At 39.9% G+C, this 142,976-nt stretch overlaps 3 protein-coding genes and 1 long non-coding RNA gene across 13 annotated transcripts in view; 3 read left to right on the forward strand and 1 right to left on the reverse strand.

Annotated features, from left to right (window-relative positions):
* Positions 1-3,897: 3,897 nt before the first annotated feature.
* LOC132326897 (uncharacterized) lies at positions 3,898-12,852 on the forward strand. Its single transcript, XR_009486357.1, has 4 exons — positions 3,898-4,074; positions 5,553-5,739; positions 10,133-10,315; positions 12,801-12,852. It is a non-coding gene; the product is annotated as an uncharacterized LOC132326897 (long non-coding RNA).
* A 3,973-nt stretch (positions 12,853-16,825) lies between these two features.
* On the forward strand, positions 16,826-104,375 carry BLTP1 (bridge-like lipid transfer protein family member 1). Of its 10 annotated transcripts, none has more exons than XM_059843725.1 (87): positions 16,826-16,844; positions 25,140-25,269; positions 27,991-28,107; positions 29,515-29,593; positions 30,233-30,297; positions 33,432-33,618; positions 34,731-34,812; positions 35,517-35,710; positions 38,003-38,082; positions 38,488-38,638; positions 40,170-40,326; positions 41,130-41,208; positions 41,498-41,589; positions 42,452-42,569; positions 43,335-43,490; positions 43,901-43,998; positions 44,947-45,125; positions 45,283-45,389; positions 47,435-47,643; positions 50,047-50,274; positions 50,864-51,001; positions 51,264-51,440; positions 53,105-53,233; positions 53,409-53,528; positions 55,103-55,380; positions 55,491-55,741; positions 56,181-56,439; positions 56,832-57,675; positions 58,463-58,533; positions 59,022-59,195; positions 59,471-59,591; positions 60,411-60,557; positions 60,900-61,027; positions 61,140-61,342; positions 62,754-62,951; positions 63,597-63,808; positions 64,046-64,197; positions 65,061-65,211; positions 66,019-66,171; positions 67,402-67,642; positions 68,260-68,408; positions 68,836-69,055; positions 69,685-69,843; positions 70,843-71,018; positions 71,110-71,285; positions 71,928-72,634; positions 73,803-74,030; positions 74,402-74,495; positions 75,499-75,549; positions 78,347-78,553; positions 78,653-78,891; positions 79,449-79,693; positions 80,202-80,307; positions 82,275-82,372; positions 82,478-82,663; positions 83,355-83,523; positions 83,991-84,202; positions 84,846-85,044; positions 85,642-85,701; positions 86,550-86,776; positions 87,256-87,456; positions 87,663-87,793; positions 88,637-88,760; positions 88,918-89,027; positions 89,700-89,790; positions 90,315-90,377; positions 91,910-92,154; positions 92,685-92,900; positions 93,038-93,218; positions 94,072-94,267; positions 96,131-96,292; positions 96,396-96,535; positions 96,702-96,903; positions 97,066-97,269; positions 97,385-97,564; positions 97,941-98,078; positions 98,548-98,808; positions 99,207-99,357; positions 99,638-99,795; positions 99,916-100,108; positions 100,306-100,523; positions 100,714-100,965; positions 101,508-101,711; positions 101,947-102,141; positions 102,564-102,698; positions 103,156-103,321; positions 103,673-104,375. In XM_059843725.1, the coding sequence occupies exons 2-87, from the start codon at positions 25,173-25,175 to the stop codon at positions 103,887-103,889; spliced, it is 15,264 nt and encodes a 5,087-aa protein (XP_059699708.1). In that variant the 5' UTR covers positions 16,826-16,844; positions 25,140-25,172; the 3' UTR covers positions 103,890-104,375. The 10 variants fall into 10 exon arrangements, with proteins under 10 accessions (XP_059699708.1, XP_059699710.1, XP_059699715.1 ...); XM_059843727.1 differs by having other exon boundaries at positions 98,551-98,808; XM_059843732.1 differs by having other exon boundaries at positions 92,051-92,154.
* A 770-nt stretch (positions 104,376-105,145) lies between these two features.
* On the forward strand, positions 105,146-112,961 carry ADAD1 (adenosine deaminase domain containing 1). The gene is made up of 11 exons (XM_059843736.1): positions 105,146-105,500; positions 106,370-106,543; positions 106,960-107,127; positions 107,652-107,714; positions 108,215-108,337; positions 108,460-108,583; positions 108,788-108,958; positions 109,754-109,980; positions 110,471-110,708; positions 111,098-111,230; positions 111,367-112,961. Exons 1-11 carry the CDS (start codon positions 105,314-105,316, stop codon positions 111,478-111,480), a joined length of 1,722 nt encoding a protein of 573 aa, XP_059699719.1. The 5' UTR covers positions 105,146-105,313; the 3' UTR covers positions 111,481-112,961.
* A 26,006-nt stretch (positions 112,962-138,967) lies between these two features.
* The window catches only part of IL21 (interleukin 21), a 4,941-nt gene continuing 932 nt past the window's right edge, over positions 138,968-142,976 (reverse strand). Inside the window, exons 3-5 of the mRNA XM_059843741.1 lie at positions 140,171-140,308; positions 139,647-139,739; positions 138,968-139,546 (exon numbers count right to left, since the gene is read on the reverse strand). Coding sequence (XP_059699724.1) covers positions 139,532-139,546; positions 139,647-139,739; positions 140,171-140,308 — 246 coding nt within the window. The 3' untranslated portion in view covers positions 138,968-139,531. The remainder of the gene's footprint in view (positions 139,547-139,646; positions 139,740-140,170; positions 140,309-142,976) is intronic.

Consider the following 142,976-nt stretch of genomic DNA (forward strand, 5'->3'; position numbering starts at 1 on the left):
AGCTGTAAAGAGATGATGATAATTTCTTCCCTTTACCGAAGCCAGAGAAGACACTGAAAAGGCACAAGCTGTCACAAATAACCACTTCCCTGTCAAAGGACAGGCAGGATTTTGTGAGAGCTGGAAAATGATGAGCCAAGTAGTAGTTTTTCATGCTGATGACAGCTTGGGCACAAACTGAAGTCATCTCTGAGAACCCTGAAAATGAAGGTAGTAAAGAAGATAGTGGATAATAAGCCAAGGCAGTTATATGACGAGGTTTCTTCTCAAGTTTCCAGAGTTGATGATTCCTGCTGCTTTCCGAACGTGTTTCTTTGGAGCATGGAGGTAAACAGGTACGTCCCTCGATGCTGCAGATGCCTGCAAATGCCTCCTGGCTTCCAAAACACAGTAAAACCTAAGTTTTACTACATCTTTCAGCTTGAAGGGATTTATGAGAAGCTTGCCCTCATCTGTGCAGCTTTGTGCAGCCAGGGAATATGAGGTCTCAAGGGCTTTCCTTTTTATTAGAACAAACCCATTAGTTTTATGAGCTTTTAAGTAAAGCATTGGCAAAAAGCGAAAAATAGTAGCTGATATAAAAGATGCATACCTCTTTATCTGTGCATGAGAAATTAAATAATTTTCATTAATTTTCAGGGATAAAAAAGGACTTTGACATACATCTAAAATCAGGCCAGGCTGGGGATAAGGCAAATAAAACATTCTGTGCGAGAGCTGCTCTTAACCAACCAAAATATTCATTTCTCATTCACTAAGTCACAGCTCAGGCAAATATATTTGGGTCATTGCCCAGCTCCTTTGCTCTGAATTTGGATTGGCCATCTTGCTGCTGTATTAGCAGTCACTCTGCTCTACTCCAGAGAATGCTTCTGGGAATACATTTTTGTGTTGTGATTGCAGTAACAGTAAATACAACTGGTCTTTCAGATTATGAAATACTGAGCATGTACAGGTCACTCCACTTAGTCTGGCTGCTTTTTGAGTGCATTTCCTCTCCTGCCTTCTGAGACACCAAGGTCAATAGGTTGGCCAAATGTGATGAGAGTTTCTTACTCAGGTTGTGGAAAATGTGTATTCATATACATCCATTACTAGTGTACAGAACAGCTTATAAATTATGCATCAAGTTTTCTTACCTACAAAACCATTAAGGTAAATAATATAATATGGCAGGGGTTGATTAGGGGATACCACATTTAAATAAAAATCTGCTTTGCTACAATAGTCTATGAAATCACAAATATGTAGGACCATGTAAAATACCAGCCATAAATTTTGTTCTCTGGGATCAAGTGTAGTAACTCACACAGATATTTGTATACCCTGTTCTTACACGTGCCCAGAGATGCAGATTCCACAAATTCTGTAAATTACCTCTGCATTGCTAAAATGTAGTTGGAAAGCTGGAATTTTTTAAATTGTTTTTCCCTTGCCATGAAAAAGTAGATTTAATTTACAAAATGACAGCTCTGTAATTTGTTCTCTTGGAGCACTCAGGGCCCTGAAAATGCTAAGTAAGCTCTTACTAACTTATTTCCCTACTCTTCCTCTTATTATTTTAATTTCATTGTGCAATGTGTAGATCAAAAATGGATTTTTTGACTGAAACCATTCTAACCTAATTTGACCTATTCTGAGCGCAACCATGGCACCTTATTATCACAATCTTTTGAAATCATCAGCTTCAAGGGCAATTTCCCTACAGAGACCTCACAATGGGAGTCCTTTTTCCACTTATTTCCATAGACTGGTTTATAAATAATTATTTTCACACTGGATATTATGTATCTAATTTCCAGGTAGAGTGGTACAGCTTTGACATGTAGAAAAAGGTATTTTGCAGAGAATCATGGAATAGTTTGGTTTAGAAGGGACCTTAAAATCACCTCGTTCCAACCCCCTGCCATGGGCAGGAATAGCTTCCAGTAGACCAGGTTGCTCCAAGCCCTGTCCAACCTGGCCTTGAACCCTTCCAGGGATAGGACATCCATTTATAAGCCTCTTTTTTTTCTCCTCAGTTACCCCTTGGCTGCCACTCATAAGTAAGGGAAGTATCAGGCTGCTTCGGTATCTTTAGAAAGATAAAACAGAGAGGTTGTGTTCTTAAGAATAATAAAACAATTTTTGAAGCCATTAATAATAAGTAAATAATGTTGAATTGATAAAAATAGAAGAACTATCCTACTCAAGCATTATTTTTAAGGGATCATAGTTCTAGCAGCATGGTATTGGACTGTTTTGCTTTTGTATACGGATTTATCAACATTTCTGGAGGTAATAACACTGTTTTAGCAAGAAAAATATTGTATGTTTTCACTGGCAGGCATGCAACATTTTTTCACTAAAGCAAGGACCACATCACCAGGCATGGGGTTGAATGTACAAACTAAATTAATAGGATAACTTCACCATCTGATAAAGCCTGCAAGTCTTCATCTCCTGACCACCCAGCTGAGGGAGATGCAAAATACTTGGCCAGACAGAACGTGTGCACAGCCTTTATGGGAAGACATGAAAGAAATTTTTATGAAAACAGCATTCCTGCAGAAGCTGGTGTGGAAGAGGAGCCTGCCTGCTGCTCCTGCTCTACCTGCCCATGAAGGGGTGGACTGGGCCTGTTTCCACAACTGTCATAGAGTATCCTCTCCTCCCCTTTTCTGAGAAAGGTGCTTGCTGGGGAATTGCAGTTTTGCCTCTTTCTTTCTCCCTGTTCTGCTTCAAGTCTTGGTGACAGGCAGGAATAATGTCAGTTGTCCTGATAATAAGAAACGCTGATTTCCTCACCACTGTGAAGTAAAACAATAAGTTGCTTTATGATAATATTTGCCTCAAACCACACTTAGACAAAGCTCTGAATTCCCCCTGAGAGGCTAAACTCAGCTCCATGGGTTATTTATAGATCCTCTGCTGGCTGGTGATAATGATCCTCCTCAGGCTTAAGTCACAGGCAGAATAATCCCCTGAATTGGAGACCTTTTATTAATTGTTCCTGTAATTTTGCTTTGTGGGAGGAGAGCTACATCCTACCTGCGTGCTTGGATGCTATTAACAAAACACCTCAAAGAGCATATTGTACTGTTCCAAAGGAGCCTTACCTCAGAGAACAGGGACCTGCAGTACTTTGGCTCAGCTTCCCAAGAAACTGCACAAACTTTATCCCGAGGAGGGTAAAATTCTCAGGCTTTATCCTGAGAATTTGCTTACTCCAAACCACTATGGCTGAGGCTTCCTTCACATGCCCACAGCAGCAAGAGTAAAGAGGAGTCATCCCAAACCACACAACCAAGCAGCTGTGTTGTCCAAGGTATTCAACCCTGTAGATGCTAAAATAATTTTTTCCTCCCTTTTTTTTCCCCTTTAATTTTTAATTAATTTGGAATGTAGCAAGCCCTAATCAGATAACACAAATGATCGCTCATTATTGAGAAAGAAACAGACAGAGAACAAATGCTCCCTCTTCTTTAATGTGCCTTGGGGAATGAAGAAGCAGGAAAAGTGGAAAATTGAAATTGGAGCAGAGAGCCTAAGAGCTTCTGTAAGGGAGGAATAATGTAGCCTTTGCTACACAGTTCTTCTGACCTCCTTCACTCAAACCTCTTCCATGATGTTCTCACTAGTGGTGCAGGTCCTGCAGAGGTACTTGGGAGCAGAAGGTGTTAATAAAACAATTCTCTGCTTTTATTCATTCTCCTAAGGCATGTGTACATTTGGGGGGGAAAGTAATATTCTTTATGCTGGTGTATGGAAAGAGAATGCATTCTTTGGGGTTTGTCATCATGTTTAGCAGGGTGTTGTTTCCATGTGAATCTCACTCTGGCAAACAGGTATTTTCTGAAATGATCAAATTCTTTTCATCACGATTTTATTTCCTTCATGATATTTTACCCAGTTTTTTGCATATGTATGCAATGAAAAGAGACCACACTCCATGGGAATCTTGAAAAAGATGAGAGCACTTGAAAAATCATTGGCATTACAGATTTCCTAGCAGCAATTCCACTGAAGAGTGCAATGAGAAAGCAAATGGCAGATTATTTCCCTTCACTTTCCATGCTTCCAAAAGAGTTACAGGTGAGAAGTAATATCGTAGTAAAGTCATTAAAGACAAGCTTTACTCTGTCCCACAAATTAAGAAGGGTCAAAACTTTGTTAGAGGGTCAGGTCCTATACTAAAGGAAAAATAATTGTATAATCAGACAGTTCATTGGTGGCACAATGGAGCGTTACTTGCACCACCAATAGCTGCTAGAATGCAGCTCCACTCTGGAAAATGTTTTAAATTAATTTCTAATAGATCATGCCTGCTATACAAGAGCAGGCAATGAGTTCTCATGAGATTCCTTCAGAGAAACATGTTACTGAGGGACCTGAGGAGAAATCTCTTTGGGAAAACACTTTAAAGTTGCTTTTAAAATTAAAATGTTGTACTACCAGATAAAAAGACAAAGTTAAAAGTGCTGCAGATTTGCTGATAGGAAGAGTACCTACAGAAATTTCTTTGTAGTCTCCATAAAAGTTGAAAATATACATATATCTAATGTTGAGGAACTGGTTTCTGTTAATCTGTTTCAGTATTTCAAGCTATGGGAACCCAGAAAGAATAAATTGCCCAAATCAGGGTTATGTGTAATATGTGGATTAACTCTCAGAAAAAGAAATGCAGACACTGCAATGTTAGGAACTGCCCAGTGAATGGGAGGAATATTCAGAGTAATTCAGCAAGGAATACTGATAATGTTTGAGTAGGTGATCCTTCACAGGTATTTTGTATAAACCACACAGTTTTACAGCACTGCAGAGATGGGTGCAGCAGTTTAACCAGATGCTTATGCTAAGAAATGAATATTATATAAATAATTTTAAAATCATCTTTTTAACCAAATTTGCCATATCTGTATTAGCTTCCTGAGGGTTCACTGGTAATTATGGAAAGGACCCCCATAACCAGCCACCCCGTTTGATTTCAAAGAACGAAGGTAGTAGCAATAGAGTGAACACAAAATATATTATTTAGTCACAGTTTTGCAAAGCATTTGCAAAATAAGTAAATAAACAAAACCCCAGAGATTTTTTCAAAAAATCTTCAAATGAGCCTACAAAACAGCACTTACCACAGAACTTCATTTAAGAGAATTAATGACATAATCTCTCTGTGTGTTTACTTCTTCAGAACAATTACTTGAGGCAGGAAATCTTTAGATAAAAACCTTTAATGATGCTAAGTCTCCTATCTAACCTCCTTCCCGAAAACATTACAGTTAATGATGACAAATTCTTTCCTTTTGTATCATAATAAAATTCAGTCTTTGTATGTGGTTCAATAAGAACAAATAACAATTTGCCCTTCTTCTTTCTGATTACAGATTGACAGTGGTAATTAACTTATGAGAAGTTTAAAAAGGTGGAAAAAACTGTTTTTCTTCTTTTGTCAGTGTAGTTTTTATTTCTTCTGGACTTGCAAACAAATCAATTTAATGAAAGACCAGCAAATTCAGGAGTTCTGGGGTGCAGTGAATGAGGGACTCTGCATTTGCTTTTCTCTTTCATAGGCTGCAAAGAGAATGAGATGAACCTACAAGATGCAGTCAGACCGGGTGAGAAAGATAAAAGCATAGCTACAGATGGGAAAAAACCTACCTGGTGGTGTCTATCATCCTGTGAGAGTCAGGAACTGTGAGAAGAATTTACAAACCAGGAAAGTGGAAGGGAAAGCAAATACTGCCAGCCTGGAGTGTGGTATGTAAGTACTGTGGTGGGAAAGCTCATTTCCAGATAGTCCTATCTAAGGGCCACATGCTGCTTGGGAGCACAAAAGTGCCTGCAGACCTGCTTACCTACTGATACTGCCAAATATATTGGGAGTTTATCACAAGTTTTCAGTTACTATGCAGGAAATGAACTTGGGCCAGTTCTGTTTGCATCTAATGAGAAAAGAGTCAGTTTTGCAAAAGAAATTACTGAGCTAGGGATTACACACAGGACTGCAGGGCTGTTCTTCAGTTTAATTATGATTTTGCATCTGAGTCTAAGGTAAGTCCTGTCAGTGGTGCTAGTGGCAGTGAGTCCTCTGCTACTCAGAGGATTTGCAGAAACCTTTTGCCTTTTAAAGGACCCACTGTTAGGGACATGCACGTAGAAAAGGCTCTGGAGCACTTTGGTGACATCATGTACTCCTGAGAAGGTGAAACCTGGGTTTAAATCCCTACAGCAATTTTAGCATTTCCTATCCTAAGGCTGTGTTCTGACAATCATTGCTGGGATGGTGGCGGCAGCTTTAGACACACAGAGCTGCCTGTTAGTGCTGTGCCAGAGCTCAGCCCAGCAGCTCAGCCAGGGGAATGAATCACTGGAGTGCTCCTCACCAGCATCGCTGCTGCAGTCAGCCCATTCTAATCTGTGCTGCTGCTGTGGCTGCCTGAAGTAACTCGGCTGATTTAACACTGGAATGGCTGAGGAGAGCTCATGTAATTTGTTCCCTGGTTGAGCTGTGGGGATGGAACTGCCCTCAAGCAGCTGCTGTTGACAAATAGGAGAGACTTTCTGCATAGATCATCTGAAGGACACCTAATGCTGCTGCCAGTGCTACCTTTGTCAGGCTGGAATCAATACCAGTTGCTTTAGAGGCTCCTTATCAGTCTGGGTAAAGCCAGAGACTTTTCAGAAGCAGCATCTTAAAAGCTTGAGAAGTACAAAAGCATAAAGCTGATGTTTGAGGCAATGTAGGTCCGCCAATACCAGAATTTTTTATGAAACGTCTTACTGAAACAGTAAATGAAATTGTCTGAGCAATTGTCCCTTAACATTGCACATGCCAAAGAAACATGTTTAATTTAATATGGCATTTACAGGACCTGGCTAACAGTAAGGCGTTGATAAAGTTCAGTCGGGAACTTTAGGAAGTTCTTATCTGAACAGAAGGTTCTGGTAGGCACTAGGTTACTGGAGCTGGGCCAGGGCAGCTGAGGAAGGACTCCTGCAGCTCAGAGAATTGCTGATACTTTCTTGTAGGTCCAGCACAGAATGTAAAACAATACAGGATAATCTTTTGAAGTACATGCTGGAGTTTCCACTTTTTGAATTTAAAATACACAGCACTGCAGTTCAGGCAAGAAAAACAAAACAGCACACACAAGAGTGGACTCCCTTGCCTGAGTCTAAAATGTAAACAGAGCACACACCCTCAAACAAACACCCACCATAACCCCCAACCCCAAAGAGCAGCCCTTCTGAGTACACTGAATTCTGCTGTTACCTACAGGTGTTACCAGCTTTTATTATCCCCTTCTCTCACTAAAGGTAAAAACATGCTCAGTTTCAGCTCTCAGATCACAGTATTTTCCTGGCTGAAAGAAAACACCTTTCCCAGAGAGAAACACCCAAAGAGCTCAATATTGCTGTAAAATACAAGAGCTCTGTTTTAAAGCGATTTTTCGTCCTTGTTGCTGCTGTGGCTGGGCTGAGGCAGAGGTGACCCTCAGAGGTGACTGAGGAAGAAGAAAGAAGCTCAATGCTCATTTTCTCAAGGTCATTAGGTCTCAACTATGAGATCAAGAGCTGTGCTGTGTGTGCTCACATCTCATCCCAGCTGTGCACCAGACACAGCCTTTCTAGGAGGGAAACTGGGGTATATTCAGCCTAGCACTCCTGCTGATACCTTTAGCTGGGACTGGTAGATCAGAGCTGCAAGTTTTCAGCACATGCCCCTGCTAAGCAGAGCAGGCATCACCTCTAAGTCCCTGTCAGACCCACACTGAGGCCTGGGAGCTGGAAAACTGCTAATACCACCAGAAGGCGGTGCCAAGCTCCCAATCTGGGGTTGTTTGTTCAGAAGACAGATCAACAACACAGCTGGAAAGCATCCAGCTACAGTTTCCAAGCCTTTTCTGAGCTCCCTGCCCTCATCATAACTCTTCTCCTCTACTCTCTTGCTTCTGCAGAAGTTGTATCCACCTTGGAGAGGGGAGCAGGAGCTGCCAAGTCACCCTGTCAGAAGCTCACTGCTCTGATGGTGTGCAATTTCTCCTCGTTCCTGCCCTCCCTGCCTCTTTCCAATCTCTCAGCACCACCCTCCTTCATCCCTCTGAATAAGATACACCCAGGGCTCTGGAGCTGAGGAGGGGCAGGTGGGAAATGCAGCAGCAAGTGTCAAAGAGGGAAACATGTAGAAAATTGAGAGCAAATAGTAAAAAAGCTAATGAGTATTCAGGAGGATTTGGTGTTTGCACACTGTAACACTACATCCATCACTTCTGTCATCATCATCAGAGCCCTGTGACACAGCTGTCCTCACTGGTTTTAGTGGGCTTCAGATTAGATCTGTAATCAATACAAAGTATTAAAAGAGCTGATTAAGAAACAACTCCAGGAGCTTGGCTAGTCAAAAGCCATTTTGGTGCTTGAATGATGCCCCCTGCTCAGCAGTCAGCTGCATCACTCTTGGGCCCTTTGCTTTCAGAGGATGTGTCTGTGGGTGACAGTGACAAAGAGAAATACATCTAGGGGACACCATTTGATCCAGGGCTGCTCCCTGCCAGGAAGGGCTGACTCTGGACTGATGAAGATGCTTGTTCTTAGATTGAAATACTAAGCTGCCATCTACATTGCGCTGGGCCAAAAGAGAGTAGGCTTGCTTTTTTGTGGGAGTGCTGGTGCTAAAGCCAGCAGTTTTCCTTTTTGCTAAGTCTGCAAAAGCAATGACTAATATGGTCAAAGTCAAAGGAATACTGCCAGTTTAGCAGAAGCCCTGTTTTAAAAAGACTTTGAAGTCTCTCTTGTAAAATCTGGTAGGAGCAGAGTTTCTTATATTGCACAGTTAATACTGAAAACACTTTCCATAGTAAGTTTGATTTTTGGTTTCCTTCCCTGCCTCTTGCAAATGTAAAATGAATAAAAATAAAAGTGTAAACTCCATAAACACATTTCAAAGTCTATCAACAAACCCTTTCCTGTGCACGTGTTGAGCCAAGGAAGTGGGATAACTGCAGGCTGAAAGGGAAACTGGGCAGCTCCTTCTGCCAGAAGACAGTGCTTCCCAATCTCCCCATTCTGGCCACTGCCATAGGAAACATCCAGGATTTCAGATAACGGCTTTTGAGGCAGCACAGAAATGGTGAGCAGTGCTCTCTTTTCAACAACTACAGTTTCAGTAACTTTGACCTGTGGTTCAAGGGTACCTGCTGGTGTTGACTGTTTTCAAGGATGGCTCAGGTAGATGGAGAGGACACACTGTGCAAACAGAAAATGTTGAGCTGTCATTTGCCAGCTACCCACGAGATGGAAAAATGAAGAGCTGATTTTATTTGAAGGCAAAAACCACCTCATTCTTGCAGGGTGGCAAACGGCAGAATAGTCAGAATATAATCAGGGAAGCTGCTTAGTCTAATGAATGCAAATGTGATAAATTGCTTGTTTATAAATTACTTACTCCTTGTAAATATAATTAGTGAAGTATTTATTAGTTAAAATAGCCAAAAATGTATGTCTCCAAGCTTGTAAGCTGTGTGTTAGCAATGCTAAGTGTTACCATCAGCCAGTTTTCATCATCATGTTTTATTACCAGTAACATTATATTTATTTGCACTGCTTTGTGCACTAGCCAGGTGGGATCTGCAGTGATTACACTGTGAAAGTGTCAGCAACACTTGCTCTGGGTCTCTGGGGAATATTAATGGCATGCACCCTGCCTCCATGGATGCCATGGTCAAAACTTCCAGTGATTTCACTGAGAACAGGAGCCAGCCTCACACGTGCTGCTCTGCTCTCTCCTGGCATGATCCCACTCTCCAAGCTGAGGGCTTGGGAGCTCCCTGTGGGCCAGAGCTCCGTGGTCATCTGACACCTCATTAATTTATTCCCTGGATGCAGTATGTCTTGAAGCCTTTCCTCTTCCATTTCTACTGCTGCTTGTTATTTTAATGACATTTTTAAAGTCACCTTGCTCACACTGAAGTGTTGGGAGCTGGAAGGGAAGATGCAGGAACTTTGCAATTTGACACTGCAGCATGTGGAAGTGAAGGTATCCACAGTGAATGAAGACACTGTCCTTACAGGTTTCATTTTTCCCATTAACCCTGGAAAACACAGGAGACCTGGAAAATATGTATAAATAAGTCACTTTACCCATTCACAGGAGCAGGCACTGCTCTAGCTGAATGTGATCACCTCTGTGCTTCAAAGTAATCCTGCCAAGCAGCTATCCAAAAAGATTGGGAAAAGATGACATTAGAGGTGCATAATGTGCCAGAGGATCTCCTAGGCAACTTCCAAAGCCCTTGGTCACTTAGGGCACAAGGATTTCAAGCACTGAACAGAGGTAAGTTGCATTGCACGGTAATTTACAATAATAAACCATCACAGTTTCCTGTGTTTAATGGCTCTCCACAAGAACAATTTTGACAGCCTTTGGTCTGGCTTTTGTGCCACAATTATTACCCTCACATCTGTTCTTTCACCCCTAAATCGTTTTCCTATAATCTGCACTTAAACATCATTATTCCCTCAGTGGCACAATTATATCACCCCTTAAAATCCACGTTATATTTGTGCATGAAGAATTCACTGTTGGATTCCTCCATCCTTTTCACTTTTAAACCAAAAAATGAACAAGTAATGAAAGGAATAAACTCCCACAAAGTCTCAGTATGGTCCTGCCACACAGCAGTCATTGAGACACCAAGTGAAAAGTAGCTTCTCCAACAAAAACGCTGGAGGAGGTTTAAAAGAAATGTAGGTGGATATTTGCTATTAAAAAAGGCTTATTGTACAGAGCTGGTATTAAACATGGGGTGATACCCCAGTGTCTGTCTTTGTACACCCAAACTTCAAGTCTGTGGGAATTTACAAAGTGCAAAGAACATGGAGTATAAGCCAGAATTATTTGTAAACATGGGATAGCTGAGATTTATATAACAGGCTACTGCAGATTTATGAATCCAGGAAAGGAAATAATTACAAAGGAAATTAAAGTTAAAAATAGTCACGAACCATCAAAAAGAATGTGCTTGCACCTCTTTCTCTGGCAACAGAGTGTAACACCCACTTGCTGCGTGGAAGCTCATTCTTCTAGATAATTAGTAGTGCCAGGAATGGGGTCTCCAGTTTAAAAAAGAAACTTTACTTGGTAAATACTTCTCATTATATGGTCAAAATGGGTTTTAGATTGCCTAGACAAAAGGCTTATACTATAGGCCTATACATCTGGCACAAAAAGTCTAATAATAGTGTGTTTCAGTATAATGCACTTCTTTTGAGAGCCGGAATAACTAAAAATGAGAGAAATTTTAAAGCCTAAAGCTAACCTACCATCTGACGCCATTTATTACCAGCAGAACAGCACAAAATGCAGTGTGTGAAATGTAAGATATGAACACTGGAGGAATGGACACAGCTGCTTCTAGTTATCCTGCAGATAACTATTTATAGGGCTGGAGACACACAATAAAATCCAGTATAAATCAAGAATGCAACTGGCCAGAAACAAGATGGGGAGAAAGAGCTCTACTCCGCTGGATATTGCTGTCACCTGTGGTGCATATGATGGCACTGGGGCCATGTCAGGGAGCTGGGAGGATGTCCAGGGTCTTTAGGGGCATCCAAATGCTGCCCTGAAGCCAGGCACAGGTTATTAGTGGGTTCAGTGAACTGGTCGTAGCAAAACACATTTTCTTAAGACTAAGGAAGATATAATCCATGCCAAAAAAAATCCATACTGACAAAAGGAAGCAGTAGCACAATTAAGCTTCACGTGTACACATCCAGCAAGTGATGTGGCATAAAAAGGTGGAATTTTAAAATAATAAATGAAGGATTTTGTGAAAAAACATGTGCAGGTGCAACACAAGGACACTCAAGCGTGTTTTAAGGACTGCCAAGATACAGCAGTGGGATGTCGTGGAATTACTACCTGTTTGCTTGTTTTCACCTGTCATTTTCTGAAATTAAAAGTACCAGTTTTTCACGGAAATAGGATCTTTAGTCCTGTCTTAAAACACTTTTGATAGATGAATTTCAGCAAGTTTTTGGTTTCTACAAGCTATACCCTGGGCTTGCTGAAATCACTGTTAATGTTGCGTGTTTGATGCCGGTTTCCTCACAGGATAATCTATGTCCAATAGGTCTGAATGAGAGGCACAAGAACAGTCCTGAGAATCTGTCTAAATAACACTTGTATCTAAAATGCAGATTTTATTATCAGTGTTGCTTTACAGTCACACTCATTAATTACACCAGAAGGAAAGAGTTTATGAAAGTTATAGTCTGAAGAAACTAATAACAATGAACATGTTTTGTTAGTATTCTCATAGTCTACTCTGACTGCTGATCAAAGTTTAAATTATATTGCTTAGTATAAAGGAAAATGACAGCATATCCTTTATGTAAGCTAAGTTATATTTTCCTTTGCATTTTGTTTAGGGATTAAATTAAGAATATCTTGATCTTTCTACATTTTTCTTATATTCACATAAGATCTGGGTGCACAGAACCAGACAACATCCAGTAAATTATTCATGGAGCGAGGGGGATGATTTCCTCAGTTAAGGAACCCGTTTGAGAATCAGTTTTTGGGTGCACCACAGAATGGGGAACTCCTTTGGAAGACAGGCAATGTTCAGTGAAACTCCTTGAATAAATATGCTTTGGAAGTTAAAAAGACACCGAGTACCGAAAGGTCAAGTATGGAATAAATTAATTCTGTAATTGATAACAAGCGACTTCCAGCTCTGGCAAATTATGTACTTAAAACAAATTATTAATATTTGTTTGTTTTCTGAACTAAGTGTCTGTGATTTTATCCTCAGATGAAAAGAACCAAGGAATTTAAGATTTTGCCCTGAAGTTAAAGCATGTGCGTGTTTTGACCCAGCAGCTTCTGGTTTGTTGAAGTGAGTTTTCGCAGTGTTGTGAATATTTTGCATAAGGAATATTTATATTTCTTTATCTCTAAGCTCAGTGTTTGTTTGTTGTTAATGTAATCTAGAATGAGCTCTTATAGTAAATGCTGATGTTATTTAGAGGAAGCATAAATCAACCATTGATATCCTCACAGCTCCAGCAACTTCAAACCCCTCACTAAAGCAGAGCTGAAGACAGAATAATGTTTCACAACACACAGAGCGGTAGTAATGCACTTTTCTCTTTCCTATTTATTTGCAACTGTTGTCTCAGCTGGGAGCAAGAGGGAAATATTTGGAATTCTGAGTTGATTACCATGCTGCTCTTGGTCCACCGAAGGTGTGAGATGTCCATGTCTGCAGACTGCAGCTTCCTTTGATACCAAACACAGCAACAGGAAAACAATTCCCTGGTATTCTTAGAGAACTCCCTGCAAGAGGATTGCCTGACAAAGGCTTTTCAATCTGATAAGGCTATGGAAGGGCTCTTTAGAGCCTCCTGATTAAATGAATTGTCTCCTCAAGTAACTGATGCCACTGAATCAGCTTCCAGCTCCATGATGGTGAATGCCTGATTCTGCTTACTGGGTTGTTGCAGGATTTTTAGAGGGGTCATACCTGTGAGTGTCATTTAATGTCAGTTGGGCAGTGACTGCTCTATTCCCCTGGAAAATGCCAGGGCTACTCTAACAAGGTAAATGGCTTAAGTCCCAGAAAAGACTATGAATATTCATAGTCATATTTTTGCTTTTGTTAAATAGTATCAACTACACAGCAGCTTTCTGGTTCTGTCTAAATAAATTCTGGCAGCCTCAACATCAGCTTCTTTTTGACCCTTGGATGGCATCACTCAAAGATAAAGCAATGGGCTAAATGACTTGGGAGCTTTTAGAACAGTGTTCAGAGAAGCATCTTCCACTGCAAAGCAGAAGAGGCATAAATAATTTAAAGACAGTGCTTTTACTCAACTATTCCTCTTTGCTTATGAAGAAAGTCCTGGAATTTCAGGCATGAAAATAAACATACTGAGGTGAATGGTAATGCCACCCAATGTAAAACAAGTTAAAGCATAGAGGATGCAACTTCCCTTAACTTGAAAGTTATATAATGAGATAACATTTACAAAATCTCTTTTCAGTTGCCATGCTGATAGCTAGAGATGCAACATCATATGCTGGGAAGAATTATGGATGAAATATGCTCTGTTTTCTAGACCATGAGAAAAAATTTGGGCAAGATTGAAAAGTTATACCCTAGAGACAATATTCAAGCCTGGGCCATTCTTGCTGTGTGCATGTACATAACACCATCAGAAGCTGCCAGCTTTGCCCCAAAAAGGAAATGAACCTCTGGTATGTTACAGAGCAGACAGGGGTGAAACAACCCTTTGATTTAGCCCCAGCATGCAAAATGTGAATCTAGATATTACAGTCATTTTGTTACTTTGCTTTAAAGATATTGAATTGTGTTGCAGTGCATTGTATTTCATCTGTTAATCTCAAACTGCCCCAAGAATGGCTCAATGTGTCAGGAGAGGCTTTCCTGGTGCTTCAGATCTGAGTCATCAACTGGGTTACAGAAGACAAAGGTAATTAATCAATTCATTTCTTCTATGACATGAGCCTTTAGGTTTGTGTGGCTAAGGTATCTTGAAGCTTTGATTGTTAGTTTACCCTTTTAAAAGTAATTTCTACAGGTAAATTTCAAATGTCAAATACATTTTATTGTCTGGAATCAGCGTACAGAAGGAAGGGCTGAGAAAAGCAATTTGGCATCATTCCTCATGGGAAAGAAAACGAAGGAAAAAACTCCTTTAAGAAGAGAGAGAATGAAAAGAAAGCGGGGATAAAATATCAGGAGCTAATTTGTAGACACTCCCCCAAAAGGTCATGGGAGGCAATGGAAGGAATGAAACTGGTGATGGAAATCAGCATCAGGAGCAAACATCCCAAAAATGCAATCTTCAAAAAAGCAGCAGGCAATCAGGCAGGGGTGCTGTGAGAATCCACAAAACTCACGTCAGCACTAACCTACAGCAGCCACCAGCTCCAGTCCCTGTCACACCCAGGCAACAGCCCTGCTTCCAGGGAGCTGCACTCAGGGGTCAGAGACTTGCACATAACACCAAGAGGCCACCTAAAAAGAGAAAATCCTGGCACCCATTTTCCATGGTCCCGGGCTGGGATGCAGTGACTCACTGCATTGTCCATGAGCAAGGCATGGTGAGAGTCTGAAAAGAACCAATTTCCTTGAATCAAGTAAAATGATGCTGAAAAAATAATGCTCAGACATAAAAATAGAGGGATCAGAAAACAGAAAAAAACTAAATGTAAAATTTATATGAATTGTTGGCACTAATTGCTAAAATTACTCTTTGTTACCAGTTTTGGAAATAGTTCTTATTCTTGCTGCATTAACAAAGGAAGGAACAAAGACAGAGAAAACTACAGTGCTGCTGGCTGTCCTAAGGCAAAGTGAAGTTGTTACATCCCAGGTTACAAATACACATAGGGGCTCATATTTTAGATCAACATTTTGGACTTAGGCTGACCTTTGCTTAAAAATACCATGTGGAATAACTTCTGCACTTGATTTTATCTGTTGCACAAGTAGACTTAAAGCCTCTCCATTTCCTGCCCACCAATGGAATTGGAACAAGACCCAGAGTTTTGGCTATCCTGGCTTTTCTATTTCAAACCTGGTAACTTTAAGTTGAGGTATTACACCAAGAATAGAAATAATTTCTCCCTCTGCCTTATTTTGGTTGTTCTGGGACACATTCTGCCCTGTATTGATAAGAGTCTAAAAATAAGTCTAGTCAAACATAAAAATATTTTTGTGAGAAGAAAGTGCACATTTCTTTTACAGAATATTAGTGTCCCTTAGAAAACAAGTAAGTTCAAAGGTGTAGAGGGGTAAATATTTTTCCTTGTGTTAATTCCATATTTCAGTTTTCCAGCCAGCCCTGTATCAGCATTAAAGCTTTAACCTCCATCTCTTACAGCAGGCACAGGCCCACTTTCCCCAAGTTCTAATGACAGCTTTGAGCTAAAATTTCTTTGTGTGACTTATCTGCATGGACCTCATTAAAGCCTTCAGGCACCATGTGGGTAAAATCATTTGGAAGAGCTTCCCAAGACTCCATGGCTTTGGCACACTAGACCAGGGAAGAGTGCTGGAGTGCGCCAGCAGGGAAGGAGGTGGAAGGGGGGGCTTCAATAAGAAAACCAGGAATATTTAAACAATATTTTCCTTACTATGCTTAGTATGATGGGAATGTAATAGACAACAGCGAGGATAAACCTCGTTAGGTAACGCTGGCTTTGATTCTGGTTCATCTGCTGGGTGGAGGATGCCTGGAGCTGCTCTGAGCACAGCTCTGTCCAGCAGGGTGCTGGAGGCAGCTGGGGTCAGGGTTCACCTGTGGTTTGTGGCACTGCTCAAGGGATAATCCTGCCAGTGCTTTTCTGTGCCAGGTTAAGAGCTCCTGCCAGGCCCCCAGGGGCATCCATGCCCTTGTGCAGCGAGCGGGCTCATGCTCGCTGTTTGCTGATCCAGCTGAAAGTTGGCTCTGCAGGAAAAACCATGAGGAATGCTGGAGCACACATGAGCCAGGAGGCAGGAGCACGTGGCTCACAGAGAAGAGCCATGAGCCCTCTGCTCAACTGGGCTTAGTTTCACTTTGGCCCAAGCAAATCCAGGCAGCCCATTGACAGGTCTCACTGTCAGGCCAGTGAGAGCAGCGCCATGGCGTAGGGATTCTGTGTTTCTCACGCACAGATTTATTTTGCAGGTACCAGGGGGTACAATCAGCCTTCTGATCCAGGTGCCCAAGGATGGGTATCCTTCAGGAGACACGGTGTGGTGCAGCTTCTGGAAACCTCGGGGGGATTGAGGGAATGTGGAGCTCAGCACCAGTGTTGACAGTGTGCAAGGACCTGACGGAAAAAGGTACGCAGTCACTGTTTCGGTTTGCTCTAGTGTGCTACGGAAGGCTGGAGGATGCAGGCCTGGGTGATTTTAAAGAAATCTGTTTTATCATGTCTGGGCGATTCTAAAGAAATGTGTGTACTTATCATATTTGGCTACATCTGGCAGTCAAGTCACGGCCACGTGTTCAAAAAAGTCTGAAAATTCACTTTTTATCTGGTGTCTGGGGGCCAGCTTTCTTCACCTGCTTCGGAGGGCACAACCAACGGGCGGGAAAACGAACGGCCCGTTACCCGGCGGCTCGGCCAACAAACCCCTCCGGTGCCTCGCAGTTAAGCGCTGCGAGGACAAGGGCGAGCGGCAGGTGCCGCGGGCGCTCAGGCGCTCGCTCCGCCAGCCGCTGCCGGGCGGGCAGTACCCCTTCTCCCGACGTAACGGGCAGACAACCGCGCCGGGGGCAGGATCCATCAGCGACACTCCGATTCCGGGACCGTCTGCCCGCCAGCCCCTCAAGGTACCGGCTCCGGCCACGCCCGCGGCCCCCAGCGCGCCGCGCACATCTGGCGGCTCCAGCTGCGCCCGCGCCTGCGCGCGCCGCGGAGGGGCGGGCGCGTCTCCCCGCACACACACACACGGGGCAGGCACCGCCCCTCGCCATTGGCGGAGCGGCGTCTCGGTCCCGCCCCCGCGGGGGGCGGACGACCCTGCCATTGGCCGCGCGGGCCGGCGGCGCCTCTCGGTTGGCTGCGGCGGCGCCGTGGGCGGGGCCGCGCCTTCACCGTGAGGTGCGGGAGGGCCCCGGCTGCCGCCGCCGCCGCCGCCGGTTCCGGGTCCGCGGGGGAGAAGCCGCGGAGGGCGATGGCGTAAGTGCGGGGGGAAGCCGGGACCGGGCTGCGCTCCGCTCCCCACCGGGATGGGCCCGACGCGCAGGGGTCGGCCCCGCCGCTCGCCCTGGGCCTGCCGGGAACACGCAGCCGCCCCCGCGCCGGGAGGAGCCGCGGTTCGGCGCGGGGCTCTGCCGGGCCGGGACGGGGAGGAGGCCTGGTGCTTATCTTTCCGCCCCGCAGGGCCGTGTGGTGCCCCCCGGGTACCGGTCCCGCCGTACTTCCCGTGGTCCCGGCCGCTCCGCGGGGGAGCGGTGCCCCCGCGAGTGTCGGGGATTCAGTGTTTTCCCTTTGGCGTGGGGTAACGCCGTGCAGAAAGGCTGTGAGGCCAGGGGCGGGAGCTCAGGCGCCTCCGGTTGTGTTTGGCCTGCGAGGGAAGTTTCCCTGTGCTGGTCCCTGAGCGGTTAAAGGCGATGTCTGCCAGTGCCTCTGGTCCTGAGAGGGTTTAACACACACACAGTGATTTAACACGACGCGCACCTCCTTTTTGGTGTGTCTGAAGCTGCAGTGGTAACGATACGTAATGATGTTATGATAAGGTGCTTGCACTTTGCGTTATCAATAAAAAACCCGATGTAGTTACCAGTGTACATAACAGATATAATACAAAATGTAATGCTGGTACGGTGGAGGTGTGTTTTGGAGGTAGTCATGTAGCGAATACCCCAGTCACAACCTCTGTTTGGACTGGTTTCCCATCCTAAGGCACATCTCCACAGCAGCTTTCACTCAGCTTTGTGAAACTTCCCAAGTTGGCAGTTTGCTGCAATGTGTAACTTTCTCATGTTTAGTATAGAAAAGGCCATAGTTGTTGCCATGTGAGTTCTTCTCTTGTGTCACTTAATCCAGTAATTCTGCTTTTCTGGCTTGTTCTTTTATTGCGGCTGTGCAGGGTTTCCCTTCCTTGCTTTTTATGTGCAGTGAGCAGCTAAACAGTGGGGCCAGAAATTTTGGCAACTGAGAAGAAAAACTGGAGGGGAGGAGGGAGTATTCCCTTTGTTTGTTAAAGTATGTTAATAGTTTACTCAAAGAGCCATTGATAAAAACAGTATTGGGCGTCCACTTAGGCATTCGGCTCTGAATGGGCGTTCAGGGATGTTTGTTTAGGGTCATGGCCTGAATTTGCACATTCTGACAGTGATCGTGAGTAGCTCTTGCTCGTGGTGGATCGTCTGGCTCATTGTGTGAGGGTATGGACACATTTAAGAAGAGCTCTTATCCTTGTTTATGGTGTGCTGAAGTCACTCACCCTTTTGGGAATGCTGTTAGAGAACTTTGGCATGTGAAAAGTGCATCAGCTGCTGTTTGGTGATTGCTCTTTTGCACCATTTTATCCTGTGGGAATTAGGCAAGAGGTTAATGCTTTTGGTTAGCAGCGTGCAGAGTTAACCTGTGCTTACTGTGACATGTAATAGCTTCTCCTAGTCACTTCTTATCTCCTCACATAACTTATTCTAGCACTTGTTGCTGCACCAAAATCTTTGTGGTGACTCCAGGCTGGGGTGAAACTGCAGCTAGTTCCCTTAAGGATGATGGTCTATGTAGCTACAAAACTGACTCTTAGGAAGTCTTTGCCATAAATCAAACTCTTTCCCCAAACTGTGGTAATATGTCAAAAGAGAAATTTAGAGGAAGTATACTTCTGGAAAAATTCATAGGTGTGGAGTAGATGGCTTAGTTTCATAGAGTGTTTCAAAGGTACAATGCTGTACTCAAATTAAAAAAGTGGAAGAAAAAAAAAGTTATTACCTTGTTGTTAAAACCAACAACAAAGGCTCCAAAGGCAATATTTTTATTTTTCTCTCTAAGTTGAGGAGTGTACATGAGGAAAATTCATCTTTATCTCTACTGTTGTAAGCCTTTGGGGTCCACTCCTTGTGGGTTTTTGGGATTTTTTTTGGTTTTGTCCTTTTTTTCCTCTGCAGCATCAAAGCCTGGCAATGTAAGCAGGCAAAGAACCAGCTTTCCTGAAGAAGTCTGAGAGGCAAGGTTAAGAAGTATATTTTTACATTTAAGCAGTTGAATGAAAAATCATCCCAATTCAAACAGGGATTCCTAGGCTAGCAGTGGAAGTACTGTGTGTTGGTTGCCATAGCAGGAGTTTGTCTTTGATCTCTTTCCTAGGAAAATTCATGTCATGTGCTATTAAAAATAGATAAATAAAAGCTACCTCTTGTGCTGTGGAACTCTACCTCATTGGGTAGGCTGTTGTGAGAATGATTTTTATCTTGTATCTTACTGTTCCTTTGAGTATGCTTTAATTTTGATTTAATTCATTTTGAAGTAGACCTGTTATTTGCTGAGCTACTGTAGTGCAAATTTTGTTTGACTAAGGCTGTCCACGCACCGGCTCAACCAGGTGTGGCTCTGCTGGGCTCTGCTTTCGGCACAGCTGCTTCTGCTGGGGGTTGTAGCAGGATTTCATTAGTATAATTAAAGCTCTAGTTTATTTTGTTTACAGTTTACCGCTAGTGGGACTTCAAGCACGGGCAGACGGGGAGGGAAATAGACCTGATTCTTTGCTGTTTTCTTAAAAAAACTCAGAGTTAATTTTAATTGGGTATCAGGTATGAAGGCAATGCAATTTGCCCGGTGGCAGAATTGCTCTGTGGCTGCTGTCACTTCCCTTGGTTTTTTGTCTGTTTTGTTTTTGTTTTTTCTTTTGAGAACAACTACTTTCCTTCTCTTCCTTCCTCTTTCCTTTGCTTGCTGACTGAAGAGTAGCTGAGTTTCCTTAGCTGTGCTAGGATGGGTTTGAAGTGTTTGACCTAGCTGGAGAGTTTTGGGATAGGTGCCAAGGTTGGCAGCTTTTTGTTTTGTGAGATGTGTTTAATGTGCCTCTGGGTGCTGACAGTGTAAGAATATCCTGAGAGCAAAATTGTGTCTGTGTTTGTGAGCCTCCTTTAGTATATCATTTACTTATCTAAACCTCTGATTTCATAGCAGAAGTGCTGGAGACCCTTTGAAAGGCAGTGATGGAGTGGGTAATGCAAAAAATGCCTTTTCTTTCCTTTGAAGAGCTGCCTTAGGTATGGCTTCTTGGCTTCTTTTTGGAGATGAAGCATCCAGACATGTCATTTATATGCATTTATTGAGACCAGGGGGATTTGCCTCCTGTCATTTAATGTGTCACTTTGGGTGTAATTGTAACTCCACTGATTAGTAATTGCTGTGGAAGTTGGGAGTATCCTCGGAATGGCAGTTAACCTCCACTAACACCAATTAACATATATTCGATAAGCACTTCATTTCTGTGAAGATCTGAAGGATATGTCTGGCAAATTTAAACTCCTGGTTTATTCCCCCTGAGAATTCCAGCAGTAATAAGAGAATTGGCCATGTCCATTATTTCCCTACCCACTTCATGACCATATAAAAGTTTTTCTTCTCAATATAAAATGCCAGTTTTCCCCCCACCTTTGGACACACCTTTTATTCAGCTGTCTCTACAAGGGCATGCCAGGAAAATGACTTTACAAAGGATGTGGTAAACAGACATTTCTTTTTCTTTCCCCTCTTCTTGCCCAGCTCAAGACCCACATCACCCTAATGCTCCCAGGCACTGAGTAAAACATTTGTTGCCTTTGTGCTCAGCTGTAGGTGCAGGACAGACCTTTTCAGGTGGGTGCAGCTGTCCCTGCCAAGTGGCTGCACCCTGGTCACCGAGGTTCTGGTTTCTCTCCTGCCAGCTCCTGCATATATGCATGCCTCCTGTAAATTTTTAATGACTTAGCTCAAGCAGAGGTTTGTTCTTGGTGTTGAGTTAATTTGCCAGGCTGAGGTTAAAACGAGTTTACCTATCTGATGCGATTGGAATGAGTTTATAAAGATTAGGAGCAGCTGCTTTGGAGTACTTGGCATTTTAGGGATGGAAGATTTGCGCTGAAAATTGGTTTGGGCTTGTAACACTGGAAGCAGGCTGAAAATGAAGTGCATCCCCTCAGGATTATAACTTCCCTTGCCTCTTTTTAGTACTGTGAAGAATGGATTATGTGTGACACAAGTAATTAAAATTCACTTTTAAAAGTCTGTTAACTGTATGTTTTTGCTATAAAGACAGCCTGGCTGACCATGAGATGCAACTTCATAGTAAAATCAAGTCCTCATATCTTTAAGGCAGTCCAGTGCCTGTCTTGAGCCTGCTAAGTGCTCCAAACATGCCTAACCTGAAAAGCAGGCCCCTAGTATTTCAGTTTGGGCATCATAAATGAGGGATTTGGCCTTTATCTCTCCTTGCTTCAGATATTCATTTAGAGAAAGACAACTACATGACGCCCTAAAGGACTGCTGTGAAGATGAAATATGAGTATCAGTGTTCTGTCACCTCAGTGCCACAGAATATTTCTTTTCTCCTGTCTACTTCCCAGGAGAAAGCTAATACATTTTGTATTTATTAACGTGGTATGTGGTAAATGAGAGCCACAAGTGACATAATGAATAGTAAAAATGTGTTTAAAAAATAAGGCAAGGGGGAAGGCAAATAAATCCAAACACTTATCATGGTCTTGGACTATATTTCAGCATGCTGACTGAGCTGTTCATCACAGAACGGCACAGACCTTGAGAAAAGGTGATAAATAAATGCAGAGATACAAATGTCAACTTCTGGTTTCTGTTCCTCTTTGTTTCATTTTCTTTTGTGTATTTGCATGCTTGGCAAGAGTCAGCTTCACACCCTCGGGTCTTGTCATTCCAAGAGTAGTTCCATGTAGGGTTTACTTCAGAGAACACAGTAGGCAGCATGAAAGAACATTCCAGGCTCAGCAGCCTATGGATCCCCGTTCCTGGAGAGTGCAGCAGTTTGCTCTGATGGCAGAGCTGAGTTTGCACACAGGAGCAAGTGCAGCAGGATGTGGGCAGCGAGAGGCCTGCAGGACTCATAGCTGTGGTTACAGTGCATAGGGCATGGAAGGGGAAGACAGCAAGGCCCAGGATTTAAACCACTGGTTACAGTGTATAGGGGCTGTGGACAGAAAGACATGCTGGTAACTGAAAGTAGCAAATATCTGTTCTGAAAAGACTTCATTCTTCCTCTAAGCTATCCTGATGGTGCAGATCCTGCCCCTTCATCCTCTGGGCCTTATAAATGCACAGGGACATTATGAACACTGTGTACTCCTTAAGTCTGTGCTTGTATCCCCTTTTTATTGCAATAATTAATAATCTAAGTGGATTAAACATCTGATTGCTCTGAGAGGTGTGTTGAAAGCTCACATCCAGTGTGGGTGTTGCTACTGGCTGGTTTTGGGTGGCTACACTTTTATTGCCAGCATCCTCCCTCAAGGAGCTTGATCAAGGGCAAAGACTCCCCTAACTAGAGGAAAAAAAATAACCAGTGGGTTAGGGTGTTCTGGGATCATCTTTAAAGCTCAAATATGTTGTATTGACACATGATGAGTGATGGGGGATTCCTGAATTTATATGCATGCAGGTCGGAAATGTATCACAGAAAAAAATTGGAAGTATGTCCAGTTTATGATTATGGATAGTAATAAAAAAAAAAGGAAAGAACACTGTCTTTATTTAAGTAGCTAAGTATCAAGATTCAATACTTTCAGTCTCCAGGTTGTATTGCCACTGTCGTATTTAATGATTTTTAGTCATGTTTCAGTATAATGTAATTTTGGGTGATAATTTCTTAGGAAAAAGCCATGGTTTGCATCCTTGATGAGGTTAAATATTGATGGTTGAGGCAACAGATAGACAGTCCTCACCTACTGACAGCATTTCCATGGTGGGCTTGGTCACAACAGAGTGACACTGCTGTCCTTTGGTGAGAAAGAGAAAGGTCAAGTCCTTCCATCCTTTTATGCTGGAAGTGCTGATTTGGCTTTCTCTCTTTACCCTGTGCTTCAGGGGTTAAAGGCTCTCGGAGGCTGCCTGCAGAGGCATCATCTGCTCCATCATACAACTGACATGTGGCTTTTTTATCCAGGTACTGTGGATGTCTTAAAGCAAATCACAGTGCCATTATGTGATTTAATTTGCTGTTCTGAAGTCCCTTCTGAAACAATGGCTCCTATCGTAGTCTGTGTGCATGTGTGTGGTGTTTATTCCTCTTATTCCTCCCCCTTGTAGGGGAGTAAGTTGGTAGCTTTTTTATCATCCCTGCTGGAAACTGGTATTGGTTCCTTGTGTTTCTTTGTTGTTTCTTTTTTTCCTGTTTGCTGCTTTCACGTTATTTCCTCCCCATTCTATTCCTTCTTGCAGAAGGGGTAATGAACAAATTATTAACCCTTATTCTTGGGACTGTACTCCTATTGTTGTTCTAAACACAAGCTGTTGGTTCAAGGTACAACAAGAGAAACAAGTGCATTGAAGGCGGTTTTCCCCCAACTTCTTCCAGTTAAAATAATGACAGTAGAGAAAACAGATGAATTGCTACATTTGCTGCTCACATTTGCAAATACTAATTATTCAAAGCTATTATACTGAAAAATTAAGGACTCATCAGTATTAGTTTTATGTTCTAGAGCCCTTGATGGAGAAACCAACAGAAGCTTCATAACAAAAGGGAATAAAGTCTACTCATGTTTTTTGAGGGGTGAATACTGTCAGGAAGACAGGCTGCCAGGAGCTCGAAGGTGTTAGAAAATAAAAAAAGAAGCAGAATTAATGCTTCTTTTTTTTTGTAAGAAGATTTGACAGATAACGTCCAAGGGAGAAGACTTCAAATGAAGCCAATGCAACAGAGATACTGCTGTGTAATTACAGATGTTGCTGAGTTGAGCAACTCCCTGCTAATCAGATTTAATTACTATAAACCCACTTGCAAGGTGATTTATGGGTGATTTGAAGAAGTGTGATCAGAAGGACTGGTTTTCTGTTCTCTATGACAGATCAACCAGGTAGTCAGCTTTTACAGAACAGTGCAAATCCATCCTTAAGCAGAATTAATGGACACAGCAGATCAGGGGGTTTTGGGAATTTTCTCTAACTCCTAAAAGTTTCTCCTTTGGCCTTTCATTCTGCTGGGGAGGGTTTTAGTCTCATGTTGCATTTTTGCATGTTACATTTTTGCAAGCTTAATACCGCCTCATTTTTACTTCTAAGTTCAGTTGCCTTTTGACTTACTGCTGTGGCACAACAGTTTTAGACATTTTTTTGCTTTTGTATGCTGTACAGGGCATCCAGGGTGCTAAATTTGGAGGGCATATTTTGGTATTTTGTTGATATGTAGTTTGTGTGGGGCAGTCTTGTGCCAGGAAACTGTTCCAGCAGAGATGAGTGAAAGTGTTTCTGGAGCTCTGGAGTAGAAGAGGAGGTAGCTGAGAATCACGAAGTTGTTATTGAAGGAATAAAACAAGTACATGTGTATTTGTGTGAAACAGACTGCTGGAGAGGATTTAAGATGGTACATAGTCCATTTTTCCCAAACTGTACTGTGCTTGTTACTCATTTCAGTTTTGGAATGGTTTTCTTTTTCTTTCAGTTCTATAGGTGCTGGTGCAAAAACAGTGTAGCAATGGATCAAAGAAAAAATGATAGTTTTGTCCCAAGTATCACGCAGCTGGAAGATTTCCTGACAGAACATGACTCCAACGTGGTTTGGCTGCTAGTAGGTAAGGTTAACTCTTCTGTTTTGGTTAAATTTATTCTATGATACCATAACAAAGGATTAGCATGACAGTCAGCTACAATAACTTGTAGTATGTGCCTACCTGCCGTTTAATCTGGTGTAGTTTGGAAAGTGATCCAAGGACTATTGTGTTTAATGACACAGCTTCATGACTAAATTGTGTGCCACAATGAGCCTTTAAGCCAAGCTGTCATTCTATCATTTATGAGCTGGATTTGTAAACATTCCTGATTTAGGTATGCTGATTTTTATTTTTTTTAGTGCCATTGCTTATATTGGTATAGGCATTTTTATTCATCTATAATCAAGTGGCTCAAGGACTGCAAAATAAATACGAAGTTGTACTCAGTACCATGTAACAATACTGAAAGCATGCAATGAATTCAGACTTTTCCAAAGGTAGAAAATGCCTGCTTTCCAGCCTTGACTCTTGGACTTGGAGCGACGGGCAACACAGGATCAACAATTTTATTTTTTCACTTTCACTTCTGACAAGTTAAAGCCTATTGGCTATTGACATACTGGAATTATTTTTCAGTAGGCCAAATGAAATAGAAAGGACATAGGTTAATTATTTGAGGGTGCTTACTGTTTGTTATCTGTTTCACTTTTAGTGTGTTGAAATAGAAAGTTTGTATTCAACATAGAGTTCTCAGTGTAGTCAAGATGAAAATAAGGAAGTTACTGGTAGTAGCTCATGGTAAAATGTGGAACAGCTGCAAATAGATCTGAAAATTTTGTCTTCAAAAGCTTTGACTTGCTTCCTGTTATGAGGTTTGGATAGAAACATATTGGAATGATGTTTATTAACTGACCCAGTTTGAACCAGCCTTTCCTCCTTTGCTTTTATCTGCTGACCTATGGCATCCTGTTATAAGGGAGCATAAAAAGATATCAGTGTTTTCCTCTCCTGAATGCTGGAGCAGCTAACTGCTGGTCTCAGGAAAAGGTGATGAATTTCAGAAATGAATGTGCTCCTCAAAGAGCCATTGCTCACTTCTGGAATCATTTTTAAAAATCACATGCAGTAAAACTTCTGAAATGCAATTTCCAAAACTTGATTTCAGTGAAGAGGCTTTAAAAATCAGATATAAAAATATAATAATGAAATTAATGAAGTTTATGGGATTTGGTGAAGGAAAAGGCTACAGTTGGTGGCAGACGTGAGTCTAGTGCTGAAGGCAATTCATCAGGACTGGAAGGTGCACTGGCTTCCCAATTTTTGTCAGTATTGTTTCACCTTGAGAGGGCACCTTCTTGACTGCAGCCATCTAGCAGTGCCTAGTTGAACTTTAACCTCAAATTAAACTCCATGGACCCTCAGACTGTGAGTCATCCCACCTTTCTCCCTCCCCACGGAGGACCAGCAGGGAGGAGCTTACTCACCTGAAAGTGGGGGAAGTGAGCACTGTCCTTGGAGTGTGCCTGCCCTCAATGCCAGCTGGAGTTTCTTTCCTGGGATGTAGCTTCCACCCTTCCTGTTCCTTCCTGTGTCATCACCCACACAGATTTGGTTTGTTTAACTTGTCAAGCAGCTTATTGCCCTAGGGTATGAGCTGCTTGAATTTTGGTCACACTGGATCCATTTTCTAGTAAGGAAATGACAAAAGTCATGGGAGTCATTTTCACCTTCTCTTTCAACAAAGTGTTGTTATGAAGCAGTGGAGTATCCCACTGAAAAAAATAAAGAAACAGTGGAAGAACAGATAGGTTTTGCAACTATTTTTTTTCCCAGTAATTATCTGAGCTTTCTTCAAAATTAAGGCTCCTATGTGTTTCTGCACTTTAGATTTTCCATAAAAAATTTCCATTTTTAGCATAAATAAAAAAATTCTGTTACAAAGTTCAGGTTTTTTCCCTATTCTGCTTTGGGTGAAACAGAATGGTAATTATCAGTAAGGTGAATTAGAACTAGTCCATTCCTTGGCAGTGCCATTCCTTTTGGATTTGTCCTTCTGGAAGCTTAGAGAACCCTTGTAATTAGAAATAGGTTACTAGCTCTTAATCAACTAAAGTAAAAATTACTTTGGGGATTAGCAGACCTAATTTTTTTTTTTAAACCTGTTTCTCATTGGATTGCTATTTCCTTTTTTCCCTATCAAATTCCATGCTTGAACTGTAGAGGTATTTCTGCTAACCCAGGGGCTGATGCATCTCTCTCAGGAGGCAGCATCGTAGGAAATGGTTTTGTATATGATGTTTCCTGTGGTAATGCATGAAAGACTAGAAATTTAAGTTAGAGTTCACAATTTGGAGAAGAGTATGGAAGGTATGTAGTGTGACTTCGGTGGTGTTGGGGTTTTTTAGGGTGTTCTGAAATAAATGTTCATGTGGAACAGTGTATGTTTCAGTTCAATCTATAAAATCTAACTTCCTAGAATGGTAAGTGACGTAATGAAATAATGTGGTGCCTTCTGCAGGTCCTTTGGGAGGACAGGTGTTTTTTATATTGGGAAATGCAAGAGCATTCCCCAATATAAAGAATCCATAATTTTCTGGACTTCCCATTTCCCCCTTTCCCCCAATCTCCTCATACCCTTCTCACACTGTCTCTCTGAAAATACCCATTGAAGTGTCCCATCAGTTTCAAATTTTTTGGATAGCAGAAAGAACACTGCTAAGCCTCGTAGTCCTAATAGGTAAAGTTTTTATCTGGGTCAGTGTACTTTAAAAAATGCTTTAATTCATTGTAATCTTTCAACAGCAACAATATTGTCCTGTGGATGGATTATCTACCTAACTTACTATAATTCCCGGAACATTGGACTCATTTTAACGTTGGTTCTTAACAGATTATATAAACATGGCTACATCCATATTGGTAAGTTATGATTCATGTAATGCCACTCTTTGTCTCTGCTGTTTATCATACCTCAGCTTGCTAAAAACCTGAAGTAACCTCAGTGTTCCTTCGTTAGAGTGATTTGAAAACATGCAGTGGGTTCAAAGCAGAGAGTCAAGCATTAAGTCCCTGTTCCAGCACTGCCCTTGCTTTCTAAATAAGCTGTCAGCACAACTAATCACAGGTTGATCCATACTGGGACTATGATATGTAGAATTGATACTGGCTAGAACATTTTGCATCAAAATCCATTAACTTTTTATTAAAATATTTTAAACTTTTTTCAATAAAACAGGTCAGTACAAATCACTTGGGCACTCACCCACTTACAAAAATATCTGGTGCTGAGTCACAGAGGGCTGTAGCCCAAAACCTTACTGATCACACTTGTAATTTTCTTTCACTTGCTCCTCTACCTTCCTCTGTCTGCTTCACAGAATAGCAATGACTTCAGTTCTGGACTTTTTCTGCAGCTATACCTCATAAATGTAATGAAAACTTAAAACCAAAAAATCCCCCTCACACTTGGCCTGCCACAGACACCGTTGCAATTCAGTTCCGTATATCCTCAAGAACCTAAGAACTGAATTCCAAACCATGTTCAAATCCAGCTTTTTTGAAGAGCAAAATAGATGAAATACTTACTGGCTGCTACACTTGATCTATAGGCTTTTATTAAAATTTCTCTGTGAAATGGCCATTAATTTAGGACAGCTGATATGGCTGGCCAAATATGTGGTGTTCTTTATGAACCTCATCAGTAAGCAGAACATAACATTAATTAAATCCAATGATTTGCAGCTTGGTTTCAGTTGTTTAATGTTGATTTTGGGTTTATGTTTTTGGTTTTTTTTTTTTTTTTTTTTTTTTAAGTTATGGTGTACTTTCTGTGAGTGAGGTAAACAGCCTTAGGAAAAATCTGGGCTGTTGCATTACCTGCTGGTCTTTTCATACTTATTAATCCTTCTTGCTGCAAACATAATTTGTCATAATAATTGGACCAAAATCCTTACAAGCCATTTAAAATTTTTAAAAACAGTCCCTCAGGAATCTTTGTTCTTCTAATTATGGTCTTGCACACAATGTCCTGAAACTCCAAATGTTCAAAACAGCTTTTCTAATTCTTTTGAGATTTGCATGGCACCTGGATGTTTCTGAGTGACTCATGTACCTCAGGGGCTTGGTTGTATTGTTGGGTGGTGCCAAACCCAGCATCCCTTAGTTGTGTACTTTGTCTTCTGTGTTCTGAATCTCTGACATGCCTTCAGAAAAGGAGCTCAAGATACCCAGTTAACCCATTTCAGATAATTGAATGCTGTATTCTCTCTGTTCACAAAATCAACAGCTTTAGGGTAATAAGCATTTTTAATTTTTTTTTATAATTAGGTTCCTTTTCATTTTCTGTGCTGTCTGGAAAAGTCATGGTGCGTGAAATCTATTTCATCACAGAGGACATGTCCATCAGGTACGGATTTCCAGGGGAGTCCTCCTGCTAAATAAGTCTTTTAAATACAGGTCTAGATAGCCCAAATCAAAATGTAGCTCTCCAAATGAGCAGCATATTTATAAGTGTTAGACTGTCTCTTTTGGTGCTAGTATTTAACACTCCTACATACTTGGGAGCTCATTTGCTGCTTTTGCCTTATAATTTGGAAGTGAGTGCTGGATAAGATGGTAGTTGTCCTATCATCTTATATTTGTCAAATAAATCACTTTGGAGTGTGAAGGAGAGCTGTGTTTTCATTTATGTCTTTGACTCCTTTGTGCTCTTCCTCTTAAATCCAGAAGATTCACGTTGGCCAAGTAGCTGGCATTTACTTACTGGGATTGAGAATAATTTGTTTTGTGAACAGCATGCCAGCAAATAGTTAGTAGTTTTGATTCTTGCTGTTAAAATTGGAAAGCCTTGAGGAGGCAATGGATATGGGGTTTTATATGAGCTTCAGCTAAAGCAGAAATTGTGTAATAGACCATGTGCTGTAATGCTTTGTGCTTTCATGTTGCTTGTAGACTGCCTCAGCTGCAGCTTTCTGCACAAATTGCTTGTAGGATGTTGGATTGCTGCTCTCCCAACTTCTGTTTAATTCCAATTTATTTGATTTAGAATTCAAGATGGATTTATCATTTTTCGCTGGTGGAAGATGTACAACCCTAAGCAGAAGCAGCACGGTAGGTTTCCCAATAAGGTTTCAAAGTATAAATTTACAGGTAGCCTACAGAAACACACTTCCTTTGCACAATCACAGGCATGTAATTGCTTTGTTATTATGTACCTGAAGGTCCTCAGAAGGTATGGATTTGTTCACTGGTTGCAGAATAGATGCAATAAATACAGGATTCATTATCGGGGACATGAACCCTTCCTGACACAAGCCATTAATCTTAATAGTAGCCTTCATTAGCTGGAGTCCAAGCATAATTGTCTCTGTATTGAAGTTGATAACTATGATGAATAGAGATGTCTCATGTTCTGCAAGTGATTTTAGTTTGAGTTTCAGTGAGTGTTGCGCTTTCAGTGATTTTAGCTAAAGTGTTATGGAAGGGGATGTCCTTCAGGGTTTGACAAGCCTGTGTCTTGATGAAATCTGTGGTTACAGAAGTGGGGAAGTATAAAAAAATTCATTTTTCTTCCTTATCCCTGGCTGAAGATGGATGATTAATACAGATGCAAGAGATTAATTCTATCTGCAGAAAACACAGAGAGAAAGCATAAGTAGCCTGGGGCTGTGTTCTTAATCATTTATAGGATCAGAATCTTGTTGGATGAGACTCTTGGTCCTGCTTCTCTTGACTTTTGGAGCCATCACAGCTCCATTGCTCATTCAAGGAGGTCTGGAAATGTCAGCTATCTACAGCTGAGTACACTAATTGAGAGGGTCATTGAACTTTGGAGGGGTTTTTTTTTCTCACCTTGCCTTTGGAAGTGGCTTCTGCTGGTGTGAAGCCTCTTAGACTTGTCAGCAAGCTCATGGAGCTGTTGCTGTGTCAGTACCAACTCAGCAGTGGCAGCAGTACTGCATGCAGAATCAGTCAGGTGAATGTGAGACACCACTCTGGGCAGTGATAGGAGTTTGGAAGAGCTGCTCATTTCTATTTGCTTAGGCACTGCTCACCCTCTGAGGTGGTAGGGTTCGATTCAAATTCACTATACAGTAAAAAAGCCATTCAAGAAGTGGAACCTAGTCTTAGAGTTGATGAGATTTTGCCAACCATGGGTTACTGTCCAATGGGTTTTCATAGGATTGTCTTCATCTGCCAGTTAAAACATATTTCTCTAGTGGCTCAGAGAATGAAAAATGAATTGAATTTAATGCAGTGAAGATGGTTGCCCGTCCTCTATGGTGACTTTTTTGCTTGGCAGTATTCCAAGGCGTTTACGTTTCCTGCTGGCATTTAAGGCCACATGATTAGTGGACAAATAATCCAAGTAACCACAGAAGTTAGAGGTGCCCAGGTCTGACAAAAAATGTAATGTGACTAAAATGCTCTTTAAGTGTTAAGTCATGCTGGGACTTGAGGTTTTGGATATGACTGGGAAATGGAAGTGGTTTAGGAACAAAAGCTGGAGGATCATGTTGTGGATAGTGCACACCCCAATGACTTGGCTTAGGTGCCACAGCCCATTATCATTATCAATTGTGAAACAATCTGGTAGTTACTTGTGCATAGCCTACATAAATGCTTCCTTGAATAATTTAGTATCATAACATTCAGATTTGCTTGTCTCTTTTTCCTAGCCCCTTTTTGTTTCTTTTCCAAAAGTGTTTTAGCAAACCAAATCAATGTGTGGAGGTCAAACCTTATTTTTGTTGTTAGGAAAAAGAGATACTTGTCTCTTTAAATCCCCTTTAAAGAAATGAATTAGTACATATGATTTCATTTAGTAAATCAAGTCTCATGCTTGCATCCAGGAATTGAAAAATTACATTTATTTGTGTTCTTGATGCTGCTGAGATCTCCCAGGTGAGCAATTGTATGTCCCAATCTTTGTCCATGTCATTCTTTGCCTGACTCTTATTGATGCAAGTTAAGGTTGGCAACAAATGGATTTGATGGTGCTTTTATTAAAACAGGAAGGAACTGAAGCTGGCTCATTAACTTTTCTCTGTCTCCTGTTCAAGAAACCTGTGATGTCAATGGCTTCTGGAAACTTACTTTCTATGTGTATATATTTTTATAATAATATGGAAGTTTCTGGTACTTTGGGTGTGATGGGGCAGAAGTGGGTTGTTGTTGGGACAGTGTTGCAGAGATGTGTGATTTTGAGGGACAGATGAGTTCTTTATCAAATTGGGTGCATTTTTAATCAAGCAGATGTCTCTAAACCTTGGATCTTGGGCATCTGAATTTCTTCCTTTGACCCTGACCACAAATGTTTGCTCTGAGTTTCAATTTCTCATGTCTTTGGGAAATGCTGCCTTCAGTTTGTACCCCCTGAGTTACAGCTTGGGGACTGCTGTAATAACCATTGATTCTTCAGCTGCCTGAAGTCTGTTTGACTTAGAAAGACCAGATGAGGTTTTTAGAGCAGCTCAGGTCTCTTGAGTCAATGTGTAATGGGCACTCTTTCAACTGGGTAATTAGGGGGAAGTGGTGCAAGCTTTTCCCTCACATTAACTGCATAATTAGGTCACACTTTCTGAGGCAAAAGTATGTCAAAGTATGTCACAATCAGCTCTCTATATGATCAGCAGATGTCAAAACAGGTTTTAAGGATCAGAGAGCCAAGCTGATAGAGCAGTTGAAATCTTAAATTTGTGAGAATGCTGACTGATTGTGCAAAGTGAATATGATCTGGTTAGTTCTGCATATTCATGTTTTCTGTTTCTCTGTAAAAGAAAGCTTTTTCCCACTTCAGGCATGCTGTACTAGGGAGCTTGGCTGGAAAACCATTTGGGTTTTGAGATGGAGTTGCTCTCAGTGATATCTGTGCTAAAAGGCAGAAATTTTTGCCGAGGCTTCTGTTGAAGAGAGATATTTGTTTGTTTTCATACATGAGACTGAAAAACTTTATTTACCGTTTTGTGCAGTTTCTGGATTTATTTTTGGATTGTGACCTAGGGGCGAAATGTATTTCAGATTTAATATTTTGTATGTTGCTGCCTTATTTGCCAAGTTTTACTGATTTGCTTAGAAAGCTGTAATTATTTCGTGGAGTTTTTTACTGCTTTTTAATATGTACTTCAGCAGCTGTTCAGTGCTGTGTGGATTGGTTTTGCAAAATGTGCATTTTTGAGAAACTGTAAATATTCCAAGGGAATGTTGAGATAGAATTAGAGCCTCTTTTCCTACTATTTGGTTAGATCCAAAGGCAGAAACTCGACTGTATATTATGGTGAATGACTTTGAATTTCACGTGTACAACCGCTCTGAGCTTTATGGACAACTTCAAGAACTCTTTGGCTTGGATCCCACAATAATTCCATCAAAGAAAGATGATGAGAGAGCACAAGTGAATGGGAGGCAGAGAACACACACCAATCTTGAAAGGTAAATAATTATTAATTTTGCTGTTTTGTTGATGCTTTGTTCTGCAAAGTGCTGAACTAATTGGGGAATGTTTTGTGAATGTGTGCTCTGGAGGCCAAACGAGGGAAGCACAGCTGAGAGAAATTGCACTGACAAGCCTGACAGTCTGAATCTTTTCCCTTTCCTCAGATTTGCTACCAGTAATAATTAAAAAACACAGCCAACAAACCAAGCACTCTTGTTTAATGATCAGAGACAGGCTGAAAAATCTATTTGAAATACAGTGTGGAGAGGAAGCATGTGTTGAAGAGGATTATGCTGGCAGAATAATAATGGTTTTGCTCAGTAGAAGTAACAGCTGCTTAAGACATTGAATAGGCAAAATGTGAGGATCTCTATGGTCTTCTGTACAGCTACACAAACTGTTTTCTGTTAATTCCTCTTTTTGGGGTACCCCAGAAAACATGGAGTGGAAATCTAAGGAGTTTTACATGGCTTAGGTGCAGTGCAGTCAGACGTTCCATGATCAGCCTCTCTTTGGGCAGGACCTCACCAGACTGATTTACTGTCAGGAGCAGAGATGATCTAATGAGACTTGAGTCCTGCCACTGCTGCTGGCCACTTGCTAAATTTCAGAATGGCAGCTGCAGGATGCTGTGGCAGTCCTGAGTTTGAGTAGGAGCTCTGCCTTCCAGCCTGTCTCGTTGTGTTTTTATCTCAAGCCCTTATTGACAGGCACAGGAAGGATTTCTGCCTTTGAGGAGGATGTGTCTTGGGAAATGAAAAATCCCATGCCTCAACAAGAGTATTTAGAACAGGCCAAGATCCTCTGAGGAAGATTTATTTAACTATTGCTCTGAGTTAAACAAGACGTGCTTGTTTCCTACCTGTGTCAGCACCAAGGTGTGGCTCCATGTGCTTCCTGCTGTTCTCCTAGGCTTGGGAAGCCTGGCAAGTCATCTGCTAGCAGGTCCTTTGCAGGAGGCACGCTCCTGGGGAAGCAGTGTTCCCCAAGATCTGTGTCCTGATGACCTCTAGAAGAAAAATTTCCTTGGTTCTTCGACAGAAAACACAAAATAATAACCCCCTTTTTTTCTTTTTTCTTTTTTTTTTTTTTTTTTTTTTTGTTTTAGTGTTAAAGTGAAAACAGAATCTCAAGACCCCTCTTCTTCATGGAGGTCACTTATTCCAGTCATTAAAGTCAATGTGAGCACGGTGAGTGAAAAGACCCTTACAAGGAAACTATTTATCAGTATTTCCTTAAAAAAAATTACACTTGTCATTCATTTTTCTGACACATTCTATTTAAAGTTTTTCTTTGCGTTCATGCTTTTAAAAAGTTAAAATTACATCATCAATATTCCCCTGACAGTCACAAATCCTGCTGGTGCTGGTGGAAACATAGTTGTTCTAACTTCTGGGAAATACTCATGCCTTAGATTTAGTAATGATTTCCAAAATATCACCAAGTAATTAAATTGTGGGTATTGTACAGTATGGGGTGTATTGGTTTTTTTGGCAGGTGTTTGGGGTTGTTTTGTTTTTTTTTCCCCCTGCATGTTTTAATAGGAATATTTGGACACATTGAAAGTTGATGTTACATCCCAAAACCACACTCACTCTCAAAAACCTCAATGACCAACAGCAAAAAAGAATCAGGAAAACTGTTATTGAGTTAATAGAGGAAAAAATTCAGAGTTGAACATACAGGATAATATTTGTAGATGTGCACAGGTTATGTCCAGCCCTTTTGTCTATGTTCTTCATTTGCACATGGCTGGTTCAACTGCTTTTTTATAGGCAAATAAGTACTTAGAGGTAAGAGTTTGAGTGTAATGTAAGAGGTCAGTGTCAATAGATATGTAAATATAAGAGGGCAGTGATTACCAGTGAGTTATTTGGTTTGCTTTTTGATTTAGGGTCGTTTGGCATTTGGGAATCATTATCAGCCACAAACACTTTGCATTAACTTTGATGATGCCTTTTTGACATACACCACAAAACCACCTTCAAGCCACCTTGATCAGTTCATGCACATTGTGAAGGGAAAATTGGAAAATGTTCGAGTCATGCTTGTTCCAAGTCCAAGATACGTTGGTCTTCAAAATGATGAGTAAGTTTGGGGTACTTTTGTATCCATATTATTTTCTTATTTATTCTAAGTACGCAAAGAAAAGAATGTTTGCTGTGCTTCAATGTGTTTATTTTATTCAGTGTGTTTGGACAGTTGCCATTTGTTACCACTCTGAAGGTTCTTGATTTTGGATCTTTGAACAAATTTCATTTATGGAGAAAAGCACTGGTTTTCTGTGTTATTCTAGGTTTGTATTTTTTGTGGGTGTTCTGCTTTATTAAACATAGAATCAGAAAGGGTTGGAAAGGTTTCTTTGAAGGCCATCTAGTTGAACCCCTCTGCAATGAGCAGGGGCATCCCTCAACCAGATCAGATTGCTCAGAGCCCTCTCCAGCCAGGCCTTGAGTGTTTCCAGGGATGTGGCATCCTTTGTCCAAGGTCTGCTTTCCTTCTCTCAGGTACAAGAGCTGTACCCAGGCTTTGCCAGCACTGAATTCTAGCTGAAATGCAAGGTTTAAGGTGTTGACTTTTTAAAGCTGATTGGTGGTTTAAGAAATACTAATCTAAACCCCAAACTGGGCAAAAGCTGTGTAATACTTGGTAGAGGGGAAACCATGTTATCTTTAGAAGACAGATTGCTGATCCTTTTACCTCTGTGTGTTCTGCATAAACAGGGTTAGGCAGCTTGAACAAACTGAAGGAAGTCAAACACAAGCCTGAGTGCTTGCATGAAGTAATAAAATAAACTGTACATCATTTGTACCTTAATTGGCTTTTTATCAGCCAAATACTGTTGTTTGTAACATGGCTTTATGTTTTTCCAAGAACATTCTGTGGCTGTGCAGAGAATCTTACTCTTCCAACATGACGACAAAGGAAATTTCTGCAACTAATATTGAAAACAAACAAGATTAAAACAAAATAGGATTAAAATACTCAAACTATTAGCTTTTCCTCCTGCTTCCTCTAAGTATTTGCTTTTTATGCTTTTACATTCCCTGTAGCTCATGATGGCTGAAGGATGGCATCTGTGAACAAATGTGCTCTAATTTACTGGGCAAATTCAAAAAATTGCCCAATTGACTGGAAATGGAGAATATTTGATTCCTTAGAGCCTGCCCTCTTACACTGCTTTGGCTACAATTTAAGCTGGGTGTTTAAACTTACAGAAATTCTTGCAGCCAGTGAATGTATAAAAAACAGCCAAGTGGCTTGATGATGTTTGTAGCAGACTGACAAATCAATACAAACATCAGCATTGCACTTTGTAACACAAAATGTCAGTTTCCAAACATCCATCTCAACACTTTTATCACTCTTTGCAAGTAAGTCCATTGAAATTGAAAAAAAGAAAAAAAAATGGTGCTAGGGAAAGCAGGTCAAAGTGGAAGAAGTTTGGAGGCAGCAGGCTTAAGGTTCAGGATAGATTTTAGGGAATACTTTAAAATGATAATCTCAATTTATTGCCAGTATCTAGTTTGTGTTAAAGTATTTGATCTTTTGCTGCTGTTAATCTCAAAGTAAACTTAGTTTCAAGGTTCCTGCTCTGTTGCTTTTAAAGAGTTTCTGGCAGTACATGATTGCTGCATCTGCTGTCTTCCCTGTTTTCCAAGGTTTTGTGCCTTTGAAAATGAGCTGTGGTGATATGTGCTCTAATAGGTCACACTCTTCCAAAGTCTTAGGAATTGTCTTTTTTTGTCAAGAAATGACAGTTTATGAAAGTGGCTGAGAAGCTTCAATAGTGTCTTTTGCAGTAAAATCAAAATTATTAATATGTAAATCAATGTGGGAAAGGGATTGTAATATACTAATATAATAGTATTAGAGAAATGTTTCATCTCTTAATTTTATCACTTAGATCCTTTAATATTGAGGGAAGTGTTATTGAGGCAGAACAGTTTTTTTTCTTTTTTTTATTAACTAATGGTCTAATTACTGGAAGTCTTGTCCCTTTGGTGTAGAGGGCTATTTTAGTGAGAAAACAATTAGCAGGTGAAAGAACAATATAGGACAAGGAGAAAGGAACTCTTGACTGAAAGAAACACTGAAAGTAAAACTTCAGTAGTTACTTGTGGTTTAGAATATCTGAGAAATACCTTTGTGGAGAAGAACCTGGTATCTTCATGCTTGAGTTAACTAAACTTTTAAGTTATTTAATCTAATGGTTATAATAATAGCAGCAACATTGTGATCAAGGGTTTGGTTTTTTTTCTCAAATCATTATGCAAATCCATTGTGCTTAATATGTTGCATTTAAAATTACTTGAATTCGTATAGATCAATCTTAGTGTGTGGATTTTTATTCTTCATCTTTTCACTCTTTCCTTGCAGACCCCCAAGGCTGATGGGTGAAGGTTTTGTTGTCATGCAGTCCAATGATGTCGATATCTATTACTATATGGATGAACCAGGTACAATCTGTTAAATACAAATATAGTTTATTCTTTATTTAAAGGTGAAAAATCTATATGCCAAGAGAGCTAATGCAATATTTTGGAGCCAATGAAAGTATCATAAATATTCTTTTCCTCTGACTGCCCTTGAAGTATTGCCTGAATCTTGAACAAAGAAAACACATTTGGTAATGGTGTGTACAGGTGTAGGATAGGTGGCAGTTTTGGATCATTTTTGGTCATATTTCTTGGCCTTCCACTGGAAGTGTGCATTGAATTGTGTCTTGATATTTACATACTGTAGTGCTCTCAAATAACACTGACATGAGGACACTTTATTTGTCTTGTGCTTAAGCAAACATTTCTCTTGCTAATTTGAAGCAGCTTCCTTTAAAAATGTGCTTAATATTTTATGCAATACAGGCCTTGTACCAGAGGAGACAGAGGAAAGTAATGATGGAGAAGCCAGCAATGAAGACAGCAAATTACAGGACCTGCCACCATGCTGGGGTTTGGACATTGTGTGTGGAAAAGGGACAGACTTCAACTATGGGCCTTGGGCTGATAGGCAGAGGTATGACCACAGTTACAGCTCTCATCTTAATATCCAGTATTACTGAGAAAGCTTTCTGAGGTTTCCATTGTGTGATTGCTCAGAATTTGTGTGTTTTAGGGTAGATCAAGTCTGAAAGAAGTGTCTTGCCACAATGGTTTAAGCTGAGTAAATTCACTGGTGTTTGTCTTGTTGGCCTTCCAAAGTTAGGATTACTTTCATTATTAAATTAATAGATTATGTTCCCTTTTTGCAAGCAAAGTATTTTTGCTGTTTATCAAGTAAAAGGTTTAACTTGTTATTTGGTGATCTTTGGATTTATCAAGCTCCTGTTAGCTAATATGGGAATAAACTGCATATTGACGAGGAAATTTTAGGGAAGCAGAAATCTGGCTATGAAAATAATGAGGGAGGAATAATTTATCCTTGCTTAGCATAATCAGCTGCTTGATGTTATCTCCAAAGTATTTATTATCTAGCTATTTTAATACAAAATATTAGCCTAGAGTTCTATTGTTCTTCACTTGGCCCTGGATGTTTTGTACGTGAGCATTTCTGGTGAGGACAAGAGGATTGTTTAGAGAGTGAAGGACTATTAAGCAAAAGTGACATAATCAGTGCTTTCCCTCTTTTCCCCTGTTAATTACAGGCTGGTACTTGGCCTTGACTAATTCTCCTGTGAAACTGTTATGATTTCCTGTCTCAGGAGTGTGAGGATGGCAGCCCAAAGAGTAGTCATTAGATATGATAGTGCATTTAAGAGAAAATGTCGCTTTCTAGAACCTTTTGCTAGAAATATGAGGTCAGTGAATCATTAATGATACTTTTAATACTCCAAAGAAAGCTTGCCCTATAATGGAATGCTTTTTATAATCTTAACTGGCTCAGTAGAAAGCAGTTTAGTGCAGAATGCACAGAGTTCCTAGATAAATACTAGGAACACTTATGCATCTTGCTGTGGATAGATCATGAAGGTCTGGAAACTTTTAAACACAACAGCCAGGTGCTGGGTGCAGGAAGGAATTCCACCTCCTTGAGTCCTATGTCAGCTCTGCTGTCTGTGCTTCATCACTCTGCCTTTGCTGTCAAGTATTTCATGGCACATTCAGCTATAAATCTGTAGAAATGTGGCTTCCATTCTGAGGTCCTGAGGTTTGGTGTTTTCTTCATTTCTGGGCTTACATCCCTTTTTTATGCACAAACTGAAGAATAAATAGATGACTTGCTACTATGCTTTTGTAACAGATTTTGTAAACCAAGGATTAGAAATAAGAAAAACATGGTTGGTTTGCCTTCTGAATTAACTTGCAGACAAAAGCCATACATTTTAAGTTCTGGCCATTGACATTTTTGGAGATTTCAATAATGAGTTGGAAGATGAAGTTGGAATGATGAAGCTAGTCAATAAACATTCTTCCTTATCACATCCACTGGTTATTTAAAGACTCAGCTAAGAGGAAGATTAGTTAAATGAACCAAGTAGATGCACAAATATACATATGTATTTCTTCTGAGAAAAAAACAACTTTTTTTTTCTCTTCTTCTCCACTAGGGATTGCTTGTGGAAGTTTTTCTTCCCACCAGACTACCAAGTTATGAAAGTCTCAGAAATTGCTCAGCCTGGGAAACCAAGACAGATCCTTGCTTTTGAGCTGCGAATGAATATCATTGCAGATGCCACCATTGATTTGCTTTTTACCAAGAACAGGGTAAATAATGAAACTTGATCAAGAAATTAACTTTGTCTGCTGTGGTTGCACTGTGCTTTTTGGTTGTGCACAGTTTTACTTGTCTCAGGTGTTTCTTACAGAACTATCATTTTAAAAGCTGGGTGATTTTTATCTTAGTTTTTTATAATTATGAGCAAACCTTTCAAAGAGAAATTTATTATTAGAGGCATTATTTTAGTTTGTTTTAAGCTCTAAAGGTACATTTTAAGCCATGCCAGCTCCTGCAGTTTTGGGGCTTCATGATCTGGGCATGTCCTGTGCAGTCTTAAATTCTGATGAAGCTCACCATGATGGATAAAAAACCCTCAATTTCTTCTGATACTTCTGAATGAGGAGATGACACTGGGGGGAACAAAACTTGTCTGTGTAGGGGTTGGGATTTTTCTTGCTCTTGTTGCTACTCTTCTAAATGGGGTACAGCATCACTTCCTTGTACCCCTGTTTTGTTCTTTTGTGGGGGGACTGAAAGGGTTAGAATTGTAGTGTCAGACATGTACATTAGTCTGTCCTCCCAGGCCTTGGGTCAGAGTATTTTATGCTGTTTCTCTAACTGGACTTCAGTCAGCATTTGTAAAACCTAAAAGAGGTATTTTATTCTTGTTAAACCTAAAAAAGATACGTTATTTTGTATCAGTATGTATTGATAGTTCATTAGTGATTTTTCTGAAGGAAAGGAAGACTTTAATCATCAGGTGCTTTAGTCCAGGTGTGAATACTGGCAGCCAGAGGCATAAATAAACCTAGAAATCACATTTGGACTGTTTTGCTTTCTTGCAATGCAGGAAACAAACGCTGTACATGTGAATGTTGGGGCAGGATCCTATTTGGAAATAAATATTCCCATGACAGTGAGTGAAAATGGTGAGTTAAGGCTAAGCCAGATTTGTTTCCCTACTGTTTTTCCTGAACAGTTATCTTAATTCCTCTGTGTGTCAATGTCTTGTAGTGTTTTTCCTTCATAATCTTGAGATGTGTATTCCTAAGGAAGGGAACAAAAATACTTCCTTGTACAGTTCACTGCAAGATATTAAGGCAAATATCCCTCAGGGTACTTCTTGGTAGTGGACTGCTGAAATCACTGGTAAAAAATTTTTAAGTATTGATCTGACTCTTGTGTCTGAATGGTAATTTGATGACTTTGGTTTGCCAGGCTATTCACCTACAATTAAAGGGCAGCTCCTCCACGTGGATGCCACCAGCAGCATGCAGTACAGGACTCTCTTGGAAGCAGAAATGCTGGCTGTAAGTGTGCATTAATAAGCACAAAGCTTCGGTCTCTAGAGGATTTTCAATAAAGAACTTATCTGCTTTTCTGTGGCGTAGTCTTTAGTTTCTTAATGCAGGAAAATGCCTTTTTAATGTGTTTTGCAGGACCTTAATATGTAAGGAAATTATATATATCGACATAATGGTGCATGTGTGTAACCTTCAGTGACTTAAAAAGCACTAACTTGGTGTATAAATTACCTCTTTACAAATGTTGCCTCATTTACTATGTAGCCACATGTTCATACAGGCTTTGCCTTCATTAATGATTATGCTCACTAGCTCTGCTGAAGCATGTGTGTGCACAAGTACTTAAAAGCACTCAAGTGTGCTTGAACTACTTGAGACATATTTAATACTCCATTACTCTGTTTCCCTAATATTTCACTTCTGCAGTATTGTAGTTGTGTAGATTACCCTTCTTATTGGCTTTTAAATTATCTTATTTGAGTGATGTTTTTAGTATTTGAATTTGAACAATATATCAGTGATTGAAAAATACTCTCTTCTGGGGGATTTTCTGTTGGTGTATTGTGGAAAGTGATGCTTTTAATGAAAACTGTGCTTTTTAAATTGCTTTGTACATCTACAGCAGCAGATGTATCTGAATCTCATACTATGCCTTTCCAAATAAATGAATACACCAACACTTGACCTTCAAGCACAGAAGGAGAGACAGAGATTGAATTATTAAGGAACTGGAAGTACCTTCTGTTCATCCCAGCAGGGAAACAGTTTTAATTATTCAGCAGGGTACATATGTGAAAACTGCTGAGAGACAGGGTCAGGCATTGTCATCTTTTCAGGTAATCCTGATGCTTTAATTTCTTGCCCGCAGTTCCATATCAATGCCAGCTATCCCCGGATATGGAACATGCCACAGACGTGGCAGTGTGAGCTGGAGGTCTATAAAGCAACCTATCATTTCATCTTTGCTCAGAAGAGCTTCTTTACAGGTAACCTCTTTGCTAAATAAGTTACATGTCAAATATTCTTTCTTTGGGATTTCTTTCCAAATTTTGCTGAGTTGTGCAAGGTCAGGTTCTCTGATTTCATGTATTTAAGGCAACAAATTGTTTCTGTGGACAAAGTTCCTGATGCCTATAGAATGTCCAACTGCATGGTATTCTAACATTTGAGTAGAAGCACAAATAATTTAATTTTCTAATGTCTAAATAAATTTGATTTGCGTTTTAAGTTATCCTAAATTTATTTCTTACTAGAACTCTTACCACAGCTACTGATTTGCCTAATTTGTCACCCATGATGTTGATTTCTTCTGATATCTCTCTTTGCTTGGCTCATTTTCAACTACTTGGGCTTTGGATTGTGTCCCTGTGGCTGACAGATGATGAGGAAAAGTAATTTGCTCCTCAGGCTTCTGGCTGTGAGGAAGAAGGCAATGCTAGGTGGAACAGCACCACCCAACTGTTGCTGGAAGCTCCAGCTGCAGTAATGGAAAGAATACAGCCCCATCACTGCGGTGCTGCCTGTGCTCATTAGCCCTGCTGGGAGGAAGGTTCAATTAGTGCAGGCATGGTGCCATGCTAATAAAGTTATCCCCTGAGTGAGGCCAGAGCCATTGTCTGGGTAGTGCCACAGTGCCCAGTGTAACCTGCTGCTGTGGACAGGGCAAAAATCAGCTTCTCCAACACAAAATCCTAAGGAATCACTCACCTGATGGCTACTAACTCACCTTTCATTCCTTGGTGTGGGTCTAGATCTGATCCAAGACTGGTCCAGTGACAGCGCCCCTGATATTTTTTCATTTGTTCCATATATGTGGAACTTCAAAGTCATGTTCCATCAGTTTGAAATGATCTGGGCAGCAAATCAGCACAACTGGATTGACTGTTCCACCAAACAGCAGGAGAATGGTGAGATCGCTTTTTTTATTTCGAAGTAGTAGCATATACAACAAAAATCATCAACAAAATATAGTGTATACAAATGTATAAAGAGACAAAGTACTAGAATTACACCCAAAACCTGGTGGGTAAAGAAAAGCACCAAGATATTAGAGTTATTTTTATTGTTGGCCTGCCATTTCCTTGTGCTAAGTACAGTGTCTTTCTAAAAAGAACAAGCTGTAGGTAGTAAATACTTTCAGAATAATTGATTACAGTAATTGATTACTCCAAGTACAGTGTAGTTAAATGGTAATATTCTCTGTCATGAGTTCTTTAATATCTTTGAATTACTTCTACCTGTATGTTTGATATTTTGTCTAAGAGCAAAATAAGAGGTAATTTTGACAAATTTCTTTGTTTTTCCTTTTACCTCCCAGTTTATCTAGCAGCTTGTGGAGAAACCCTGAACATTGTTTTTTCTCTGCCTTTCACTGACTTTGTTCCAACCACATGCAATACTAGATTCTCCTTAAGGGTAAGGAGATTTGTAAATGTGAGACTTGTCTTGTAAGTGTGAGACTCTTTCCTGAAAGAAAAACAGTCTTTTTCACATTGAGTTCATAGAATTTTTCTTTAAGTAACCCAGAGGTAAATGATTTCAGTTTGCTTGTGTGAAGCATTTAATCATAGGCTGTTTTAATTTATATATACATATATGCACAAAAAATGAAAATATTTCTGAAAAATGCAAACATGCATATGCTTCATGCATACATAAAGGTACACATTTAGTCTGTATATTTATTATATATACTTAAATTGTGTGTCTGTGTATGTTTTTTATCACTTGGAATTCTGTTCCCCTTTATTTATGAAATGTGAAAATCTAATGTGTGTTCAAAGATAGAATCAAATACTGTACTGACTACCCCCAAACCATTTTGAAAAACCATCTTCCAGATTTTTAAGAGGTTTTGTAGCATAAATAATGATCACAAAGTGTTTTTCACAGATGCAGATAATTCTTTGAATTACTGTACTTTTTGTCTTCCTTAAAATAAAAGCTGTCTACTGCTGCTAAAAATAAAAACTAGTTGATGGTGATGTTGCTAATTTGGTATAATTTGATAGCAAAGAAATCAATGTTTTATAGATTTCATTCTTTTTAAAGTGTGATTTAGTTGAGATGCGGAGTAAGCTTGTTTTAGTAATTTAATTTCTGCAGTAGAAGAACGAGCATCACTAAAACCTGTCCAGTGTTTTATAGATTACTCTGGTTGTCTCCAAGTTATTGGACTTGTAAGCATTCAGAACTGCAGAGCTCTTGGGATTGCACTAAAACTTGCTGGGAAACAGATTTCTTGTCTAATGATGCCTTTATGTAAAATCAACATGATGGCACATGCAAACATGAATTTAGCTTGAGCCTTGTGCATAAGTTGAATGTAAATTAACTCTCCTGTTGCTGATGTTTGATTTTTAGGGAGAAGATGTTGATCTTCATTTGTATCTGCCTGATTGCCATCCTAGCAAATATTCCCTTTTTATGCTGGTAAAGGATTGTCAGCCCAATAAAATAAGTCCTGAGTCTTGTATGTCTGCAGAATGTCAAAGCAGTCAGAAAACAGGCAAACCCAAATGGAGGAACATTACTCAAGAAGAGTGAGTTTTATTGAGATATTTATTTATATATATTTGTATCTTTATGTTGACTCTTTTTTTAATTTTGTTTGTGATTTATGACCTTTTGAGATTACTTTAAAGATATTTAGAAGAAGTGTTGTGCTTGAAATAAAAGGATGCTGTTTCCTTTTGAAAGGGCTGGATGGGTTGAATGCTGGACAGTCCCAAGTGTTGTGTTTACCATCGACTACTCCTGGCACCCAATTTATCCTCAGAAGGCAGATGAGCAGTTAAAGCAATCCTGTAAGTGTCACTACCTTTTCCTTGTTAGCATTGGTTCATTTGGGAAGCTGCTTGGACTTTCTATCACACTGCTTCCATCTGCAGATATGAACTTGGAACTGAATTGCTGTTTTATGTCTCAGGGGAATGTTTTGATCATTAGAATGCCCTGGGATTGATTTAAAACCTGACAGGATTCCATGCTGCTACATTTCAGGATGTGTCCCAGTTCCTTGTGTAAAAAAGAGGATACTGTCTGCAGTTCACTTCTTCTTGTCCTTAACAAAGTGGATCTCTTAAATGGGTTGTTGCACAAGATAAAATATCACTTGGTATATTAAACCAAGTATATTAAATAGGAAGTACAATATTTTTGGCCATATCATGTTCCTTAGGTTTTCTAAGTTTTTTTTTTACTTTTGGATGTTATGATCTCATCTTACGATTCAAATTGTTTAAATTCATTGTATATGAGATGTAATAATACTGTCTTCCTTTCATGGATATCAAACTGTGATTTCATTGTTCACTGTTCAAGTGAACCATCAGAAATGAGTGTTAGGCTGGTCAGTCAAATTCTAATGTCTAAGAATTTATTTTAATTGTCTAAATATTTCGAGATAGCAAATATCCTATGAGTATGTGCTTGCAAAACAAAAATTTATAAACGCAGAGAGATTAAAGTAAGTTAATTTAAATGCAGAGGGAGGTATGCAGGAAGTTATGGGGTTACATAAAACTCTTTCAGGCTGAGATTCTAGAAGGAGAACTGATGGAGGAGAGATGTTAGAAGAATAATGAGAGCTAATTTGATGGGGCCACAATCAGCAGGTGTTAGAAGACATGCTGGATGGCAATTTTAGGGTTCAAGTTCCAACAATTCACATCTAAAAGAACTCTAATTTGTGAGGATGAGGCAGAAAAGGTGAGATTGATTTTGCAGATGCTCATTAAGTGCTCTTGTGAGACTGTCAGCTTGTGTCAAATGTGCATTCCTCACATTCTCAGAACATTTCCTCGTATTTGTATCAATTGAAACCTGCATTTGCAAGTTTGTAGGTACACAGGTAATTCATCTGCAGCTTGCTCCAGTGATTAATTCAGCAGCCCACCTCACTCCTACTCCATGGTGCTGATGGAATCTGTTTGCAGTAGCAACGTCTGTATTTTATTTTGAGTCAGTCCATCAAACTCTGAGCAAGATGTTGCATTACAAAAGGTGTAGTTTCCATAAAAAGTGGTCATCTCACTGCAGCATTTGGCTGATGCATAACTCATAAGATGGTACAAGCACTGTAGACAATAATGGGGAGCTCAAGCCTTGGAGGTTTCTGGCTGCAGGTGTCTGCAGTTCTGTACGTGCCAGTTCTTCCCATTAAACTGGCACCTGAAATCTTCCTCCAGCTGGAGCATCAATTTTTGATGGTTTTCCCATGGAGTTCTTTACTCCCCAGCAATCAATTCACATCCCCACAATACTTCCAGTTACTCATTATGTTGTCATTGCCTTTCCTCACTTAAGGAGGACAGTTTTGGGGCTCTCTTGTTTCTAACTCCAACTAGAAAGAAGGGGTAGGAAATAGGATTTGAATTTCCAAATTGTTTTGTGACTAGAGTAATTGAGTTGTTGGAGACAAAATTTTGGCCTACAGAGCTACTAGTTCAGAATAGACTTTTAGTACAGCTTTGCACTTTGCATGTTTATTCTCTCTTGTTTATCCTGCAGTAGTTGTGTGGTTGTGGGAAATCTGCTCTGCTGAAATGAAAGCATGTCTCTGTTTAACTTCAAAAGCAAGATAAATACACTGAATTCTTTTTTTTCAGAACTTCAGGGATTGTTTTTCTCTTGCATAATTAACATTGACTAAAATATTCTATATTTTCTTGTCTTCCCATAGTGGCTAGAGATGAAAAACTAGGTCTGTAACATAGACGTGCTAATGTAATTATACAATTTAGGTGCTAAAAGTTGTATATTTACTACACATTCCTGTTGGCTGAACTTTATCCAAATGAAGCCTAAGTTGTAATCAAAATCTATTTTCTGCTCTTCTTTTGCTCCCAAGTGTCAGAAATGGAAGAAACCATGTTGTCTGTGCTCAGGCCATCCCAGAAAACCAGCGACAGTGTGATTTCATCTCCCACAGCTTCCAGCCGCCTTCCCCTCGACCCCTCAGAGCTGCCCCCAGATAAGCTCCATGTGGAGCTGGAACTCTCCCCAGATTCCCAGATAACCCTCTATGGACCCTTGCTCAAAGCCTTTCTCTCCATAAAGGTAGGCAGAGGAGCACAACTTGTAAAATTATGGGTGGCCACTTGTAGGAAAGGGAAAGGATTAGTTTTGAAATGGAAAATTCAAATAGGGAAGGGTACATGAATTTGGATAAAACTTTTGGTAGGCTCTAGTTTAGAATTGCTTTGGTGATCTGGTATAGCTGGGATGAATTTTATTGTCACAGGCTGATGAGAAAACTTCCTATACACACACCCACACATATATATTTACACACACACACACGCACCCATATCAGTATAGTTTTTCCTTCAAGAAATACTGCATGTTATGAACATGTGCAAAAAATTTTTTCTTTCTATTTTCCCCTAATAAAATAAAAAAATATTCCATGATTGTGACTAGAGCTTATCTAAACTCCAATTTTTATGCAGAGTTTTACCAGAACCCATGCTTTTGTTGTGTATTGTTTTTCTTAGCTGGATTCCATGACATTTCTGGAGTTGGGATCATGGAAGGGACTGGGGAATAAGCTTAATTTAAAAAGCTTCCTCAGTAAATATTTAAGAAGGATTATGCATCCTTTTCTTGACATTAATCTATTATGCTTTAGAATGTGTGTTTGTTTTTTTTGCTGTCTTCTCTTCCATGACTGATTTTTTTAGGGTGTCTAAGTTTAATTCCTTCCCATCTCGCTCACCCTCCCTTGTGGTAACAAAAGCCAAGGCAGTTGAATGTGTCAATTCTGTTTAACTAACAGCAAAATGCTTGGAGTTTGCTTGATTTTTTGTGGTGTTTTTTTTGTTTTGTTTTTGTTTGGTTTTTTTTTTTTTTTTTTTTTTTTTTTTTTTTTTTTTGTGTGTGTGGTTTTGGGGTTTCTTTTTTTGGTGGGTTTTTGCTGGTTTGTTTTTCTCTGAACATCTGTTTCAACCTGTGCAGATCTAGGTTAAGGTAATGCTTCTGAAGGCTGGCATTTTGGAGCAGAGGTTGAGGGATTCTGTGAGACAGGTGATCAATATAAGGACTCACTGAAACAGTAATTTTCATTAACTTCTATAAAATATAGCGTGTAAACAAGGAACAGCAGAAAATACTGTCTTGTAGAGTACAGGACTTGCAAATATGCTCATTATTTTTTCATGTTGTCAATAAAATAAATAGGATTTAAATTAGGCCAGTACTGCATCTTGAAGACTTGATTTCTCCTGGTACAGAGCAAATGAAGCCATGTTTGAATTGTTTACTGAACCCTCTTTTTGAAGCCCATAAATTCATGGGGGAGTTCTGGCTTTTCAAGCAAAGCAGCACCATTTCAGTGCTTTTTGCCTCTGGAGATAAATGGAAACAGTGCTGCATTAGATCCCTTCTTCTGTGATGATTTCATATTTAGGTGCGGATTTCTCACGTGAAATTTAGCTTTTCTATTCTAATTCTCAAGAAAAATTTTTGATTAATAGCTTGTTTGTGAAAATGTGCATATATTGCTCTTTTTAGCATTTTTGGGACTCTGTTTAGAACTTTTAGTCCAGCTGTGCTGGGATCATATTTTGAAAGATTTCTGGGAGGGCTTTTTTTATGTTTGTTTTCCTGACTTGTGGTTGTGTTCAGTTTGTTTTCCTTGATCTTTTTTAATACATGGTGTAGAGATCCCTGCACACACATTGTCCCTGCAGCTTTGTTAAGCCTTCCAATCTTGGGAGGTAGTTTTTTGGTGCAGCACACCCTGCTAAGGGTTTACTGTCTGGAAATGAATGATTCACAGCAGGAGTTGTCTGGAGTGAGTTACTGGAGCACCTACCACCCTCTGCTGGGTCTGCCTTGTTAAAAATCACTGCAAGAAAATTCTTCTTGAGAGTTTAGCTTTTCTTTTAAGGGAGAAGATGGGATAGATTGCCAGAAACCTGATGGATTCTCTGTTTCCCAGTAGAATTTGGCAGTGTACTTTGGCCTTAGATAACTGAAGAGGATTTGCTTAGACACAAGGTGGCTTTTAGACCCGAGCAAGAAATGTTTATGACCTAATATTTTAGAAGCATGGTTAAGACTTCTAAGCCTGTTGAAAAAAAGATTCAGAAAGTTGAAGGAGGGTGACTTCCTGCAGGATGTGTTTTGTGTTCTTACTCTGTAATGTGTCTTTAAAAGCACAAAATCTGTTTAAAAGTGTCATTATAGTATTTCAGTTACTTGTGTTGAATGTTATTTCAAATACCAGTGCTGTGAGAACTACAGAGCTGCCATCGTTTTCTGCAAAGCACAATGCCTAAATTTGCACATTTAAGCTATCCACTTTTCATAAAATTAAGTATCTATGTTCCTTTAGCTGTAGGTTATAGCTATGCCACTTATTTTAGGGAGGATTAAAACCAGAAGATTTGTTTTGTATTTCAATTCATTGCCTGCATGTTTTTCATTTGTTTTCCATGTGATCATAACTCTTTTTCCTAGGAAAATTATTTTGGGGAAGATGACATGTACACTGACTTTGAAGAGGTCATTTCAAGCCCTGTTTTGTCCCTGTCAACATCCTCAAGCTCTGGCTGGACAGCTGTAGGAGTGGAAAATGACAGAAAAGAAAATGAAATTTCAGTCAAGCCTGTTCACCCTCTTACTTTACGCCCATGGGATATCACTGTGCTTGTAAATTTGTACAAAGTGCATGGGAGATTGCCAGTGGTAAGTACTTGCTAATAATAAAAGAATTTGCTTCATGTAATTTATTTTTTTTTAGTTTCACAATCTGGAACCACATTTAACTGCCTGGAATATTTAGTTGCTGTGGTACTTACCAAAATGTAAGCATACATACCAAAATGTGTAGATACTCTCTGCTGAAACTGTGGCTATCTAAACAGCTTTGACACAGGATTTATTTTGCTTATTTGGGAGGCAGAACTGGATAATTTTTTAATATGTTTGTTATTCCCAGAACTTGATTTGTGTTATATTTTTGATTGACCATTACAATTTCTCTGCTGATTAATAAATTTTTCTTATAATGGTGCAGTCTGCTCTATGCTCTTGATTTATGAGGGAGCCCCAGAATAAAAAATCCAGATATAACATTGGGTTCACACACATCTTTTTGAATTACTGTTTATGCAGTTGTCAAAAGGTTTTTGAAGTTGCAGAATCTTCTTCTTGACTATCCACTAAGAGGAAAGTCAGCATACTTCCTGCTCACAGGTTTGCAGCTGATAGTAAAGTTGCAACCATGTTATGTACTTTGAGGTTCTGCAACAGATGTGTTTATCTTTAATTTCAGCATTGCAGTCCAGATGGTCCAGACTGCCCTACAGCTTTCTTGGAGAGGCTGTGTTTCGAGATGAAGAAAGGGTTTAGAGAAACTATGCTTCAGCTTGTATTGTCTCCAGTGAATCTGTTTCTGAGTGACAATTACCAGGTAGTCAGTCAGTGTTTGTGTGGCTGTATTGTGGAAGTTGTGTTGATTTTAAAATTGATTTCCTTTTTGATAGAAATTTTCTTGTTGTGCAAAGGTTTTATTAAGGCTTGCGAATGTAAGAAAAATCTGATGCGTATTTTGTAAAAATCTTTATTTTTGTCCAGATTTTTTTTGTCACCTTGTCAGTAAAATAAACAGGATTAAATTAAGCTAGTGTTGCCTCTTTTCCAAGAATTGCCTCTCACCTCCTTGTCCTTGGCAGCGCCCTGCAGTGGACGAGGTGCTCCGGGAGGGTCACATCAGCCTGTCGGGCCTGCAGCTCCGTGCCCACGCCATGTTTTCTGCAGAAGGGCTGCCCCTGGGAAGTGACACTTTGGAATATGCCTGGCTGATAGATGTGCAGGCTGGAAGCCTCACAGCCAAAGTGACAGCACCACAGGTACCATCCAAAAACCAATCTGAAGTACTGAAGTATTGTCCTCCTTCTTCCTTCTAGAACAGGCACAGTGTGGATTTCTGGAAAGGGTGTGATCTGTGCCTGAAGTAACCTTTACTTTATAGCTTTAAAATCCAATAATTTCTGTAAAGGGACAGGAGATGCCAAATGAACCATTGTCAGAGTGATGTTTTAGAGTAAGAGGCAAATGAGATAATTTGTGGGAGTGTAGTAGGGAGAGGCCTCAGGAGTAGCTGCTCACTGCATAAGTTGTACTCCTTGGTCTCACTGGAACATCATTTGCTTTCCCAGTATTGCACTTTGTTAGGTCAGTCTTAGCACTAACCCCTTTTAATTTTGCTGTTTATGTTACATTTGTCTTTCCACCTAGGTGAATGACTCCAACTGTACAATTGGCAGATCATTCTGATTTATTTCTGCTGTGGTCTGCCATATCTTTAAAGGAGGGTTGTTTTGCCAGTGTATTCAGAGGCACAAGAAAAGTCCACCCATTCTATTTAGTAGTTACTATTTGCTTTAAAGATTTAAAATTTAAGACACTTCTACATCTTCTGGTTCCTCTAAAAATTGGTATTGTTTTCTAGGATTAAGCACATACTTAATTGGGAGACTTCTGCAGCAAATAAAATAAGGTATACAAGCAAGTTTAGTAAATCTAGAAGAATAGGTGTTTTCTTGCTGCATATAAAGACGTTTGTGGTGGTACATCCCAAAATGCTGTCACTGATTTAGATGATCTGTAGGATTTGCACCACTGCTCTATGATTCAAAATTCAACTTTGTTGATTCAAAGTACTCCAAGGTTAAAGAACATTTCTTAAGGCTTAATGCAACTAAAGGATTTTCTGCCTTATGAAGCCATTCTCAATTGTATGCAATTGTACTTTTTTTTTTAGTTGTCAGTGCTTGAATTTGCTGTTTCAGGTTCATTGGCTTTTTTCCTTCCATAGTGTGATGTATTGCAAGAATTTGTGAAGGGACTACACTGAACGGAGGAGGAGAGATTTTGTGCAGGAGAGTCATAGCTAGATTAAATTCATTCAAATTACTGCTGATTTTAAGTGCCCTTTCCTTTGGCAAGCCAAAGAAAACCCATTTCCTTCTCATAACAGAGACAGACAGTCATGAATCATTTCCTTTATAAGCGAGCTAACTATATAAAAGACTTAAATCAACAATAGGCTAATTACTAGGTCTAGCAAGAATCAGCAGTGTTTTGTTGAGCCAGTTTCCTCCTGTGCTATCGAAATGTAACTTTGTTGCTTTTATAGAAGCAAATCTGACATTTAAATTATGAATGGTAATGAAGTACCTTGAGCTATTCTTTGTGATAAAGTTGGGGGAGCTCTGTCTTTACAATGAAGTTCTCAGCTGACTGTAGGAGCAAAAGCTGCTGCCTTTTATTAAGAAATAATATAGGAAATTGTTTCATGTCACCGTGCTTTTCCATGAGAAAATACAGACTTGCATATTGTGGCACACACAAGAATAAAAATCAGCCTTGAGTAGCAGGAAGGTGTGCAGCCAGGAGGGTGTGCTGAAGCCTCCTGCTCACACCCCAGCCTTTGGGGTTGTTCTCTGCTCTCCATGGAATGCCACAAGTCCATTTTGTGTGGGTGGTGATGGATGCTGTTGTTTGCTTACAGCTCGCCTGCCTTTTGGAATGGGGGCAGACCTTTGTGTTCCACGTGGTGTGCCGGGAGTTTGAGCTGGAGAGGCCCAAATCCGTCATCCTGTGCCAGCACGGCATCGACCGCCGCTTCTGTGACCCAAAGGTACCTTGTCATCCATCCCTGCTGCTCACTGGACATGCACAGGTTCTCTGGAACACTTCAGGAATCCACCCTTCATGTTACCAGAACATAAATAAAAGGCTCAGCCCGAATTAAGCTCCTAATAGATGTTTATATGGTTTTTTTCCTTTATTCTTTCTTTTCCCTTTTTCTTCAGACAAACTCCGTGCCTGGGCCATGCCCAACATCAGATGACTTAAAGTACACGATGACACGCTTAGCCATGGATGGAGCAGATCTCTATGTGGTAGAACATGGCTGTGCCACCAATATCAAGGTAAAAATAGTTCTCTTAACAGCAATTAAAATACTTTGTCAATAGAGATATCTGTACTTTTTGATAGAATGTCTGCCTGCATTGATGGCTTGCTTGCATGCAATGGATTAAGCAGAATTTCTAAAACTTTAAGCGATAAAAAGTCATCATGGGCTGGGCCAGGAGTAGATCAATTTGGCTTCTATTTAACAATTCCATTAATTATGTTGGCAAATATAAGGAGGAGTATGTGTCTCCCAAAATAAAAATGGAAGCTGCAGGGTTGGTATAAAATAATTTAGAACGGTCCGGGTAATATAAACCTCAGTGTTTGTACCTGAGAGTTGATAACTTGTGCTGTGAATTAATAGTTCAGCAAATGGAAATGATTGATATGGGTCATGCACAAGTCAGTGCTGGATAACTCACGGTCCTCTTGTGTGAATTGAGATGTATCTTTGGTAGAGAAGGGAGAAGTGTTTGTGCCACTGCCTGACTGAATCCTCTGTTCAAAAAGGGCTGTGCAGAGAAGAGCTGATATTCTCTCCATTATCCTACTGCACAGGAAAAAAAAGGAATAATTTATTCAGTGTAGCAAAATATGGGTTCAGATACAGTTGAGGTATGGTAACAACAGCAAAGAAGAAAACTGCTGTGCTGACATAACTGAGTAGTAATTGTGCTGTTAGTTAATAAATGCAGTTTTAAATGGTAGACTTATAATAAGTTTTGGGCACAGCTTCACATTATGAGCAAGAATCTAACTAAAGGGCACTGGTAATTATTTTAAACATTTTTTTAATGACGTGATATCTCATCATTTGAATGGCTTGCTGCCCTGTGGCAGTAAAAAAATATGTTTGAGCCTCCAAATTCTTTTGAATCCAATATTAAAAAGCGCCATCATAAATATTAACAATGTCTGTAGGCATAAATATGAATGGCAGTATTTTCAAAGGCAGCTTAATAACCTGAACCACTCTAGAAAATTATATCCTGTATGTGTTTCATTCAAATAAAAAAAACCAAAGATTTCCTTTATAATCTGTGACAGAGATGAGAAACAATAATTTAATATTAACCCAGCTCTTCTATGGCTGGGTTATCTTTAAGCTTTTCTTGGTTTAGATTTTGCAAACTCCATCTGAAGTTTCAGGTGCTTCATGGTGACATTTTAGAGAGGACTCAAGCTATTCAGGAAATCTGATCCAGTGTCTTCAGATTCTGTGAAGTCTGAGGACTAAACAAGTTTGAGTGATTCAAATTTTTTGTGTTTTAGATGACAGTGAAGAAGTTGATGCTTCAAGTTTTTTAAAGTTTCATGACAATGTCTATTGACAGTTGTTTTCTGTTTTGTTTACAAAAGGATGTTTCTAAGTAATTTTTTTTTTGTTAGGTAAAAAGTGTCTGAGATTAATTTCTAAGCTTGCCTTCTTTTGTGTGTGTGCTGACTTGCAAATAAAACTGCTTCCCCAGGGAGAATTTTACTGAGATCTTTTTGGGCTGTAGTTTGGGATGTGTTAACTGGTTTAAGGCCACTCTTCCTTTGCTTCACTGGCAAATAGTCAGAGTTCCTGTTTAAATCCTGTTTGCAGATGGGTGCCATACGCATTGCAAACTGCAACCTCCACAACCAGTCTGTGGGGGAAGGCCTCAGCGCTGCCATCCAGGACCTGCAGCTCAGGCAGTACGTCGAGCAGGTGAACAACTGCAGAACTGGCCTCCAGCCAATACTGAGGCGGGCATACTGGCTGGAAGCTGGCTCTGTCAACCTGGGCCTCATCACTGCTGACATTGCTTTAGCTGCAGATCATCCATCTAAACACGAGGTGCAGAGGCATTTCTTGGAAACGCACGATAACCGGACCAAGAGGTGAGCCATGTGGTCCAGGGAGGTGAGAGGGATATTCATTCATCTTGCTTTCACTGAGCTTCAGCATGGTCATGTTTTTGTTTTGTTTTCTGCTCTTCTTCCTTTTGTAGGTTGTGGTTTTTGTGGCCTGATGATAATTTGAGAAATAAGAGAAGCAAGAACAAGTGCGGCTGCCTCGGTGGCTGTCGGTTCTTTGGTGGCACCTTAACGGGACTGGATTTCTTCAAACTTGAGGAACTGACACCTTCAAGCAGCTCTGCTTTCTCAAGCACAAGTGCAGAATCTGATATGTTTTATGGGCAGTCTTTACTGCAGCCAGGAGAATGGATAATCACTAAGGAGATTCCTAAAATTTTAGATGGTGAGAATGCACTGTACTGTATTTTTACTCTATTTTGCCCAAAAGTATAATTTCTTAATGTTTTGCTATTTGTAGTGTATTTGAATCTGATTAATGAAGTACAACTGCTTGTGCTCTTGTGGCCTGACCCCTTCTAAGAGCAGGCAGAGCTTGAGAAAGCTTTCATATGCTGGATTTTTATACTGACATGCACCTCCTTGCTGAGTAAAAAGAAGATTTTTGACTTGTTCTAATTATATAGAAGGCAGCCAACTGAGACAATCTGATGTTCTGCTGACATGATTTTATTAATTTTAGTCAGGAGAACGTGCTAGTATGTGCATGCATTTCAAAACTAGGGCTTTTGTTTAATAACAATTTTTATTTCAGTAGGCAGGGAAGAGTCCACTGCAGTTGTGTTATGAGATATAAACTTTTTCTTTTCCTTCTCTGATCCTAGGTAAAGCAAATGGTGTCAAAAGAAAAGACTGGGACTGCAGATCTGTGGGGATAGAAGTGGAAAGGAAAGCACAACACCTGAGCCTCCAAGTGCCGCTGCGCTCCCACAGCTCCTCCTCCTCTTCAGAGGAAACCAGCAGCTCCAGTGCTGCCCTGCCCTTGCTTGCAGGGGAGAAGGACAGCCCCTCATCCACTGCTGAGGATCACATGGGACAGAAGGAGTTCCTGCCCAATGCAAAAAGGGATGATGCTCATGGAAGGTTAGTAGTCTTGTCTGGGTAGGCATATCATTCAACTCTTCAATGCTCTAAGATGTAAGAAAAGCCTTGGATTTAGCAATTTTTCAAGTGTTAATGGTGCTGCTGAAATGTGTTTCCTATTTGAAAGCCAATTTGGACCCCTAATAGGGGATGGTTACCTGAGGAAGGTAGAAAATCCAGCATGTAAAGATACCAGCACTTGCTGTTAAAAGTTTCGTTTTCCATCCTCTGTATGTAGACAAGTGGCAGAGTTCAGTATGCATCCATAAGAAAATAATGGCTATGTTAATAGAGAGCCACAGAATCACTGGTGCATTTGACAGCTGCCACAGTGCAGGAAGAGATGCATTAGCACTGAAATAAGCAAGTGTTGTGTTTATTTCTGTTCCCAGTGTCACGGTGGAGGGGGCAGAGGGCCGGCCTGCATCCCCTGGTCCCCAGGAGAGGCCGGTGGGCCAGTCCCCCATGAGGTCCCCCCTGAAGAGACAGGCGTCCGTGTGCTCCACGCGGCTGGGCAGCACCAAGAGCCTGACGGCGGCGTTCTACGGGGACAAGCAGCCCGTGCCCGTGGGAGTGCAGTTCAGCAGCGACGTGTCCCGCAGCGACGAGAACGTCCTGGACTCCCCAAAGCAGAGGAGGAGCTTTGGCTCCTTCCCCTACACGCCCTCAGCAGATTCCAACTCCTTCCACCAGTACCGCTCCATGGATTCCAGCATGTCCATGGCGGATAGCGAGGCTTATTTTTCAGCTGCAGAAGAGTTTGAGCCAATAAGCAGCGATGAAGGTCCGGGGACCTATCCAGGGAGGAAGAAGAGAAAAAAGCAAGCTCAGAAAGCTGAATACAGTAGGGGGTCTATTTATCACAGCGTGGAAGGACCCTTAACAAGCACAATCCACAGAGAAATCAGTCAAGACATGAAAACGTTGCCAATTAAGACTCATCCTTCCCAGGCTTCTTTTGTTTCAGCTCTGGGAGGAGATGATGAGCACGCTGAGAACATGTACGTCCTGGACTCTGAGAAGACTGTGGAACGGGAGCAAATCACTTCCCAGCAGCCTGTAATGGCATGTTACCAAAATTACCTGACACAGTTCCAGGTGATCAACTGGTCAGTAAAGCACCCAACTAACAAAAGAACTTCCAAATCCTCATTGCATCGCCCTTTAGACCTTGACACACCAACGAGTGAAGAAAGTTCCTCGTCCTTTGAGCAGCTCTCTGTCCCAACTTTTAAGGTATGGAAGATGGAGGAGTAGAGAAAGGAGTAAGAATACAAAATAACTTAGTACCAGTTGTGTGAATAAGCTACAAGAAACTTGAAATTTCTTTAGTTAAACCTTAAGTTACTGACTTCAGACCATGGGGCTGAGTGGCTGGAAGGTTGTGGGCAAAAAAAGGAGTTAGAATTCTGTGGATGTGTATTCTGAATTATCATTGTTGCACTTAAAAATGCTGTCTATTGAATGATATGCAGCTGGAGGACGTTAATGTGAGTTTTGTTTAAAATACATTATACAGAACTGCAATAGCAGTATGTTTAATACTGATAAAGTATAATTCAGGCTCTCAGTGCTGTATTTCAAAATTAAATTGCAACTCAGATTTAGGAAATGATTTTTTTTTTTAAAGTGACCTGAGCATACATGCTTAAGGAAGGAGCTGAACTGAAATATATGAAAAATAATGGAAATTACTTCATATGAAACAGGTGTTTGAGCTCTGGAATTGAATTTGTTATCATTTTGTAGAAAAGGTTTGTGTTGATGCAAACCTTAGGTAGATTAGTATTTGATGGAGGTTTTAAAAGCAATAAATCAATGTTTATGTAAAAGCTCTGTAATCTGATTTTTCAAGGAATTTAAAAAGCAAGCCTAGGAGTTCCTGTATCCTATATTGGAGAATCTGTTTCTAAGTGTTCTTTGAACAAAAACAGCTTTAAGGGGAATTTTTTGAGATCCCTTGGTTGGGATTTTTATCATATATGGAAGGAATGTAATAAACTTCATTGCACTTTTATCTTAGATTGTTAAACAGGGTCTCACAGCGAATTCATTACTGGACAGAGGCATGCAGCTTACAGGATCAACATCTAAGTAAGTTGAACACATAATGTATGCTACATTATTAGCATATATTTCAAGAGCAGGATTTTCATGATCCTTTTCTGAAATATTTTGGCTCCCACTAGCCCTTTCAAAATTTGATTTACAGCAGTAGCTTTCAGTACCAGATCTATTTCAGAACAGGTCATTCTATTATGAAATATTTGGGTTTGGTCAAACAGAAAGTACATAGTGCAAGCATTAAATTATCTCACATGTGCATTTTCAAGATTACGAATGGTGATTTCATTTAGATGAATTTGGAGGTGCTAATGGCAAGTGTCCATTTCATTTCCAGAAGCTTAACATGAATTTGGGATGGGGGGCTTACCCTGGGATTATATTTTTGTACTTTCTAAGATGTATGGTAGAAGAAACCTGCTGTTCTGTGGGTCTCATTTAGAGTTCAAATGATACCAGAACACTTTTGCATTTGTTTTTGCAAGGCCTGATCATTGATGTGTGTTTGCCTTGTCTAGCACACCTTACACTCCCTTGGATAAGAAGTCTGCAGAGAACACAGATGATGAAACAATAACAGAGGAATGGACGTTGGATCACCCGGTCTTCCAGACACGGACAACGGCCATCGTGGAAGTAAAAGGAACTGTAGATGTAGTTCTGACCCCTCTTGTAGCAGAGGCACTGGATAGGTAATTTCACTTTGATGGTACTAAAAATTGTCTGAAATCACAGCTGTTCTGTTCAGCAAAGGCTTAGGTAGAAGGATTGAATAGCATGGCTGTTGGAACAGCAGGGCCTGCTGCCCGCCGGATGTCATTCTGCATTTCCTATGAGGTGGCTGGAAGAATGGGAAGTGCCCTTTGTGTCTGTCAGTGCTTGTTTTTCCTCTGTAGTGTTAATTACACGTGGCTGATGGTGAAACTGGGAGTTTCAGTGGTCTCTTGTGGCTCTTTTCCCCTCGCAGGTACATCGAGGCCATGGTGCACTGTGCCAGCTCCCGGCACCCGGCAGCAATCGTGGATGACCTGCACTGCAAAGTGCTGAGGGATGCTGTGCAGAACAGCAAGACCAGCTTCTCAGAAAATGTGAGGAAAAAACAAGGAAATCTACATGGATTCGAGAGAATGCTCTTTTCTGTATCTTATGTACAAAATGCTTTAACTGAATTTAGTGTTTTGTGATATAACAGCTAAAGTAATAGCTATTTTATTTTGGAATGCATACTTTGGAATGCATTTTCATAATCAACTCTTACATATTGTCTTTGACTGTCCAGAAATCTTTTAGAGGATTGAAGTTTTTCTGTTTTGGATGTACTAGAGTAATTTATATCAGATGAAATCACACATTCTATTCTTTGAAATTACTGTAGCTGGTATTCTTAAGTATTACATTGATCTCAGTGAGATGTTACTTATTATTTTATAGTAGTTAGGGAGAGCTGTGAAAGTGCCTGTGGGCTTTTTTTTTTGCAGTTCATCTGAGACCTTAAAAAATTAATTTAACTTAAATAGAATTGTGTGGTAGTTCTACAGAATTAGGTGTTCTTTCTGTCCAAAGTAATGACCATATTTATTTTTTATGATTTCTTAGACTTCACATTGTAGTGGACACTAATAATTTGCTTCATAGTAAGTTGTTTTATATAACTTAGATGTGTAGAATTCAAACTTCCAGCTGAAATCTGGTTGGTAAAGTGTACTGCAGAATGGCACTGCTGCCCTCATGGTTTTAGACCTCCTGTACCTCTATGTGCTGCAGCCCTTATTCTGGAAATCACGGTAAATTGCCTAAAATAAAGTCAGAATCTCTTTCAGCTTCAATGCTAATAAAATATCCTGTTACTCCTGAGCTCAGCAACTCTTGAGTTTGTGATAATAAATTATTTTTCTCCCCTCTTCAAGTTGTCTTCGAAGCAAGACATCAGAGGAACAAAAATAGACACCACTACAACAGGAACAACAAACCAGGGACCAGCACAGACCAATCTCTCACTTAAGCAGGATAATGTGACAATTAAAGGTCTTCAGGCCAATGTTACAGTTCCAAAGGTAACAACTTTTTTTCAAGCTTATCAGTGGAAAACTGCCTCACAAAATGGCCCTTATTTTGGATCCCTGTTTGTTCCCCAAAAGCTGAAGTGAAGCTGTGCATTTGTGCTAGAGAACTGAAGTTTTGAATTTTGGAACTGCTTAATTTTATGATGATAGAGATGCAGTAGCTAAATATCAACCACCATAGGGGTAACTGGCTGCCATGTCTTTATGTTCTGGGTGTCACGGTTTTATTTTTCTTTTTGCTCTAAGTGTAAGACAAGGTTCTATCAGAAATTAGTGATAAATGTAACATGCTTTTCTAAATGTCTTTACTCTTTGATGGAATTCTGGGTGCAGGTGAACCTGTGTTTGCTACAAGCATCTGTGGATGAATCCCCAGGAGTTTCTTCCAGCAAAACTGTGACTCACGTTTCCCTAGTAGCTTTGTGTTTTGATAGAATTGCTACTCAAGTTCGTATGAACAGGTGAGAACAGTACATGTCACTGTTTGTCATCAACCTCAGACATGCTTCATGTGATTGTTTTTGTTTATCTTGAGGTTTGCTGATTGGTTTTTTCCTCCCTGATATTGTGAAGGGGTATAGTTGAGGAGACTTCGAACAATGCAGAAGCTGGGAGGAATTCTGTCACGTTTGATCGTTACATCCAAACCAGCAAAATGCAGCCCCAGTCTTCTGGCTCGCTGAGATCCAACTCTGGAGCAGAAAAAGGAAAAGAAATTGCTGCTAAATTGAACATCCATCGTGTTCATGGACAGCTTAGAGGTCTTGATACAACAGGTATTGAACAATATTAACATGTGGAAATGTCCGTTTTAATAGAAGCCAGTAGTTACAGTTGGTCTTGATCTTGTAGTTTGGTTTTTTATCAACATGGATAATAAGCTACTTGCACCCAGAGCTTTTGCAGATACTTGAAAAAGAAGTTTGGCATGAATTATCATTCCACTAACTGCTAGATTTAAGTTTAGGCAAACTAAAAGCTGTCAAGACAAACTTGTAAGCAGTTTGTGTGGCAAATGTGTTGCCCTGTAAATACTGACCTGCCCTGCTGGAATTTGAGGCCTGAGCTCCCTTCCTCCCAGCTAATCTCTTCTCAGCTACCATTTCTTGTCACCTTTTGCAGGGAATGAATGACACTTATTTGCTTTCTTACTACATTCTCACACTTTCAATAATGTGCCTGTTGTGCCAGAAATTTCAGCATGACAACCTGTAGATTTTTAACTGTAACAACTCTAAAGCTGAAAATGAGATCTACCCAATTGACTTCCTTGTTCTTTGTGTTAAGGAAATGCCTTCAAGAAGCTATGAGTTAAATTTTGCTCTAACTCCTGATCCTGGAAAAACTAACCAGGAAAAGATGACCAAAAGTAGAGGCAGTTTTTGTTAAACTGCTTCAATTTTGATGGAATCTACACCAGTTTTCACGCCGTTCCATAAGCAATTGGAGTCTTTAGACATGAGGAAGTACTCTGTAAAGCCAGGATGATTAAAAAATACACAATAAATAAACAAACAACAGAAAATCCCACTGCTGTGCAAAGATGAGTGAGCAAATGAAATTGGGGGAAAACAAAACCAGAGAACAGTGCAATGGTTACCTCCCTTTTTCCTTAGTTATGGATAGTTAGTTGTGAATCTTGGCAGAAGTGCCCTGTGTCAGGTATGCTATGGACATTCAAGAGGGCCAATTTTGGGGTTCTAACCAAGAAATGTCATCATCTTCTGCTTAAAAGGTTTGAGAAGAGCCTTTCTAAGGATCTTAGCATCTCATGTTTACTTCCAGAGTGGGTGCAGTTACAAGTTGGAGGCAGGGAGCAAGGATTAGAAGGGATATCATGTGACTCAGTGCAGTTCTTTTCCTGAGGTATTTGACATTTATGTATAAAATGATTTCACATGTTTCTCAGTCCTTGTTTTGGTTTTTTTTTTTCAGATTTAAAAATTTTCCTACCCATATTAACAGACCAGGAGCAAGGCTTTTTTACCATCTTTTTGTGCTTTTTTCTTGCTTGTGTTTCAAATCTAAACTTGTTCTTTCTTTTTTTTTTTCCCTCTCTTGTTTGAGGAATACTAAAGGGATAACTCCCACAAAACACTTTGAACTTCAGAGAGATTTTGAAAGTTGTAAAGTTTTTCCATTTTGGAGCAAAGTAGAAAATATTTATTTATCTATTTATTTTCACAGATATTGGAACTTGTGCAATAACAGCCATTCCTTTTGGGAAATCCAAAGTTCTTTTTACGTTGGAAGAGTTGGATGAGTTCACTTTTGTGGATGAAACAGATCAACAAGCTGTTCCAGATGTAGCTCGAATTGGTCCTAGTCAAGAGAAGTGGGGTTGGATAATGTTTGAGTGTGGAATTGAAAATTTAACTATAAAAGGTAAAACTTTTAAAGGCTGTATATTGTTTTGTTTTATGAGATGACTGACAATTCTGTTGTTAGGTTTTCTGGCTTAGCAATTATTTGATTAGAAATTGTTGAATCTGGGTGATGCTGAGTGGTACATGTCTGTGGTAAATAAATTTCATAGGTTATACAATAAAGACATTTTTAGTTCTAAGTATCACTAATATTAGTGTATGAAATAATTTCATATAAACTGGTTTAGTCAGTTTCTGAACTTAAGGTTGAAACTGATGCATTCACTCATCACTCATATCCTCACCTTATCTACAGGAAGTGCATTATAGAGCCAGAGTTTTGCTCTGGGAGGGGAAAGCTAGTTACAAAAAATAAAAAAAACCCCACAGTATACATGTGTGTTCTATCATCAGAGTTACTTTTTTTCTTCAGAGAATAATATTTAAAAAGTCTTTATGTGAGTACTCTTTATCTGCCTGTGGTAGATGCTCAAAAGGATCAGAAGCTCAAAATTGTAGTGATAAGTTGTTGAATGAAATGGTAATGCATCTTGTTTAACCAAAATCATGTGTATTTTTCTGCTTAAGCACAGATCTTCTCTGTGGGCCATAACTTAGAGCTGTTGATGTGCTGCCAACCTTTACAGTCTGGGTATTTTTACAGGGGGAAGACAGTCTGGGGCAGTGCTGTATAACACATTTGGAGTCATGGGCAAATCAAGAGACACAGAGAGAGGTGGATTGCTTGCATCAAACAACTCTTCAGATTCCCCTACTGGCAGTGGCTACAACACTGATGTGTCTGAAGATAACCTCCCTTGTGACAGAATAAGTCCCTCTTCAGATATTAATGGAAATTCTGTTTCAGATGAGCAGGTGTGTTCAAACTGGGTAGAAATCATTAGTCACTCATCCTCTTTGCTTAGACACTAAACTTCCCAGCTTTCTGCAGAGTCCCTTGGGAGGATTAGTGAACAGTATTAATTTATTTTGCTTTGCCTAAATGCCTGTGGAAAAAAAAATTATGAGCATGTATGGTATGTTAATGCCTTTCAGTGTAATAATTTTGGAAGACAATTTCCCTTCTAACTTCATGATTCCTTGTTTTTGAAGGATGAAGGTGTTGAATCAGATGATCTGAAAAAAGATATCCCTTTGATGCCTCCTCCCCCTGACTCCTGCAGCATGAAGTTGACAATCAAAGAAATTTGGTTTAGTTTTGCAGCTCCCACCAATGTGCGCTCCCCAGCCCATATATATTCAAGGTATAATTTTACCTGATATAAGAAGGAAAATGACAGTTCTGCTTTGTTAAATTGCATTTGTATTTGGTAGGTTCTGAATGGAGTTTGAAGCTTTGGAAATTATAATTTTGAGTTTGTGTATATCACAGTAAGACTTGCTTCAGTTTTCTACTGTTGTGTTTTCTGTGGAAGTGCTGCTAGAAAATTCTTAGTTAGATGTCATTAAAAGAAGAAAAAAGGAAGAGTCAAAAAGCCAAATGAAACAAAAAGCCCTCACTAAGAACTTCTGGTGAGATGGAAATATATGAGGGAGAAAGGCAGGGGAAGTTGTTTGTTTTGAGTAGGTGAGATGCCAGTGAAGAGAACAGCTCAGAGCTTTTGGTATTCAACCTGATATGGTGCATGACCTGACTGCCATGCACCATAAAGTTCTAGATGTGTATTTCTAAGATAGTTTTTCACATCATGTATGTAGCATAAGCCAAATATTTCAGTCTGTCAGTATAGAGCCATAAGTTAGAAAATACTCTGTTGGTACTCTTGCCTCAGCCCTTTAGCAAAAGTCCTTCATGACATGTTACCCTTAAAGTAGGATTCAGTCAGTGATGAGAATTTCCAAGTATATTATTTCAGTAGGGAATACAAATGGGAAAAGGAAGGAATAGCAGTAGCAAAAGTGGGAAGAATCATGAGTGTGTGAGTGAGTGAAACAGAAATTGCCTCAGGTACTTTTGGACAGATCTTGTTTTCTCGGCAGTAAGTCTGTGTTTATTACTCTGCATCAATGTCCCACCTAATTGACTGTCCTTCATAACAGCATCAGAAAATCCTGCTCATTGCTGCTGCTGCCTTTGAACACCCTTTCTCTTTATTTGTCTTCACAGGCAGCTGAACCTCCTGAGCACTGCAACACCTGCAGTTGGTGCTTGGCTTGTTCCCATTGATCAAGTGAAGTCCTCCTTAAATAAGCTGGAAACCGAAGGAACCCTGCGTATCTGTGCTGTTATGGGGTGCATTATGACAGAAGCTCTAGAGGTAAGTGACCTTTATAAAATCCATGAGCATGTCAGAACAGGACAGTGAGATAGGTAATATATAGCTCTTGCAATTCTGAATGCTTTCACTGTCAAACTTAGAGCATATCTTGTGAGCCTTTGGAATTGGTCACAAGGGTTCACAAAAGTTGTGATTTTTGTACACAGTCTGAATTTCAGAGGCGAGTCTCATGCTTCTAACAGGAGTGTATCTCCAGATAAAATAAGAGTAAGAGGTATGGCTGTAGTGCCTGGTATATTTTATGAAGTATTTTTGCTTGCTGGTGGTTGGATTGGCACCATCTAGTGGGAAGATTTGGACGTGATACCCACGCTGAGATCCTCTTGCATAGTGACATGGATGACCTAAGTGTGATGCTGATTTTCTGCTCTGCTCAAAAATCATCCTTTGCAGCAATCTCTTATTCCTACCTCCCTTCTTGTTTCTTCTTCCTACTCTCTTTCTAGCATTAAACCAAATTTTAAGAAGTGTCTGTTTTGTCTTTGACTAGGAATAAACTGTTTCTTCAAAAATTGCAGCTAGCTTTGCATATATGTCTGTTAGTCCAGATGCAAATTTATAAGGCCTGCAATTTGAATCCATTGAAATAGAAAATTTTAAATTTTCTTTTGTTGCTTGATACAAAGAAATATATGCATCCAGAATTAGTTTTCACATGCAGTATTTAAAATAAGATGGGTACCCATGAGGCACATCCTTGTTGCAGAAGTTCAGAATTAGGTCAGAAGTTTGTCTCGTAGATGAAATCTTGTCATTGATGATGAAAATGTTTTTATTTTAATCTAGAATAAAAGTGTGCACTTCCCTCTGAGAAGCAAGTACAACAGGCTTACCAAAGTGGCTCGTTTCTTGCAAGAAAATCCCTCCTGTTTACTCTGTAATATATTGCACCATTACCTTCATCAAGCAAATTACTCCGTTATTGAGGATGCCACTATGGTGAGTTACCCTGGAAAACTGGAAATATCTCAGTCCTTGTGTTTCAAATATGCCAATTCTAATATTTTAAATTTGGCAACAATTTGAGGAAGGGTAACAAACAAGAAGATATAACCCAGACTCATATGCATCTTTAAAGTGATAAGTAGATATTGTTTCTCTCATTTCATTTTCTTTGATATCTGCTATTTTTGTTATGACCTGTATATATGCATAATGTTTATTAATTTATTTTATTAGTAAATATTTGAGATCATAAACCAACAAGGCATGCCTTTAAAACTGTATATGGCTTTTTTTTATCAAATTTAATTCCCTCCCTATCATATTTCAATGGCCTTTTTATAAAATTTCATTTCTCGTGGTTTTCAAATTTAATGAGTCTCGATTATTGAGATAAGTGCATGAACAGGTTAGTTCATTCCAAATTCTCTCCTTGGAATTAGCTTTCATGTCTTCTAGAAACACTGGGGTAATGCAGACAGTTCAAGGAAGGAACTAGAATTGTACAAACTTTAGGGTTTAAGAATCTAATATTTTTCTTGATGGCTTTAGAATGTTAATATCTAGATTGTAGTGGGAAATAGTTATTTGAACAAACATCAGGCAGAAGGAAGGAGAGTTTATTCCTGATTTTGTGTCATTTTCATAATCCAATTCCACAGCTGTCAGATTTAAGCACTTTGGTTTTCAGCATATTCAGTGATCAGGAATTACACAGTTTGTGGCACAAATAGCACAGTTTGATTTGTGGTCAAAATGCCAAGCTTTTGTTTTCTTTAGGACAATTCAGTGATGTAATCAAAACAATCCCTATATTTGGCCTCAAATTTATGTTCCTAAAACACTGCTTATGAACAATTGAAAAAACAATCTCTTTAATTTCAGTTCTGTTTGTACAGAGTTGCTATGAATCTTAGCCCATAGCTCAGAGCCTGATTTTAATCAAGTGCTTTTAGCTTCATATTTAACAAACCTGCTTTCTGTTGTTTATTTTTGGCCTCTTGGGCTAGATCCTCAGGTCATGTAGATAAATGTATTTACTGTGTTCAATGAAGCTGTAATTTTTATCTCTCAGTTCCTTGGCTTCTTGCTTGATATGTTATGGTGCCAGCATGTTTGTCATAAGCTTCTTAAATATAGAGATTTAAGAGAGCTTTGACTTTTTCTCTCTCCAGTTTACTTTAAAATGCTGTGATATTAATTTTTAATGTTTTTCTTTATTTGAAGAGTGATGGTCTTCCTGCCTTAGTGACCTTAAAGAAAGGTCTGGTTGCCTTAGCAAGGCAGTGGATGAAGTTCATTGTGGTCACCCCAGCCTTCAAAGGAGTCAGCTTGCACAGACCAACCCAGCCAATGAAACTGCAGCCAAATGCCTGCCATGAGCATGAGGATGGCCTTGGATTGGACAGTGGAGGGGGCCTTCAGAGTGACACGAGTGCTGACGGAGCAGAGTTTGAATTTGATGCAGGTATTTTCATGTAATCATCTCCATATAGATTTATAGAGGCAAGCAGCTCCTCTCAGACATTTCTATCTTTTTTACTTATAATGCTTTACACATTATAGTCTACTTTTAAGAATTATCAAGCTTCTTTTTTTGTATCACCTTCATTCTGAAGGTGCTGCTAACAGTGATAATTATAGTAATACAATACTAGTGCTTGTTCAGGGAAAAACAAAACAGGAGACCTCTCTTTCTTCACATCTTTTGTCTTGTTTCTTCCTGCACAAAATAAATCAATTTAATTATTTGCTACCTTTCAATTAAAAGCCAGGCAGCAGTTAGCAGCTTTAAGAGAGCAAAGATGTTTGTGTGAGAAACTCGTATGTAATCATACAGTATAATGGAAGTTTTTGCCCCCTTCTCTCAAAATATGCTTTGATTAAGCAGAAACACTTGGATTATTGAACAAAACTCAGCACACCCCCGTCTGAGTTGTTCTTATTTGTCTATAAATCAGACAGCACTGCATAGGTGTGTGCCAGCACTTGGAAGTTCATGACTGCTTGTAGATAAATGTGCCTGGTGATAGATAATCTTGATTCTCCAAATCTGTCTGAGGACAAGTGTTTGCTTGGGTGCAGCCACGGTGAGCGAGCACACGATGCTGCTGGAAGGAACAGCCAATCGCCCTCCCCCTGCCAGCGCCTCCTCCGGGCCTGTCACTGGTGCTGAGATCATGAGGAAGCTGTCCAAGACTCACACTCACAGCGATTCTGTGCTGAAAATCAAGGTGAGTGCACAGGGCTGGGCCCCAGGGCAAAGGGGGCTGTAGCTGGCCTGTTCAGGAGCAGTTCTGTAGCTGCAGATGGATAAATGTATGCAAAAAGTAAGCGTAGCACATGGAAGGTGTGCTCCTGACCTTACAAAAAGGATGCTCCAGCAGTTGGTCTATACTCTTCATCTGTTTATTGTTTTCTTGCCAATTAACTTCACATGCATCGTTTAAGAACGTGCCCTAACCTTTGCAACCTTTGATCTTTTATTTATGGCAGCACAAAGAAAGATGTAACTGTCATGACACAAAATCAAAGACTGACAAGGCTCTCCAGTAACTTGTAGTAAAATTATTGTGTTCCAGCCTTATATTCAGGCCAAATGTTGCTTTGTTTTTGCAGTTTCCACAGTACTTCACTCATTCATTTGTTTTCTGCTCACAGGGCATCCATCCATATCATTCCCTGAGTTACACCAGTGGAGACACAGCTACGGATTCACCAGTGCACGTTGGCCGCTCTGGAATGGGAGTCAGGGAAAGCCCAAGGAAGGAAAGCCTGCTCAGCTATCTCACTGGGAGCTTTCCTAGCCTGCACAATCTGTTGGAAGGGACTCCTCAAAGAAGCTCAACTGCAGTTAAAAGTAGTTCTTTAACAAGAACAGGTAGGATGTAGCATAAAAAAAGTATAATGTAGCATAAACAGGTATGATGTAGCATAATTTTCAAGTCTCTTTGAATGAATAAGGAAATAACCATATTGCATTTGATTTTTCTTGGCCTTGTAAGTAGCTCAAAAAGAGAGCTGAAACGAATATTTCAGTAACATAGTTTGCATATGGTAAACTGAAGACTTTGAGTAATGGTTGATGAAAATCTTTATTTTCAACAAATATTTTAGAAGCTTGAAACATTCAAGTGTTTATATGCTCTGTGTTATTTTTCAGTGTATTGTTATCAGTTTTTCTTAATATGTAAATTACATACTGTATTTGATACTGTATTTTCTCTAAAACCTCTCTCCTTTGCTGTCAGGGACTGAAATATTGTTCAGAAAAAAAGGTATTTTGGTTTCTTCACGACTCCTTTCTTCTAATTAATGGTAGAGATGAGGAAGTGCAAAGCCATGTGTAGAGCAACATAGTGCTGTTTCACACATAATTTAGTGGAATAAACCTCAAGAATTAGGTTTATTTTTATAGTTCATAGGTATTGGCAGTGAAATGTTGCCATGTTCCTTGTTTTTGCTGACTTGGATGCAAGAAATGCTGAAGTTTCTGCTTTTCCTGCACAGGAAACACTGTGGCCACAGACATGTTGTCTGAGCACCCTTTGCTGTCTGAGCCCTCCTCTGTGAGTTTCTATAACTGGATGTCCAACGCCGTGGGCAACAGGGGAAGTGTCGTGCAGGAAAGTCCAGCCACCAAGTCTGGGCACAACAGCCTTCCAACAGGTATTGCTAATTTGCAGCTGAGTTCCAGGTGGTTCTGGGTTGGCTGTGCCTGTGTTTTGCCACTTTTTGACTGAAAGTGATTGAGAGAGTGATTTATGGTCAGCAGCACTTAATTGGTTCAAAGTATTACTTGTGGAACTTCGCAGCAACCTGGGAAAGGAAAAGATGGGATTTAAGCAAAACTGTTGTTTGCTTTTCCCTCACCCTGCCTCCAAAAATTTAGCTGTTTCTTGCATTTGGAGCTGTCAGTGTAGCTGCCAAAGCCATGTGTGGCTGCCAGAACTTAAGCCATAAAATCATCTTCTGTTGCTGAGTTCCTTGGTTTTGTTGGCTATTTCTGATCTAATTTGCATATGCTTTTTTTGTGATTTGTGCATTGGAATCCTTGCTCTTTCTCAGTTCAATTTTGAGACTAAACATGCGTTTTGAAAGTAATTTAGGAATGGGTTAACTGGTGTAAGGGAATTAAAAAAAATCATCTATTTCTGAAAGTCATAGGTGTATTAAAGAACCAGATGTAACAATTTATTGCAGCTCATTCATTTTTCTTCTTGGCCTGTCATGATTCAGATTTTTCAATCTCTGTCTTAATTTTCTTTTTCACTAACACTACACTGGAATCTTTTTTCTGTTAGCACTCCTTCAACTGTGCTGTATTAATCTTAGGCAATAAGAAGTTGTCTTAGTTTGTTGTTAGTATTGAACCAACAGTCTGATCTTACAAACATCATTGTGCTGTACATATTGCTGAACTGTTGAGCCTCCTGTGTAAACTGGAATGTGTTTCTCTGCAGAAAGACCTTTTTCCAAATTTGAATTGGATGAGCTCTACCTGTTCCAGCAATATCAGGCTGTTTCTTTATCCTGAATGCCACCTTTGTGAGGTTACAGACTTCACTGTGGCTTGTTTATCTGTGTAAATAATCTTGCTGAATTTATCAAGTCAGTGGTGGTAAGATTTGCTGTGGTGTTAGTGTTCCATGGGTATTTATTTTCCAGGTGTGGCACCCAATCTTCCTACTATCCCCTCTGCTTCAGACTTCAACACAGTTCTGTCCAGCGACCAGAACACCCTGGATGGCACCCACTCGCAGCACAGCACCAGCCAGGATGACATTGCAGGAGTAGAAGAGGGCAACCAGGGCTTTCCTGCTGTCCAGCTGGCAGATGCACAGGTAACTGGGGTTGCACATCACCAAATGGTGAGCAGGAGTGTGGGAATGATCAAGGCCTTTGGTAACTAAATGAGTGGGTTTTGTTTTGTAGGTTGTTTTCAAACCTCTGCTAAGTTACACGGGGATTCAGTCTCAGGATGCGATGCCCCTGTGCTACAGGATGTACTTTGGGGAGTACCTCTCTTTCTCAGGAACTCTGGACTGCCTCAGAGCAGATATTGTTGATTCAGACACAGCCAAGGAGAGGAAAAGCAAGCGAGCCCGAAGGTATGATGAGAGATTTAAAAACATGTGTATTGGCTAAAGAACAGAAATTAGGCGTTTTGTGTGGTGACAGTTTTCCAAAGCACTTTAATAGGATAAGGAGCAGCAATTTATTTTTCTAATCTTTCATTCTGTCTTCCTGTTAAAATATTTTTTAAAATCATGATTTTATTAAAATCATTCCTATGGAATGATGTGGGAATTGTAATTATTTGAATCTTAGCTGCTTTTGAAAATTGGAGATTGGGGAAAGGGAAGAGCTGGTGGAAATAATAGTGGGCGGAATTTGAGTGGCTCTGAAATGGTGTTTAATAATTAATCCTGTAAATAATGATGGTGTGAATTCTTGTGAAAGTGCTGAATCTTCCCCCAGACCAATTTTGGGCAAAGCTGTAGGATATAATGGAATGATTGCATGCCAAGCTAGGTTTCACAGAACTGGATGATTTCTATGTTAGTAGCACACAGTATGAAGCTGTAAAAGTTCATTTTATTATATTTAGAACTGTGGTAAAAAAGGTGATATCCTAAGGGAAATAAAAGGCTGGCTTCAGTAAATTAGGTGTGAGCTGTGTAAAAAACATATTTGACTCTCACTCTCATAAAAAGCAGCACAGTAGCAACTTGTACCTTTCCTTTCCTTAGGCAAGGAGCTGTCAATCTCCCTCCTCTGGAATTCAAACCGGCTTTGATGTTGGAGACTTTCAGCATTAGCGCCGTGGTGATGGAGAAATCCATGTGCACCCCTCAGAACTCCACCAACGCCCTTTCCTTCCACGACTTGAACAAGCGCTATTACAACACCTTCCACTGCAACTTCACCATCTCCTGCCAGTCCATCAGCCAGCACGTGGACATGGCCCTGGTGCGCCTCATCCACCAGTTCAGCACCATGATCGACGACATCAAGGCCACGCAGACGGACATCAAGCTGAGCAGGTACACGGCTGGCTCGGCCTCCCCGACCCCCACCTTCAAAACCCGCAAGCACCGCGACTTCCGCTCCTCGGATTTCAGCCGCAGCTCCCGGGGCAGCCTCAACGGGGGCACCCGGGTGAACAACACCAAGAACAAGAGGACCAACAATGACAACAACAAGAAGGAGGCTCGCAACAAGAATTCCCTGGGGAGGTCGGAGCGAAGGACGTCCAAAGTGTCCAGGAAAGGCTCCAAAGATGTGGTTGACCACGTGACGATCCATATGGATGACTCCGACTCCATTACCGTGTCGGAACAGAGCGAGCCCTCCGCGGAGTGCTGGCAAAATATGTATAAGCTGCTGAACTTCTATTCACTCATTTCTGATCCAACTGGTATCTTAGAAAAGTCTTCTGAAACCTTTGGGCCAACAGGTAAAGTGGTTCATGAACGCAAATTGCCAAGTGTGTGTGTTTTTGCTTAAATGGTGCTTTCTAAAGCTTGCTCATGAGGTGCTTTTTGTCAGTTGCCCACCCCATCTAACTTGGATTAGTGGGGCAAGTGGTAAGGACAGAGGTGAGCTTTTGATTAGTTCACCGAGATGATGTACAAAAGGAAAGCCTAACTTTTCTCACTAATTTCATAGTGTGGATTGAGTTGGTTCCTCCTGAGGTGCTGCTTTGTGTTCAAGGGGGTATGGAAATGCTGTATATTATCATTCTGTGAAAATATGCAAGCATGTACATAAGCCATCCTGAGGGAGTTTGTTTCTGCCTTGAGAAGGACTGACAGTAAAAAAAATCATCTGTGAACCTTGCTGTGAGAGAAGAAAAGGCAAAATAGTGATTTTGGTCAAGTCCCACAAAGATTACAAGTGTTTGGGCCATATTTTCACCTAAAACTTTGAAATCTGGTGTGATTATTGCTACTTCCATTGTATTTCAGCCCAGCACAATAAGTCTGAGAGCTGATTTAGCATCATTCTCTTTGTTGCTGAACTTAGGTTGCTGTAAACATGCAGGGGATGGTATGGCTCTATTGCCGTATTTTCCTTGGACTTCTTTTAACTAAAGAACAAAAAACTGAGAGTGTCAGATGGGAACTCATATTAAACAGATACCAGTGTCTTTCATGCACAGAATATCACATCCACAGTTACAGTATCTGCACAAAGTGTAAATTTTCTTACATTGTTTTTAGCCTCCTGAATGTTGAAAAGGAGAACTTGTTCATCCAAAACAGAGTTATAAGAACCTTTGCCTGTGGGCTGATCAAAAAATACACAGGACAACTGGAAACTGTCAGGGCATTTTTCTGGTATAACAATAAAATCAGATCCTTACAAATATTTATATAAGGTTCATAAGATCATATCTATGAATAATAATGAAACCACATCACTCATTGTTGTCTTCATTGTGTCTTGGATTCGGCTCAGTTGCAGTGATATTGGGGTGGAGTGAGCGAGGCACACATAATTTTCCTGAAGAGTTTTCTTGACACGAAAGATCTGTGATCCTCAGTTTGAAATAGAAATATAAATGGGATATGCCAAGGATTTATTACAAACAAAGCCTTAAAGAGCTGCTGGTGTTTGCGTAGGTGTGCGCAGCCCCACGGAGCCGGCCTGCAGGGTGATGTTTGAGAACGAGCAGGACAACGGGCGGAAGCGCAGCCTGGTGACCTCGGAGCCGCAGCACGTCACCCTCATCGTCTTTGGGATAGGGATGGTCAACAGAACCCACCTGGAGGCTGACATTGGTGGCCTCACCATGGAATCCGAGCTGAAGAGGATCCACGGCAGCTTCACCCTGAAGGAGAAAATGAAAGGTGGGATGAGCTAAAAGCCTTCTCTAAATAATTCCCTGGCAGCTTTACATGTGCGTGTGCAGTACCGTGTGTGTGTAATACAATAATATTCAACAAGTGCGTTTAAAAAATTATTATTATGGTGCTGAAGGATTATAAAAGGATGCTGCAAGCTTTTCAGAAAGTGCCATGGAGGAAATGCTCTTAGAAGACAGTCACTCATTTTCAAAAGCTTTCTTCTTGTCACATTTTATAGTTAGCATCACTTACTGTGACTGCTAAAGCTGTAATTTTTCAGTTATTTTCCTGCTGCAATATTTTTAAAAGCAGTAAGCACACCTGAAGTATTGTACTAACTGAAATGCTGTTAAATAAATTTTTTTTCCTTAAAGATGTGCTACACCAAAAGATGACAGAGACATGTGCCACTGCTCACATAGGAGGTGTCAATATCGTCCTGCTGGAGGGAATTACCCCAAATATCCAGTAAGTAGGAAGTCTCACAATTTAAAATTGATCAAGTTCATAGAAGTGGTATGAGTTGTATTCTTTCTCTTAGGTTTCTAATTGCTTTTTGAAACTTGTAGGTTCAAACCATATGAGATTTGTAGGGAGTAGTTAATCTACTGATGCTAATTATTCCTGTTTAAGAGCCATACTGTTTCTTCATTAGAAGTATTTTTCAACTCTCATGATGCATCATTCTTTGTTCTCTCATGTTAGTTTTACAGTTCTAATATCCCTTCTCCAGCTTTTATAATTCACACAAAGTGGCAGGGAAGGGGAGGAGAACCACTTCCTGTGCATGAACATCATGAATCACTTGCTCAGCATCCACACATTGTTCTGGCTTTTTCATTTCTGCCAGGTTCACAGGCTCAAAAAGGCCATGCATTATTTTAATTTGTTCCCAGCTGCATCTCTTTCTGTTTGAGTTGCAGAATGAGCTGAACCACAATTCTTTGTAGCACAGATCACCCTCACACAATTTGGGTGTTAGCTGGGTAACCCTCAGTATGTGTACTGCTCTTAGAACATGACTCTTGTGGAAAGGGGCTGAGCAATGTCACTTGAGTTTCTCTATCCTTTTAATTCCTGGGTAGTTTGGAGAATGCTACATAGAAATTAAAACCTATGGAATTTTATAATTTCCTCAGCTAAATTGCTTCCAGTAAGTTTGTTTCAGAGGGATAAACAAAAGTTCCCATCTGACAGTCATGAAGGGTTTCTGGAGGTGACCAAAGCTCTTCATGTTTGTTTTACATATTGGGAGGGTACAAAAGGAAAGGGGGGAAATAATGATAAGTTTTAAAAACAACAAGATCACAGAACAAACATGAGCAAAACCAAAACCTTCACCTTGGTAGTTTTGAAAATAAGTGTCATATTGTGGGTTACAAATAATTAACTGACTAATTTTGCATGACTGTTTATTCTTTATTTGCTTTGTTTTTGTTTTTCTTGCTTTCTCTTCAATCTTCATCTGTAGACTGGAGGATTTTCCTACATCTCCTACAAGCACAGCCAAACAAGAGTTTCTGTATGTTATATTATTATGTTTAATAGTCTTGCAATTAACTCTGTGTTGTGTAGAAAATGGCTGCTTTCCTACTCTGTGTGATTGTGGAGGCAGATGTTGCTTGAATACATCTTGGTTCACCATCTAGTATTACCTAAATAAGATTTTTTTAATGAAGCCTGCTAAATATCTGCCTAAAAAAAGTCCTTGTCAATGTTAGCAATACCATTTTAGGGACTGCTATTGCACTGCACTCACTACTGTAATGTTAGAATGGTTTTGGTGTCCCTTAAGTTCTTTAGATCTGCTCCTGTAGTAATTTTAATGAGCTGAAATACTGTTGATAAATGTAAGGGAAGACAGAGGTGAGATTTGCTTTGGATCAGCTGTGCTTGAAGTGACAGTTGTGGTGTCATCATGAACAGGGCTGTTCCTTTTTGTCTTTATTTCCCTGTGTGCTGGTTTAACTCCCAGGCATGCTGAACATCTGTGTCTGTTTATTCAGTGTTGTGGTATGCAGGATTAACTTTAAAATGTCATTATAGCTCTGGAAGGAGAGGTGATGGACTGAAAAACTGCAAGTAATGTAGGGAAAATAGTGAGATTTTTTGTTCCTTTTTGGTTTTTTTTGTAGCAGCATTAAACCATCACTGAGATGTTGAGTTGGCTGCAATATGATGTGGTCAACAGAAGTGTAAATTATTAGAAGGATTGGATAAATCCATGGTAGATAGGTCTAGGGGCGAGTCATGAACATGATACAGCCTCTGGCTTAGAAAGTGAATTCCTTATAGCTGGAATGAAGGGAAGGATCCCTTTACTGACACACAGCTGACTCAGTGCAGTAGTTCCTGTGTGTTATGGGCCTCCTGCTGACTTTTTTTTCTCCCCACATACTTGTTACAACATTCCCAAAAATCTATTGAGTACTGGCCTTGTAGTTGGTTCTGTAGTGGGAGAAAGACTTTTTGTCACAAATTTGTCTGGAGAATGATCATTTTTGATATTGATGTGAGAATATAGAATTCTTTCTGGAAGCATTACTGGTATGTAACTTAAATAATGATTAGTGATTTTAATGAGATACAGCCAGATGTGTTACAGGCTTATCACTGTAGGTAAGCCAACTGCAGACATTTAATAATAAATGGACATCCAGACAGTTGTTCCACATTTCATTCTGGTCATGGAAGTAGGTTTTTTGTAGGCAAGCAGCAGTCAAATTAATTTGTTGCATGAAATATGGAGAAGAGCACAGTTCATTTTGCTGAGGTTTTTTTCTCCTGCTACAGCTATACTGGTGGAATACATTTTTAGTTAAGGAAATGTTTAAAATTGTTTGTATGCAGTAGTATTTCGTGTTATAGATGGAGATGAAAGTGTGTTCTTGATTGGCTTCACAGCAGTTGAGTCAGAATGGTAGCAGGAAGAGAGTGGGAAGTGAGCAAACATCAAGAAAAATAATGATGTTTTTCTTTTAAAGAGGTGGATTAAAGCAGTTCTGGGTTTTTCTTAAGTAATGGTTATTTGTATAATGTCTTTTTCTGAAAACTGTTGTGAATTGTTTCCTCCTTCATCACGTATTTTGTAATAACTTTTACTTGACAGTCTGCCCTAAAATATTAATTCTGAACTGCTTTAGTTCACTTGCATAGCTGTGAAAAACTGAGTGTTCCTTGAACTTCAGTCAGTTAATTTGCTGTTGATGGGCCAGTGGTTGTCTTACAGTGCTGTGTATTTCTTGATTATAAGCAGAAGGGTGATATCTTTTTTTGTTTTGGTTTGTATTTCCACTTCTGGGTTGCTTTGGGTTTGCTGATACTTTAACATAAGAATAAGAAGAAACATTACTTAGAGAATGGAGTTCATAGAATGTTGTATCTTTCACCAGGAGACCAAACTGTCTATAAACACTTTCAATATGATACAAAAAGTGTTTTACCTCTTGAAATATAGTATTTGAGAAACTTGCATTGAATGTTTTTATGTATTTTATAAAGTCTATTTTATATAGTCTGTAATCTACTTTAGCCAGTCTTATAGTCTATTTTCCAGCCATTTTAGCTGATGTATTGCATCTTGACAACTACACATCCTTCTCTTTGAGGCTGTAATTCTCTGTTGGCTGCATAATATACTTCCATTGGGTAACCCTCCAGGAATTGACCATAGAAACATTAATGTGTTACCCCAATATATTTGTAATAGGAGTGTAGTGAATTCTGCTATGCCAAAATTCTGTTATGACATCAAAATTGTCAGCTTAGTGCAGTTATCTTTTTATCTTGGGTAACCATTGTGAATCATATCCTCCTCAACATTAAAATCAAGTTTAGATGATGTGTTTTGGAACGATATGTTTGAATTAAACATCAGTATTAATTCAAATTCATTAATCCTGTGATTAATGTTAAGTATTTCCTCCAGTGACCTATTTGGATGCAAAACTCAGATTTGACTTTTTACCAAAAGGATGATTCAAGATTATTCCTGAACAGGAGTTGAAATGGAAGGCTCTTTTTTTGTTTCTGTGTGTGCAAATTTGTCTATGTGCAGCCTGGTGTGTATGCACTGATGACCTTAGTTTAAGCAAGGATAGCAGTTTTGAGCAGATATTTTTTGCCATGCATGATGTGTAGTTCCCTTAAGTGTAGCATAGTTCTTTGTGGCATGTAGTGCATCTGTGTGTAAAGTGAAAGAAAAAGGGATGTGGGTGTAGTTGACAATATTACTTCAAAATTCAGCTAACACTTAAAAACTCAGTTTAACCCTCAACTGGAAGGATGTGCGAATGACTGCTGTTCCCTTTTGCTGTCAGAACTGTGGTGAAGTGCAGCATTGCCAAATCCCAGGCCCTGTACAGCGCCCAGAGGGGGCTGAAAACCAACAACGCGGCCGTGGTGAAGGTGGGCGCCATCAGCATCAACATCCCGCAGCACCCGGCCACGCTGCACAGCATGATGGTGCGCAGCTCCCACCAGCTCTCCAAGCAGATCTCCGACCTCATCCGGCAGCCCTCCACCACGTGAGTGCTCCCAAACCCCTCCCCTTGCCGGGCTTTGTCACCTCAGGTGGCTGGGCTGATGAACAGCAAGGGATTCCTGCTCTTTGTGTCGCTCCACAGGCCCCAGCCAGCCAAAGAGGATGTGGCCACTCCTCTGCCCTCGGAGAAGACTCCGACGAGCATCAATCAAACGCCGGTTGAAACAAATGAGTTCCCCCAGCTGCCAGAAGGCTTGGAGAAGAAGCCCATAGTGCTGAAGTTCAGTGCCATGATAGATGGGATTGCTATCGGAGCAGCGCTCCTGCCTTCCCTGAAGGCAGAATACAAGATGGGAAGAATGAGGAGTCATGGAATGACAGGTGACAGTTTGGCCTTCCTATAAGCATCCACAAGCACTCGGTCTTTCTGTTGACTTACAGCAAGAGCTTTGAGTCTGTTGCCATCAGCTTTGCTTTTTTAACACGGGCGTCAACAAGGTGGGCTCATATAGAGAATTTTCACTGTGGTTGTTACACAGTTCCCAAAGGCAGAATGCAAGAGCACACGAAGGCATGTACACATTCATATATAGCATCCTCCCAGGAAGCTTCCCCCTGACTGCTAAAATAAGTTTATCATCTTTGGCTAATTAAATTCTAATTTGTAATGCTATTTGAGAATAGTATGGCCTCAGTACTCTTGAGGTGGTTTGTATGACTTCCCCCTTATTACTGTGGAATCTTTGTTTTCTTTAGAAATTGAGACAACCCTGAAGCATGTGGGTGCATATTTATAGTTCTTTGGGTGTGTGAAATCCAGTAACATTTTAACCATTTAAATTTTTTTCTCTTGTTCCAAAACTGTTCTTAAATTTAAGGATCAATACAAGATTCTTTAGCCAGTTCAAACCTTTTCTTTCCCTGCCTTCATTTTACAGGTGCCCAAACCAGATTTAATTTTGAGCTTCCAAACCACAGACTGCGCTTCACTTCAAAAGTTTCTGCCACTGACATGTCAACCATTCCTCCTTCGGCCAGTCTCAACCTGCCTCCTGTCACCATGTCAGGGAAATATGTCATGGAAGAGCATGACACTTACTCTGACCAGATCTGGAGCATCGATGAGCTGCCTGCCAAGCAAGGCTACTACCTGCAGGGCAACTACCTGCGCTGTGTGGCTGAGGTAGGGCTTGAAGGCCTCTTTGATAACTTACTTCCCTTCTGTTATGATTCTCTCTTTGCATCTTCACAGTTTTTAAACAATCTGCCTTCTCCAGAACTCTCAGGTTTACAGGTTGAATCCAAATAGTGAAAAACTGGAAGGTTTTTGTATTGTTTTACAGCAGATTTTTTTGGTTTTTTTGTGATTAGACAGCTCCATAAGTGGAATAATGACATGACATAGAACCTTAATGATATGAAATGTTCTGCTCGACACAGAATGTTCTATTCATAAGTTCTACTTGTGTGCCAATTTCCATAGTTAATTTTTCCAGAGAGAAAAGGGATGCTGCTTAAAAGAAACACCTGCTGGGGAAAAGCAGGGCATTCCCACTAACTAATTCTTTAGTCAGAAAAATAGTCTGCCATGTTTGTAATTGAGAATTCTGATGTTTGCAGCTAAAAAAACCAACCTAAAAATCCACTGTTTCTAAAACTAAGGTTTATTCTCAAATATTCTATTTGTACAGGTTGGCTCCTTTGAACATAATCTCACAACTGACCTCTTAAACCATTTAGTATTTGTGCAAAAAGTGTTCATGAAGGAAGTAAATGAGGTCATACAGAAGGTTTCAGGTAAGTGGAACACTTAAAAGGCACTTTAAATAAAATCCTCAGACTTTGTTTGATGGCAACATGATGTAGCTCTCAGGATCAGCTCATTAATTTCACAGACACTCTCAATTCACCTCTAGTGCTGCAAGCAGCAGCAGGAAGCAGAACTGGATTTGAAATGATAACAGAGGCTCTGGAAATTATTCTAGGTCTATCATAAGCAGGACTTTTATTGGGAAGCAGGATTGTTTGGCGTTCTGGACATCAGCCTCTGTGTCTCTCCATGGTGTGACCTTGGCTGGGTTACTTTTTGTAGTCACTTTGTTTGATTTGAACATTTTTTTTGAGTTATCCTAAAAGGCTAATTTTTAGTTTAGGAAGATTCATCAATAGCTGGAAACCTCTTGAGGAAGGAAAGAATAAAAAGTGGTAACTAAGTAAAAAGAGTGTCTGTGTGTACTTCTACCTCCTTTCATGTCTCTATGTGTGTGTCTGTATATATATATATTCAGGTATACAAATACAATAAAAGAATGGTGCAGGTCCACATGACATGCCCTCGAGGCAGTTAGAAAATGCAGTAGAGAAAATGGAAAATGCCAAATTCCCTGTAGGCTAACAAGAAACACCCTGATATTTGTTCCATATTAGTGTTGGGTAGTAAGAAACTGCTTAGGGAAAGAATAAATCTTCTGACAGCTGTCATTATATTGTATTAGAACATTTTTTTTTTTTTGTGGAGGAGCATACAGTGCTGAACCAGGAAACCTGTATTAGCTTTTACAGCATTTCTTAGACCCTGCCTTTCAATCTGCCCTGCATTTTTATGGGAGGAATTTATTACCAGTGCTGGTTTTCTGCTTTTCCAGACTGTAAATTTGTATTGCAAGTAGCAGCCTGGTGGTTTTTGAAATGTGACTGTTGCCTTCCATATTGGGGTAATTCAGCAGGGACATGGTCAGGTCAGCAATCCGTGGGTCTGGATGCTCAGTGCAGAACAATGGGGACAGAAATTGGCTTGGTCCCTCTGGCTTGGAGCAAAGTAATTTTTTTAATGGCTTGAAAATACCAATTAGTGTGATGTGCTGCAGTATTTTTTCTAATTACTGTTTGTGTTGCACTAAAGTATTGTTTGCATATTATCCTTATATAAAAACTGTGTAAGTACCAATTACTGAAGGTGAAATTGTACAGATTGAGAGTTAGTTAATGAACAGAGCAGTCTATAATAATTGCATCTGGAAATTGAAGACAATGTTGATTAAAAGAAAATTATCCAAATACAAAATGGAGTGATAAAAATTTATTGTTGTTTGGGGTTTTTTTTGAATCCATGATTCAACTGCTTGTCCTTACCACCAAATAACTGTAATTAGATCAATTGGCATATTTGGAGGGAATTAATGGCTTAGCCTTCTCCAGCAGCAAGCCCTTCCTATAAACTAAGTTGGAATGTAGATAAATATCAAGGAGAATTAAAACCAGGGTTGCTTCTTCAAGGGTACATAACTTGGAATGAGGATGAGGAAGTAAACCCAGAAATAAAATACAGAATTGCAGAATACTCTTTCCTCCTCTCATGGAAAAATACTGATATAATTTCAATTCCTCATTTTCATGGGATTTGCATAGTATTTGGTCAAGTGTTAAACTTGTACTGTCTGATAAGTAGGAGATACATTGGTGCAGGGGACAAAAACCATCTTTTTTGAAAAGCAGATGTTACGCCTTTCAGGCTTTGAGACTTCTTATGGAAAATTTCCCAGGAGGGAGGAATATGCCTCTGTCCCTTCATTCTTAGCGGAGAGATATTAATTATATATCAGAAGATTCATCTGCACTGATGTCTCCAATCCTCACTTGTTTTTATACATCTTCAACTGGTCATTATTTAAAATGAGACTTAGTTCATGGTCACCTTTTTATATGGATTGGTTTAAAATGTTTTCTTTGATAAAACTGTGACTGTGCATATTTATTGTGTACAGGAGGGGAGCAGCCAATACCTCTGTGGAATGAACATGATGGCACAACAGATGGAGATAAACCAAAAATTCTTCTTTACTCCTTGAGCCTGCAGTTCAAGGTAATCTTGTGATGACAAAATAGTGGTGGGTTTGTTTTTTGTTTTCTTTTCTCATCATGTCTCTGAACCAGATGCTCATAACTTTGTACCTTCCTTATCCATTAGGGAATTCAGGTGACAGCTACAACTCCCTCGATGCGTGCTGTGAGGTTTGAAACGGGCTTGATAGAACTTGAGCTCTCCAACAGACTGCAAACCAAAGCAATGCCTGGAAGTAGCAGCTACCTCAAACTGTTTGGAAAATGCCAGGTGGATTTGAATCTGGCACTGGGACAGATTGTTAAACATCAGGTTAGTGCTCAAAATCTTTGCATGTAATGTTCTTAATAATGTGTGATTAAAAAATTACATAATCAAGCCAAGAGGTTGTTGCACAGTGCTGGTTTTTATCTGGTTTTTTCCCCCATATTATTAATATCTTAGACCTTCTTAGCCCTTTAGAACAGTAATAGCCTTTCTACTGAGTCAAACTCAAAACTTTTGTTGATATTAATATAAATTTTTAGAATATTTGAATGAAATAATAAGATCAGAGGAGATCCAAACTTTGCTAGACCTACATTTTGACCCAGTTTGTCTGTCTTGGTTTGACAGTTGTACCTCTTGTACTCTTAAACCTGGAATCACTTGTTCTAGGATATGAAAGTGTTTTTTGGTGCCTAGAAACAAACAGACAGAGAGAAATCTTAGGACCTATAAATCAGCTGTCACAATAGAGGATCTGGATCTATAAATAGCTACATTAGTTAATAATTTATGATAAATAAAGAAAATAATGCTGTGATCAGACCCTAATGCAAGAATACTGAAGATCCTCAAAGGAACTTTGGCTAGAGGAGAAAAAGAGGAAAGGACAAAACTTGTTTTAATTTTATATTTTGTCAAATGCAGTAATTGGGGTTTTTTTTCTTCCCCCTCCCCATCCCTGAACTCTTCCCTGCTACAAACCCCTCCCTCTCCCCATTTCTTGGAATGTTTTAAGGTTTATGAGGAAGCCGGCTCAGACTTCCATCAAGTTGCCTATTTCAAGACAAGAATTGGATTAAGAAATGCTCTCAGAGAAGAAATCAGTGGCTCATCAGACAGGGAAGCTGTGCTCATTACTCTGAACAGACCCATTGTTTTTGCCCAGCCTGTGGCCTTTGACAGAGGTATTGTAGAGACAATTGCTCCAAGTTTGTGTTCATACTGAGGAAGAGATTTTTTTTTTCTCAAAAGATTTGATTATTCAAGATTCAATATATTTCATTTCAAGTAGCTGAGAAATTTGGGAGATCTCAAAAATTCCACATGCTGAGGTGATTAGTTTTCAGATGGTTTGGAGGAAGTTGTTGTTGTAAATCCTCACAAATTAATAATGCTGAGAAACAGCAGGACTTTCTGTATTTTAATGGATTAACTTTGATGGCTAATGATCATGTTTGTCCATCTTCTCCTTTGAAGCACAAGCCTCATTGCTGCACCCTGAACTTGTGTGTGTCCATTGTTCTTCATCCTCTGACTTAAAGGAATGGAGGAGCTGTAAAAGGGGAGAACAAAAAGAATTTATTTAGTGAATGTACATTATTTTTTTTAAGGTGTTGATTTCAATTTAAGCATTTTTGGTTTCCTCATTAAGCTGTGCTGTTCTGGCTGAACTACAAGGCAGCGTACGACAACTGGAATGAACAGAGAATGGCTTTGCATAAAGATATCCACATGGCCACGAAAGAGGTGGTGGATATGCTGCCTGGAATCCAGCAAACCTCTGCCCAGGCTTTTGGGACCCTGTTCCTTCAGCTGACTGTCAATGATTTAGGAATTTGCCTGCCCATCACAAACACACCCCAGGTAAGCAAAAGCATGACTATTGGAAGTCTGTTAAAACAGCAGTTTGTTTGTGTGTGGTGTACATATACAAGAACCAGGTGATAGAAGCTCCAAAAAAGGTCTAGTTTATAAAAGGAAATATGTGGGCTTTTTTACAGGGAAACATAGCTATAGATGTGCATATTCAGAGCTAGAAATTTATCAGTCAGTCTGTACACTTTGGATTGTACATAATTGTACACATCAAAATAAACACAAAAAACAATCACATAAAAATTAAAGGTACTTTTGGTCATTGTTCAGTCAAGTCAGGTGTCATCTTTCTTGGAGAAAATAATTGATCCTTGGCTTGTCTTCTCTGGTCACGGGGCCATATGGATTATAGCCCTTGATCAAACATGGATTTTTGTTCCTTTTCCAGACAAGCTTGACTCCCACTGCTCTAATAAATTTATAATGTAGGTGTTGCATTTAGGAAACACTAATGCAAGGCATTGTATGGGCAGAGGTGATGCTGTTGAAATCCTTCTCTGCAGAGAAGGAAAAATACAAGGAGATATGAGCAGGGGGTCAGTTAATAGGGAAAGATAAATGGCATTTAGTAAATGTAATCACTTTGGCATTGCACTGACCAGTAAGTTCTCCCTGTGATTTTATTTTCCAGTCTAACCACTCTGCAGATCTCGACACTGGCTCTGCTTTAGTCCTGACTATTGAAAGCACACTCATCACTGCCTGCTCCTCAGAGTCTTTAGTTAGCAAAGGTCATTTTAAAAACTTCTGCATCCGCTTTGCTGATGGCTTTGAGACAAGTTGGGATGACTGGAAACCAGAAATAAGAGGAGATCTAGTCATGAATGCATGTAAGTGCAGGTGATTTCATACTGGACAAGAGTATTTCAGATATAAATCCACTTTTGCCTTTCCCATTGACTTGAAAAACAGCTGAGCTTTCCCAGTAAACCTAAAGAGAAGATTTTGGCCTTTTGAAAGCAAAATAATATGGATCTAAAAGGTGATATTCCTTTGTTGTTGTTTTCCTTTATTAATATAAACTTTGCTGGTTTATATATCATTGTAATAATTTAAGCTTTGCCTGAGAGATATTATAAGAGTTGGATGCATTGCTTTTATACAATTACATAAGATCCCAGTAAGATTTTAATAGTCTAATATAGAATATTTTTATATAATGTGAAAATTGTAGAATATTTTATGGGTTTTTAGTTGATTCAATACATATGTATATTTATACATAATACATATTTAGAATTTTCTATGTTACCAAGTAAGTTCACTTTACTAAATAAGAAAAGTCCTTCAATGGGAAATAAAACTAGAACTCCTGTCGTTCTTTAATTATAGCAGGCAGGAGACTGAGGGTGGGATTGGGAAGGGCTGCTCTGAAGCAGCTTTTACTGGCTGCCTAATCAGTGACTTGCTTTGTATGCTTCATGTAGGTGTTGTGCCAGATGGTACCTATGAAGTGTGTTCTAGGACAACAGGCCAAGCTGCAGCAGGTAATGTGCTTGTTTTAATGAATCAAGTCCTACATAAAAAAAGCTTTAATAGAATATGAAATTTAAGTCCTTTAACTGTGTTTTAATTTAATTGGTTGGAGAAGAGTCAGCAGTAGTTGCCATAACAGTCAGCATGGCTTCCTGTCCTAGGGATTGCTCAGTCTTCCTCATGCTGAGGCTTTGCACACTGAGCTGCCATTCCTCTCTTTCCTCTCCCAGAAAAGGCTTCTCTTTTCCCCAAATTCCCTCTCTGCCCGGTCTAAGTAGTCTGGACCTTCTCCAGAGCATTCAGAAATAGCTGTCAGTCTCTGTATTAGTCATACTTCCATCTAGAAAGAAAACCAGTGTCTTGTGTTGCCATGCTTAGAAAGCAAGCTCTGTATTTTGATGCTGAAAAGTGGCACTCAGAAAAATCCTGGGCAGACAGGATATTCACTAGGCACAGAACACATCTTCCAGCATCATTGTTCAAGACTTGAATAAATAGGTCAGCATTTGTACAGGCAGAAAGACATGCTTTATGTTTCTTGCTGTTAGACATTCTGTTTTGGAATAGTGTACTTGCCCGCATTTGTAGGAGCTGAAGCTTAAGATGCTCTTTACTCACTCTGAAGGGAATGTATTTTCATTAGGTCTGCCTGTGTTATATCACTTGTTAAAGAAATACTGTGAAGTATTTTATTTTCATTGAGCATTTCAGTTGTGGAATGTGGTTTTCTCAGAAGGGACAGAAGAGACAGTTCTTTGTAACAGAAAAACACTGTCTTGGCTAATGGGTAGGTAATTCACTATGGGGGATTTTTAATACAGAAAAAGCTGTTTAAAGTGATTTATTTTTTTTAACACAGAAAGTAGTAGTGCTGGAACCTGGACACTGAATGTGTTGTGGAAGATGTGTGGTATTGATGTCCACATGGATCCAAACATTGGGAAAAGACTGAATGCTTTGGGCAACACCCTCACAACATTGACAGGAGAGGAAGATATTGATGACATTGCTGACCTCAACTCTGTGAACATAGCTGACCTTTCAGATGAAGATGAAGTTGACACCATGTCTCCCACTATACATGCAGTAAGTGAATCCACCAAAATAAGTGCTATTAATTGGAAAAAGTCTTCTGTCAAATGGAAGGGTCTTAATCTTGAGTCCAGCGTGCCAGTCTTTATAGCTCATGCAAGTCTTGTTGCAAATCAAAGATGTCTGTGTGTGTGTTTTCTAACTCCATATTTAAAAGGCAAGAAATTGCAGATCATATTTCTAGTGGTGTTTTGTGGAAATAACGATCTGGATTTGAGAACATGGAGGGGACACAGTGCCTAACTTCAGATACCTGAACTGTAAAAGCTGTGGCTTTCTTCTAGGTTTTCTTCACAGGACAGTAGGTTACTAACATGAAAAAAAATTATATAAACCTACTTCTACTCAATATGCTGCTGACCTTGCTTTTTGGTTTTCTACAAAACCATTTTAACAGCTGTTCCTTCGTGTCTCTAGCCTGCTGACAGAGGAAGCATTATCCCAGCACACTAATGCTCCTGTTTGTTGTTCAGAAATCAGGTGGAGGTTCCTTGGGTGGAGAGGCACGCAAACTCACATTTGGGCAGCGGATTGTAAATCACCTGCTGGGTCTGAGCCCCCCAAGCCAGCGATACTCTGTTCCTGTAGAATATCTCTGGGGCTCCGCGAAGCGGGATTTGCTCCAGCCTAGCAGAGCACATATGAAAGCAGGCAGATCCTGCTCTTGGGGACATGTATGTAGTAGTTACAGTGTGTCTAACTGAATGATGGGCTTTGGATCACTGGAAAAAAATCCAATCAGCTGCCTGTTCACATGAATTGATTCTTTTGCATGCACTAGTCCAAATTTGAAGGTGTGAAATTCACTTTGCCTGTTGTTCATAATGTACTGATGTCCAGTTTTTCATGAGTACATAAATGAAATGTTCATTTTAAACAGGAGATCGTTGATCACCGGCGGCAGGGAGCTTCCAGTATCCAAACTGGAGAACAGCGAGGAAGGAAATTTATGAAGCGTTTGGTTGATATTAGAGAGCTCAATGAGCAAGCAAAAGTCATTGATGACCTAAAGTAAGTGGGGTTTGCTTTCTGTTTGTATCATACATCTTGTGGCACTGTTGGGGTTAAGTGCAAATCATTGCCTTTATTTCAGAATAAAAGGATTCCAAAAGCAAAGGCTATGTATGCAAGCACTCTCTCAAATCTCTCGGGTTGATCCATAAGTGTCAGATTAGTCTGTATTTTTCTGACTCTGCATTTTAATGACTGATTTTTAATCCTTTTCCTATTGATTCAAAATCAGACTTCCATCTTGATATAGTATCATGCAGCAGAATATATTACTTTGAAACTGTAATAAGCTTAGAAAGAAGAAGAAGAAAATTATTTAAATTAATTTTTTTTGGCATCTTGTACGTGATGTTTTCAAGATAAAACTTGAAAACTTTCTTATACTGTACTTGAGAAAACCCTTAAGAAAAACTTATTTCAGATTTCATGAATTTCATCTGACCTTCTGAGTATTTTATTAGTAGTATTTTCAAACTTTGTTTGGCTTGTTTGGGCTTTTTTCCCTCCCCTTTTCCCCAAGACAGACTTATTATAAATGGATCTGTCTGTGATGGGAGTGCAGACGTTGATAGTTAAGTGTTAAATAATGAAAGGGATAGACATTTTGCTGTTTGTACTTAAAATGAGATTGCTGTCACCATTCAGAAGGATATTTTATCTGAAATTGGGAATTTAGGTTAAATGTTTGTTTTCGTACTTCTGTGGCTATATTTGGCACTGGTCATAAGTATTGGGACAAAAGAGAGAATGGGATAATTCCCAGGGAAAGCCTTCTTACAACACAGATTGTTGAAATTGTGGAAATAATATCTCGAAGGTAACTCAACCATGCTTTACCTCCAGGAAATTAGGTGCAAGTGAGGGGACCATAAACCAAGAGATTCAGCGCTATCAGCAGCTGGAGTCAGTGGCTGTGAACGACATCCGCAGGGACGTCCGCAAAAAGCTCCGGAGGTCCAGCATGAGGGTGAGCAGGATTAGGCTCCTTGGAGAATATTGTAGCACTTGTGTCCCAAAAACCCTTTGACTTTGCTGGCACTCCCCACGTACAGTAGCATTTTGGCTTGCCAGAGTTTTTTCTCTGTGTTCTCAGCTGTTGCATTTCCATGTTATTTCTGGTTTAGGCTGCCTCCTTGAAAGACAAGTGGGGTCTGAGCTACAAACCCAGCTACAGCCGATCAAAGAGCATTTCGGCATCAGGGAGGCCACCTCTGAAGAGAATGGACAGAACAAGGTGAGCCTCGGGGAATTTGGGATTTGTGCTAGCCACAGCAGCACATGGGACAGGGGAAAAGTTGGACTTTGCCTCAAGAGTCCTTTTACCACAGGCAGCAGCTGTTTGTGGTGGAACTGGATAAAAAGAGGTAATTTTGCAAGGCAGGGATGTTCTAAAAAGCATTTTTTCTCATTTTTCTGAACCCTCTGAGAAGATTTCACTTCTACAGCAACTTGGGGTTTTCTACAGAATCCTGTTTCAAAACACATATATAATGAAAAATGGCATACTGTAATAATCTTGTTTTCTACACCTGATTTGCAATCATCTGCCTTTTAAAAGGGCTGTTGTAATGAGAAGAAGAAAAGGAGATGCTTTTTTCTGTGTCCCATGTGGCAGATTACAAATAGCTTATTTTTCTGTAATTTCTGCATGTTGGCTTCAGGATTGAAAAGCTTGCTTAGAGACATTAGCAGAGATGGAGTACTGGCCAAATCCTGTGCAGCTTCCTCTCTTTTTTTCTCCCCCTCCTTCCTTTTCACGTACCCAAGCGCTTCAATTATGATTTTATATAATCTTCACTGAAAGAATGCTAAATATGACCTTGTATTTGTGTAGTTAAATGTTTGCATGACCCTAAAATCCTGTAGTACAATTCAAGAAGCTGTTTTGGTTTTGTTTTGCTTGCAGCTCTCGACTGGGAGACAGTGAAGACCTCCCAGATATCCGTGTGGATGCTGCATCCCCTGGGCCTAGAGTAACCTTCAACATACAAGATTCTGTAAGAATTCTTTTATATGCCATATAATTGTATTTCCTCTGCCATTTGGTCACCAGTTCATGAGATCATTATATCCAGGCAAACCTGAATTGTGTCTGCTTTGCCTCAAATCACAGACGTGTTTTTGAAAGATAGACTTATTTTGTTAGAAACCAGATGTATTTTGGTTTTTTGGCACAGAAATTAATTGACTCAGGAGAGAAAATATTTTAAAATGGCTTGATTTGTTTCTTAGGCTCACACAGTAATTTTCTTGGAGTTTTTGTCAGAGGTGTGCAAAAAACCACCAAGGTTTTCTTTTTTGGTGTTTGAATATATTTAGAATTTTGGAAATGGGTATTAGTTTGCTGTAGCTCTACAGGTGTATCCTTCTCAATGTTTGAAATGGATTGTTGAATTGGTTTGGGGTTGGTTTTTTTCTTTGTTTTTTTTTTTTATGTTTTCTCATGTTTAAAATGTTTATTTTGCATGGCTGAGATTATTGTAATTATTTTAATTTCTTTATTTTTTTCATTTCTATTAAGTTGAATCAAACAGCTTTGGGGATTGCACAACAATCCAGCTGTCCAGGGGAAGGGTATTTTCAGGTATATCTGAGCAGAAACAAGTATTCTTTGCCAGAGAACTAATTAATCTCATAGGGAGCTGCTTTTCAATATTCCATCTCTTTTGCACTCAGCTAAACAGAATGTATATGGAGCTTGAAAATATTTAATTACGTAAACTAAGTAGAGGAACATGATTTGTTGTTGATGAACAACAATCAAAGTGCTTCTACACCCTTATGTAGACTTAAAACTTCTTCTAAAATGAAATACTGCCTTTTTGCTTAAAGACTGAGCAGGGCTGATGTAAAGTGACCCAAGTCTAACCTTGAAATGTGCTTTAGAGACTGATTTTAGTGTGTGCCTTCACATGTCACATTGTGTTCCAATGTGATGGCAATCAACACTGGTACAAAATCATTAGCAGGTGGGAGGACTTCTTCTCACACTCTTATTTCTGTTTAAATTCTTATATTTAGTGTGGAATAAGACATTTTCAAATAATAGCAAGTAGGGAATGTTCCAAAACTTAATATCCTGAGAACAAGTGGAGTTTTTTACCTGCTTTCAAAACCATGTTTAGGGAAAATAGTAGTTTTCTTTAAAAAAAAAATTAATCGAGCAAACCCAAAACAAGAAAGGCAAAACTAAACAAGCAAACAAACAAACAAACAAAAAACCTGAAGAGATACTAATATATTTTTTCTCCCTTCTAACTCTCCTCATGCTCCCAGGAAATAAATGCCTATTTCTGAGAGAATGGTAGAAATGACACCTGGGAATGTGCTTTGTACATTTAAATATGTTCACATTTAAAAGCTACCCTGCCTATTGTTGTTGTTATGTAAAAGCCCAATTAGCTTAGGTTTTGTTGGCATAGCAAAAAACTAATAATCACTTAGAGGAACCAAATGTTGAATATTTTTTAAAGAAGGTGTTTTGCTGACATCATGCCAGTTGTTCAGCAGAGCTCTAATTTGAATTTGCAGACAACAACTGTGTAGCTCTACAGTGACACTGCATAGGAAGTGCTGGTGTTTAACACTTGTAGATACTTTTCACAGGCATTTTAAGTATTTAATGTTGGAAAATGGCTTGTGGCACGATTTCTGTGAGAAGCAGGAGGCTCCTTTAGGCCATTCAGTTCTGTGCTCAGGCCAGGATGCCTGGGGCGGTGCTGTACATTCTGTCTAGTGCCCTGCGTGCCCTCACTAACGCTTCCTGCAAGTCATGGGCATTTGGGCTGCCTTCTGTCCTTTGCTTTCAAAATAGTTCTTACATTTAAATGAAATGTTTCCTTTCCTTCTAAATTGGGAAGAGCATGATGAATCTTTGTCCACCAGGCTGAGCTCAATCACTAGGCAATGGCAAAGGTCTCCCCGCCAAGCTTTCATTCCCTTCTTTTTCAAAATCCTCTTGCAATTCCTTTACCTGCTCCCTCCATGTTATGAGGAACTCAGAAGTGAGAGTTTCTCATAGCAGGCCTGCTTCTTTATTTCCAGATCTATCTACTGCATTCTCTGTGGAAATCAAACCTGTGGAAATTTACTATCTTTTTGTCTTTTCACAATCAGTTTCCAGAGGAGACAGAAATGGACCTTTTGTCCGTAACTATTGATGGTCCCTCCCATTACTCATCTGCTAGTGAAGGCTCATGCTCGGTATTTGGTTCACCCAAAACTCCAGTTGTCTTCTCACCCGGCATTCCCTTCCAGCCTGAAGAAGGACGCCGGGATGACAGCTTATCCTCCAGCAGTGAGGACTCAGAGAAGGAGGATGACCATGAAAGGGAGAGGACCTATTTTTATAGGAAACCACCGTAAGTAACGTCCTGAGGAACAACACAGAAATGAAGAAGATACCTGAATATGCTTTCAGTACTCTCAAACTTGAATATTGAATTTAAAGCTACACATTCTGTTGCTGATGAAGTAGTGATTACACTCAAGTATGTGTGTGGAAGGCAGGTGAGGTGACTGTGTGGGAAGGAGGGATCCTGGTTGGAAAGAGAGGTAACTGTTAAAAATTTCAACTCTTGGAACAGAATAAAAAACTTGTTAAGTGAGGCTTTTGAGGCACAGAACAGGATGTAGTGCCACAAACTGCATGTGAAAATGTGGATACTTACAAATATGAAATCGATTGTGTATATATATTTTTGTTCCTTTTTTGATTGAGAGTTGAAGAAAAGCTTAGTTTTTTGTGCTGCTATTGCTGCCTATCAGATAAGGCCTTTTCCCAAAATGTTTTTATAAGATCCCACAGTGTGGACATAGTTTGGGAATGCCTTGTAGCCCCTGCTGAGCTGAATGTCCTGCTGATACCTGCCCCCAACCTGTGCCTGTGCAGGAGCACCTCTCGCAAGAAAGCCACGGGCTTTGCTGCCGTGCACCAGCTGTTCACCGAGCGCTGGCCAACAACACCCACCAACAGGAGTGTCACTGGCACCACCACGGAGAGAAACATTGACTTTGAGCTTGATATCAGGGTTGAAATTGATTGTGGGAAGTGTGTGCTGCATCCCACGATGCTCCAGCAAGAGCACGATGACATCAGTTTGCGAAGGTAAGAAATGCGTGCCTTAGGTTATAACCAGCAATTAGCAGCGCTTCATAACAGCACCACAAAGCTGCAATGGCCACTTGTTCTGGCCCGGTGTAGCACAGGAAATTACTTTAATAACATGAGTACATTTATTTCAGGAGCTATGATAGGAGTTCCAGGAGTTTGGATCAAGAGTCTCCTTCAAAAAAGAAGAAATTTCAAACCAATTATGCATCTACTACTCACTTACTTGCTGGCAAGAAAGTGCCATCATCTCTACAGACAAAATCCAGTGATGTGGAAACAACAGTGTTTTATATTCCTGGGGTGGATGTAAAGGTAAAATGAAGGGATAACTCAGCAGGGAGGCAGTGACGATGTTTTCTTTCCAACACAGTCAGACTGTACGCTCCCTTGGTTTTTTAATCATTGTTTTTATATCCTAGCATGAAAGGGTCTCAACAAAAATGTCCTTGTATTTTGTGATATGAAATCCTAATGGAGTAAGAACAGGGAAAAATCTGTCACTGCTGAACAAAAACTTGATGTAATTCCATTGAAGCAATGCCATAAATCAAATGCTCCTCACTTGATACAGCTTGGCTTTTCTAGTCTTTCAGTGTGGAAGGACTATGTGTGTCCATGTCCAGTATTCCATGCTGTCTTCAGGGGTAACAGTTATACCTCAGGTCCTGCCTGTTGCTTTTAGTCAAATTTAAACATTCTCTACAACTTTTGTTATGTTCTGTGTTCTCAGTAGTAGTCTACTGTGCACATGGAGGAGGTGTGAACTCCTGGGTTCAGAGGTATTTTGATTTTTTTATGCCAGTTTCTGTATGCCTGTGCTTAGTAGTGGAACAGTTCCACCACACATGAAGACAGAAAGGAGGCTGTGTGCACAGGTGGCACAGGATGCATGTGATGTAACAGAGAGAGAAACAAGCTTTAGTGTTCCTAAATAATGAATTTCCTCTGTTTCTCTGTGTTTTGTTGAATTTTTTAATAGTTCATTAATTTATCTATTTTTTGTAGTAAGTTTTCAGTTCTTTTTGTATAGGATGTGAATTGGAATGTAATGCATCTTAGAATGTAAAGAATGAAAAGAAATTTTGGAGGGAAGGAGTGGTACCAAATAGCTGTACAGAAATTGAGTTCTTCATGTGAAGTAACTTGATCTTGCTTTGCTTTCCAGCTGCACTACAACTCCAAGACTCTGAAGACTGAATCACCAAACACTTCTCGAGGATCGTCTTTGCCACGCACCCTTTCCAAAGAGTCCAAGCTGTATGGTATGAAAGATACTGCCACACCTCCTCCTCCTCTCTCTACCACTATCCACAGCAAGACTAACACCTTACTTCCTCCCCAACCCCCACCCATCCCATCAGGTACTTATAGACAAATTTTCTGAACCTTTCATGGATATATTTTCCCTTGGTGTAATCTACTGCCTTTAGATCTGGCTGCACCTTACCTGGAGCACTGTGTTTATCCAGGCTTGACTTTGGCTGCAGAAACCTGACCCCAGAAGCAAGAATGCAGTTCATAAAGCTGCATTTCTAGACATTGTTTGCCAAACCAATGTCAGTAATATTTTTGTCATAGTCACCCCATCCCAGTGTTGGGCTGTCACTGCCTGCTCCCAGTTTTCATTTAACAAAAGAATGTTGGAAAGCAGTGTAAATATGTCTCACCCATTGAAGGCCTTTAAATAGCCATGATTTGGAGTAAGAGGAGTTGTAATACAGGCTTTTGTCTCCAGTGATTCCTGTTTTCAAGAAGGAGGCTGTTGTTACCTCATGTTGGATCCAGAGGCATGTAGATTGCATCTCCAATTTGAGACATTCACTCTTCTCTCCTTTGGCATTTAAATACCGCTTTAAACACAAAGCCAAAATTTTGTCAGAACTTGATCACCAAAATGAGTAACTGGAAGTTGTGCTTGTGGATTCTGCCTTATAACATCACCAGAGTTGCTGGGAGAGAACAGTGAAATGGGGATACTTCCCTCAATTCTCCATGCTGTTGAACCATTAGCTCTTACTCCTTTAGGTGCCCATCCTCTTTATGATTATCAGATGTTCTGTAGTGGTTTATGCTACTTCTCTTTTGTTCTGTCTTCTATCTAATCTTTGCCTTTGAATTCTTACCACGTGATGTCCAGGTCCTGAGTCTTGCTGGTTAAATGTCTGTAAGCTCTGCTGTTGGTGTGGAAATTGCACTTATATGATAATATATATGCCCCCACCCCCCCGGACTAGAGATTGGCTTGTCATTACTTTATTTTTTTATGCATTTTATTTCTATAAGTATTTATTAATCCTGAATGGTTTGAAACACATCTATTGTTGCTTATACTACTTTTTTATAATAGTACTCTTCCTCTGGAATGGAGACCAACTTGTTGTATTGTCTTGGGTTTCCAGTAAAAGTAAGATAGGACACCACAGTCAGAGACAAGAGACAGAATAATTTGCACAGAATGAGAAGTCAGTGTTTTCTCTTTTTTCAACTAATGAAAGGATTTTAATCTCTGTTTTAGTAGTTAATTTTTATATTTGTCTTGGAGAATTTTAAATCTATGTCTCCATTGATGTATATTCATTTTAATAACTATATTGCATAGAGACAGTAAGTGAGCTGGTACTTATATCTTCTCTGCATATTAATATTTTGATGAGCATGGATTCAAGATTCCTCTTCCACAAATTTACAAGACAGTAACCTTTCTATTAGTTTATACTCTGGCTAGTTCCAAGCTTTCAAAAATTATGGTTTAGAATCTTTAGTCGTTCTTTACATAAATATAGTAGGACTTGCCATTTAATTTTTTGCTGGTTTTTTTCTGTTTAAACTGACATGCTTTCTAGACTTGTGGATTTATTTTTCCTAATACCACTTTCATTTCCAGTCGGCCGTGGTTACTTTGCACTGGGTATTTGGAGAAGAACGGTCTGTGTTTGCTTTCAGTGCTATCTTCTATAAAGTGAGGTGTTGACAATGACAACAGAGTGCTTGGTTGAGAACACGAGCAATGGAATTACTACAGTTAAGCTTTACAGACTAATGGTTATTTTTGCCAAGTGAAAACTTAATGATTTCATTTCTTCTAGCAGACCTGATCTAGATCTCTTCAGATGATAGAGAAAATTAGAGGGCACAGCTTGATAAGTTATGAAGTGTCTTCTAATGTTTATCAGTTACTGCTCAGTGGTATTACCTTAGGCAAATGTATCTTCTCAATGTTGCAGCCAAAGGGAAAGGAAGTGGTGGAGTGAAAACTGCTAAACTCTACGCGTGGGTTGCACTCCAGTCACTGCCAGAGGAGATGGTGATCAGCCCCTGCCTCTTGGACTTCCTGGAGAAAGCCCTTGAAACCATTCCCATCACACCCATTGAAAGGAATTACACAGGTCAGTTGCATAGCTGTATTCTAGCACTCTCTGCTTTTTTTGGTATTGAGCTGCTTTTCCCTTCAAATTCCACTTTCTAATGAGTTCTTGTACTTGTTAAAAGCTGTTAGTTCCCAGGATGAAGACATGGGACAGTTTGATATACAAGATCCCTTGGAAGAGTCCACAACATCCTTGGTGTCATCCTCAACGTCAGCATATTCCTCTTTCCCTGTAGATGTGGTGGTTTATGTACGAGTCCAGGTGAGCGTTTAACTCAACATTCAGGGCAGTAACTTGCTTTAGTCACTGTCTTTTAAACAAGCCATGCTTTTAAATTTGATTTTTAAAGAATAAAACCTTTTTTTAAAAAACTTCCTAAAGAATCAAGTGTCCCTTCTGAATGCTCTATTTTCTTTCTGCCTGCCAGCCCTCTCAAATCAAGTTCAGCTGCTTGCCAGTATCCAGAGTCGAATGTATGCTGAAGTTGCCTTCCCTGGATCTTGTTTTCTCTTCCAACCGAGGAGAACTGGAAACTTTAGGCACAACATACCCATCAGAAAGTGTGTCCATAGGTGGCAGTACTCCACAGAGTGGCTCAAAGAATTCAGCTAGTAAATCTGGAGCACCAGGTAATTCATGTGTGAATGTTGATTCTGATTCAGAATATTTAAGCTATATTGCTGATAGAGGGCATAATTTGAAGTGTATTTGATGTGTTTAATACTGCTGTTAAGATTAAGCATTATTTCATGTTTGGAAATGCTTTCAGAATCTGATTTTTTTGCGCCCAGGTTCATCACCTGGCCTCGGCAGCCCTCTGGGCAGGACGAGGCACAGCAGCAGTCAGTCGGATCTGACGACTTCCAGCAGCAGCTCTTCAGGCCTGAGCTTTACTGCCTGCATGTCTGACTTCTCCCTTTACGTGTTCCACCCCTATGGAGCTGGAAAACAAAAATCAGCTGTTACTGTGCTAACCCCTGGGTCGGGAGCCTTGGGTACGGAACAAGGTTTTGTTTGCTTTTGTGAACGTGATTCAAGTGTGACATGGGTCTCTGCAGCGCAGATTTGAAGGGATCACAGAAGATGAAAATGTTTCCTTCCTGCTTCTAGGGAACGTGGATGAGGAGCCAACTTCGGTCACTGGCCGGAAGGACTCCCTGAGCATCAACCTGGAGTTTGTGAAAGTCAGCCTGTCACGGATCAGGCGTTCGGGAGGCTCCTCCTTTTTTGAGAGTCAGTCTGCAAGCAAAGCTACCAGCAAGATAGACACCACATTGATCAACATATCTGGTAAATGCTTCTTTCATTTTAATCCCAGCTATTTAGAGAACTTCTGTGTACTTATTTTCTGCCCCTGCACATGGGATCCTGACTTACTGGGAAAACGGCAGGATGGTTGTGATTAATCTGCCATTAAAATCCTCCCATGAGGAGTCTGAGGCATATCCAACACAAGCAGGCCTCAACATAATCTGTATTCTTGGGTTCTACTGTGCCTTTATGAAATGCATTTGTATCTAAGATTCGGACTTGAAATGGCAACACCTCAGGAAAATTATGTTTTCATGACAGTAGAGACAATTCTATTAGGTGAAGGAGAATACGACTTGGTTACCAAAACCTGTTATTACTGTGAATTTACAATTGTGTGCATGTGCTTTTTCAGCTGTTTGTGACATAGGATCTGCTTCTTTCAAATATGACATGCGCCGCCTCAGCGAGATCCTGGCCTTTCCCAGGGCTTGGTACAGGAGAAGCATTGCTAGAAGGCTCTTCCTGGGTGATCAGACAATAAATCTGCCAGGTAGGAGAGACTGCTGCTTATCATAAAACAACTTGTTACACAAAGAGTTAGAGTAGGAATTTTATAAGCATTTTTTACCCTTGTCATATAATATCATTGAATAGATGTAAATGTATTATGATTTATTCCATGTGCAGTCACTCAGAGACATTTTGTAGGAAATCCTAGACAGAAGAAGTGATAAAATAATTATTTAAGGAGCATATTGCAGGGGCAGGTTGGATGGGGCCTTGAGCAACCCAGTCTAATAAATGGCATCCCTACCCATGGCAGGGTTGGAAGCAGATGATATCTAAGATCCCTTCCCAAACCATTCTATAGTTCTATGATATATAAACAAAGCCAGTAGAAAACTGACTTATGTTAAATGAAATACATTCATTTCTTAGTACTACTTAGTATTTGTGAGGATATGGTTAGACACAAATGAAATAGTTTTTCTCTACTTCCTGTGCTGCTTTTTCTCCAGTAGCATCAGGCCCTGGCACACCAGATTCCATTGAAGGAGTGAGCCAGCACCTTTCTCCTGAATCCTCAAGGAAAGCATACTGTAGGACATGGGAGCAGCCCTGCCAGTCAGCTTCCTTCACTCACATGGCGCAGTCCCCCAATGTTTTCAGTGAGCACAGTGCCAGCAGCAGTATGTCACCTGGGACAGCATCTCACAGCCTCAAGTCTCCAGCTGTCACAAGGTCCAGGAGCGTGTCTGACTCCTCAGTGCCTCAGAGAGGTGAGTAGATGATGACTCCTAAATTTTTTTTTTCAAGTATTTCCTGCAGTTGTATGAAAGAAGTATGTCATTACTGCTTGGAAAATATTCTTTTCCACAGTGTCTGGCACTGGAGAGTCAATAGCTTAGAGAAGGGAAAGTTTCTAAAATGGGTGAATGAATGTTGTTTAGCATATTTTCCATAAAATTTCCCTATCTATGAATCAATTTCTGTGACAGCTAAAGGAATGCATATTGCAAATCCTCTAGTTCTCACTTATCTTTTCTCATGATTTTGTGCTCTTTATCCATATTGTGTTTGTCAATCCTTTTGTAATATTCAAAATGGATATATTCTGCCAGTTTTTCCTAGCATGTGGAATAATTTACGGTTTTGTCTATTTTTTTTTTCTCTTTAGATACTCTGTCAAAAACATCAACTCCATTTAATAAGTCAAATAAAGCTGGCAGCCAGCAAGGAACACCGTGGGAAACACTGGTTGTGTTTGCTATGAACCTAAAACAATTAAATGTTCAAATGAATATGAGCAATGTAATGGGTAATACTACGTAAGTAGAGAATACAGTCAAGCATGTTTTAACAGCTGGTGATGTTTTGGGGGGCAAAACACCAATTTTTTTCCCCACAGACTGTTAACAGTCTGTTGCTTTTTAGCTTTAAAGTCCTACCCTTTTCAGTTTTGAACTGAGAATCCCCTCATGAATACTGTAGTTGCTTAATCCTGATGTCACATATGCTTAAACCACCTTATTTATTGCTTTCTAGTAGATGATACTTAGTTCCTCTTTTGGCAACCTGGAAGATTGTCTATTTTCACCTCTATTCTAGGTGGACCACCAGTGGTTTGAAAAGTCAGGGCCGTCTGTCTGTGGGCAGTAGCAGAGATCGGGAAATCAGCATGTCTGTGGGCTTGGGAAGATCCCAGCTGGACTCCAGAGGGGGAGTTGTTGGAGGTACCATAGATGTTAACACCTTGGAGATGGTGGGTAAGTTGGAAAGCCTCCTGCTGTTAGCATGTGCTCCAGTCAATAAAGGTGATGTCACTGGAAAAACTGATTTTCATGTCTTTAATTCTGTATTTCTCGATTGCTTTGGTTCTGTTTCAGCTCATATTTCTGAACACCCAAACCAACAGCCCAATCATAAGATTGAAATTACTATGGGTTCTACTGAAGCACGTGTTGACTACATGGGATCCAGTATCCTAATGGGAATCTTCAGTAATGCTGATCTTAAACTGCAGGATGAATGGAAAATTAATCTGTATAATAATCTGGATTCAAGCATGACTGATAAAAGGTAATATTTCCTGTGGTTAAAATGTATGATGTTTGATAATGTCAAATGTCTTCTGTCCAATACTAACCAGAAGTGTCTCTGCTAGAATGCTAAGAGTTCATTGTTTGCATTGTTGGGTTTTGATAGTTTGGGTTTTTTTTTAATTGTCAGTAGGGAATATATTAACTGCTAATTTTCTTGCTATTTTTAATATCTAGTGAGATATTTGTCCATGGGGACTTGAAATGGGATATCTTCCAAGTGATGATTTCAAGGTCGACTACACCAGACCTGATAAAAATAGGAATGAAGCTCCAGGAGTTCTTCACTCAGCAGTTTGATACAAGCAAGCGAGCTCTGTCCACGTGGGGACCTGTTCCTTATCTCCCTCCCAAGACAGTGGCAAACAACTTGGAGAGAACCTCACACGAGCAATGTAGGTGCTACCAAAAAATAATATGATTGCCAATGCAAATGTTTTAATTGCAAAAATTACCTAGGAGACAGTGTCAGTGAAGCAGAGAAGAAAATATCACTCATAATTCTAATTTTTACTAAGAATTTAAATATGCCAGCAGTTTTTTCTGCATCTTGCCTGAGGTTTGTTGTTCATGTTTGCTCTGCAGTGTTGGATGCAGCCCATCATCGCCACTGGCCAGGAGTTCTGAAGGTGGTATCTGGGTGCCACATATCCCTGTTCCAGATGCCACTGCCAGAAGATGGGATGCAGTTTGGAGGATCCATGAGCCTGCATGGGAACCATATGACCCTGGCTTGTTTTCATGGACCTAATTTCCGCTCAAAATCGTGGGCCTTATTTCACCTGGAAGAACCCAATATTGCATTTTGGACAGAAGCCCAGAAAGTTTTGGAAGATGGTAATTTAAACTGTTTACTCATTCCTCTAAATTTCTTTAAATGAGTTTTTAATAATGTATTATTACATAAGAAGAAATCAAAGAAAAATTTATTTTCTTGGTCTGAATCGAGACTATTTCCCAAAAATATAGACCTAAAGATAATCTGTTCCCCCCACATCTTTACCACAATTTGCTTCATCTGTGGAATAAAGTACATTTTCCAATATACTGGCTATGTCCCTGATAATGAGCCTATCAAGTGGATTGGCTGGCTTTTTAATTGTGTTTGTGTGTATTTGTGTAGTCCTTCCTAGCTGTATGATGAATTTTTGATGATCATATTGCTTATATTGGCCTTAATATTGTGAAGTTTCATTGTTTTTAAACAAACAATAATTTCTCTGTTGTTTTCAAGCTTTATACCAGGTTTTATTCCACTGACACACTAACAAGTCATATTAAATACCTGTAGGAGAATGAGAGAAAATTCCACTACCCTCACTAAGCTGCTTTTTCCTTTTTTCCTCTCCTACCCCACACTGCCCACACCTTCATTGCAGGTACCAGCGAACACTCCACATACATTGTTCAAACCCTGGACTTTCATTTGGGCCACAACACCATGGTCACCAAGCCCTGTGGGGCCCTGGAAAGCCCCATGGCCACCATCACCAAGATAACGCGGCGCCGCCACGAAAATCCTCCCCACGGAGTTGCCAGTGTGAAGGAGTGGTTCAATTATGTGACAGCCACGAGGAATGAAGGTTAGAGTCAGGTTCTTTCAGTCTGGGGATTGATCTGCTTGCAGATGGAGCTGTTAAAAAGCTGCTGCATCTCAAGTGTATAAGCAACAAATTCGATTGACCTTTTCTAGCCACGCTTTTGGGAGCAGAACAGCAGAGAAAATCTTGTCAATAATCTTACAGCAGCAGTTTTACAAGTGACTTTTCTTAACTTTTTTGCCTTGTCATGATTTAACATCTCCTATTGTTCCTGTAGAGTTGAACCTGCTACGGAATGTTGATGCCAACAATCCAGAGAGCAGCACAACAGTGAAAAGTTCAAGCTTGTTAAGTGGCTTCAGGGGTGGCTCCAGTTACAACCATGAAACTGAAACCATCTTTGCATTGCCAAGGATGCAGCTGGATTTTAAATCTATTCATGTTCAAGAGCCCCAAGAGCCTTCATTACAAGGTGCAGTAAAACATAATTTGCTTTTTCGTGGTGAAAAACTATTTCTCACAAATTAGGAGTTAAAGGCAAAAGGTAGTGTGCTGATAAGAGGGTTTAATATGAGAATTCCTGCAGATTTGCAATAATGATTTTGTAGTAAAATTTAGAGGGAATTATTTTGAGAGAGTGAAGATCTAGTGCAGAGACTGGGTCGCTGTAGAAAAAAACCAAGAAATTAATATTAACATTTCAGCTACACTGGCTGTTTTCATAGGCTTGGTTTCCTTATATTTATTAAAATCTTAACTGTGGTCCTTCCCCTCAAGAGTTGCTGGTTCAATGAAAAATATTATTTTCAAATTATTTGTCTTCAAATTCTATTTACTTTTAGATTTACTGTATATACTTGTAAGTGTATTGACACTATTTTTATCTGGCTGTAGATACAAGTGTTAAACCAAAGGTGGAATGCAGTGTGGTAACTGAATTCACAGACCACATCTGTGTGACCATGGATGCTGAACTGATCATGTTTCTGCATGACTTGGTGTCTGCTTATCTAAAAGAAAAAGAAAAAGGTGAGTTGTTGTTCTTCATGAAGTAGCACTTGTCTGACAATCTGCAGTGGTCAGACTATTTGACTGGATTTATTAAATACTCTAAATCATAATCATGCTCCTATTTTGACACTTGGTGTTTAACTTTCTCTTCATAAGATGGTATAGGCAGCCAGAAACTTTCAGAAAGCTTTATTCTTGTTATTGCAATCCTTTAATCAGTGGAGTCCTCTCAAGACATGTATTTTTCTGATTTCAGAATGATTTAATTTTCTACCTTTCTAATGTTCACTTGCAGCATTCAAATTTGGCATGTTTATTCTTAAGCAATACGTGGCCTTCTGCAGAAAATCTGGAAACATGAGGTGGTTCTCTTCTTGTTGAGACTTGTGCTTTTGTTTTATTTAAACTGTGTACAAAAAGAATCCAAGTGAGCTGCTCGTGGCTGACTGGTGTTTTCCTTCTCTCCCCTTTGCAGCAATTTTTCCTCCTCGCATTCTGGCTGCTCGTCCAGGGCAGAAGAATTCTGTTGGTGTCCTTGAGGACAGCTCCACTGATAAAGAGGCAGAGGAAAGCATTACCTACACTACAGTTGACTGGAGGGAGTTTATGTGCAATACTTGGCATTTGGAACCCACGCTCAGGTAACAAATACCTTTATACCTGCAGTCTCTTTGGCTGTGCATTAACTTCTGGGTTAGAATTTATGCAGATTAAAGGCATTGTTGGAGGCTCTTCTGAATTAGGATACAGTAAACTTTAAACTCATCAATTTCAGCCAGGTTTTTCACCTCCTTAAACATCATCTTCCTTTGAGAGGATGTTCCTTTGATCATCTTGAGCTTATCTGTCTAAATCAAGTTCAAAACAATGCCTGTTCGATTTAAGTTGGTCACAAGTAAAACTGGGGAAAATTGATTTTTTTTTAATATACAAATGCCTCTTTTCTGTATTCATATATTTGAAACTGAGTCTTCTATTTATTACTTTTTTAGATTAATATCCTGGACTGGGAGAAAAATTGATCCTGTTGGTGTTGACTACATCCTCCAAAAGCTGGGCTTTCACCATGCAAGGACTACTATCCCTAAGTGGCTGCAGCGTGGTGTCATGGATCCTTTGGACAAAGTTTTGTCAGTCCTTATAAAGAAACTTGGTACTGCACTACAAGATGAAAAGGAAAAGAAAGGAAAAGACAAAGAAGAATATTAAAAGTACAATGTGACAACCCTAACTCCATTTGATTTTATCAAAGTGTTTTATTATACTTTAAGAACTTAAATATGGTTTAAAGAGAAACCTAACAGCTTTTTGCTACTCTATTTAAAACTTACATTGTGAGTAACTGTTTACTGTGGTACTTGATACCATTCTGTATTTGAAGTTATTGCATGATGATGATGATGACCAATGTATATTCTGTGAAGGAATAGCTGGAACACTGTAAATCTGCTCCTCAGCGTCCCATTTTATGATGTGCAATATGATCCTGCATCTTTACAATACTTGCAGATTAACTGTGAATTTTCTTAAAATTTTACTTGCCATAACACAAACCCCTCGTTGATGTGACCAGTAATTGATTTGTCAATGTAGACTGGTGTAAATTATATATATATATAACTTATGAAACTGTGATTGCCTTAGTGCTAAAAATCATGAAGTTTATTACACTTGTAATAAAATTTAACTACTGTACAGGACCTTTTATTTTGCATCGATCAAGGAAGCTGAGCAACGAGAAGAGTGTTTAAAGTGTAACTTGGCAGACTGATTGAAGCGAGGTCAAGCCCAGAGGCCGGGAGCTCGGGAAGCAGCGGGAGGCGCCGCTCCGACCGAGAAGCGCGGACGCGGCGCTTTCGCTGGCATCGGGGAAGGAGCCGCTCCCGATCCCTGACGGCTGTGGCGGCTTCGGGTGCCGCCCTTGCCCGGCGGGAGCGGCCCGGGAAGGCGAGCAGGTGGCTGGGAAGGGCTATTGAAGCCGAGTCGGCAGCACAGGGCCAAAACTGAGCGGCGGCCTCGCTCCCTCAGCTGCTCCCTCAGCCACAGCTAAACCTCGCGCCTCGGCCGCGCCCCTCACCAGAGGGCGGGAAGGGCTGGGAGGGGCCGCCCCCGGCCGTGAGGTGGGAGCGCGGCCCGGCGCTCGGAGGCCATCGCCTCAGAGCGGCCGGCCGGCACCTCCCCGGCACCTCCCCGGCACCTCCCCGGCTCCTCCAGCTTCGTGTGCCCTCAGGGGCGCTCCGCCTTCCCGCGGGGTGTGAGGGGTGAGGAACCCTCCGCAGCAGGACCAGGGCAGCAGGTGCAGGTACCAAACCCTTCATCTGCAGCGCTGGCTTGCCCTGGAAACTTGAGAGGGGTCAGCTTTGCTGCTTTAGTTCGTCTCATTCCCTCAGGGGAGTTGGCTTGAGGTGCGTCCTTGGAGGGGCAGGTTAGGCGTGAGGGAGGGCGGTCTGACAAAAGGGAGAAGGGGCCGCCGTGTGGGGAAGGACGCGGGTCTGGGCTCTCCCCCGGCCCTGGGCGAGTTGTTCTTGATCTTCCTGTGAAATGGCTTTGAGCAGGAGAAGTGCTGGGTTTTTTGCAGGGTGTTTTTGCTACGGGCAGCGTTAGTGAGTTAAGTTTCCTTAGGTCGGTCGGAAATGGCGAGCAGCAATGGCTGCTTTGAGAGTGCGGCAATGTTTGCCTTCGACCCCGCACCTGAGAAGATTTTGCCCCCCGAGGTTCTCAGACAGCCAATTTCAAAGGATCTCTCCGAGCCTGTGACTGCAAGGCTGAATCCTCCACCTTGCATTATGTGGAGTGAACCAGGTCTGATGAAAAATCCAGGTATAGTTTGCAGTTTATACACCGGCATTGGCTGTTAGTGCTATTGAAAGTAACTATGCTTTTTCTTTTTGCTGTATTTTCTTACATGACTTCTTTGGCATCTCCTTAAACTTGTCCCTCCTCTTCTGAAGTCTTTTTGTGCTGGAAGTTTCTTAGCAATTTGTTGTGGTGTGGCATATGTATTCTGTAGCAATACCTACTTAAAAACTTCAAGTTAAAAAGTACTGTAAAGTGACAAAATACAGAATATGTTCTGCTGCATGAATTTTCATAAGTAACATTGTGAAGGATTTTAACTGCAGTTTGACATGTCCCAGGATGTATTTTGAATTGCTTTGAGTAGTTGTATTGTGGTGAAGGCACCTGTTAAGACTTTTAAAAGCGAGGATTTCTTGTTAGCTGGGAAGTGGTTGTGCTTGGGTGTATCACACCCCTGAAGCTGATCATTTTATCCATCCAGTGGTTGCTGAATTTACTATAGTGTCTTACAACAAGGAGTCTCACTGCTGCGCAGCTTTGTGTGGAAAAAACACAGGTTCCATTGTTTGGTATCTGCCATCAGAAACTTTGCTTTGATTGTTGATTTACAAGAGAGGGGAGTGGGATATGTGTTGTGGGTTTTTTGTAGTATATCTCTCTGTCTATATTCAGAGATTCATGTCGTTTACTACAGTAAAAGGTTTGATGTTTGTAAAAGAGGGTGCACACACTGTTTTGGAATTGCTCTTGTTGCTAATGTAGGGTTCAGTACAAAGCAGTAATGCTCTACAGTAAATTTTGGTTTGCTTTTTTAAGAAGCATCTGAAAAGCATTTATGGTAAGCAGGTTTTCAGAGAGTGTGTTCAGTTCTCTCCTTAATTTTGTTTAAGGACTTTTTCTTTCTAAAGGAGCCGACATCACCACATTATCGGCCTTTCCCTCACAGAGAGACCTGGATTTGATTGAAAGATACAAAGAGGGAGTAATAAACTCAGTATCTGCCTTGCATCTGTTTGCCAAAACACACCACCTGCAGCTTGAATTGAAAGAAACGAGCGTGGCAGGTAAACACCTCTGCTCCCAAATGAAGTGGTATTTGCTTGTCCTTGAGAGTATCTAAGTTGGTTTGCTAGTGCTGGTACAGCTGAACCTTGTTACTGTTGATTGCACTCCCCCCACAAGTGCTGGGTTTTGGCTGCCCTTTGCTTGCCTCCGCGGCTGGTTCTCATTACGAGGTGCTACAGAAATCGATCAGGTCAATTGGCTTTAATTAAGGCTGTTAACAGAACTTGTATGGAGCGTGCATGAAGCAAAAGCTGCCAGAATTTTTGGGGAGGTTAGGGGTGACGGTTTTACTTTGCCAGAATTGTCTTTTTGTCTTGTATTTGTTCTAGGAATTAGTATAAGGGCATAAAGCTATGGATGAAATGCCTTAAAATAATTTCACTGATTGCATTTGCTTTTTTCTTCTCCCATAAAGGCGATGTCATAAGGCCTTATTTTGCCTTTTGTGCTGTGATAAATGGTGTTTGCTACAAGACTGGGCTGGGAAAGAACAAGAAGGAATCTAAATTAAATGCAGCCAGACTGGCTCTTGCTGAACTACTTAACTTGGAGAATTCAGGGGTAAAGTCTTTTGAAGATTCAGGTAAATATTGTAGCAATGCCTAGTTAGAACTTGAAATGCTTGGCTTAACAGTGTCCTATGCCAAGCATCTGTGGTTTTATTAAATGCTGCAGTATTGGCCTCTCTCAGGTTTTTCGAATCTTTGGGGCAAGTCTGTAGTTTGGTTCTGAAACTGTTCTTTATTTTTGTGATTTGTATATTAAGAGTTGCATCAGCTGATGCCAGGAATGCTGAAGGAATTAATTCGTTGCTGTTGCATTTGATTTGCTACTCACTAGGCGCAGCAACAAGAAGTACATCTCAAGTGGGTTTGAATTTCTATGATTAAAAGGGTTCCCCACTGAGATACTGCTTTCAACAGGGTTCAGTTGCCATACTATTTTATCTTGAGTTTTGCTGTCTGAATCATTCTAAGCTTACAGGGACTTCAAAATCAGAAGAGAAACTCATAGAGAATTAAAAAGTTTGACTTGCTGCACCTAGTGTGAGATTCATGTTTAGATTTATCATGTCCAGCCCACTTCAAAATGTTCTTAAATTCTTAGCTTTTCCCTGTGTTCCTGCTGAGCCCCGACCTCCAGGAAACTCTGCTTGTGTTTCAAGGACTGGTAAGGAATAGTCTTGTTTCTCTCTGAGTCAAATAGTACAGGTTTCTTTTTAAAAATGTTTAATCTTTTAATACATTTAGTGGTTTCTATGTTGTTGCTATTGTTTTAAACATATTTGAAGGTTGTAAGAACTAGTATTACTAGGTCGGTTCTACAGAAGGACACATCTTCAGTAAATTGCTTGAATTCAGTAAATTGCTGGAATTTCTGTCACTAGTCTAGGTGATAGAAATAGAAACAATATTCTCTGTTCTTAGTTGAGCTAGTGTGCAGTAGGTGATCCAACTTGGGCCCTATCTGTTGTTACTGTAATGGATGATAAAAGCATCAAGAATTTGGGTGTTTTTGAGCTTTTTTTAATCCTGAGGATCTTCAGAATCCTGAAAGTACATGTGGTTTTTTTACTGTGTGTTCAGGGTTATAATTTGGCAAGTTGCTCGTGTCTGCTTTTTCTGGTACCTGCAAATTTATGTCTTGATGGATTATGTTGTTCCATTTAGGAGGAGAACATACCTTTCAAAAGCTCTCACAAATGCTTGAGGAGGTGTTTAACCGCCTGACTACCCAACACCCTGAGTACCAAAGCTGTGGCAGTTCCCTGGCTGCCTTCATCATTGAAAAGGGCAAGTCTGGTTTGATTGGGAGCTTTGGGGAGGGGGAAACCTGCTCCCGTGGAGCACTGAGGGCTTGGGAGCAGCTTGGTGGGCAGCCAGGTCAGGTGAACTCCCACCATCTCTGGTTTTAGGTGGGCAGCATGAGGTGGTGGCTCTGGGGACAGGAGAATGCAACTACAGCCGGCGCTTCGAGTCCTGTGGGAGGCTCTTGCACGACAGCCATGCCATTGTCACTGCCAGGCGTTCCCTGCTCAGGTGGGAATGTCTCTGCAAATCCTTCCCTTGCTGCCAGTTGGTGTCAGTTTCACTTCTGCACTTGAATGCTATAGTCATGTAAACAAATAATAAATAATGTAAACATGTGTCTAGATTATATATAAACACAATATATAATTTAAAGATATAATTTATTAAATATAAAGTATTTAATGAAAAATACATAAATTATTTTTATTTTAGATATTTGTACAGGCATCTTTTGCTGTTCTATAACAAAAATCCAGCCAAGGCAGAGAGATCCATATTTTGCACAGCACCAGGCTCAAAGCTGCTCACCTTAAAGCAAAACATAACTCTCTCTCTCTACATGAACCAGCTTCCAAAAGGAACTGCTCAGTTAAAATCAGAGGTGTAAGTATTGTGTCATTTCCTGAGTTACAGTGGAAGATGAGTTTTTATCTTGTTTTGGGAACATTAATGAACAGGGTAGTTGTGATTTATATGCAGTACAGCTCAATATGATGATACAGAAAATTTCTATATGGGTTATAGAAGTTTCTTGGTTTTGTTTATTACAGACAATAACCTATTACCCCCCCATCTCAAGATACTATTAAAATACTATTAAATCATGAATTTAACCACTGAGCAAGTGGATGTAATGACTTAATGCCATTGTATGCACTACAAGATTGGCATACAAAAAGCCTTGAAACCAAAGGCTCTGCTTGGTGTCTTACCCCTTGTAACTAAGGGAGAAAACTCTTGCTTCAGAACACCCACTGGTTTGTCTCCCTTACATGTTGTGCCTAATTACTTAAATATTTTGAACCACAGTGTGAGTTCTGTTTAAAGGAGATTTTAAGAACCTTAGAGCTGTTTTTTCACAAGTAACTTCTGTTAGAGTGTGAGTAGACAAAAAGTGACAGCTTGTTTGCAGCTGATTTTTTTTTAATGCGTGCATTAAAATTAGACCAGTGGCTAAGATTAGCTTGAGTGCCTAATTTCCTATTTAAGTACTGATTTCAGTGTTCTAGGCACTTGAGCAGCTCAGTCTGGTGTTTTTAAGGATTAGAGATGTGGAAGATAATACAAGGCCTAGATCTACTGATTATTTTTTTGTCAGAAACAGCCTTAGATATCACTTGCTACAATCTCTGACCCGAGTGCTTGCTCACTGAAATCCATTCTCCTGTCCTGCTGTAGGCATCTCGGTCCCCAGTCTATCTCTGCTTACGAAGCCAGCGAAGAGCTGAGTCTGCACGTTGCCCTGGAAGGCAGGATTTACCTGGCTGTTTGCTGTCCCCCCAAGACTGTCAGAGTGAGCAGCATGTCAGCTGGTGACAAACTGACCAAGTGGGAGGTGGTTGGTCTTCAGGGAGCCTTGCTGAGCCACTTCATCGAACCCGTGTACATCAGCAACATTCTCGTGGGTATGTTCAGTGCAAATTCCACATGGTGGGTTTGTCTGTTTCTGTATTCCAATTTGATTGCGTTTTATAAAGCATTAACTAAACCTAAAATACTTCGAAGAATTACAGAAGTGTTCCTTGAGATGCAGTGGGCTAAAGTGAATTTATTTGGTAGGCAGTCAGAAATGCTGTTGGAAGTGAGGTAATGTGGGCAAACTCCTCAACATATTTTGTAGTCTGAGGGTTGAAATTCTGTTTTAGCAGGGAACATAGAGTTGGTGAAAAACAGTGGTTAAAAAAAGAAAACATTTTCCATTGAAAATAGTGGTACCTCTGGAGAAGGAAGTGGGAAATCATTTTTGTTCTGTGAATTGAACATTGGAACTGATCTTTACAAATGTGAATTTTATGTGAAAAAATTAGTATAATGGGTTAAGAACGCAAAAATATCTGCATTTTAACCATTTAATTTGATGTACTTGCATGTGGCTGATCTTGTCCTGTTTCCTAGGAAATGGAAGTTGTAGGGATACAAAAGGACTGGACATAACCATAAAGCAGCGTCTTGATGATGAACTTATTTCAAAGCTTCCTGTGCATTACCTGGTCAACAGATCTCATATTTACTTGGTGAAAGCTGCACTGCCAATCCAAACAGATTTGAACCAGTGGTCACTTAGTTTGAATTGGACATTTTCAGATGCATCCCTGGAGGTTGTGGATGGATTAAGTGGGAAAACCACTGAAAGGTCAGCATTTATCTTCATTTTGTTGGATATAATGGGTTTGCGCTGGTTTATTGGAGTATTCAATTTAAGTTATGAGAGAAATTCTTTCCTGTGCTAGCTGAAAGCATCCTGTGATTAGGTGAAGTTTTAGAGATCTTGTAAGCTCACAGTGAGATTACCAAGACACCAAACAAAACAGTTCTCTCAGTGGGGATTGCCTGTAGTAGTGAAAATGTTTTAGCTTTCACAATGCATGAAACTAACTGGGATTCCAGTTGAGATGGATTCCAGCATGATGGCATCCACCAAGTGTTAGGAGGGAGGGGAAAAACCCCCTGTAAGGCTCAGAGCATCTCCATGTAGTGAGTTTGTTCCTGAGTTCCATCCCCGTTTCCCCGCTCTGCCCGCAGCTCCCCGTTCCGCAGCGGCACCTGCCTGGCCAGCCGCCTGTGCAAGGCCGCCATGTTCAGCCGCTTCAGGATGCTCTCCCGGGAAGCAGGACGGGCTGACCTGCTCCAGTTTCCAACATACCATGAGGCAAAGGTGAGCTGACACAGGGAGAGGTATCATTTTTCCAGTGTTTGTGCTTGTGCTTATTACATGTTGGTGGTAGAGAACTCAGATCTCTGTAACGGTAATTCTTGAGATTTTACAAGGTTTTTCTTTTTTCTTCTTTTAGATTAAATCTCAGTTGTACCAAGAAGCTAAAAGCTTGCTGCAGAGCTACTTAGAGCAGCACAGTTACGGATCGTGGATTGTGAAGTCTCCGCATATTGAACAGTTCAGTGATTAATGGAGGTGGATTAAATGTCAAGTCGGTTTGAATGATCTGTTTCAGTAAATAGAGTTCTGAGTAGTAAAACGTTCAAGTTTGTAGTTACAGGAAGAAAACAGTTCCAGAACTGCTTCTTGTCAGTTTAAATGCAGTTATTAAACCACCTGTAATAGTTCAGTCTTTTCCCAAAATTGATGTTTTCTCATAGGTGGGAGTATCCAACAGCTTTGTTCTGCTTTGCCCCCCAGTGCCACCTCATTTCATCTCACTGACCCTGACTCCTACAAATCCCCCACCCTGTGGAATTAACAGGTTTTTTTCCTGATAGTTTCAGGATTTCTGTATATTGATTTCTTCTTTTTCCTCCCTTTCTTACAACTTTAGAAAAGAAAATAACAGTAAAAGTTGTATTTCTTTAGAAAAAAGGCATACTAACATGAGAGTCTTCCAGGGGGAAAAAAAAAAAGAAATGGACAATCTGAGCTTATCTGTAGTCATTCATCCTTTGCTGTGAGTTTTGTTTAGTGTCAGTCTGCCAACTGGCGTATAGTTTATGTTGTTTGTGCTAGAAGAGTTAAATAATAATTTTTGTACTTCCAAATGTGAAACCTGGAATGAGCAGCTGTTACTCAACTGTTTTGTGACAATTACTGGTTCTGGTAGTGGGTTTAAAGCATTATGCAGGTGTCAAAGCTGTAATTCAGAAAATAATGCAATATAGTACAGAAGTCTCCAAAAACAAGGGTTTTTGTGGTTTGCCTCAAACCCCATCAATGTTCATGCTTATGGATGAGTTGGACTCCTGCACTGAAGATGACTTCATCACTGCACTGACAAGTCCTGGTGAAATCGTCTGCATACACAGTAACCTGGAAAATAGTGCCTGCCACAAGGGAATTTACTTCCTTGCAAGTCCTGGTAAGAACATGGTAGCATTGGGAAGGTGTTGTTAAGTGCCATGTTTGGAGTTGGCGTGGTGTTGTGAACAGTGGTGTGTTCAAGCTAGACAGTACACCTGGATTATGTTTGTGATTCCTGTAAATCATGCAAGGGGGTGGGGGGTTACACAGTGTTCCATACATGTGGAATAGTTAGTGTGGTGGTTGTCATGTTTCACCTTCTTAGTATTAGAGGATTCTCAAAGAAGTTCTTCCTCCTGGTGTTTGTTCCTCTCCTCAATCTGTTCTTCCAGCTAATACGTAGAGTCTTCTGTTGGGATGATCTTATGCTCATTCACAAGTTGTTGAAACTTGCTGACTTGTTACTGCTTGGTCCTCGACCTTTTTTTGGTTGATGTGCTCTCTTGTTTTCTATTATTGTCCCTTAACTTTTTGGGGTTGTGTGGTGGTTTTTGGTTTATTGTGGCACGTGTTCCACAGACTGCTTGTTCCATGGAATGTTTTCTAAGAATGGTTGGGAATGGCTGTCATATTCCAGGCTAGAGCACAGTGTTGCCTTTTTGTAGGTGTGTTAAAAGTTCAATAAATGTCCTTGACAATAGCTTTAGCTATACCTCCATACAGATGCTGGGAAGTGATATATATGTCAAATCTCAAATCTGACATACACACAGCATACCACACATGTTTGCATTCCATGCACTTCTGGATTGTTTTTTGTGTAGACTGAGTCTTCTGCTGAGATATTGGCACCAAGGTGTTTGATGTAATTGATTCAGAATCCTTAAATACATACAAGTACTGGTTGTGCACTACAGCCATTTTATTAATTGAACAGAAAACTGAAATTTCCATGAAACTTGGGTGCTGCCTTAGGAAGAGAGATGTTTGTTAGTGAAAAGGATGTGTTTGGCTGGATGTGATCACTGTGTCCTTGAGCAGTAACTTGATGGCACCAGTGTAGATCCAGTTCTTTTACCTGGATTGTTCCTTTGATTAGTAGCAGCATATGCAGCATCCACTAAGCTAGTAAATGGAAGCATGGAGACGTTGTGTCCAGGTTTTTCCTTGGCTACTTCAGTAATTCCAACATGTATGATCCTATAAGCTTGAAAGAGGCGAGGGTGCTGCAGTTCCAGTGCTGAGGCTGAAGGTGTATTCCCAACGGGTTCATGCACACGGAGCAGGTGTGCATCACACAGGTGTGGCGCAGAGCAGACACAGGCAGGTGAGTACCAGCAGCAGCAGCCTGTGGCAGAGCTCAGCCTCTCCCCTCCCTGCTTAAGAAGAGCTGAGCTCTAGGGAGAAGGAAGAATGGATGTACACATGGATATGGAGTGGGGTGGTGTGTGGGGGGTGTGCTTTCCAATTCATGGAGCTCTACCTGACTCACACAGCTGGAGTGACACACAGTGACCTTTAGGAATGGTTCCAATTCTGTGCCCCCACTGAGACCCCAAACCACATGCTACTCTCTCTACTTCCATGCTTGTCCCTTTACCTCTCTTCTGCAGTGGGATGCAGTAGAGGATTGGGGGCAGAAAGGCAAAGGCTGTGGAGTTGACATAAGAATAATTTACTGGAAACGGCAGTGATTCACAAGGGGGGAAAAAGCCCCAATAATAGACCATAGTGGACAGTTCCCTCCACCATTTTCTGAACCAGAAGGAAATGTTCCCTGGAAGAGGATCCTTTTCTGCCATCACTGGTAAGGTGATACAGAACGACATCTGTGTTTTGGCTGTGCACACTTCTGGATGCTGCAGAAACTTAACCCTGGAAGTTTGGATGGAACCAGAACATTACTCTTCCTTCTTAACATAGGAACACAGGTCTCATTTCCATAGCCAATGGCTCTTCTTCCAAGATGTTGGCTGAGTTAGTTTGGTCCATCACTGTGGGTTCTGTCTATCCTAGATGTACACACAATACTTAAAGTATTACACAGTTCAACAATACAGACTGTTCTCACCCAGAAATCAAATCCCCTTCAGGTGCAAATTGTGTTTCCCCATCTCTCTGCATTATCTGCCATGTGCCCCTGGGTTTTGGGGCAAAAACAATCCCACAGCTGTTTTGCCTCTGCTTGAGGCAGGACTAATCCACTGTATAATGTCATCCATCATATCACATCACCCCATATCTCTGACTTCATACATTCAGATGCGTGTCACATAAATGTCACGTGCCACATATGCATGCACCGCTGTTGTGTCACAAGCATTTCGTGGCACATATCAAACATCTTAATTTGGTATTACAGCTGTGCAATCAAGCAGGAGAAGGCAGCTCAGGAAATCAATTTTGATAACTCTTTTTAGGGGTTCTGTGGTTTTTTTACAGCATAGTGGGGGAAGGTGTGTCTAGTGAAGTTCACCTTGTGTTTTCAGATGTTTATAACAACATATTCATTCTCTAAAGACATCTTTTAAAGCTTGGGCAAATACAGGAGCTGGTCCTGCAGATGCTGTTTAAGAATGTGGACATACCTATAAATAGAGGTAGATTTGACAGATATAACTATACGTAGTGCAAGCACTTTCTTCACACCTCAGCTAGTTCTTTGTGTCAGCAGTCTTTATACAAATATTTCTTTGAAAAAGCATCTTGAATTTCTTACTGGAGGTGCTGAGTGGGGAGCAAGGCAACCTGAACGTGGTTTGAAGATCCACAGATTTTGTATTACTGTGCAAGTGTGATGTTGTCATCCCCAAAACTGGAGCCAGGCCATGCAAAGCCTCCTCTTTCCATGTCTGTAAACCTGCAGCTGTTTCAGAATAGCCCAACTCCAAAGCAATTTGTGCAGACCAAATGCCACAAAGTGTTCGTAGTTTCACACTGCTTGTGTTTGTGAAATTGTTATTGAGCTCCAGCTTCTGCTCCAGCTTCTGCCTTTTCTTATGAATTCATGGGTGAGTATCTTTTTACCATCCTTTCCTGCTTTTTGAACTATTTGACTGTTCCTGCCTTATCTAATGCTTACTGTTTAGGGATTTAGGAAATGTGTTGGTTATTCCACGTGGGATGTCCAGCTGCACAGACTGACTCCAGGGTAGGTTTTACTCAACTGCTGAAGCTGAGGGCTCTTGTGCTTAAGGAAATAATAAAGCCTCATTAAGAGAACTGTGTTTAATGAAAACTGCTCCTTTGTCCTCTCTCTGGTTGCTGAGAGCAGTGCCACAACACTGCCCACTGAAAAATGTCTGAGCTGAAACTGGAAGAGGTTTGTTTGCAAAGCCATGTATTGTGGGTGATGCTGTTTCTACATGCTGCATTTAAGAATTTTTGGAGTAAGCAGGAGTCTGTGTAAAGAGATTTTTTCACAAAGATTACCAAGGTAAAAAGAATTCTTAGGCAGAAGCTTTTTGCCTATTTTCTCATCTTCTGTGTCCTATTGTATTCAAGTATTTTTGTTATTACTGTCATCTGATTTGAGGAGAGGGTGGGGCTTATCTGTTTGTGGCTGAGGTGACTGACAGTATTTACTTTCCTGAGTCCTTGTGGGTGGGGACAGAGCTCTCCTCCACCGTGGGAAGAGAAGATGAGTAGAGAAACAGACGGCAGTGCTGTGAGTATTTTCCCAGTTTTGGCAGAAAGCTGTCATTAACACCTATTTTCTCTTTGCAGCATGCAAGGAAACTGCTGTTTTTTCCATTGTTAGTCTGGTTTGAAGTCTAAGGTGAAGTACTCCATACCACACCCACCAGGAAAGCACATCAAAGTCTAAACGATGATAGCTGATAGCTGCTGTAGTAGGCTCACTTTCATCAATTATAGCCTGCCTTGTTAGTATTGACTTGGGGCTTCTGTGTAGTAAAAAAAAAATGCTCTTACATTGTTTCTTTGTCACAGAACTGAGTCCATCTGCATTGGGAGTAAGGACATTGCTGAGGTTCCACAGAAAGATTTCTGACAATGCAGTGTGTTCACATGGATTTATACATTCATCTTCAATTTCACGTCAGTTTTGTTGTTCTGGGACCTCAGTTAGGTGCACAGTTGTTATTTCAAGTGTGTTACTGTTTTCTTAATGCTTCCCTGTCTTTGAAGAATTTTGAGAACTATATATTTTGCTTACACCAATGAGAAAAATGTGTCCTGTAGGATGCTTGTGTAGCTGAGTAGTACAGCTCAGGAAAAAATAAGGTGTTTTTTTTTTTTTTGAGGGGAAGCAATTTGGTACTCTATACCTTGTGCTGTATGCCAGCATAAACTGGCATTGTATAGTGCTTTAAAAAAGGTTATCTGTAGGTGTCTTGCTTTGAGCCAGGTACCTGCATACTTGCACACTGCTGAATGCTTGACTGGCGTTTTTGTGTGTTTTTTTAAAAATAGAGCCTTAAGTCCCACTACAAAGGACAGTATCATAACAAAGAAGACTCCAGACATGATTTTTATACGTCCGTTACATTTATTAAATATAATCCACAATAACTTTTAATAGCTTTTTCAATAAATAGTTGTTTCAGGTTGTTGACAAAGTGACAATGAATGAGTTTTCCAAAGAACGTTGAGCCCCTAGGGCTTACAAATAGGATCAAGTGTGATCTTAGAACAGACTGTCTTACCACCCACATTAAGAACATTTAATGGTCCCAAAATGGACAACAAGCTCGTAGTATGCCAAATGGCAAAATATATAAATTATTCAGAATTAAATATTTCAATAAATAATGTAGGAGTAAAAATAAAAATGGTTATACACTTTCTTTCTGCATAGATTGCAGGAATCTGGTCATTTCTTGGTGAAATTCAGCAAACTTTTTCTTCTCATTGGCTTCGCACTTCTTGCATGTTGGGTTTGAGAAATCAGGATCCTGCAATACAGAGAATTTTATTGATTGGTGATAACTTCCTTGCTAGCTGGTTTTAAGAATGATACATCAACTTCTGTAAAGATTTTCCTTTAACAAAAAATAACCCTTAATGTTCGTAGCCTTAGGAGTACTCATAAAATGCTACAAGGATCTCTAGGCCATGGATTTTAGTCTGATAGCACGTCAGGGTGTGCCACATTCATCCCTGGGCCCTCCAGTCGCAAACTTTTCTGAAAACTGGCGCAGTTTTCAAAGCTGTTGCTATGTAAATATTTATTAAGCTCCTAAAAACAAGGTTTTGTCAGCATAAGATGCTTTGCGTGATTCAGCAAAGAAAACGTCATTTTTTGTTAAACGTTGGCTTGTAAGACCAGTAGGGCTCAAATCTATTTTACTGTGTTTGATTAACTACGTGAAAACATCTATTTGCATAGTAATCTTAGTGTATTTTTGTACAAAACCCTCTATTTCATGAGTTGATAAAACAGATCTTGATGCATGAGCATGCTGTTTCTGGCATGGTTTTTCACTAATGGTGAAACACTTTTTTAAATCCTTTTTTTTTTTTTTTTTTTTTTTGTAGCACTTGTAAAAGACTGCTTACCATAAAATCCTCAAGATTCTTCTCGATATTTATAACAAGTCGCTTGTCCTCCTCTTCCACATCTTGTTTCAAGACCTTCAGTTCTTTCAGGAAGCATGCTAGAGTTGCGTTGTTGCACTCCTAGAACAGTCAGCAAAGTTGTTAGATGTGTGACTTTTTTTTCCTTGTTCCAGTTTTCAAAATCTCAATTCCCTGGGTTTTTTTACCCTCATCTCAGGAACTGAGCTGTTTTCTACAGTGTATTGCAGTTCATTTGTTGCCCTCAAAGTTATATTGGGGGATGTTACATGTGGCCTTAATTCTGTAGCTTTTGAAAAGTGAATAACTTTTACAAGACATTTGAAGTGTTGCAATATCTCTTGGGGACACAAAGCTGCAATATTTACTCTTGAAGTGAGCCTTACTCTTGGTTGCTATCTGAAAATCATGGGTTAGCAAACAAGTGGCCTCTCCTTGAGGCATCTTCAGTTGATGCACTTTGGTTGCTCTATCTAATGTCTGCATCAGAGCTGGCTTTTGAACAGGGTAAATAACTTTACACCACTTTTGCAAGCTATTTCAGGCATTCACTGACAATACCTTACTGATCAGCCCCAAACATTTGCATTTAAGACTTGGAGCTCTGAGATAGCCAGGTCTTAATGCTGCCAGCACATGAGAAAAGGGACAGAGATAAGGAAGTGGTTGCAGAATCTGACTTTAAATCTCTACTGAAGCAAAAGTGTTGTTAAGTGAGAAGTCTTCTGAATTAGAAACTTAGCAGAAGTTCAAAGCAGCTGACAGATAAGTTGTGTAAAGCTTTTAAGTACTTCATAGTACTAAATAATTAATGCTTATGTTTATTGGGCTGCTTGCGTGCTGAATGAAAGGTAGTACCTTCAGCAGTCTGTCTGCAGTACTGCTCTATTTGGAATACTCTCTTCATGCTGATATGCTGAGTTTCAGAGAGAGGTGACCCTAATGACAGTATTCTTGTGAGGGTAAGCCTCAGGTATTAACTCAGTGCTATACAACATGATGTACAGCTTATGTATACAGAAGGGCTTGGTTAAGTTGTATTCATGAAGAGAATTAAGTAGAGTATGCCTGACTTTCATCATTGGTGGGATGCAGAAAACTTAAAACATCTTAAACAGAACCAACCAGTGGCTCTGCCTCTAGTTTAGATAAAATGTGGGTGATTTCAGGTGGATACTGCTTTAATCTATTTCTAAGTCTGGTTTCATTCTCAGAATGGTTCCTGTGTTAGAGTTAACAGTATTGCCCCCTGCAAATCTTATACCATCTTTAAATTGTTCACAAACCGCTTTTTTCCTGTGAATTCAAGCATGTTTCAAGCAGGATGAATGTGAAGTATTCATTTTATGTTACTTACTCCACAGAGGCAATGAGATAATATTGTATATCAACCTTTTAATGCATGAGAATAAAAAGCAAAAACGGAAGCTCCTTTAAGAAATTGCACTCTCTAAATTGAATTAAAACTGAACAGAAAATTCAAACTCACCGGTCTGTCATTCGGTGTGTAAAAGTCAAGAAAATTCTGTAGAGAAGGAAAGGGGAGAGTTAATTTTTCTGAAAAAATTACATAGAAAAAACAAATACAAATCAATCTTCAGATAACAGAAAGTCATCACTTACGTTGTCAATTTTTTTCAGGAGTTCTAAATCAGTTATTGAAGCTCGAAGACGTGCCTCTTTTTCAGCAGGCGATAGTTGAGTCTTAATAAGAGGTACTCCATAAGCTGTAGTCATGAGAATTACTGCTGCAACGCAGCCAAAGATGAGGACTTTGCACATCGTGACAGTGTTATCTGGATGCCAATATTGGAGTTGGGATGGATGGTGAGAGCTGATAAGTTGTCATTAAGCTGTTTAGTGTATTTATACTCTTCTTTCTGGGGGGGAAAAAGATGGGGGCGTCATGAAGAAGAGGTTTTATTACACATTTTTTCATATGTTCTATCTGTATGGCAAGAATCATTACTTTTGTTTTTCCTCCCCTGATGACACTTTGGAATTTTTATCAAGCAGGAGGGATTTTACCTACATTCACTGCTGTAGGAGAAGCCCACACTCACTTTTGGCAGCCTCTCTTTGTGCTTCCTGCATGAAACACTTTTTCCCTGCACTGTCCTACTCCCCCATAGAATAGGCCACAGAATATTACTCCTTCCATACAAAATGTTGTCTGTCCTAAAAGTGTATCTTTTAATCATTACTTTAGTGAAGAAGAAACAAGCCTTCTAATTTTAGTAATTGTTGATTAAACAACAGGAAGAAAGTTGGCTTCCTGTCTGAAGGTGGTGTTTTTACCTGTCATCTTTTGCAAAGGCAGTTTAAGCTTAGGTGCCTAACTCAGTCTTTATAGCATCAAATTTGAAACATTTATGAAAAAAATCCATCAGAATTCCTTATTTGGGGGGCGATAAACTATTCTTTCTATTGCTGTTTATCTTAATGCTACTCTTTTTTCATTGTGTGCAACTTTCACTTTTCTTCAGCTTGGAATGAAAAAGCACCACTGTAAAATGTTTACAGATTTTATTGCCGATACCTAACCCGTCGCATCTTGTGGTGTGTATGACAGCGCTGAAGTTGATAGAAGGCAGTCATTTGACACTGAACTCTGGCATAGATGGTATTGCTAAATTGTTTTCCTGTTCTGCTTCATGTGCCTCTTGGCTGATTTCTTTGGGATGTGAAGTGCTTGGTTTCTTTCATTTTGATTGTAGTTCTGAGCCAAATACTCCCCCTGCTGCCCAGCAGGTTCTGACATTACATGAAACACGGTTCTGCTCAGTGAGTTCAGCTGCTGAAGCTGTGTGGAATAAATTCTGGTTTGCACACTGCTGTCTTTTGAAGTTTTGTAGCATTTAAGATGTGCAGGACTGGGTGGCTAACTTTTCACCTGCTATTGCATTATGGAAACCCACATTGCATGTTCTAATCCTGCAATCAGAGGGGATGTGGATCTCTGGAAGTTGGTTAGAATACACTTTGATTTGGATTAAGCACAGCTATTAGTATCATTATTTTTATTAGTGTGTGTGTCTGTCCCTTAGTCATTAACTCCGTGCTAATTAGCAGTGCAATCCCAGCTCTAGAGAACATCTTAATTTCCTGGTTTTGAAATAAATACAAACATTTCATGTCTATGGTCATAAGCAAATCCTAGAAGCTATTTGAGCTTGCAATATTGTAATATTTGTGCAGTTTCAAACTTTTTCTGGCACCTTATATTTATCTTGTATTTCTTCTTGATAGTAGCCAGTTTGTAATGAGGTGAGCTGCTGAGCACTGGGTTGTCAACTTTTCTTCAGCTTCCGGCTGTTTTCTTTTTCAGGTCTTGGAGATCTTAGAAAAGAAAGCCTGAGCATTCTGTCAGAACTGTTCAGCAAGTTTGCAGCCAGGTCAGTACAAAATAGACCACTCTAGTTGTAGTCTAGATGTAAATGGAAACAGCTCTTTTTCTAAACATTCTTTTCAAAGAAAAAGACACTTGCATATCCAGGCAGGAGGATGGAATCTTAATATGCATCATTTAATAAATTGTGCACAGGAGTTTGAGTGATTAATTTCTGCTTAATATTGTGCTGCAGGATTTGTGGTCCAACAGGAGAAAGCAACAGATCTTGTTTTGACCTTTTTATTGGGTGGTACCAGGTGAGGAAGAGATGGCTTGGAATGTATTGATGAGCTGGGAAACAGCAAACCTTCAGTTAATGTTAACACACAACTTTGCTGTGCTGGTTGGATTTCAGTTATCATGCTCATATTTATTACTGGGCAAGGAATTACTTGGGGTTTTATTCATTCTTATCTGTGCTCATATTTATTACTGGGCAAGGAATTACTTGGGGTTTTATTCATTGATTTAATCCTCCTAGCTTTACTTCACTGGAGTTGCTAGCACTTTAACAAGAAATGAAGTTACTCTTTTAAATTGTCCTGGAATCACAGGGGATAAAATAGTGGTACAAATGCTGAACTGGAAAAATTCTGCCTTTAAAAAGTGTTGGGGCCAGGTACCAGTGACCATATCATGCAGTGGGGTTTTTTGTTTTATTTTTTTTTTTTTTTGTTTCAAAGCACTATTATGAAAGGTAAGTTGATTTATATCTCATTTTTTCTCCAAATTTAATTACACTAAAACAATGACATAAGAAAATGCACCCTGCCTGAAAAGCTTTAAGAAACTCTGTAAAAGCCTTGCCTAAATTTTCAAGGAAGATTAATTAGCAGTAAAACACATATTTTAAATGTAAATGGTTTTTGTGAGTCAGGGATTGGGAAAGGGAGAAGATTCTTGTTTTAGTGGATTGTTTATACTTTTGCTAGTACTTATACCTAGTTTAAAGAAGAAGGGCTGATTTTCTCTTTTAGAAAGTGACTAAAAGTAAATGGCACACACTGACTAAACCCCTAATCTGTACAACTTCAAAGTCTGGAAAAGTTTTTACATAGGATCTGACTCCTCTCAGTTTAGACTTGTCTTTCTAATCTGAAAACTTCTGTCTTTGGCTTTTTTTGTTTTGTTTTTTCATTTTTCATTTTCTGCCCTTGCAGACCTGCTGACTGGTGAATTTTGGGGACAGGTTGTGCTTTCAGTGAGACATTTGGCATCTTGTTGATCAAGGTGCTTGCCTCCTTTCTCCATCCCCAGAACAAAGCAGTTTTCAGCTGAACTGAATGTCTGGGTTGGTACTTTAGTTCATGTGCAGGTGTTTGCCAAACTCCTGTTATAGTACCAGAAGTACTGTCAGTAGGGTCACAGGAACCACAGCAGAGTTCATACATCTGGTGAAAGCAATAATTTTTGATCATGGTCTGTTGATTTAACACTTTCTCCCTGTGTTTCAGAGAATTTGGGGACAACAGAGGTTGACTTCTGCTTGCAGGTCTCATAATTTAAAGCAATAACCTGTAGAAGATAAGCTTTTAGTATTCCTATTCTGCTCAGTAGAGAGACTGGTGGAAACATGTTGAAGATTTGAATAAAAGATTGAGTGACAGTTGTTTTTCATTTGATTTTACACCATCAAAAGGAGACATTTACCACTTTTCTTCTTCAGCCTTTTCTCTGTCTTTCTCATCTTTTTGCTAGATGCTACAAGTAGAATAGTTTCCAGATAAATGCAGTGGATTCCCTAATGTATTAGTATTAAATGAAGGAGTGAATAACAGATTTAGCTAGTTGAATATTGTACTTGTACAGGGACCCTCTTTCAGGAGAAAGTGCCAAAAAAACCCAACCCCAAAGTGAGTAATTGTTAGAGTGAAACTTTCCTGCAAGGATGACAGTGGGGATTTTTTTTTAAGAAAGACTTTTGGTTTTGGAGGTTTGACTAAAATGACCTGGAAATAGTTGACAATTGGGAATCTCTTCACAAAACCAATGGTTGATGTAATCTTCCATTGAAAGGACCAGCATTAAGAGGGAATACTTTAAAAATAAAAAATGTTCTAGTTATAAAAGAGTGTGTCCTTGGGGAAAGTAACTTCAATCTCTCCTTAGGAGCTGTGTGACACACAAGTGTCACCTTTCTAAAAATCTTGTCTGTGATTGTTGAATAGGTGTGGATGGTGTTTCCTGTCACTGTAGTCTACTTTTCAGGAAGTAATTTTACAAAGGTTATGAACTTTGGAGTTAGTGTTTTTGTTTTCTGGTAAAATTTGGTGTGATTGCAAGTCTGAATGAGAAGATAAATTGCTGTGAGAGTTACGGCTGAATGCAAAGTTGGGAAGGTTGATCAATAAAAGGGTAAGGATTAAAGTTGGATGTAATGCACATTAAGATAGTGTGCTGTGTTTACAGAGGAAATAGTTTAATTTTTGCAAGATTTCTGGGTGAACTTGAACAGCTTCTTTTTGTCTAGGAATAATCTATCTTCAGGAGGTCCAGCATTTATTTACAATTAGTCCTTTTGACTCATGTTTTCCTTTTACATCCAAATGGGCTTTGTAAGGCTGTCTCCACAGTGAAGTGTTGCCAAAACTTTAGTTACCAACTTTCTCTTAGTACAATGTGCACCAAACCTGCCAAAAGCGTTCTTGGTATACCCACAAAATAATTCAAGTGTTAACCTCTGCTAGTTTTGGTTCACACTTCCCTTTGGGTGCAGAGCTGTAGAGACCAATACAAATGCACTCCTGATGAGGCACAAATCTGTTAGGCCAAATGGAGGTGTCCTGCAAAGAGGAAATAAAATCAGAGCGTCCTGGTCAATGTAATAGGAAAAAATACTTTGTTGTGGCTGGTAAGAAACTGAGGTTTGTCAGTTACTCTGGGTAGCTCAAATTAGAGCAATGATTGTTTTCATTTTGGAATGACATGTGAAGTAAAGCCCAATGGCAAAAGATTTCTGATGTTCAGTATTATTTTGCAGTGGAAAAGAGGCTGGTACATACACTGACAGGCCAGGTTGTTGCCAAGCTGTTCACAGGGTCTGGATTTAAGAAATATATGATAAAATGCAATTTGAAATTACCCTACTGGGTCAAAAGGCCAGTGACAGGTTATAGCCGTACAGGATGCTAACCGCCCACAAACAAAGAACCTGTGTCTTGCCTTGCTGAGTGCTGTGATAGTGCACATGCTAAGCAGATGGCCTAGATTTGTCACTAGATAGGGACAAAAGGTGTTAAGGTACCTCCTCAGTGCTGGCTGGCTCCCAGTTGTGCACAGGCATTGTTAATGACGTTGTTCCTGTTGTCTGAAAGTTCCCTTTCTTGATTCCATTTTCCCTTTGCTTGCTTTTCCTGCTTGCTTCAGACTGCTTGTGTGGAATTTGCTGAGGAACACCAGGGGCTTGCCCACACTGATTTGTTTTTCCCACTGTCCTATGTGGTATTCCTGTACTTCCTTGAACCACTCTTAGCACAAATGTTTGGCAGGTTCTGCACATCAGCGTAGTGTGACACTGCATATTTGGATTCTGGGTCCTGCTAGGTTTATTTGATGGTTTTATCTTTTGATCCTGGTGCTGGAAGAGGTGGTGAGTCTTCCTATCTACCTGTGCTGTGACACTCAAAATTAGGTGGAACTTTGTGCACAAGAATTGCCTCTTTTCTGGCCTTTCTTTACTGTCCTACTTGTTTGCTGAACAAAAGGACAGAAATTCGGTTGTGTTTGTTGCCCTTGCTTGAGCCCTGTAAAGCTCTGCTGTTCTTTGGAAATGAGGAGACAGTGTCCATTTCCCTTCTTCACAAAAAACAATTTTAAAGTTGTCATTTGCTTTATTTTTGAGGGAGAGTTTTAAGGGATACCCCTCTGAAATAATGAATACAAATGCAAATTTTTCTGTGATTGCAAGGGTAGATTTCTGTACTAGTGACCTGGCAAGATGTGAATTTGAACGTAAAGCTGGAGAAAAAAATATCTTTTGCTAGGAAAATCCTCTGTGTCAGTGGGATTCAGAGCTAAGGAGCGTTCCTGGTTCTTTAACTTTTACACATGATGAAAATAATTTTATTAACATAGATGGAGGAGAGCCATCTTTGGTCCTAATGCAAATGCTGTAGTAGACAAGCTGAATTTCTTACATGTCTGTAATGCCTTGTTACTACTAAAAAAGACAGTTTTAAGAGGCTTACGTCTGTTCCTATCAGACACAGCAGTTCAGTATCTCCAGTTCATTCAAAAACACTTAACACAAATGTTTCACGTGTAGAAAAATTTCAGTTGATTTGGTGCATGCACATCAGTACAGGGATCAGAGCTAAATTTTATGCCCAACTCCAGGTCCCAGTGTAATATGTGTGAGACATAATGAAGTGTGTGCAGTATGGTGTGAGCATATTTCATAATTGAGATCCTGTGGTGATTTTAGAAGCACCTGCCCCTAGAGCTGCACGTCTGCCCAGCCACATCATGACCCTGTAGCCAAGCGAGCCCCGTGTGTGCGTCACCCTCCCTCCTGCAGCTTGGTTTTCTCAGAAAGGAAATGCCTTGCGTGGGCTGCAGAGGAGATTGGGTGTTCTACCTCGCCTCTGATCTGGACGATTGGGGTAGCACCTGTGTCAGCTCCCGCCCAGCTCGCCGCCTCAGTGGAGAAATCACACAGGACAGCGTGTGTGGTTCTGCCCTTTGCTGCCTAAAGAGCGTCATGAAAGGCTCTGGAAAATCCATGGATCTTGCTAGAAGCAAGTGTTTCCAAGGTTGTATTGGAACGGGGAGGGTAAGTTTCTGCAGTACTCAGCCAGTTAGGAAACAGAGTATTAAATTCCAAACTGGTGGAGATGTCTTGGGTGGCAGAATTGCAAGAGGTGTGAAACGCTTCAGACCTAGAACATGTTTTCTGTTGAAATGCATGCACTGTTGTTGTTGTTCACATGATAATCCCAGCCATGACCAGTGAAATCCAAATCCTGTCTGTTCCTTGTATGAATACAGAAGGAGGCAAGCTTCTGTCACGTTACATTGAACACACCGCTGAGCAATTATGGGTGGTAATAATTACTAGAAGAGTTGAGTTCAGCAGGATTAAGGTGTAAAGTGTTGCACATCAAGGTTTCCTGGAGTTCGGGAAAGATGCTTCTACACTTCTGCAACTCTGGAGGCTGTTTATAGCAAGGCAAGACTGAACAGCACAGTAGCAGAAAGAATATGGCTGATTTTCACACTTGCTCTTCTGAAGCAATGGAATGTACTCTGAGAAAAGTGGGCTAAAACCATTTGGTCGGTGACCTCATCACTCCTATTACCATTTACTTTTGCTCACTAGTATTAAAAAGTGCAGGAAATAGAAACTTTGATCATGTAGTTAGAGGTTTCATAAGGGACCACAGTGATCTGATTAGAGTTTATACTCCTCCTTGGTTTCTGCAATCTTAATAGAATAGGAGAAGTCTATTAAACCACAAAGTACAAGGTTTAAATTACACAATTACAATGTGTATTGGATGATTTTCTGCTTTAATAACCAGATATGAAGGTCAGTAGAAGCTACTGTGGAAAGCGAGGTTGAAATTTTGGTACTGGGTTCTCATTTGGTCTCTGGACTTTCTTCATGACAAATTTGGCAAGGGAAGCAAAAGCGATGGAGAAATTTGCTGGGGTATTGGTCTTCCCCCCATTATTCAAATTACTGTACTTTTCATTTTCCATATCTCTCTGAAGGAAAGATTGACAGTGATTTATTGGTGGCAAGTGCATCACAGCAACTTCAGTCATATATTCCATAATGAAGTGCATGAGAGAGTAAGCGGTTGGTCCCCTCGCACTGTCCAGATCCCGTTTTAAAACTTTTAGTAATACAAAGGGTTTGATATCAGTGAGCTGGAGCCAAGAAGCCCCTGAATGTGTCATTTTGTGCCTATTGGATTTCAGAGTTTTTAAGAAAAGCATCTTTTGGATTTGGTGTATCAAAAGTGCAGCACGTGAGAAAGGCTGGTTTCCAGGAGGTAGAGTGGGGACCAGCAAATGTGTGATGGGTGAGAAGTTCCTTTTCAACCACAGAAAACACCAGTTGTGGAACCAAGTATGAATATTACTGTGGTTTGTTCTACTGTAATCACCTAACTATGCTGCTGGCCATGGAGTGACATTGACATTCAAATGCCAAGGTCTTGCTTTCTGGAAGGGGAGAGACAAAGGTGGGAGAGGAGGATGAGATGGACCAAAAAAACCCCATATGAAAACAGATAACTAAATATACCTTCCACCTGTGGACAAGGGAAAAGTGAAGGATTTCAATCTGCTGCAAGATGTAACCCATGAATATCACAGAGTCATGGAATGTCCTCAGTTGCAAGGGACCCATCAGGATCAGTTCTAACTCCTGGCCCTGCACAGGACATTGCCAAGAGTCACACTGTGTACCTGAGAGCATTGTCCGAACACTGCCTGAGCTCTGTGAGGTTTGGTGCTGTGATCACTTCCCTAGGGAGCCTCTTCCAGTGCCCAACCACCCTCTGGGGGAACAAACTTTTCCTGATAACCAATCTAACCCTCCCTGGTTCACTTTATGCCATTTCTTCAAGTCCTGTCCCTGGTCATGGGAAGGAAGGGATCAGCACCTGCCAATTGTGAGGATGCTAAAGACGCCCATGAGTGTCCCCTCAGTCACCTCAAATACAAATAAATATCTTGGACACACATTTCCTGCAGGGAAAAAGAGGATTTCCTACACCTTAGATGCTCAATGCATGAAACTGCTACTGTGCATTATCACAATAATGATAAAAGGACTTTTTAGTGTATTGTTTTCAGATTTAGGCTACAGAAAGAGAAGTGAATGTGCAATTTGGTTATTATTTTGATTTTAGAAAACTGCTTTTATATTTATGTTAAACTTATTATATAATTACTTCTTATTGCAGAACACTCTTCTTTTTTTTTGGCCTCTAATGACCGATCTGACATAAGTCAGATCGGTCATTAAAGGCCACTTGTTTCTAAATTGAGGTGTAAAGATTTGAGCCAGATATTGAAATAAAGTATCAGGCTTTTGTCACCGGTTCCTAATCCCTGCTTTCCAGAAGCCTTTTCTGGTAATTAGCTTTCCATGGAAAATAGGAGGCTTTGATCAGCTTTTGAGTGCCCCAGACAAAGCTCTTGCTATTTTCAGAAGGAAATGAAACATTTTTGCTGTGAAGCATCTCCTATTCAAAGGATTTTCTGATTGTTTTGATGCCATATGATTTTTTTTTCCACATTTTGATATGAAGTTACCATCAAATTTTGAATCTTGCTGTTTTAAAGAGATTTAATGCTGATGGTTCTCCCTGATCCTGTCAAGACGGAGTATTTGGTTATGGAGTATAAGAATTAGCCATTATTACCATGAGCATCTGAAAACTGAAGCTTATTAATAGAATTATATGTATTTTTAGTGATCCTTTTTCCGGTGAGATTTTTTTGTTTTGGAATTTTTAGTTGTTAAAACACTTAATGGCGGAAAATTACTTCCCCTGATGGCGGAGGCAAATTATAATACTCTTTGTAAAGGGGAGATGATATCAACTGATCAAAATCTCTTAAAAATACTAAGGATTTAAGAAAATGAGAACATTTACTGTTGAATTAACCAGCCAACTGTTTCCTAAAACAAAGAACTAGAGGCAAGAAGAATATCTAATGGATAAAAGGAGGGACTTTTTGGGAAGATGTCACTTCTTTGGATGCCAACACCTAAGCATGGCAAGAAGTTTTTCTGACTTTTTAAATCCAAGAATCCATTTCCTGTTTATTTAGGAGGTGTGAAAATGAGCCACTGAGTTTTATTGAGTCCTACTACACCTCTTCTCTTCCATTTTTGAAGGTGTAATAGCAAAATTGTTACTGTGCTTTCTGACAAAAACATCAGAATTGGCTAGAAGTGGTCAAAAGTCACGTTGGAACAATTGTGATTTGGATTTATGTGGAAAAGGACTTAGCTGCTGTGGAAAACAGATAAGTAAGAGATGTACAAATTTTCTGAGGCATATTGTGACATCAGTACAAGTTTGTGGTAGATTGTTTGTTTGTATTTACTCCAAAACCAAAAATGTCACTCAGAAAACAGTGATTGAGGCTTAAAAATTTAGGAAGAGTTCCCTGCTTCTTTAAACCTAGATTCATGAAAGAGCCCCGGTTATGTTGAGAAATTCTAGCTGATAAAGCACAGGGTAGGGGAAATGTAGAAATGGCACACAGTAGAAATTTGGATCAGATTTCAGCTGGAGTTTCCCCAGCTTGAATCTTTCAGCACTTGAGTGCATTTGTCTGTGAAATAGGAGATCATGACTTATCTCATGCTATTCAATGGCTATCGTTGCAGGAGGCTCTTTAGCGAGTGGATATGCATATGGGTGGTGTGTAATGAAGGTAGCTCTAGTAAGAGGGAATTTTTTGGGGGGGTTTTTGTTTGGTTTTTTCCCACACTTATCCTTTGAGCAACCTGGTCTGGTGGAAGGTGTCCCTACCCATGGCAAGGGGGTTGAATGTAGGTGATTTTTAAGGTGCCTTCCAACCCAGAATATTCTGTGACTCTATGTTCCTTGACTTAAACATCTATCTGAAATTTTGTTTCATTTAAAATACTTATTATTGCAAATATTATCTTCCAAAACTGATCTCCCAGTGTCTCACAATCTAAATGTGCAAAGCCTGTGTGATTTGAGACAGATTTCTCTTACAGCACGAGAAACAATAGCAATTCTGACCCTATTTCCTATCTTTTTAACAAAAAAAAAAAAAGGTTAGGATACAGAATACCTCTTGTGGTTTGGGTTATAATTTCATCATTAATGAATGTGATTCATAGGTAGAATGTAAGGGTTTCCCCCTGAGCTATGTAGTAGATCCTTGGTTGTGGTAATTCAGGGTTTTCCCTCTCCTGGTTTTTTAGCTGGGTTATAGAATCTTAATTCTTCTTGTTCTCCTAGATGACCGTATATTAATTTCTTCCTTTCTGCCCAGTCTTGATTGGTTTTTGTAGGATTACCTACAAGGTAAGTGGTAAAGTGTGACCTTCAGCAGGGCTGTGGTTCAGAGGCTCCCATGTTGTCATTGTGTCTATGACACTGCCTCCCCCGTGCCTGGGGAAGGTGCTGACTCTGCTTTAATCTTCATGAGTAAATGAGAGTGAAATTTCACTGCTGTATTTTGCAGGAACTTGGTGCCTCCTTCTGAATAATCCACTGTTAATCCTGATCTCACAGAAACCAAGAACTGATTTGCATTGATAAATTTCTTCATTTTGGTATACAGCTTTGGAACACTTATCTTACACGTCTGTCTCCTGATTTTGGCTCATTTTCCCCCCCCCAATGGAATTGGTGTTAAAATAATGCACTTTGGCTTAATAATAGTAGGAATGATGACCTGTAGTTCTGATAAAACACACTCATCTCCAGAGCATCTGTCCATTCCAAAAGTAGTTTTATGACTTTGTTCCAGTTTACTCCTGCATTTCCACGTGGCTAAATGATTTTTCCCTAATGCTGGCTTCTATATCCATGTAAAATTTTACAACTTGTTCTTTGTCTGGTATCTATGAAAATCTATACATTTAGGTTCTACATTCAGAAAAACTGGGGGAATATTTTCTGAGACACTGAGTGTTTAATGATCTATCCCACAGAACAGTATTATTACTGCCTCCAGAACTCATAGATATGTGTGGCTAACCAAAAATGTCAAAAGGTTCCACTTAAGTGCCCAAGGAAAATACAGAGTGTGTGGGAGAGAAATTGCTGCTGTTAAGCAGGAAGCACAAATATTCAGCAGAAATATTAGCAGAAGCATCATTAATAGCTCTACAGATGTCCACATGTTCATTTTCTCACTCATTTTATCCCCAAAGATTATTAGTATATTTATAGGAAATTGAAATAATGAAGTACTAATAATAAAATAATTAAATAATAATTAAAATTATTTAAGCCGCTTAATTTAATATGTAAGCTGGAAATTACATAAGTGAAAAGAAATAATTTTTTTTGTATTTACCAAACAGCTGGTAGGAGGAATATCAACAAGTCCTGTAGCCAGGTAGCATAGCCAATGTTAAAAAAGGAGTTGTGTTCACTCTTGGACAACTCCAATACTAATATTTTCTGAAGTTTGTGCTGTATATGGAATTTCTTATTCTTTATGTTCTAACACTGCATATCAGTGTTAATTGGACAATTAGTAGTAGTTTTCTACATGTAGAATTTGGACACAAAGATCAAAGTATTTGTTTTAACTCTGTGTGTGCCTGGACATTCTCTGCAAATCAATAGAAGCAGAGACAGGAAAAAACCAAACCAGTGAACAGCAAGTTCAAGATCATTGTATTTGGGAAAACTCCAGACCTACTATGCAGTGCCCTGAAAGTGAAAAGCATTTCCTTTGCTACTATAGATAAAAGGATTGTGTGGGGCCTCTTGCACTGCAGCACTTGTGAGAATCCTGAATTCTAAGTAGAAGTGAAAGGACTTTTACTTGTGTTCAGAAACTAAGTTGATGTTTTTTTCCATACAGAAAATGAATGAAAGGTTGTAAGGACAAAACAACAAAAGAAAAAAAAATCAGAGTAAGAGTATGAGTTGGCCTTGACTCAATGTTTTATTATATTTAAAAAGTACAGGTGCATTAGTCATAGTCTCTGAAGGATTTCTTGTAAGAGAGCTTTGCTGTTTGTAAGCTTTCCCTGCCCTGTGATTTTTTTTTTTTTTTTTTTAATAAAAGTGTTTTTTAAGTTAGGTGAATTGGTGCTTTGGAAATTGATAATGATGGAAACTGAAATGATCTGCTCCAGACTTTCAGGGACACTGAGTGCTGTGAGCAGTGTGCAGAGAGCTGTGCAGAGGAAGCCATTTCTGCTGGGGCTGGGCCGGTGCGTGGTTCTCAGGAAACCCCAGGAGGTGACACAGGACCTGTCGTGAGGCCCCATCTGCTTTTGCCTCCTCCTCCAGCCGCTGCCTGTGGCCGTGCATCAGGTACAAGGTGTAGTCTGTGTTCTCTCTGAGGTTACATCCCTCTGCTTTCACTGAAGAGAATGGATTCTCACCATTGAAGTCTTGCAGGATAAGCTAGGAATTGAAACCCATGCAGTGCAAAATAAGGGGGAAGTATAGAGTAATAGGAAGCTGGTTCTATGTTTGTTACGTTGCAAAGCAGCTAAACCACATGAAATCTGTGTAAATAATAATAAAAAGGTGGGCCGCTTCTAGTATGATTTTGGGTATCAAAAGTCTGAGATTTAATCACTATCAGGCTCCTGTTAAGGTTATGTGCTAGAACTCATCAACATGGCCAGTTTGCATTTGGTCACCATTAACAGCTGGATGCTGTCAGAGTAGTTTTTATTTATAAGCAACATTCAAACAGACCAACAGAAAGAAGTGAAATTTTAATCCTATTTATGATGACAATTAGAAAATTGTATTTTACAAATGTATGGGCCTACATATGTGTCTCACACTTAGAGAGTTGAAAATATGTTTATCATATCTTTTAAGACGTGAATCATTGTTCTTTACCTGAAAAACTGAGCATGGATTATCCAAAGCCATGTGACTGCTGATACCTGACTTGGTACAGAGCAGTTTCACTGGACTGAACTTGTAGTGTTGGTGCTTTGTCTTGATGGAAAATAAGGAGATCTGTGAGGCCTGGGAAAGCACCCTGGGTGCTTTTGATTGCAAAATGGGTTATTGATGGATCAGTACTCATACAGAAACTTTCACTGAGGGAGAAATTTTAAATGAGATTACTATCCATCTTTGTTCTCCCAGTGACTTTTCAGCCTACGGTTTCTTTCATTCCTCAGAGGGATTTACTGTTTGCTGTGCACCTCTGTTGCTTTTCATCTGACCTTTATTGCTCTCCTGCCCACTGAGTTGTTCTTAAAGCCTAAAAAAGGCATATGTGTCAGACTGGGAAATTCGCCTGAGAATTGTCTCAAACACTGAGACAAATCATATGAGAACTACATAGGACTAGCTAGAAAATATTTCCCCATCTCACAAAAGTGTCACTTTTTCAATTTTGACCTTTATTCCCCTCTGTGTCACTCTGAAATGATGTTGAGAACTCTCAGCTGTTTTAATAAAAAAGCACTCAAAGTGTAAGACTGATCCAAAGCCATCAGTAGCCTGTGGAGTAGGCACCTCCTCTGGCACCTTGGTGGAGTGTGTCCCCATGGAGAAGCCAAATAAAGCAGAGCAGGGTTTGGATCCTAACTCTAGCAATCACTTCCTATCCCAAAAACCTGCACTCTGCTCTACTCTTGTTTACATGTTTTTGTAGCAGAAATTCTATCCTGGACCTGAGAAAAGGTTTTTGCTCAAAGTTTTGTCAGATTGTTGCAGTAAAAGTTGTAAAGTTTCAGTTTCAAAAAATTGTCATCCTCCAGTGGAAGAACTTGCGCTGAAAAATTCCCAACCCATTCTGCTTCTGAGTTTGCCTTGTACAACATCTTTTTAAGGGAAGTCTTCTGATGCAGAACAGTTATACTTCATGAGGGCATGTTTTAAAAGGCAGAGTGTCTGGGTCAGAGAACTGACCCAGAGCAAATATATTTTGCCGCCTCACCCTCTCCCCCCCAAAAATGCAACTGTTGGGGACTGGTAGGAGGAAGAAGTGGGAATGGTTCAAGCTAACCCTGCCCAGTGCAACAGGTGGAAAAGGAGCTTGAGGCAGTAGGTTCCCAGTATTCTGTTCTTCAGTGCCATAAAAAAATTCTTAATGCCAGCTCAGGTGTTTGGGAATTTGTACTACACCTTTCCCACCTCTTCAGATGCACTGCCGCATTCCACGTGTTACCTGGTGTTTGTTCAGCTCTTTGCAGGGTGTAAAACGGGAAATGAAAAGAATTGATAAAAGTAAAATAGGGGGGCAGTAGAGTGTAGCTGCTGTCTTAGGGTGTGGGACACCTAAAGGGAGAGGCAGTAAGTCCATAAGGAATGCTTGGAACTCTTCATCTGCAAGTACTGGATTAGCAATTTAGAAGTGGGCCCAATGCTCCATGCTGAAGGGAAGTGTAAATCTCCCAGGAAATAGCACAGATCCTGTAACTTTTTTTTTTTTTTTTTTTTGCTTAATCTTTGTTTTCAGGTGATACTTCTTCTTATGGTACCTCTGAGGTAAGGTGGCAAGATTTTCCAATGTTTTGTCCTGTCTGGTGTTAATGCAAGAGTTGTAAATGTCAGGCATAACTAATAAAGGAAAGATGGAGGGTAGAAGGGAGGAGTGAAATGAAGGAGGAGTAAAGTGTTTGGGAAAGAACAGAATATAGGAAGAAGGAGGAATTATTAAGTAGGTAGCATTTGAAATGTGCCTGTAAAAGAGAACACAGAAATGGGAGCAGTTTCAGTTAAGTCCCCTTTTTGGACTGCATTTCCTCACATTTGAGGGTTCGTAGATTAATTTGTTACGAGCTGGGCTGGAGAAGGAGGAGAGTGAATGTCTCCTTTCCTTTCTCAGCTGCCTGCTGCCCTCTTGTGCCATGATCTGCTCTCTACACTGGTGCATTTCTGAGCCATTCACAGAGGCAGTGATAAACCTGGAGTTGCTTCTCGGTTTGATGAAATGCTGGATTTGGGGTGCCGACCTCAAACACTTTTCACCCCCTGCAGATCCTGTCCTTATATCAACTGGCGCTGGCCTTGACCCCCTGTGTCATTCATTGTCTCCACATTTTTTAAGGAGAGAGCTGCTTTATCATAGTGTTTGTCTGATCTGTTATGATAAGCTTCATATGAAACTTACTGTATTTCCTGCTACAGTTGGTTTGTGAGTGCTTCCCTCACTTCTTTGGCTTAGAAGTGAAAATTCTTCTGACTGCTTTGTTGTCAGGATGTTCTCCTGTGGATGGTAAAGAATTAAACTTTATGTGGACCACTAGCATTATGTTCAGCTCTTTTTCCAGTTTAATGGAATTGTGCAGCTGATGATCTTGCACCATCTGAGTGTCTGAAAATTCCCTGGTAATAGAAAGGAAGTGGGAGGAAGAGTAACAGGAGGAAGAAAGTGAACTGGGGTTGGGATAGCAAGTGTGGGGAATTAGAATGGGAGGAAGATAGAGAGCTAGGGGTGGGTAGTGAAGTTTAATAATAAGGTCATCTTCAAAAAATGGTAAGAGATAAGAAGATTGTTTACAAAGAGTCTAAAAAGAGCAGGAGAACTCCTGGTAAGTTGTTGGACACTTAATGAAGGGGCACATGGACACAGCATCCATTTGTACATCCTCTTGCCAAGGGAAAGGAGCTGCTGAAGAGCCTGAGTAGTGTAGTAAGGGCTGTTTATAAAGATGGTCTTCACGATGTTACAACACTAACACTATTGGACCTTCAGCTGTGTGAAGAGGAAAAGGGAAAACTAAATGGGAAGTGGAGAACGTAGTTATGTCTGTGGTGCATCTCAAAACTCACTGTCATGACAGTGATACTCGGCTTGCCTGTTTTGTGTCTGGAACTGCTTTGAATTTCCCAACTGCCATCAAAAGGTGGCAGTGCAGCAATGGAGATCAGCAGCTTGGGCAAAGACGTTTGAGTAGGAAACGTTCTCTTTCACCTTTGCTCCTGTTACAACATGGGTTATCAGCACAAGTGCAAAGCAGAGAGCACTGTAGGGAAGTTCTGTAGTTAACTGTCTGTAGTGAGAAATATTCCCTGTGGGTTTCACCCACTGGATGGAGGGATCCCTCCTGGCTTTGAACACAAGAAAAGAGCAGAAATCACATCTCCTGGAATTCATCCAGAATTAACTGTTAGTCAAGTCTGACTCATCTCAGTTGGTGAGATGCAGAAATACTCAGGAACAATTGACCCCACTCCAAACCATGTTTGTGAAACAGGTGGCTGGAAAACCCACAGGGAATAGTTCTCACACAGATTACCTACAAAAATATGTTTTTGAAGAAAAGAGCAAGAGAAAATGGTAGTAGCTAAAATTGTTTAATATCACAGGCATATAAATTAATCAGACCACACAGTCCTTAGTATGAACATTCCCTTTACAGAAATGCAATAAATAATTAAATTAGATTATTCAGTTGGTATAAAAATAAAGAATCCTCTCAGAAAAAGTAAATATTATACAAAATCGTATATACCATGCTAAAACACATCTCGAAGTGCCTACAAAGGGCACTTATGATCAAAATCATAAATATATTATAAAGCCTCCCTGGGAGGTAATGAGTTTTTATGGCTTACATGATGTACTCTGTTAATGAAACACACATTGTTTCTGCAGAGTGCACTTAGTACAAAGAGAGTTCATCTCATGAAAAGAAATAAGTGCAGAGGGTGTACACATTTAGATTTGTGGTGTCTGGTCCTTCCTAAGGTCGAAAGTTCCTCCTGGGGCATCTTCATTTTTCCTTCTGAGAATGCTGTTGCAGAACAAGATGATGTCTTCTCTGACATTGGTTTGTCCTGCACAGATTTCCTGTTCTTCAGTCATCCTATTCTTCAAATAGCACACCCTGAATAATGCACTCAGTCTTTGATCACTCCTGACAAATCCAAGTCTCACATCTTGTAAATCAATGCATATTTGAAGTGCTGCACAGTGATTGTGCTGACCCTGCCCAGTAGTGAGGTATTGGCCAAAATCCCCTGTGCTAATTTTGTGATTAATATTCTCCATACGTAGTTGGACTGGCTTGTCCAATAATTTCAGTTTTCAGCAAGATCTCAGAGCAATTAACCCTCTAAAGTTACATTTGTTGCAGTTTCTCTCTAGTTTTTGAATACTACAAGTGAGCATTTTAAATTAAGTTTTTCTGCAGGTACAAGAAATAATCTCAATTAATAAACAAGTATATTGTGTTTAAAACAAGAAAAAGTAAGCTTTAGCACTATGTTTGGTGTAATAAAATCCATAGTTAAAAACAGTGAAGCAAGTCCCTAAACAGAAGTAGGTGCATTACTTACTGCATTACATGCTGCCTCTTGGACAAAACCCAGGCATTGCTGCAGTGTAGGCAGGAGTACCTAGTTAGCTTATGACATTCCTGTAGGGAATTGCTTTTCATTCATAAAATGTCCATCTCAGGTACAAAAGTTGCTTCTCAATGCTTTGTAATGATTGCTAATAAATAGGTAATACACAATGTTGTGCTTGTCAGGGCATGCTAAACCCATTCCATCAAGGACTTTTACAGGTTCTTTTAGAACAATGATTTCAATGCACTTTGCAAGTTACTGGAAAAGACATTTACAGATAAAGAAGTACATACTGTATTCTTTGAACAAAAATAAAGCTCTTTCTCCAAAACCCTGCACAGGCAAATATTCCATGGAACTGCATCACAAGTGCTGGTTTATTGGTTGTCCTTCTAGGACTCACATAAAAATGCACTTAATTCATGATAAAGGCATTCAGTTAAAACCCCTCCATAAAAATACAAATGTAGAAACATCAGCAGGTATGCTGCAACTGCAGGACGTGCTTCAATGTTTCCCCAGTTGCTTTTATCCAAATCTGGAATGGAAGTTTACCCAGACTTTAAAATCTGTTGCAATTGCAGCAGCTGCTTTGCATAGTGCTCACTGATTGGTGATGAAGGGACTTCATGGGTAGGTGAGTCAGAGAAATGGGGATAGAAGGTGCAGAAAGAACATAATTTAAACTAAGTACTTTGATTGCTTACATATGAGTGGTAGTTCTTTTTTAGAATGTTAATTCTGATGCAGTAATGGGGAAGCATTGTGGTATGAGATAGAACATTACACAGAGGAAAAGCAGGTTTTGAAACAGAAAAAGGAAAAGATAAGAAAAAGATGTTCTAAATGAAAATGACCATCACCAGAAACAGAGTTCACTTGGTTTGCTGTGCCCTGAGGATCTTCCTTCCTCTTTCTGATGTACATTTTTGAGGAGGTTCATATTTCAGGACACGAAAAATGTGGAGGCAGCAAAACTTTGTATTAGTTTTCCTTTAGGCCGATGGCATTGGTAGGAATGGAAATATTTTTAATACTACCTCATTATTTTTGGAGGTAACTAAGCTTGTCATTTTCCATTCTAACACTAGATGCAGTTTTCCAGTTTCCTCTCTCAACCACATTTCTACTAAGTAGAGAGAAAATTAGATGAAAGGTTAATTTTTACTGGAAGGCTTCATGTTCCTTTCCAAGATCAGTTTCCTCATGTGGGGTTAATATCTGTTCAGGGCAAATTAGCAGTTACTGCTCAGATGGAAGAACCCAGAGGTTCAGAATCCTTGCAAGCAGAATATGGTGGCATATAATTAAGCTGCCAAAACTAGTTTTAAGTGCTGTGATACTCACTTTCATTTTAAAAATTTTCAATGGTATCTCTAGCCATAGTTCCACAGAAAAGTTCAGGAATCAGGAGCTGGACAGGAAGGTTTCCACAGAACAAAAAACTTGACCAATTTTTAAAGAAAAAATGGCAGATAACAAATTGTAAAAATTAATCAGGAGGAGAGAGAATGAATAGTGTTAATGGTACATTAGTATGAGGGTAAATGTTGTCTTCTGAAAAGAGCAGTATGCATTAGAGCTGTTTCACTCTGATTGATCATCAATTACTGTATTGGATATTTTGCAGTGGCTCTCATGCCTCTGCTGTATCTGTCATGTTAAGCTGGGGAAGTGTAGACAAAATTCCATTTTCTGAAACAGGATTTCCCCTCAGAATCCTGTATCTCCACTTAGAGCATGTGGGTTACATCTCTCCCTATTGACTCCCATGGCAAATGTGCCATTAGCTCCAAGATGTTAATCACAGCCATACAGTATGATTTGTAGATGTTTTTTCCAGTATTGAGAAGGCAGTTAAATGCAGGACATTTTTCCATAGTTAGCTAAAATGCAGTCTAAGAACTTATAAATAAAGCTCTGTGTGTGGTATTATTTTAAATAAGGAAATCAGCCCAAGCAGATTCCTTTGAGGCTTCAAAGCCTGATAATTGTTCTGTTAATTTTCTTTTAAAATTTGCAGAAATCTCTGCATGGGATTCAGTTAAGATCAAAGCAAGAACACAAAAGTGACCATGTCATATATTTCTAGTTTAGCAGAAGGGGGACAGTTAAGTCCCTTACAAAAGCCAGTTTTTGTGAAATTAGAATTTATTTTTCCCTGTAAGGTGGGGCTAGAATCACTTGCAAAATAGCATCCATCTTACAAATACCCATCCAAATAAGACTCCTTAATAGTTTGGGAGAAGCTTTCACTTACCACACACAGAGAACACATCATAGTAGCTCTGGGAAGTATTTACATTTTTCACATCTTAAATATAACATAGTGTCTGCTTTAAAAAATAGATTTTCAATAGCCTTCAGCTGTGGTGTGTCCTAGATTAGTTCTTGTATAGCTGTAAAAACAACACATTGTTAGTAAGGATGTAAACTAAGGATATCTGTAATGGTTTGCGAAATGTCAAAAAGCATCCAGGAGGAATGAACTCTGCTTACCATTTGCATAAGATTTTCAAAGCCCTTCAAAAATTCTTTGGGGGTTTTCTTCTCATAAGATTCACATGTTTTCTTCTCGTAAGACTCACAGTGCTGGAAGATAAAAAGAATCATGGCACTTCTAAACAGCACATCACAATCCTAAATCAAACCTCAAGTTTTCTCACTGAAAAATCAAGAGGGTTGTAATCAATGCCTTTTCTAGCTGGAAAACCTTTGACACAACCTCTTTCAAAAGGGAAGGAATTTAGTAATGACACTTTCATTCACTTTTTCTGCAGTGATCCCTGTCCTTCTGCCAGCACATTGTGTGGTTGCCAAGTACACGTATGTGAATTTTTATGGTCACAGGGAATGTGTCTCCCAAAAATTCAAAAACTGGACTTTTTAATTTCCAAGGTAATGAAAGGCAGATTGCTGTTTCTAACAGATTTGCTTTCTACCATTCCCCCATTGCAGGGGGCACTTGCTATAGAAAATAAGGAGCAGTGATCACGATTATGAGCACTGTGAGGAAATCCTACCTCTCCAGAGTCTCTGTAGGTTAATTTGTTCACGATTCTAATGGCTTTGTGGAATGCCCCGTTATCTTGGCTGCTCGCTGGTTGTAATTTCTGGACGCCCTTCTTGAAGCAGGTCACAGCTGTGGACAGGCATCCCTCCTAGGGCAGGAGAAGAAGGAACTGTTTTAAAGCCAGTGTTGCTGCAGCACTTCTTCCTGCTCATGTTAGATTGTGCAGAAGAAGATATCCAGGATATTAACCGAGAATAGTTAGCTGTACCTTTTTTTTACCTCAAGTGATACTGAGGATTTAATTCGGCTATTCTTGCATAGTTACTTCACTGTTTCCTAACAAAATAAATGCCCACTTGGCTATTAATCATGACAACATTTGTAAGAAAACAGTCCTGAAGAGTAGATCAGTTACATGCAGTAGGTTTTCACCTGCTAAAGCACAAGCATTTTATTTTTAAAAAACTACACTGTGGGAATATACTTTTTTTCCTTCCTCATTTTGGTGCCCTTTCTAATAATGTCTGATTAATAATTAGAATTGCTGAAGAACTGCATGTTTTCAAGTACTGTTAAAATGTTATTATATGATAGCATCAGAAATGATACAGAAACTGTCCCCAAAACTAACCTAACAGTCAACAGAGAAAGGAAAGCAATGTTTACTGCAGCCAATTTAAGTTGCTTTCTGTTTTCTGAAGAAGGAAGCTGCTGATTACACATATTAGAAAGGCTCCAAAGCCATCGTCCTTGTTTGCATACTGACTGCTACCCAAGTCTGTCTTATGAGATGTCACTGCAGTTTGCTGCTTGGGCAAGGACAAGGCAGCTTTCATGGATGTTGCTTATAGCAAATTTTGCTAGCAACATTCTGTGTTGGTCAGATAAAACATTTTATTTTCTTTAAAAGTCACACATTTATGTTTGTTTCAAGTATCCTTACCGTAACCGGCCTTGCTTACTGGAAAAAAACACTACTCGTCTTTTAAAGAGATCGATTTTCCAGCTGAAACTGAAAACATTTTTGGTCTCATCTGTGCTGAGCTGAGAAACCAGCATTTCTCATCTGTGCTGCCTTTTCTGTTTTGCTGAGCAGTCACTTAGAGCTGAGGCAGCACAGGATCAGGGCGCTACAAGGATTGTGGGGCCCGGCTGATTGTCACAGGCTGAGCACTTTGGGGATGAGGTGTGAAGGAGCACACACCACTGGAAGTGCCTGAAGGGAGCTAGAAATGTGTAAAATATTTGTATTGGTGGCAGTTGGCAGCGGCACTCTGCATCTGACTCAAACTAGCTTTACAGATGAGCCCGTAGAGCCCTCCCTTCCGGAATTAGTGATCAGCGGGGTGAGATACAGATCCAGGGCAAGTCAGCATCTTGTCACTCAGTGACACTTCAGCTGCAGTGCCAGTCACCAGCAGGAGAGCTCATTTACCCTCCAGACTGGAATTACCTCAGCTTTAATACTGCTTTTTTACTTTTTAACTCTGCTGTTTTCCCTTGAATTGATGTCCTCTAATCTCTCTTTATTCAAATGAAAGGATACTTCATTGTTGAGGGTTCAAGGAAATTATGTGGGAATGAATTGGGGCTAACAGTCCGCACAAAGGAACCTCAAGGAAGCCAGAAGAGATCGGGATAAACCACTTAATTCTAAATTTTATAATAAGTGATTTTCTCATTGAATATTCAAGACCAAATGCAAATCTGGCAAGAGCAGGTTATAATAAAAAATTCTAATATTTTGATATTTGAAATACAGTTATGTGAGCAACTTTTTATTAAATTGAGTTTCACTAGGCTGTGATGGCACCTAATCACTGAGTACCACTTCAGCACACTGTGATACATATTTTAGTCACCCTGTAGGATGAAAAGTTTGTTGAATTGGTTGCTGGTGATAATTACTATTAGCACACTAATGTTTTTTTACATGTCTTACATCAGAAGCTGAACCTGTATCAATACCTTCTAAATATGTGAATTCTCTGTCTCCTCTAGTATTCAGAGCAGGCGCTTAGGACCTCCCAGAATCAGACAATAAAGCCCTAAGCTGCAAGTGAGCTGTTGTTTTCCTTCCTGAGGTGAGCGTGACTTTTTTTAAGAAAAAGCCCCAACAACCTCATTAAGCAATTAGTCACCAGTTGTTGTATTTGCTTAGTTTCAGAGGCAGCGGCAAGTGCTGAATTAAAATGACAGCTAATAATCTCCTTTTCTCTTTGACAGCCCAAGTTAGAAAGAGTTTTAGCGGAAAAAGCCCAGCAATGAGTTTGTGCACTGAAGTTGTTTCTAGCAATTCAAAGGGATGCATCTGTTCTGGTCATGCTTTTGTATATTTTTTGGGAAGTTAAACATGCACCAAGCTGTAAATCCTAAGAAGAGGCTAACCAAAACCTGTATGAAATGAGGTAAGTTTTTTTCCTTTCTTCTTGTAGCTGCTTGCAAGGGAGTTTAGAATCCTGAGTTGATAAATTTTTAACAATGTCTACAGCTTTTACAGTATAGTAGTGGATAGTGATGGCTTTTACATGTCAATCAAAATTGTTTGTGCTACACAATAGGGCTCAAAAATTTATGACAGCTGATAACACAAGTATAATATTAGGTAGTCACAGGTTGCTCTACACCTCAGTTTCATGTTGAGAGATTATCAAAGTAGCACACGTTTACCCTCTTAAGTTTTAAAGATATGATTTTAGTATGATTAGCATTTAAATTCACAGTACAGCCTGCATCCTACCACTTTTGAGAGTGCACAGACTTGATGACTCACTGTATATAAGAACATCTTAACCTTGGAAGATGTTAAATATCAG

Source organism: Haemorhous mexicanus, chromosome 4, assembly GCF_027477595.1.
Source record: "Haemorhous mexicanus isolate bHaeMex1 chromosome 4, bHaeMex1.pri, whole genome shotgun sequence".
In the NCBI taxonomy this organism is placed as follows: domain Eukaryota; kingdom Metazoa; phylum Chordata; class Aves; order Passeriformes; family Fringillidae; genus Haemorhous; species Haemorhous mexicanus.

What these genes read in the sequence shown, in the direction of transcription:
- BLTP1 (XM_059843725.1), top strand. Translation starts at nt 25,173, where the DNA reads ATGGATCAAAGAAAAAATGATAGTTTTGTCCCAAGTATCACGCAGCTG. An exon ending in GTAGCAGAGGCACTGGATAG is followed by an intron (nt 59,196 to 59,470) that starts GTAATTTCACTT and finishes TTCCCCTCGCAG; the next exon opens with GTACATCGAGGCCATGGTGC. An exon ending in CCAATGTTACAGTTCCAAAG is followed by an intron (nt 60,558 to 60,899) that starts GTAACAACTTTT and finishes TTCTGGGTGCAG; the next exon opens with GTGAACCTGTGTTTGCTACA.
- ADAD1 (XM_059843736.1), top strand. Translation starts at nt 105,314, where the DNA reads ATGGCGAGCAGCAATGGCTGCTTTGAGAGTGCGGCAATGTTTGCCTTC. An exon ending in AGGTCTGATGAAAAATCCAG is followed by an intron (nt 105,501 to 106,369) that starts GTATAGTTTGCA and finishes ATTTTGTTTAAG; the next exon opens with GACTTTTTCTTTCTAAAGGA. An exon ending in AGTGGGAAAACCACTGAAAG is followed by an intron (nt 110,709 to 111,097) that starts GTCAGCATTTAT and finishes CTCTGCCCGCAG; the next exon opens with CTCCCCGTTCCGCAGCGGCA.